Here is a 118884-nt window from a genome sequence, read left to right on the forward strand (position 1 = left end):
TAAGCTTGTTTTGATTTTGTTATTATTATGTTAATAATACGGATTCTACATTGTGAGGGCAATCTAGAATATTCTATTGACACAAAAATAATTTTTTTTTTGCAAATAGTTGATAAATCTCGCGGGTTGCGAGTTGGCCATACATATAACACCTATATAATAGGTATGAGATAAATATCTAAATCTAATTCATTATAAATATTAGAACTTTAAAACCTACACATTACCTTTATAATATTATTATAATCATTGTTGACTTATCATTATTATTTAGTTGCATCAAGTATCCTAAACTATTATTTAAACTTAGATAATACAATACAACTATATCTCATAACTAATTATATAAATAATAGATATATTAAAATAATATCATATAAGTGTAAAATATGTTTTTAAACTTACAAAATAATAATAGATAGGCATGTACTTCAGCTATGTTAATATTTATAATATTCAACTGCAGTCTGCAACGTCTGCAATAAATAAAATTATGATATACCTACCTATGACACAAAATATCATATTTTTGGATTATTTTTGTGCATTTATTAACACTATCGTATATACACAAACACAATACACTACTACTTGTAATACAATTTTAATATAAAAAATATAATATAATTCATTAATCATCGTCAATAATCAATGGTATAATCTTCAATTGATCATTTGAGGTTAGGACAACGGTTGTAAGGCGTAGTTGGCACCTAAATAGATGTATAATATAATGAACTGATGTTTGATATAATGTATGTAAAATATATCATACTATCATGTATGTATAGCCTGTCGTTTGGTATTGTACGTGATTTGTTTTGATTATTTTATAAGCTGAGATAAACAATTCATATATTACTTATTTTTTTTTTTTTATTTCTCGCGGCAACTAAGGCCATTGGGAAGGGGGTAGTACTGTAGGTTCTTATGGAACTGTAGGTTGGTTTTACACGTGGGTGAGAGTTTTGGCAGAATTTCTATTGGGGCACCCGTAGGTTTCTGCCATGCCCTGGAGTGGGGGATGGCGGGTTACTTATTTAATATTGGGAGTAAACATGTTTTTACGTAAGTGAATTGGACAACAGGCTACATAGTAACGAATCTCTATTAAATCTTGTCTGAAATAGTTAAATCTATGATAAACTAACATCGTGGTTCATGGTATACACCGTATAAATATGAATTAACTAGTATAGATTCTTATAATAAGCTTATAAATATTATAGATTTTATAAAAAAATTAATAAACAGCCGACTAATAAGCAAGATTTAATTTAAACGGCTTAAACTGTTATTATTTACCTATAACCAGAGGTAAGGAACCTTTTTGTAAGAAAGAGCCATGATTAAAAAAAGTTACTAAACCATGATATCCAAAGAGCCGCTCAGGTTGTTCGGTCCAAGAACCAAACAAACTTTTTTTAGTCTTAGTTATAGAATTTTTCCATTTGATTAAATAAAATATAATTTGCATTTTTCAAAGAGCCACAGATTACATAATGTTAAAGAGCTACATGGAGCTCCGGAGCCCCAGGTTCTAGACCCTTAACCTATAATACGATTAGGTATGCGTCTATATGGCGTATACGCCTACAGTCTATACTCTACGTATAGCAGGGGTGGCAAATTATTTGAACGCTATATGTGCCAAAAGTTAACTTTTTTTTTCGAATGTGTCATAAAAAATATAATAGATATTATAAAGCCAATATATATATAATAAAGATGTTTTAATTTTTTGCGTGCCCCCAAAATCTTTTCGTGCCATTTCGGGCACGCATGTCGTGGATTTGCCATACCTGCTTTATACTATTAAGGTATGTCTTTACTTAGGTATGTGTTAGCTGTCAACTTGCAAGACACAAAAGATAAATTATAATATATATTAATATAATATGACTCTCACAAACCTAACAGCTCAACCATAGACAGAAACTTATGTGATATATTCAACACATTTATTGGTGACTTGTTGGATTTCTCTCAGACTGAGTTAGTCTTTATTTTCATCAGGAGAGCTTTAGGCATTATTTTATCCTACAAACTATACTCCAATAGTCCATCTTCATGTTAGCGAAATCTTGTTTGAATAAAAAATGTCGAGCTCAATTTACTTGTTAATTATTGGACACTGTAAGATATCTTTGAGAATTCGTTGGATCTTATTTTCACTACTAAAACTTTTTATTTTTGTGCAGTCAAGTGTCAACAATACAACTTTATGTTCACCAAATTGTTCTCGAATAAAAATTGCAGCTCCATGTAGGCTGAATCTAACAAAAGCTTGGCAATTTTTATTCGAGTAAAAGTTTGCAGGTAACATAAATTGAGCGGTCGCAGTATAGTTGACAGCACAGAAATAACTATAGCACTAACGGTGAAATTAAAGTTCATAAAAGACTAGTACTGGGAGTAATCCAACAGCAATGTCCAACAGTTTGTAATAAATTAAATTTGTTCAATATATTTTATTATAAGTTTCTCACCATGTTTCTTAAATTTATTTTTCTAGCTGCTACCAGCCTACCTTCATGTTTAGAGAAGATACAAGATTTGAAGATATCTTATCCATAATCTTTTCTACATCATGGGTACTATAGTAACTTGCTACTTTCATGTTTATGAGGATAAATATTAGAGATGTTACGAACTGTTCGATTGTCGAACCGAAACAAATACCTAAAAGCTGTTCAGTTCTTATATTCCAACCAGAAAAATACAAACTTAATATTAAATATTTATTTTTTATAAATTTTAATTAAAATAATATCCAATTTTGACTTTTTCAATGTTCGGTTCGAGTTCGATTATAAGTATATATGTTCAGATCTGTTCGAGTTCGTACATTTAAAGAAAATTTCGGTTCGGGTTGAGTTCGACCTTTTTTTGATAGTAATATACTATAATATAGTATAAGCACATACTGATCTTAGTTCTCGCCGAGAACTTCTCGGTATAAGCAGCATATTTATAACCAATTACTATAATAGACGGATAGACTAGACAGCTGTTGGCGGTCTTAGCTATCATGAACTATTTTTATAGTAGATACCATAGAACAGTAGATACTAGACAGAACGTGACACGTGTATTGATTTGATATATTAATATCATGAACATTAGAGTACAACTACTTACTCTTATATGTTCATGATCATGAATTTATGAGTAATATCATAGACCTATTAACTAAGTTAATAATAGAGTAATATCCATGACAATTGACAATATTAAGGCGTTGTCACACTGGACACAACGGTTTAAGATAGAATGGTTAAGCGACGAGGTCTGATATTTCGGCAGTAGAGTTTCTTATCAAAAATATGTAAACTCACTGTCCTGTGGCGCGATCTCGGATCTACTAAATTACCACGATACTCTTGATATTCTTTAAATTTATTAAATAATAATAATTAATACTATATTATAATAATTAATTATTAGTATATAGTACTTACTTCATAATACTTTATGATTGAAAACGTAGAAGAATTTAACAATGTAATTTTTTTTAACAAATGTCAATTTTATATTGGCATTTAATAGCTTTCCAATCTAATACCAGCAGCTGCATCCTTTATCCCTGTTTATGTGTATGACTATTGCTATATACTTTAGTATATTAACAGTCATACAGAATAAAATTATATTTATTATTTTCTATTTTGTGGACTTGTGGTATGGCTAAATAGAAAATACTAAACTAAATAGTAAAATGCCGTCTGGGAGTATTGTTTTTGGTGCCAACATTTTAGTGATAGGCCATGTTGGCACTGGAAGCGCTAGTATCCAGTGAGTAAAAAAATTTATTTGATAAGAAACTTTTCCGTAAATCGTAATGTTATGTACCGTGGGATTGTATGAATCGTCGCTCAACCATTCTATCTTAAACCGTGCTGGACACCTTGATACTAAAGATAAGATAACCATGGTTGAAATCTTAAATCTATGCTTGAATTAATGTCCACAAACCAAGGTGTATTTTTTATAAATACACCTTGCCACAAACATAGATAATAAATTAATTTTTTTTATAAATCATTTATTATCTATGGCCACAAACCTTACTCGTTATCTACAGCCAGCTGATCGACTGCACTGTAATTTTACATTGTGACCAACACCAATATTGATATCGTCAGAAATTTCTGAGAAATGTTTTTTTATTTTATTTTTTTCATTTCATATTTTGCGTTCTTTGCATTAAAATTGTGACATATTATAATGTCAACCAAAACATGTAATTATGTTTAAGTGACAAATGGGACTGAACGTCAACGTTCTCGATTGACCATGTCTTCTGAAAATCTGGAAATCGTACACGAAGGATGGCTGACAAAATCACCTCCTGCAAAGAGAGTCTTGAAAGCAGTCAGTGTAAAATTAGTAAGTTTAGTTATGATTTATGATTATTTGGATTTGAATTTCTATATTTATTATACAATCAATTGTTTCATGTTCAATTCTTGTTTTTGTGATGTTGTTTTTCTCATTTCGAACAATAGATGTACCTACTTATGACATACACAATTGAATGAAAAATTTTTTTAAAACATTTAAAAAAAATTCAAATCTAAATATGCTGACATTTAGAATGTTCTAATAGGTTATTATTAATTAGTTATTATTAGAAGTTAATTGATTCTTTAATGAATATCTATATGTCTCCTGCTGAAACTGGGACACATCACTAATAGATACAAATTAGGGAAAGGGACAGATATAAGTAGATAATAAAAATATTTTTGTTTTGATAATTTATGGATGTACTATTATAAAATAGAATCAGTAATTCAACAACCTAATTTATTTATTAAGAATTATATGTTTATAGATTTGAGGATAAATAGATAACATATTTCTAACATTTCAAAAATATTGGAAAAATTAACTATCCAACATAGTTAATCAAATTTTCTCATTGTACATAATGTTGTATAGATTGTAAATTACTTAAACAAAAAAAAAAAAAATACATAGTTTTATTAAGAAATCTATACATTTAAAGTTATACTGAAGATTTTTTAATTTGTATGTATATTATGTCTTATGTTTGATAAGTAGGTACATATTAATTGTACCTGTACCATAGTAGTTTGTATAATATTTCTTAATGGTTAATATCCGTCTGTTGTAGATATTTAATTTTAAGTTTATAATTTTTCTTACTTTTAAGATATTTATTATAAAAATGTTTAAACTTTAGAAGTGGCGTAGAAGATGGTTTGTGTTACGCCATTCTGGTGAATTGCCAGGTCAATATTTCCTTGCTTATTATACAGATAAAAGTCGCAGAAAAATGAAGGGTCGAATAGATTTAGATCAATGTGAACAAGTAAGATTTTTCACTTATTGCCATAAATGATCAATAATTTTCTAAGATACGCAAATTTATATCTTGATAATACAATAATAAGTAAGAATACCCATTTAAATATTTCCGGTTCATTAGGTTGATGCTGGATTAAGATTTGAAGATCGCAAATCAAAATATCATTACATGTTTGATATAAAAACACCAAAAAGAACATATTATTTGGCAGCAGAATCAGAAGAAGATATGAATAAATGGGTTGATTTTGTATGTCATGTTTGTGGACTTAAACCATTTACTGTTGATGAAAATGCTGGTAAATATTTAATTTAAATAAACTGTTTTTAATTGTAGTCATTTAACTATATTATATTTTAGATTTTGAATGTCCATCTGTCAATAATATGTGTAGACCGTTTCCTCTTAGCGTCGAAGAACATGATGAAGAACATTCATCTCCAGATTCACCTACAAGCACATCATCCAGCCATTATATACCTATAAGTGAATGCATTTCTGGAAAACCATTACTTCCAATTCTTCCTCGTTCAACTATAGAAGAGTCTTATGATTTACCTCGACGTATAAGACCTCCACCACGTCTTTCAGAATCACCTCCACCAAGTCCTGGTTCAGAATCAGTTTTTACTGATGATGAATCAATGAATGGTAGCACTATGAGTCGGCCGTCTGTCAATTGGCAAACGTTCCCTCGTTTATCTCAAAACTCGCCAGACTTGCCAGTAGCAGCCAATAGAAGGTTTACCAAAATATTACCAGAAGGATGTTTAACAGCGCCACCAAGGCCACCAAAACCATCCCATCTGATAGAAACTTCAACAAAAACTGATAAACTAGTTGAACCTTTAACAGGGGATGAAACTTATGACTTTCCAAGGTCCCATCAAATGACACCACCTCAAGCACAGCCCAGAACACATCGTAGACATTGTTATTCAAATGCAGCTCCGGGGCAAGTTTCTGGTAATATTTTCACTTATGATTTTGTTGAAGACTGTGGACCAAAAGTTGAAGAAGATAAGACTGTGGAATTAGAATCTCCAAGTTTTATTAATTCCCCTTCTGCAATTGCCAACGTAAGTTCTGCTTCATTAGAACAAACCCCTCCTGCAGTTAATCGTCAATTAAAGCCAGGCAGAAAGTTTTCGGATACTTCTGCTGAACTCTCGCCACTGACTCCATTAGCTAATCCGCCAATTGTAAACCGAAGGCTAAAACCTACTCAAATTAAAAAAAACCAAGATTCCTTTTATGGTAAATATACAAATTTTGTATATATATTATTCTGTAAAATTTTATATATGCATTATATAAATTATTTTTTTAGATACGACTAATACTCTACGATTATGTCCACCACCAATGGGTAGTTTAAGCCGTCAAAAATCTCGTATAGGACCCAATGTTGCTCCAACAAGTTTTGAACCTCGAATCCATAGGCGGCATTCAGCATCTGATGATCGACTAGCTTCAGACAAAGTAATATTTACATTTCGTAAAACATTAAACACAAGTTGATTATTTAAGATTTTGTCTATATAAATAGTAAAATAAAGTATAGCCAAAAAATATATAAATATAATCTTAGAAGAACTTTTTTTTAAATATTTTTTATCAAACTGACAGTTAAATAAATTGTTTTTAAAACCTTAAATTTTAAACCTTTAAAAAATTGTTTAATTTTGGTCAAATTTAGTTTGGAGATTATAGTCAACTGAACTTTGATATCAACTTTTATAAAAGCCAGTTTATATCTAGAGTTGGAGCCAGAGATGTATTTAGAGCTCAGGCAGATAAACAATGGCAATATGTGTTTTGCTCGGACATAACATCAAGATTTATTTTAAATCCTCAAATGGCTATGACTTCCAAACTATATTTGTCTCTTAAGTTTTAATTGTACTTTTGAAATTATTGCTTTAAAATTAAGGATGGGCTGAAACCACTTTTTACCAATATCCCCATTATTCTAATATAATTTACTGATAATTGATTGAAAAACCGATAACCAATATTAAAAGAAAAGAACAAAAATTGATCACTGGCAAATATGATAACATTTTTTTTTCTTTGACCAGGAGTTATCAGCTAGCTTAGTTGCTTGTAAAATGGTCAGTAAACCTTTAGCTGCAGTCTTTATCTCAGAATTTTTTTTTCTTTTGCAATCATTGTTAATGTACAGGCACAGCGATGTAACAATCAGTAAAATTGTAGAGTTTTAGAGTTTTATTTTATATAATTGTTTTAAACCACTGACAGAATTCTGCTAATTGGAATATAAGAGTTGGTCAGTTTTTGTTCTCTAGGCTAAATATATTCAAACATAGCTTTTATCATTTTCAACTTATTTTTTTTTTGTTAAATTTTATATTTGTATTTATGATTTTTAGGTATCTTCATACCAAATCAACAAGATTTCATCAAATTCACGATATCTAGCAGAAGCAAGTCGTTTCAACGATATTCAATATTTAGATCTAGAATTTGAATCTTGTGACAAACAGTATACAGTAGGTAATAGAACAAATGCAAAAGCAACTACCAAGAAAAAACCATGTAATGTAGGCAGTCAATTTACTTTGGTAATGCATGACTATTCTATGATTGATGGTGCTTACCCATACAAAACAGTAGATTTTTTGAAAACTGCTGCTTTGTCAATGACTAGAAAACGTGCTGAGCAAGAACGGCGATTTGGTAGACAAAACATGGTAAATTAAATGTTTTTAGGGTGCTTAATTATGATCACAAAATGCTTAACTTGTCACATATTTCAAAGAGTGACTAATGGCTCTTGACTTTACATATCTTAGATCAATTAAAGCTGTAATTTGTAGTTCTTATAATACTCAGTGCTTTCATGTTGAAACTTTACGAAATTATATTCATACATAAATGTTATCCATGTGTTAAATTATTTTCTAAAATTTATGAATAATCCATAAATATTTATTAAAAGCCAATATTATTTCTATTTTTTCTAACATTTAAAAAGTTTGGACTTAGTTCATATTAAAATAATTCTAAAGTGCATATCATCATTAATTATCAACTATATATTTAATCTAAGAACAAAAATCTAATTTACACAAGGCATATAGCTAAACAGAACAATCAAGAAAAAAAATAAAGTTTCTCTATTCTCATTAAATTATTATCTTATACTTAAACTTTAGAGTATCTTAAAAGAGAAATATTTGTTAAATATTGTTAATTGATTAACATTTAAATTATAATTACATTTTTTATACAACTGGGTATTTTTTATTAAATAATAAAATAAATTAATAGGTCTTGAAAGTATGTATGTACATTTATCATGTTATAAAAGTTAAAAATATTCAGTACATTTTGAATAAACATATCTCTATTAACTGGTTCATTTACATATTTGTGATAAACAAAAATATTAGATACTACATAAACATCAACAAAATAAATAATTTGTTAAGAGTTTGCCATTTTATATAGGCCTAGGCTTATAATTCAGATTTTGTTTAAATATTTATTTTTATATAAATTCTAAAAGTAAAACTACATATTTGATATTTGTATGTGACTTAAGAATCTTGACTTAATACTTAATTTTCTAACTCAACTGACATAAAACCTTGATTTCTCAAAGCAGTGTGTATATATCTAAACTAACAACCACTTTAAATTTTTTCAAATTTTTATCGAAGACTTAATGTATACATTTTTATAAATTGATGTGATCAAAACTTTAAGTAATGTTGGTGATTTCCTTCTTGTTTATTTAAAACATAATTTATTCTTATTAAAATTGTTTATTCCCTAACTATTAAGTCAGTTTTCCAGTATACATTTTTTTTCATAATATTAAACCAAAACTATTTTGTAAAATGTTTATACAAATTTGTTATGATTTTTAGGTGAATTTATGTTTTTTCATTGAATTTTAATGTATGTGTATAATACATTTATTATACATTTGTTTATGATTTATTATATAATTATTAATATTTTGGCTTATGTGACCTCCAATTGAATTACTCTTGTAATCTTGTTATCCATTTTTAATATAAGACAATCTCATTACAAATATTTATGCATTATTTTAATTATGTTTACTTATAACATAGTCAAATTATAATTATTATTTTATTTATTATATTTATACACAATTTGAAATGTTTTATTACCTAATATGTTCATTATTTTTATAACATTTATATAATACTATTAAAAAACAATACCTTAATGAGATTAGGCTAAATTAAATAGCCTAAGTTATTTTCTGATATATTTAGACTGTTAAAACTATATATTTTTTAAAGTTTATACGTATTATTATTTTTATTAAAATTACCAAAAAAAAAAAATATATATATATTGAAATTAAATTTTATTTTATATTGCCAATATTGTTTTATTTCTTTGTCTACTCCTTGTATAGTCATATTCCTATATTATTTTGTTTTATTATTGTTAGTTACAGGGCGATCCATTTAAGTAGGTACACTAATTATCTCGAAAAGTATTGAATTTTTTTTTAACTTTTACGTTTATGCTTTTCTAAAACCGTATAATATTTTAATTTTTCTCGCTTTTATATTTATTGGTGAAACTACTACCTATCAAATTTTGATTTTCAAATGGTAACATGTAATTAAAATATCATGAATTATTAAAACTATTTTTTTCGTGAATTTACGCGTTATAATTTTTATTTTTCGTTGATTAGTTTACGAGGTATAACTACTTAAAGTATTGGTGATTTTTACTATTTTTCCAATAAACGTGAAGACCAGGAGTTGGTGATAAATTTGATATCGTTGAATCTAAAGTAACAAAATAAATTTAATTAGTCCAATTAGTCGATAAGTTAATAAATGATCAGGATTCAAAGTACAATAATAATCTTTAATTAACTGTTATTTACTTTGTTACCTTGAATTCAGCGATTTTGAATTTATCACTAGCTCTTAGTCTAAACGATTATTTGAAAAATAATAAAAACCACCAATACTTTGAGGAGCTGTATCTCACAAACCAATTAACGAATAGTAAAAATTTCAAGACGTAAATTCATGAAAAAAAAATGGTTTTATTATATTACCATTTGAAAATCAAAAGTTGAGAGTGGTTTCGCCAATAACTATAAGGGTGAAAACCTAAAAGATAAAAATAAAAAATAAAAAAAAGGAATACTTTTCGTGATAATTAGTGTACAGACTTAAATGGATCACCTTGTCCTTGTGTAAATATTATAACATGTTTATAAAATATTTAAAAGGATGTACCATTTGTTTGTAGTTTTGTATACACTTTTTGGTAAGAATATTGGCTATGCTTAAGTGTTGGCTTCTATTTAATATTTTAATCTTTTATTGCGTCTATCATCACCTTTTGGGGCAGTAAAAATTCTTCGATTTTTTACTTCGGCCGCTTTTCTGATGGCAAAGTGAATCTAATTGGTACTTTGGAGAATAAGGTATATTAAGTATTATCTTAATAAGATCGTAATCAGTAAATAGCATTGTAAGAAGTTACCACCTACCAAAAGTAAAAATGTCCAATAGTTTTTTAAAGTGTCGGAAAAACAAAAAAAAAATAAAAGAAAAAGCTTTGATTCATACTCATAACCAATTTTCGACAAATCAATTTTGAAGATTAGCTAAAATAATAATTGTAGTTGCATGAAATTTTAACCGAATGTTTATATTAGCATTATTTTTACGACATTAAATTTTCAAAATATTTTGACTCTTTTGGATCTTTTTATAAACATAAGAAATGTTTGATTTATTTAAGTAAGTTGTTACAAATGTTACAATAGCAGTTGAAAAATATTCAGGATGCGTGATATGCATGATCTTTTTTTATAAACATTTAAAGTTCATATTTTGACGAAGTTCATCAAAATCTTGGAAATTGAAATAGTATACCTAAAGATAGAAAATGTATTAAAATATTTCTCATAAGAAGTCTAAAATGTAACCAAAAAATCTAATAATATAATATAAAAACAATTTTATAGATATTTTAAGTTCAAACTTATACGAAATAGATAGGTACCTATTTAGGTAAACTAAAAATTATGAATTGTAACTTCTTTTTATGATCTTAAAATATTTTTCGAGCAGTCTTGACATTTTTAAAGTATATTATTATATTGAATACATACAATGAAATTTCAAATGGAATTTTATTGGAAAATAATGTAATATTCAACCTACCTAACTAGCTATTACTAATTACTTTTGTTCCTCGTGGCATCACTACAAGGGGACCGGACTTTTTGTATATTGGTATACTGCTTCATGCTTAGCCTTAATCAAAATGATTAATAGTAAAATAAATGACTTTATTAGCAAATATTATCATAAAATATACTTAACAATATCGCAGAATAATATGGTAATATGGGCCAACAGACCGTCTACGCACGCTCAGAATCGTTTTTCGTTCAATGATTTTGGATCATTGAATTCAAATTTAACACACTTGTTACAGCGACATATTTAGACACCTACTGTACAGAAATTAATAGCAACTTCTCTTCTTTAAACTACTGGATTATAATATTAGCTTAAAAAAAGATTAGTTCAACATTTGATTGAAGTTCATATGTACTTATTCGAAATAATGATAATATCAATGGATGGTGGGAGGGGGGGGGGGGGGGTAAGTAGCCAAGAAGTTAAATACCAAATATTAATTTACGTATCGTTTTCAGTTTTTATAAGTTTAAAACTATAACATTGTTCTTTATTCTTAAGAATAACAATTCAGAATTTATATAATATAAACTTAGCCTAGGTATATCACTGTCCAGTGTCCACTATATATATGTTACAGAATTTCTGTAGTGCTTATATATTTTTATTTACCTATCTGATTTGTTACAATTGCGTATATGATATATTATATTATTATATTAATATCGTTTAATGTGTTCAGACAAATAAAATAGGTAACAAGAATCAATATTTATATTCTTTATAATTATGTAATAATTACATAATCCAGTTTTTTTAAATAAATAATCATTTAAAATGTATATTTTTTTTGTGCACTTTGACATGTTTATTGTTTCAATTAATTTGAGACATTTACTAAAATCGAATCATTAGGTATGTTTTTTGTACCTTATTCCCTAATCTAAGTAATTAAAAACAATACGTCATGTTTATGTTCATCTTATCTTGGTTTGTCATATTATTTTTCAGCCAAATACGGGATCATTGGATATTGGTGCTTACTGCTTTGATTTCCTATTACCTAGTGGTTGCTAATTGCTATTATTATTTATTAACTAACAAAAAAAAAAAACAGTTTGATCAGCGGTTTTGGATTGTTAAATACATGCATTCGTTCATAGTTGAATAATTACATTTTTTTTTTCATCATACAAAATGTTAAATTTGACAAGACTTGTACTTTACATGGTAAGTATTACGAAAAAAAGATAATATATTTTTATTTTTATTTTGGAAAGTATATAGATAAGTGCAGGTTATACTGTTTTTTTAATATCTTTTTCCATAAATTAAAATCTTATAGTTACCTTTTTAATAGCCAATTGATATTGGATTGTTAGTATTTAATATCTTACAATAGTCCAAATTCAAATGCATACAAAATATTTCTGTATTATAAAAATGCATTTTTATAAAAAAAAAATACTTAATACTATCACTAGTATCACTAGATATCGTATTTTTTGTATTTATTATATATTGTTTATTAGTTTTATTTTTTAACCTGTCTTTACATCACTTTTTGGAGCAGTAATAATGTTCATATCATCAACTTTGAATACTGTTTTTATATCATAACAGAATTTAGTCGGTACTTTGAGCGAGAAGAGGGCAAACAAAAATATTCCAATTAGGTACTTTTGAAAACAAAAATATTTGTGAACTGGAATTTTTTCGAAAAATCAGTTTATTGTACCTAATTTTAAAATTTAATAACTTTATAGAGACCCGACTTTTGGGAGTTTAATGAGTTCTTAGATGAAACATATCAGGTAAACAATTTTATATGCAATTTTCATTAAACAAATATAAGTACACCAGTACGTAAGTTATCAAACGAATAAAAATTTGAAAATTTGAACTTAACACTGTTTTTTTTGTATTGCATAAAAATAATTCTAATTAAATTAAAATACGTAAACTATATAGGTTTTTATATATTTAAATTCAATTAAAAACTGGATTAGACCTTTTAATGCACCACAATAACAAACAATTTTTAACTATACAAACTATTAAGTTGCCAGTCCTGGTCTCTAAATCGGAATAATGTGAAAAGGAAACTTGTAATCGTTATAATTTTTGTCGTATGGGAACTTATGTAAGGGTGTTTTATTTTCGTGAGTGAACATTCGCCTGATTTTTTTACCAAAAATTATTATAAATTCGATATATAGGTGGATATAACATAATTTAAAAAATAATTTTTAGGTTCTTTTTGACTTATTTCGATAGCTTATTAATAATTACAGATGAAATAAAAATACAATGAAAAATCAATTCTACAAGAGGGATAGGGTCGATCCAAAATACGCCACTGCTATTGTATTATATCATTATTATTCACTGTGTTAAAATCATCAATTACATAATTCTACGGAAATCGGACATTTCGCTTATTTTATTGATTTTGTGACCATCCCCAGGACACAATATTTTATGAATAAAAATCGTAAAAAAAGTCTTCCCGCATGTCGTCATCTTGTTATGTGGGCGGTAGGTAGGTTTATAATACCTTATTGTTATATTATGTCCTTGATCATTTTTCGTTAGGGTTACCTCCTGCTGCTGATGCTGGAAATCGGCACTCAATAATCGGTATTGTGATCCACGGTGGGAAGGAAATGATAAATTGTCTGAAACACGATATCCATTTAGTTGAAACCTGCTGCTCCTTCGTCACATCACATCATCAGTTTTTCACAATATTGTATTGCACATTTGCATTATTGTCAACTGTCCGTGAATGTTTTTTCGAAAATCAAATTTGTGTAGAATCTCCTTCAAGGTTAGGGTATTTATTATTTTAAATTTTTTGACCATTCACGTATATAACGTCGTAGGTATATGTGTCTAAATCTAATGGGTTTTCATCGATGAGAGTACCAAGGTGCGACGGCGACGGTTCGATTTCAGCCGTTTGTCTTACTGAAACGCTATTAGCATTTAAATAGAATTTATTCTTTTCCCTAGTTACTTATTATACAGTCGGTCCGACCGGATATTACAGAGTCGTGAGCCGATCATTTCGATGCGTTTTTCTTATTTTTTTATTTTTCTTATTTTTAACTAACATATATATGTGTCTAATATCGATCCCTTATATAAATTAAAATAACGTGAAGGTCGTCGATGATGTGTCAACCGTTCTAAATAACTGTAAATATATTAGATACATAATATTATTCTAGAGGTTACATTTATCATGGGGCTTAACGTATAAATATATAAATGCGCTTATCATGTACATAGTATATATCATAATATATCAAATTATTTATGTAGAAATTATTAATCTCTCGTTTTATTTTATTTTTTGGCTTAGTTGTTTGCTTGAGCTTTTAAGTAGGTATCTATACGCACCATTAAATGTGTTGACAGTCAAATGCATAACATTATAAGAGTATTAAATAGCCTATAACATTAGAGAAGAAATACAAATAACAATAGTGTTATTTTATGCGTCACGATATTATACACCAACCTACGTAATACTAATACAATATGTACATAATATAATGATATAATAAAGCATGTCACGAGCTCCAGTGTTTGTACTCGCTATATAACAGCCCGCTAAATATAAAATAAGTGCATCGTACATATAATTATTATGGGTTATGTCATATTTCAATACTCTATTCGCCTCTTCATCCTTACTGCTGCAGCTAATATATTTTGTTTAATTATTGAAAAGCTTAGCAGATTATAGAAGGTAATTCAACTTCTAAAATATTTACATCTTAGATTATTCAGTATGATACAAAAACAAATAATAAGTTGTTGAAATTTTGAATTTTGATTTAAAGCATAAACTAATATTATATACTTGCAATTGTATCAATTGTAGCGTAATTTAGTATTAGTACAGGTGTACAAACAATTTCAAAAATAGTCTCAAAATAATGTATTATACAATTCAATACGCAAATAGATACCTTGTTATAGGTAATATAGGATCCAACCATAATAGTAAGATTGAATAAACCACTGGTACCATGTGATTAATAATAAACATAATACATTAGACCTTTTACTTGGCTACGTTTCCGTTCACGTTTCCATCGTGTCAAGAAAGGTGGCATTTTTTGGTTACTGAGTTACTCTGAAATAGTACTATATATCGGTACTATTTATTTATACTAAACCGACTGCATCAATGTGCCATTTAGGCACTTGATTATCAATGTATTTGATATAGGATGAGTCGATCTATGAGAAAAACTCAGTAAAAGGTCTATAGAAGTCTATAGTAGATCTATACACGTTGCTGCAGTATACGGAGGTGTAATTTATTGACGTAGTGGTTTTTTTTCCGAAATAATATTATTTTTTGTCATATTAGGTAACCCAATTCATAGATTAAAAATCACCCCAAAATGTAGGATTTAAGTATAACTAAAGATTATATACTACTATATGAATACTGTAGTAAGTACCTACACAAATCTATAACTTTTTTGATTCGTTATAATTTATAAACTTTTTATAATGTACAATTGTTTATTTTCATACCTATATAGAAGAGACCTACTGTAGCCAATTACTGTGCGAAAACTGTTTACAATGGAAATAAGTTTTTAATCAGCAGAAAATTATTTGAGAACGACCAATGTACGCAAAAGAAAAATACTACTACAGTAAGAACAATTACTAACTTAATTTAGTAGGTACTATTACCTAAATATAATATATAATGTGTAGGTAGCTACTGGCTAAGTAATCGTAATACCAGTAAATACCTATATATACTAGCGTCTAGCATACAATATTTTATTAATACTTTAATAGAACGTCAGAATAAAAAAATATAATGTAATATAATAATTTTCATTACAGACGAAAATTGAGTATTCTAATAATGTACTGTGTAGAATATTTAATAATTCAAAAATGTCCAAATTGACTTATTGTTCCCTTTACCTATACTAATCATATAACTATAATCAATAAAAAATTTAACATAGTGATCAGTTTCATATGCTATGTGAGATATAAATGAGTGATTAGATTAAGCACTCTTAATTCTTATAAGTGGGTATAGGTACCTACCTAATACTATTTTTATATAGTATGGAAATCGGTTAAACTTTAATGAAATTATCAAACAAATATTATAACAAAACTATAAGAAAATTTATAATGTATAAATAATATTATAAATAAATAATAACGATAAAGTATAGTAAAATAAAATATTATTTTTTTAAAAATTATAGTTACAAATTCTTGAGTTAATGTTTGTTATATACTTAATAAAATATAATGATTAATTTTTAAAACGAAGATAAATTTTATATTTTCATCTAAATATCTCACCGACTCACCGTATTAGCAAAATTATGTAATATTGCATAATATTAAAAGATTCTTTATGTAAAAACATTTTTAATTAATTTACTAAATAGATTACTAGGTCATATTATATACGTTTCTTATATACAGTATATACCATTTCTATACTAGTCACTCAGGCACTGAATACTGATCCATCCTCTTATGACCATACCTATATCATCCTCTTCAATATTATACTTCAGATAATTATTCCCACTCCTGTATAGTAAATATACCTTGCGTAACATACATACTCTTTCATACTTCGGGTTTTTACAAAATACATATATATGTATATTTTGTTCATCTTCTATTAAAATTTTTAATAGGAACTGGACAGTAAATGTGTATCAAATTTGACTCTTTATCATGAGCTGTTGGATGTAAACAATGACGGTGTTGTATCTATCGAAGATTTAAAGGAATTGACTGAACGTTTTTCAAAACTCAACGACATGACGGACGAACAAAGCTTTATGTTCAGCAGAGTTATCGAAGTACGTGATTTACGTGATTTATACCTATAGGCTATACATTTTTAATTATCATATACCAGCTGCTGGTTATTATTTATAAAGCAACTTTAAATTATGATTATTGGTTTTTAATTTAACAGGTACCATTATAATCAAAGCCCATATTTTTTAATAATTTGATTTTTTATACAATTCATGAATCGTTTAATGACATAATTAAATAAACTTTTTTCCATACGATAACAACCTACCATTTTACAGTAAATTGTGAAGCCAATTATGCTTTCGAAAATGTAGATGTACTTACCGTAGGTAGTATATTTATGTAATTATATACCAGATAAACTATAAAATTTAAACAAAAATTCAAACGAGTCACAAGTGTTTGTGTTATCAAACTTTATGCAACTTGATATTATTAGAGGCCAATATTTGGTATTTTGGGGCTATGGTGAATTGAAAATTATACTAATCACTAGGGCTCGGAAGTTGTAGGAGCTAAAAAAGGTAAAATATGCATGCAAATATGTACGAAAAAATTGCAAAATATGCATTAAAAATGTTAAATATGCAAAAACATTATTCTGAATTCCAAAAATGTACGCACTTCACCTACTGGCTACTAACAATACGACGCGACGTCTAAAACGAAACTGTCACTGTCAAACATCAATCATGTACAATCAACAGTAACGATAAACAAAGAAACCATCATTATATTTACGGTAATTTATCGACGATAAGATAGTAATACAAATAAGTATTTCGGCATACTAGCGTGATAGACTAAATTCGTATCACATCAGTAGGTACATCACTGTTATTAACTCCGTAATTAACTGTGGCGATGACAATAAATACCTTAGTTGATCATTTTGAGTTTTATATTCAATATTAGTTGAAATTAACAGGTTAGTCAGGTTAAGAAGGAAAAAAATCAATTATTTAAAAAAAAATATGAAATATGCATAATATGTGTATAAAATTAATGAAATATGCACTTTTTAGCTAAAATTGGCAAAATATGCAAAATATGCATTTTCAATTTTCAATTTTTTAACTCGCAATTGTATATTTCAAATTTCTAGCTAGGTCTGCTATAAATTGAGATCATACAGAACAATATGCATTTCCTTCCGAGCCCTACTAATCACTAATAAACAGTGGCGCACACAGGATTTTTTTTCGGGGGGGGGGGGGGGGGGGGTTGTTCTATTAATAATTTACTATAGTATAGTCCTATGCTAAAAAATGATAAAACGTTGTATCAAAATAGTATGACCTATATTTGTACATCTAATATATTTTATGGTCTATATTATAATTTTTTAATTTATTATCAACAGTTTAAAGGTCAATGAATTCAAAATGAAAATAATTAACTTGTTTTAATAGAACAATGTATGCAATAAAATATATAATTTTATAAATTTAATGCCAATCTCTAACAAAATCAAATTAAAATAATATGATATTATTGAAATCTTATAATATATTTGATAAGAAATAAGGACATAATAATTGATGAGAAATTTATTCGTGGGTTGTCTCCCTCTCCAGACGCTCGTAATGAAGGAAGACATTTCGGGGGGGGGGGGGGGGGGGGGGGTTATAACCTCCTAACCCCCCCCCCCCCTGTGTGCGCCACTGCTAATAAATACAAATTTATATGTGGTCTAAGTATATTTCAAAAATGACAAATAATCAGATAATGAATACATTTATTAAGAAGGTATTATAAAGGATAAAATATACAGGTATGAGCAATTACCAATGAGCACCTGTGGCCTGTATAATATACAATATTTAATATATTGATTAATACAATTATATGTATTAAATATTAATAATATGTATTTGCAATGTATTTATGTATTCACAAAGTCAAATACACTATAATATATATTAACTATATATAATATATAGGTATCTGGCCTGCGCGGCTGCGCACATTAGAATGAAAAACTGCAGCAAGACATTTTTTAAACACGATTTACCTGATGTAAAACTTATATTTTAAATATTCCGTTTCAGAATTTATGGTACAAACATTGGGGATGCATTGATCCGTTCGATTACGTTACGGTAGAGAAATATTTGAAGTATATTCAGTACGTAAAACAAAACGATGGCCTGGAGGATGACGTTGTTAAACTATTGCCATACTTATTTAAGGTATGAAATTAATAAGTGTAAACTGTAAAAATCTTATTATAGGTATACTGCACCCGTCGGTTACAGCACTAAGCTAGTGGTATAGCTTTCGCTTCGGCTATGAGGTTGAACATGTTCAGGCCGGTAGTCAGACCAAATTTCAGGTGGAACAAACAAAATTTTAGGGGGAATCATTTATAAAACAATGTTGATTTCTAGTAGGTTTAATATTTTTAGAGAGGGCAAAGATTGTGGATAGGATGGCGACGTCCCCTCTCTCCTCCACCCCCTACCCAGCACACCCCGAAGCTATGGACCTCAACATGTCCCGCGCTTTTTAACATAATATGCATATTGCTATATACCGGGTATATTATATACCCAAACTAATTTTCCACCATGTTTTATCGAAATGATTATTTATTTATATTTTTAATTTATGTTTATTCAACATTTAAAAAATGACAACCGTCACAAAATTATTTGTCGTTAAAACTTACTATTATTAGTAATTTAAATATTTATATTTTTCACTAATTAGTAGTATTCTATAATTCTACAGATATATTTAATGGCTGTAGTTATAGCATTAACATAATATGTGTGAATTTGGTAAATTATTCAAGTAGGACAGTAGGAGGGCCTGGAGTGCCTGGACCCATGGTTATATACACTACGATATCTACCAGTATTTATGATACGAAATTTGGAGGGATCACACAATAACTTATGTGTTTTGTATTCCCCACCATTTTCATCACAAATAAAGTTCCTGCACTCTGATGTAGCTAGCATATATATAATTAATTATAACAACTGATTACTAATGATACTCTTTTGTTTTTATAATTCATATCCTTAAAAATGATCGGTACAATTTTACAATCTTAATTTTTAAATATCTTCAAACCACAATTATACGTTTTTATACGGTTACATTATCTAATTTAATAATCTAATTTAGTTTATCTTTAAATTAGCTACTCTGAATAATTTTTAATACTATTTAATAATAATATTTTTTTTTAATAATTTATATAACTAGGTATAAATAATATAAATGTTTCAGTAATTTTCCTTATTTATATCGATTTATGTAAATATCAATGCAGTTTGCTTGTTTTAAAGTAGGTAAATATTTATACAAAGATTTTTGTAATCGTAAAAATTGATTTTGATTTATTTGAACTATTGTTGCAAAAATAATTGAAAGTACTTATTGTTTTCACACAGGCTGTTGACAAAGACCAGAACGGTGATATCTCAAAAGAAGAATATATTAAGTTTTTAGAATGTATTGGGACATCAAAGAAGGTAATTATACTAATAAATAATTTTATACAATTACTATTGACGTATATTATGTTTATCTTGAATTCTTGGTGTTTAACAGCGCTATGCATTTACTGATTTTGAACATCAATTAATTTTATTTGAAACTATAAAATTAAGTGTGATAAAAATTTGGTTCATAACTTGGTGCCATTCTAAATCCAAAATTGTGCTTTACATATTTTAGTTCAAAGTGAAAAATAAAATAAAATATATATATATAATTTGTTTTTTTTTTTAAATTAATCTAACTAAAAGTAAGAGAACAAGTTGTACAATTATATTGTAACAAGAATATTCGGAAGAATCAGAAAACCTTTTTTTATCATTTCCTATTGAATAATTTGAATGTATTCATTTTCGTAGTAATTTATCTGGGTTATAACTTTATAAGAGAATAATTTTCCGATAGCTATTTTAAATAAAATAAAATAGTGAGTGATTTTTATACCTTTTGTTTGTATCCGTATATTGAAATATAACGTATATATATATTTATGGTGTCGGGTTACGTGTTCGAAAATGATATGTTCGAATAAAATGTGTTCGAATGAAAAGTGTTCGAAAAAGCATATGTTCGGATGAATTTTTGTTCGAAAACTTTGTATTTATTATTTTGAAATTATAAAAATTAAGATATCTATTATCTATAGTATATTCCAACTATTATACCGTTAACCAGGGATAGACGGTTATTTACGACAATTTAACAATTAACATTATTTACGCGCCGAATTGCGTACCATTTAAACTTTTAACTTGAATTTACTCGTATATACATTTGTTTATTTTATTTGGCGATATACATAGACCTATACATTTAATAATTTTTTTCACTATATAAATAATAAATAAATAAATAATATTTTAATATAATATGCTTGTTTTTACCTATATATTTAATAATTTTTTTCAGTATATAAATAATATTTTAATATAATATGCTTGTTCTTAAGACTGAGTTTAACTATTCGAACAAAAATTCATCCGAACATATGCTTTTTCGAACACATTTCATTCGAACACATTTTATTCGAACATATCATTTTCGAACACATAACCCCTTATCTATATTTATTATTTATGCTGTCCAGTACAAAATTATTCTGTAAAACGAACCTTCTGTAAACAAAAAGAATAAAATCGTACTTAAGATCAAATACATTGGCTGTTCTGAGTAGGTATTAAATCAGAAATCACTAGTTATCTTAAATGTATATATGTTATTAAAAAATTTACTCTACAAAAGTGAAAAGACTCATCGTAAAATATAATCGTTATTTAGTAATCTGATTTATTTCTTCTTTTCTAATTATATCTTTAAATTTCTATATAAATAATATATTTTATTATATTTTATTAATTCTTGGGTACCTACCATTTACAAAAATATAGGTTAATTTTCAGGTGCCCATTAGTTACATATGGTATTTTAGTATTAAAAGTGTATCTTGCATATATTTTAAAAACAATAAGATTCATGATGCTTATCAATATATTATTAATTTTTAAAAATTTAGATTCGTTTACTTATATTCATATTAATATACATTTTTAATATCTTAAGAAAACTATTTATTAGTGTATTTTTTAATTCATAAAGACATAACAATTGTAATTTTTATTTTATAAAAGTCATTTTACATGATTGAGCATATTTATTGACATTTTTAGTGCATATTTGAATATTTCCCTAACCATTGAATTCACGCAGTCCTAATAAATAATGTTAAATATAATTAATCAATATATTACTATTGTATTTTTGTTTTATTGTACAGGCTAACTTAATCAAGTCATTGGGCATTATAAACGACAAAGATGATACAATTAAACTGGAAGATTTAATGTTGATCATTAAACATCATTTGTTTCACAATAAACATAAAGTTGAAGATAAAATAGTCGACAACGGCACCATTAGCTATAAGTATAACTAACAATAGTTATAAATTTATAACTAATATCATCGATATTTTATTACAAATTCTAATATCAATAATTTAAGATAAATTATAAAATAATATATTATGTACACCTACTGTAATTTGTACAAAATTATAATAATATAATAGGTAATATTATAATATACCTAATATAATTGTTTATATTGTGTGTACATATTTATACTTTATACATAGTACCTATTCATGAACCGTTACTTAAATACTTATTATACTTCCTAATTTTCATATTAATCGTACTTAAATATCAGGTGTGGCTAACATGAATATGTTCGCGAGCTACACATAGGTGTATACATTTCAAAGAGCCAAAATATTTATAAATAAATTTTATAATTCTACATAATTCTATATTTATATAATATATACAAATATGTATATATTTATTATATATTATTGTTAATTTACCTGTATACTATATACTTATTTCTATATATTGAAAAAATTTTCCCTATAAAATGTATACGAAAAAAATATAGAAATTTCAGTTTTTGTAAATAAGACGCGAGGCGCGAGCCACCTAGGTGCTTACGACTATGACGCGATCGAATGCGACTCTCGATTTGTAAATTGGCCAATTCTGTTATAATATGTTAAATTATATTACTATAAAATAAATATATTAATACCTTTTAGATGTGTGGAATTCCCATAGGTGTGCGGACATTTTAATTCCAGAAGGAGCATACAAAATAAAGCAGCCAAATAAATTTTGAACTGTAACAATTAATAGTAATTGTATATGTTTGTATGATACAGCTATAGAGGCAGGGCTTGTGTTATTGACACACTACGGTGGCTAATTAAAATATTAGCAGGCGATCTTTTACTTACAACTGAATTATAATTCATAATATTTTGACTAGGTAAGTACACCTATATTTTTAGTAAGCTATATAGGGTGTAGCAGGGCCGACTATTTGACAAATTTTCATTACGAATATCACTACCTATAATATTTGTCAAATAGTATGCTGTTACACCCTGTACTGTAGATACGATTTATTCTACAAAGGATCAATGTATTATCTAAAATGGGATCCATTTTATCTCCCTTCTGATATTAAATAATTTGAAGAATACATTTCTCCTGGGTTACCCGACTGTCGACTGTGACTAAGCGGTTTTAACTTGCACCGTCAAAAAATGTTGCAGACTCACCACAATTTGAACCTTCTGCAAGCACCCGTGCACACGCCCATGTGAATAAGTAATTATGTAAATTAATTTTTATTACATTTTATGTCACGTGTATTGAATACTTTTTAAAAATCTATATATGTCACGAGACAACAGATTAACATTTTTTAAAATAATTTGATGAGGGCGACGAGGCTTCACGTTCTAAAACTAAAAAATATAAATTATATTATACATAGTAACTGGTAACCTTACATATTAGACTATATATACGTATTGTATACTTTTATAATACATTTTTAGATTCTGAGCGGAGCGATGAATGTATTGTTTTTACCATGATGTGTGCTTTTTTTTTTGTGTCTGTCATCACGTTTTGAGGCAGTAAAAGTGCTTAGATTTTTGACTTCAGTACCTCGTTCGATCAGAAAGTGAATCTAGTTGGTACTTTAGGGGTCAAAATTGAAAAATTCTTAGTAATTTTCTAAATAATCGAGAAAAACAAACTAAAAATTAAGGGAAAACGGGAAATTTTACGCACACTCATTTTTCGACAAAATCGATTTTGGTTTTTGATGTAACTTTAAAACAAATGACCATAGATACATGCAATTTTCACCTAATGTTTATATAAGTATATTTTATCCACCATGCAATTTTCAAAAAATTTCGACTTAAGTTGAACTATTCATAGGCATTTGAAATTTTCGATCATTATTAGTTTTTTTAAATTAATATCGATAAAAATGTATTTGTTAAGCAGAAAAGCTTGAAAATTTAATACAAGGCTCTTAACATATTGTTACAATAGCAGTTGAAAAATAAAAGAAATTCATAGTCACAATTTTTTTTTATAAGCATTCAAAGTTTGAATTTTGACAAAATACGTAAAAATCACGAAAATTCACAAATTATTCTGAGCTAGAAATTCATAAAAAATGTTCTTTTTAAATCTAAGATTTAAAAATTTAATACAAGATTCCTTACAAGTTTTTCAATCTTTATCACAAATAAAAATTCCACCTGAAATTCAAATTAAATTTTTATGAGCATTTGAAATTTAAATTTTTACAACATTGGATTTTCACTTTTAGCGATTTCCTTATTTTGGTGTAACTCTAAAACAAATTACCACAGATACTTGAAATTTTGACTGAATCTTTATATAGGCGTGTTATATATTTGATAAAATTTTCAAAATATTTAGATTTGTTTTGAGCTGTTTACTGACATTTTAATTTTTCAACTTTATTAGTTTTTTTTTCTATAAATATCGATAAAAATTTATTTGTTCGGTAGAAAAGCTTGAAAATTTAATACAAGGCTTCTTACACATTGTAACAATAAAAGTTAAAAAATATTAAAAATTCGTAGGCACAATTTTTTTTATAAGCATTTAAAGTTCAAATTTTGACTAAATACGTAAAAATTACGGCAATGTTCAAATTATCTTAGATAGAAATTTATAAAAGTTTTTCTTTTTAATTCTAAGATTTGAAAATTTAATACAAGGCTCCTAACATATTTTTACAATAGAAGATGAAAAATAAAAGAAATACATAGTCACAATTTTTTTTTATAAGCATTCAAAGTTTGAATTTTTACAACATATTATGTAAAAATCACGAAAATTCGTAAATTATTTTATGCTAGAAATTCATAAAAAATTTTCCTTTTATATCTAAGATTTAAAAATTTAATACAAGGCTCATTATATATTTTTACAATAGAAATTGAAAAATAAAAGAAATATATAGTGACAATTTTTTTTTATAAGCATTTAAAGTTCAAATTTTGACTAAATACGTAAAAATTACGGCAATATTCAAATTATCTTAGATACAAATTCATAAAAGTTTTCCTTTTTAATTCTAAGATTTGAAAATTTAATACAAGGCTCCTAACATATTTTTACAATAGCAGTTGCAAAATAAAAGGAATACATAGTAACAATTTTTTTTTAAGCATTCAAAGTTTGAATTTACAGATAAACCGTCTTCGCTCAGAATCGTTTTTCGTATACAATGATATAATATCATTGGATTCAAATTTAATTCCATCCATTACAGTAACCCACTTGTAACCTACTGTACAGCAGAGTGACATACACGACTTACCCGACATTTTTTAGTTTGACAATATGATAATTCTTATTATTATTAACGTTTGTGCGATTGATTTAGAACTGTATTCAATAGATATAGAATACTTACCGTTATTTATCGTAAAAAACATGATACCTAGCTACGCTTTTAAAATGATTAAATATTGCAGCTAGAGCCACAACATTTGTAAATTATGATTTTGAATTTCCGGAAAATAAAAATATAATGAATTTTGTGCATAAACCATACCTGTTTAGAACTTATACATAAATAGTATATAATATTATAAATCGTATTGGTGAAATGAATAGTCGAACACATCGTGTAAATTATCTATATGACTATAGATTCCAGACGGTTTTAATTTATAAATAATCAATTTAAGTATATGCTTAAACCCGATTATACCGTATAACTCAAACAACTGCAATATCATTGCATTTGAAGCACGTGATGTTTGAACAACATTGTTCTCACTAAGAATTTGAAATTACAGTTAGGTATATATTGGTATCCATGTTATATAAATTGCGTTTTAAATTTTGAAGTTAATTAAAGGTTTATTAATACATAACTTTTACAGTTTCAAAAAAAAATAAAAAAACACTGCATAATATAGGTGTCTACAGTTTAATTTGTAAGTTGTCTTTCAAAAGTGATCGACTGCAAAAAATAAAAAAGTCTAAGTTATAACATTTAAAACGAACAGCAGTGATGTACTGTTGTATGTGGATTGCACTGTCAAGTCGCATCCGGTATAAACGGTTTGCGTTTATGTACCTATAATATATTGCAATTTAAATTATAATATAATGTGACTCGGGTCATGCACCATGGGAACAATAATAATTATTAACAAACGGATTATGTTTTATTGTTATTCAAACGAGTGTCAACAATCTTAATGTGCACATAATATAACACTGAACGCGCCATGCCTATTGTAGGATAATAATAAACTGTATAATAATATATTATTACATGATACAGCCATAATATAAATATACTGAGTAGATTAAGCAGTACTCACAGTAGAATATCACATTCTCACAACGAAAACCGTCCTTGAGGAGGGGAGACAGAGCTTCGTAGTTAAATTAGTTTATTGCCAAAATTTGGGGCCACGCGTTCAATAAATGAAAAAAAAAGGAAAATTGGCATAAAAAATTATAGTATTTCATTGCACATAGGTAGGTGGGCACTTAGCATGCGTATGATAAGTAAATAAATGTCGTGGTTAAGTATCATTATAATAAAATATTATCATAATATAGGCAAATATGACAGAAGACAGTACAAACCCGCAAAGGGTACAGCAATACTTTCAGAAAATCCTATTGTTCCGTGCACTATTAATTTAACTCATATTTCATATACAACCTTAAATGTAAATCAAATATAAGAATATTTATTTGCAAGCCAGGTTTTGAAAATTGCACGACACGCTATATGATACCCTCTCAAAATCAAAAATACATAAAGGGTATCAAAAACACGTCTTTCCATCCCTAAGAAAATGTTGTGGCAGTTGGATCGTGATAGTCGATTTATAGTATAATATTTAAGTATGCACTCGACTTCCGACTTGGGTGCCTATATTGTACATGATATCTGTACTGAATATTTTAGGGTTTTTAAGTGCACATTATAAGTGTTTGCTTATTATGTGCTTCTTTAGGATTATGATATTATATGTCCTCTACTCCTCTAGTCCACTGCCTTAATTGTGCGACACAATATTGTGATGTTCGTATATAATATGACGTACCTACCTATAAAAAAATATCACATTATTATATCTGCTGCAGAGATGAGGATGATGTTATAGAGTTCGTCGAAAATTCGGTCAACTAACCTAAACAGTAAACACCCGGCTTGGTGAAAATACCTTTTATCTTGCCATTATAGAATATGGGCACAATAAAAAAAGATTAATTCGTTTATGGGCGGGACGGTTTGTATAGGTTGCGCTTACGAGCCCGTTTTCGTTTCGAGTAGCCACTTACGCGCAACTGTGTGAGGTACATACGGTGCGCGTCAAATCGCAAATGTTATAATATTGTACACGGGTATGGCGCAATGGCGGTGCGCATAATATACGCACGCCAAACACAAGGAAATAAACGCACTGTTTTTTTGTGTGCAACACTACTATTGTATACTCGAACGTGTGAATATTACGACATCACTATCGTTACACGTTTTTGTGGCGACGAGCGCCAAAACGATGCACGTGACGGCGGGCCGACGGGGAAGTAAAACAGCAGCGACAAGCAAAAAAAAAAAAAAAAAAATATATATATAATAAAAAAACAGGCATATACGATAATCGGGCCAAAGGCGGTGCCGGCGGCGTGCGCGCTCGCGGATCAATATCGGTCCGGTGACGGATCGCGGCGAGTCGAACGCGCGCGCCGAGTCCGCGGCACAGCTAACGCAGCCGCCGATATCGCACCACCAGTCACCGCTACTGCCACTTCTACTATTGCTGTTGTTTCTGCTCAAACTACGCTGCACACACGCGCGTACAATACGTTATAATAATATTATAGTAAAAATAATAACAACAATCATCGCGGCGTACGCACGCTCGCAATTTGTGCAGTCCAAGTCGAAATCCAAGCAGTAAGCAGTGAGGTGACGGTAGAAGGGACAATAATGCATGGCCAATAACTCGATTTGTAATAAATAAATAATACGCGCGAAAGTGACGGCGAAAATTGGCACAGTTCGGTCCGTCGACTCGGTTTCGCGAAAAACGAGGCGAGAAAATTTTAATTTATAACACGACCGGGAAAACCGGCCAACCCGCCCGCGAGAGTCCGACTCGCGCGCGCGTGACGCGATTGCCGCGGACGCTATGACGACCGGCGCCGCCACCGCCGCCGCTACCACCTGATCGCCGCAGACGACGTGGGCCCGCAGCACTATGACGACGACGATTCGCCGCGGTTGAAGTGGTCGACCGTCTCGACCTTCCACTATTCCCGGATCCCGTGACGCACACACGACGTTTCGTCCAAGGTAAAATGCACACAACACTTAATATATATATACCAACCTACACGCTTAGTCGTGCGCAACGCTCGCGCGCTTTATGCCTATCAATTTGTGCTTTTCGGCCGCGCAACAGTAATATATATTATATACATACTATATTCATTATTATTATAACTTCGGTGTTTTAACGTTGCTGCAGTCAAGCGCGTGATCGGCAAAAGTCCCCCCCCCCCCAACCCATTTATATATTATAGGCGCACTTTACGACGCGAGTTATTAGCATTGGAAGGAGATGCTTCGTACTTCGACAACAACAATTGTTATTATTATTATTACGATATAACCCGCGGGATCATTGATATTATTAAATCATTATGGTATCGCATTATTATGTTAGGGTCCCTGCACATCACGGCCGTGGTTCCCCGCGGTGTTCAACCCTCTCACGTCGTCCGGCAAACGGTTCTGGCACCAGTACACGATTATGTTTCCAATAATGTGTATACATGAAAATATAAGTTAAGGCTATAGTATATGTATATGTTGTGAGCATGCGGCCTTCTAAAAAGTTAGGAGAGAAAGCTTTGAAGCTTCCACGGGGATGACTGTTCACAATGATTAGTATTCTCGTCGTCTGTGTTTAAAGACAATTTTTCCGATTACATAATAAATAGCTACGAGACGAAATAATAACATTTACCGAGTGTCGAATTGGGAAAGTTTCGGGACCACACTAACTATAATATAGCAATAATAGTATAATATATACTGTTCACCCGGTATACATACTAGCTGGCGCCGCTGCGGTATAATTGAGAACTTTTAAAATGATATTGATGTTTTCTGACTTCGCTAACTTTTGGTTTATTACATTTACGATTTTCGAGACTTGTCATCGCCCTATGGCCTATATTTATAATGAAAAAGAAACGAGTCGGACGATGCAAATTGAATGTAACCATCAGCTTTTCCCCCGCAGTATATATGATAATGTCACCGACAGCGTATGCCCGAGTACAATATCATTTTGTTTCTACCGCGGTCCTCGGATCAAATCTGACTATTATAACAGCTTCGGGCATGGTAATAATAAAATACAATTTAAAACATTATACGAATAAAATAATATTGACGTACGTATTGCCTACATAGCACCCACGTTATACAGGGTGTAACAGAAAGATATGACAGATTTACATGTAAATCTTACACAAATCTGTCATATCTTTCTGTTACACCCTGTATAGGTTAATTGTACAGCTAAAATTAAATTAAATTTCGGCTGAAAGTTGCGCGTGCGGCACTGTAATATATATATATACATATATGATATATGGTTCGTGTATTCATTTTATACTAATTTTATTCTAATATGGTATCAAAATATTCATACTACCATATTGTGATATTATATACGTAATTTAATACAATAATGTACAATCGTAGTGAAAAAAAAATAAATACGTCGTTCCCGACGACATCCGGCGTAACGCTATGACGTTATTATTATGAGAAGTGCACAATCAGCTCACGTTTATTTTCGTATTTAAAGAGTAAAAACCAATTGATGATAAAGTTGTGAACGCGTATATTGCTCAAAACCGGACGACGGCTTACACTAAACACGCGTATGATATTATTATACTTAAAATTCGATATCATTTTGCGATTACGAACCGATTTTCAAATATTAGTTTCAATATAATACTCAACATCATTACTATAAATTGATGTACATTTTAATTTTTAAGTAGTGGACTTTAAATTGCTATGAAATTCCCTACGATATTTACGTTTAGTAAGATTTTGGCATCCTAACCCTTTCTCCTTATGTTGTCTGTATTGCTAATGATTTGTTATTTTATTTAAAGTCTAAAGACTGCAGTATACTTTGTAATAGCAAAAGCATATTTATTATGCATAATGCATTAATACACCTAGGTACTAAAAATAATAATTTTCCACTGTTATTGTGTAGAATGTGTAGATACTATACCCATCATAAACAATTTAATATTATAATATTTTTATTGAGAAAAGAAAAAATAAACAAGCTGTGCAAATGGACAGATGTAAAATTATTATTAAAATATTATGTTTTTTTTTTTTTTTTAAAGACGTTTATTTAAATGAATATTTATAATCTGTACAAGGGGGGCACAATAAGTAAAATGTTTAACATACGATTTAAAAGGGTCAGTGAATGACATGATGGAGCCTTACATTAGAAGCACCTGAACTTAAAATAATATTTAATTTGATTTAATTTCCTTATATTTCCTAATATTATGTTATGAAAGAAAAATAGTAATTTATATTGCAGGCAATTCTTCAAGCATGTATGTAAATTAAGTACCGTGATGGAACTCCTGCAGTTGCACGATTTATATGTTGAACAAATTACTTCTAGTATACAAATCAAGCTTAAAAGCTCGGTCTTTTCTAAGTTAATTATTATAATTATCTTTACTATCGCTGTGCTTCGCATAAAATATGTTATTTCTCGTGCGTAAATGGTATAGGTGCCTATATACTTATAGTACCCGCTCCAAAATTGAAATGAGTTTCATAGCGTCCCGGGGCTCAGGACGTTTGTTATCAGAAAATAATATTTAGATTTTATGCATTTAAAAAATATAAGGACAATGCTGCCCTTGATAAAGTTTCCAAACAGCGTTAGACTTCATTGCACAGTTTGCTAAACAACTTTGTGTACCTTTTATATTATCACTATAGGCATTAGGGATCACGTTATAGAATACTCCTTATAGCGTATCTTTGATTATAATCCTACTGCAGGTATAAAATATCCAATACCTTACAATTCTTAAGGTTCCAAATATGCACGGAAATTATTATTTTCCTTTTTTGTTCGTAATTATATGTATTGTATTAAAATTATAAAATATGCTTCACATGTTTTCTTTAAGAAATTATAAGTAGGTATTATGGGTGGGTTTCGTTCGCTAAATATGTCTGAAATTGCTAATGTCACCAATCTCTATATTCTATTACAGCTCATATATTTTATTTTAATAAGTATTAATAACAATAACAATATAGGTGATGTGATCGAAAATTGTTTTTACATAATTCTGTATTTTTGTACAAGTATACTGATATTATTATATATGATCATTGATCATATTAGAAAATTGTTCACGTAGGTATCTCCCTGTTTATATAATGATACTATATATTCCTAATTTTGCAACTTTTGATCAACACAACTTGTGTGTTTAAAATTGAAAGTTGAAACATAATAATACGACACGTTTTGTATACGATATATAATAGCATTAGTATATTATATTAGTAGCTACATATCTGCAACATAATTTCATTTGTACTTGAACGATATAAAAATAAAATAGTAATACAAAGGCATACATTTTACACGTTGATTATCGTTTTTTCACAACAATCAGTCGACTACCTATATAGAAACGACCTTCGCATACTGTGGCTTTAAGGCTTCGGGGCCGAAACTTTCATTTCTGCCGAAATAATAGCGATATTATTAAGAAGACTGTTTTTGATTATAAATGAGACCCAAGAGCGTGCCTATTAGGTACATCGTGTCAACCTACAATGTATAGTTCGATTTTTAATCAGTTTGTTTACCCATATATAATATGTAAAATACCAAGTGGATATTATTATTATTATCCCTAGATTAAATTGCAAGTAGAAAACATTGATATTTATTTACAAGGGAGAAAGGCATATTGTGTAAAGTTAAAAGATAATATTTTATAGCATAGGTAGTTAGGTACGTTTTATAAATTCTACATGAATAATATATTTATGTCTACTTACTTACCAACAACAAAATAAAAATCACTTAACTTCTAAACAACATAAAATTAAATGGCTGTAGCATGCTATATTGTTCTAAACATTAAAAACTAAAAAAAAACAAGAAATAATTGAAGATTTTAACTCAATCGATTCTAAACAATTTTATTAACTTATTAGCTAGACGAGATAAAATTAAAATTTGTAAACAGCTTCTTCAGATAATTTACTAAATTAAAACACACTTGCATTTAAAATGAATTTAAAACTCGACACACATCTATCTTTATCTTTCTCTACGACCTACTACGCTCTATAGGTTAATTTAAACACTACATATATAATAATAAATTATTTATGTAATATATTATCACCGTTTGTAGGTTTTGTAAATATTTGATAAGTATTTTTTAATAAACAGTTTATCAGTTTATCTAATGAAGATATATATTTTTCCTTCAGAATGATAATTAAAAATATTTAGTTGTCGATGTATGTGTGTAACAGTTATTATTTATTATACAGGTACCTATTTTCTTCTTTTTTCCTTGTACATTAAAATAATCACCATACAAACATATGTGTAAATTATTCAAATATGTTTTAACTAACTTTAATATGCTATTTATAATTAAATTAAAATACTATAACAACAAATATTCAAAATGTTTTTACATTCACCTGTATCTATATTGTATAATTATAATATATTAATATTATAGGTCGTAAAACATAAATTTTGTTTTTTTCAAAGCAACAAAAATTATATCACAATTTACAATATGTTTACTGTCTATAATTTATATACCTACCACTAATTAAAAATACTTAACTTTAAATGGATATGCTTCAAATTTTTGCCAAATTTGGCTTAGTTACAATTTGCTCCAATTATTTCAGTAGAAGAAGAAAGAAGTTTTTCTAAATATATATATTTATAATATCCGATAATCGTCGATCATTTAGTTTTGACAACATCAAATAATATGCTTTTATAGTATACAATGCGATAATTTTGAGTAATTTGTAAGCTTTTATAATTTGAATTTTTTTAAATTAGGTAATTTTAAAACATTATTTGTAATTAAAGATCATTTTTGCAATTATTTTTGGTTCATTTTTAAATTGTTTTAAGGTCACCAACTTCCAAGCGCTAATTATGAGTCTCTAATTTTTTGAAACCGAAATGAAATATTATAAGTATATATTAGAATAAAGTTTAGGAGTTTTAAGTATAACTACAAATATTATTATTGTATTTTATTAGGTAAGGTATTATATATGTATTATGTACCTATTGTACCTAATAGGTACTACCTATATTGTTTTCACTATAAATATCGAAATTAAAATCCACATCAAATACTATCATTTGACATAATATGCATTATGTTGTGCGATTATGTCACACAAATATTTATTGTTTTTAGTTATCTCTAACTGAAGACATTATTCAAATATAAGTCTTTATATTATAAAAATAGCGTTTTATTATATAAGAAATGCTGTGCACAAATTCCATTATTTAAATGACAATAATAAACTCAATTTTTTAACACTAATATGTGAAACTGTTATAGGTGATGGGTTTTTAGTTTTTGCTACTACGTCAAACACGAGTTGAACTTACACATTGTATATATATATATATATACTACATATATATTTATGTAGACTATGAATAGAGGAATACAATATCACGTAATTTAGAAAACTCTCAGTGCAAAATTTGGATAGGTATCTGCCATTATCACTAATGATAGTTTCATAGTTCGTCCGACAAAACAACAATAAGTGTGTATTTCTAACAATCTATAGGTGTCGTATGTATTGTGTAAATTATAAAAATATGTAGGTATGACGCAATATTTATCTATTAGGTATAATATAATATCTAACAACTTGCTTAAAAGTAAATTTTTTTACTAAAAATGCGTCCAATAAATTGTACTTCTAAATTAATTATATTAGTTTTTATTGTATTTTTTTTTTAACAATATATCTATATACAGGAAACAGGACAAGCACATGCACCAATATAGCCATCACGTTGTATTTTTTGTTAGTGTTCCAATCGATACAAATAATACATTATGATTAATGTAATACAAGATATTATATAATATAGCAAATAACGTCCACCTTGGTATTTTTCACAAAAAATAATTTTTGTATATAATAACTGACTCAAGTATTTACACATGTTGATTCTCCAGATATTCCTCCCCCTTTTTACTTCGATAATGTGATTATTTGAAAAATCTGATTTTTGGAATTTTCAAATAATATACTTGCAGACCATATTAAAATTTTAATACTAGGAAAAACTGACAAGAAAATTGGCATATTCTGAAAATCAGTTTTCAGGTAAATCGATTTTGCTTTTTTGTTAAAATTAAAAAAATAAATTACCTACAACTGTAGAGACTTGAATTAATTTCTTACCAAATATTTAAAAATACATTTTCAACAAATGATATAGTTTTCAAATTAATTTGGATCATTCTAAATTTTTATAGACATTTGAAACTTATTATTTCACTGTACATATAGTTTATTATGTATTGAAATTTTGAATAATATATTTTAATTAATTTTAAGATACGTCTTATACTACGAACGGTACGAACTTATTCACGTCGTAATGATAAGTCGGTAACAGGTATTGACTTATAAATGAATACCTAATATTTTATGTAATATAATTATTTAATATTCGATTTGCTTTTGACGAAAATTATAAAATTAGTTCAACTTTTATCCTTCCGTATAGAAAAATAAATTATTCACAGCGCTAAATTATATGCATTAAAATTTAAAAGTTAATTCTGCGTTTATGAGTATAAAGTGACTATAGGTACTATATAAATGTACGCGTCTACGGCCTACCTACAATAAGTATGATGTTACAATGATGTATTAACTATGTATTGTGTTTAAGTATATAGATAAACACACTAAGCTTATTTCATGGAATTTGTTATTGTATAATATGACCTCACACTTCACAAATCCCATTTATTATTTTTGATCATTTTATTTGAACTGCAATTTAATTAATATCATGTAAAAAACCCATATAATATGTAACCTAATCAATTGTAAGTTAATAACCATGATGTTGATGCTGTACCAATAAAAAAAAAAAAAAAAATTAATTAATATTTAATAATATTCTAGTTTAAAAAAAATATATATATATACTACAGATTCTATGGTTTGAAATATGAATATATGTTAAAATGTTGTAAAATATTATTCAACTCCATTTTTTTTTAATATTATAAATTCAAATTTTTCGAAAAATAACATCAAAATTCATAATACCTACTTACTTAAAAAATGTACTACGTGAACATGTTAGTTATTCCCGTTACCGATAATATAAACGTATAGGTTTTACCTATTAACTTTTAAATACCTAACGACTTTATTATAATTGACTTGGCGACTTGGTTATTAGTGTATAAGGTCTTATTACTTGTTGACGGTGATAGCGTATAGGCATAATAAAATATACTGCATTACCACACAGTGCGGCGGGCATGACTAAAAATAATCCCTCATGTCCCGAGCTTGAGAGCGCTTATTTTATCAAGAGATATTGTATATTAAAATTTCCAGAGCTTTACTCGATAGTTCTTGATAATCACCTCGTACCTAACTAAAGCTGTGTCAAGAACGTTAGATTGAATTTAATTTTCTAACTACTATTTATAGAGAATTATATCAGACTATATCGATGAAACTAAATGTCAATTAATTTTATCAAATTATCGTATGCTATAAGAATGATAAAAATCAGTCTCAGACAAATGCATGTCTGGTATAAAATATACACCTAACACACATAATGTAATGATTCGTGTACAGTTCAGGTGACAACTCGTGTAGCTTTATTACTACACGGAACACAAAAATACCGATACTACATTACTACATAACATTTTAATAATATTATATGTTATTTTAATATAATATAATATTGACGACATACTTACAAACCATAATACCCGATCAGAAAGTCTATATAGCGTCGCCAACCCTACAACTGACTGCAGTGATATTACTGATATTATTAGATTATTAGTGTCTCGAACCTCCATACCGCATGTTATGAACCCCGATCATAGAGTACACTGCTATAGCTAATGATTAAAACGGTCCTAATGATTTTCGTGGGTTCTTATAAAATGGATTGCAACAATGTCAACTATCTAGGATAGCCAGTTGAGAATTAACCATGTGAACTTATAATACTGCTATGGTCCTAAAACAAACGGTTTTTAAAATGTATTATTGTTAATGTAATTATTTGAGGATTTGTTTAGTAACTGTAATACCATAAAATTACATCCATCATTATTTGATTTTGAATTATTTTGTGTAGATGGCACATTACAAGCACAAAGTTTTCGAAGAGGAGACGTCAAGCATGGGCTCGGTTCATTTGACAGAAGGAGTGACTGCATCCTCCACACACATCCGTTTTTATACAGTAATAATTAAAACCATACGAAATAAATTATAGAAATAATTTCACTATATGTTAGCAATAGTTAAAAAAGTACATGTAAATTATTGTTCAGCAGGGCAAACCTAAAAATATTTGGTCTCGGTTGAAAAACCGAACGTGGTTGAAAAACAGAACGTGGTTGGAAAAAGTTCTTCTTGCCTTATCCCTACTTAATGGTGTGATATTGCTATTTATGTTACCAGTGCATCAGAAAAAGTGTAGTCCGGCCATACACCAAATTCCAGACATATACGAAGAATCGGATTCTTTAGTTAGTACCGGACAAGGTGAGGTTTAATACTTTAATATTCCGTTCAACGCGCATATATATTTGATATAGATTATCAATTATTTACTTTCTACATCAAAAAATAAGACGGAAAATAGCTAAAAGGCATTTTAGGACTTCATTATGAATTTAAAAAAATAGAATGGACTCTCGTCAAGTAAATGAATAATTATTGACACAAAATAACTGTAACTTAATTTAATTAACTTTTCATTTTATCATATCATTATAATGATTAAGGTTCTTATAAAAATGACTATTTTTTGTTTACTAAGCAATTTTACACAAAGTGTTTTTGTTATGATTTATAAGTATACATATATATTACAATAAAAGTGTATAAGAAAACCGCGGAGAACTCGTAATAAGTTATATTTTATAATAAATTTGATGTCTTTAGACTATTGTATGAAGGAGACGTGCGTGACGACAGCAGCAGCCATAATCAAAAGTATGGACACAAAATCTGACCCTTGCCAAGACTTCTACAAATACGCTTGTGGTCAATGGATAAAAGCGAATCCGGTACCGGACGGCAGATCTATGTGGGGCATGTTTAATGAATTAGAAATGAACAATCAACTTATAGTCAAAAACTCATTAGGTGCGAAGTGTAATTTTTTTACATATTTTACATTATACAAGGGAGTCCATTTAAGTGGGTACACTAATCATATCTCGAAAAGTATTAACTTTTTTTTAATTGTTAGGTTTATATTTTTCTAAAACCTTATAATATTTAAATTGTTTTCGCCCTTATATTTGTTGGTGAAACCACTATCAAATTTTGATTTTCAAATGGTAACATATAATTAATATATCATTAATTAATAAAACCATTTTTTCATGAAATTACGTGTTAGCATTTTTATTTTTCGTTGATTGGTTTATGAGATACAGCTCCTCAAAGTATTAGTGGTTTTTACTATTTTTCCAATAATTGTAAAGACCAGGAGTTAATGATAAATTTGATATCGCTGAATCCAATGTAACAAATTACATCCAATTTGTTAAATGTAGTCGATAAGTTAATAAATGATAAGGGTTCAAAGTAATACAATAGTAATCTTTAATTATTTATATTTATTTTGTTACCGTGGATTCAGCAATATCGAATTTATCAATAGCTCCTGGTCTTTACAATTATTGGAAAAATAGTAGAAACCACCAATACTTTGAGGAGCTGTATCTCACAAACCAATCAACAAAAAATAAAAATTTTAAGACGTAAATTCATGAAAAAAAAAATGGTTTTATTAATCCATAATGTTTTCATTATATTATGTTACCATTAAAAATCAAAAGTTTATAGTGGTTTCACCAATAAATATTAGGGTGAAAAAAATTACAATATTATATGATTTTAGCAAAACATAACCCTAAAAGTTAATACTTTTCGATATAATTATAGTGTACCACTTAAATAGATCACTCTGTATATAGTTATGTCAATATACTACCAAATATTATTGATTATTTTATGGCTATATACCGTGAATCCTGATTTAGTTAACCTTCATTGGGATAATGGTATTTTAACTGATATTATAAAAAGTATTTAATGACACCATTATTATTTTTTCGAGACTAATCATTAATGTGAATCAATCTAAAATATTATCTGATGGCCGTTTGGACCAAAAAATATTACATAATATACAATTCGTCCCTCCCCCCCTCCGACATTTATTCTTCTATATACGCCACTGATGTGAACTTATGACTTTAGAGTATACATAATGACTGTCGTCATTCATTAAGTTTTTTGATAATTTTTCCCGTATTAGTTTATAAAATTGCCAATTTAGGAAGGAATTTTCTCAACTCCTAAGAACCTATTAGGGTTTACTATGTCAGTAGTCAGACTTGTTATAAAAATCCATCACCATGTAACTAAAAAATTTAATATAAATAGATAAATAAATAATAATGGTCTAAATGCAGATTATTGAACAAATTAACTTAAACTTTTAAAAATGTTTAGCAAATTTACATAAATAATCTAACTATTTTATACAACCATAATTATTTACTTTTTATCAATTCTAGCACTAATTTAAAATACTTGAACTTTGGTGTTTACTAATTAAATTTTTTAATACGCACCGGAAACCAATATTTTTAAACAATAAAAAAATGTTTTGGTTATATTATAAGATAGAATTATTTTTATAGAAACAATTCCCATGAACACTAGTAGCAAAGCTGAACTCAAAGCTAAAATGTATTTTACGGCTTGCATGGATCCAAATAATACAATCGAAGCGTTAGGTGCTAAACCATTACTAGACCTTATTAAAGACATTGGAGGTTGGAACATATCAGGAACATGGAATGTGTCTTCGTGGAAGATACAAAATACTTTAGAATTGGTTCACAATAAGTATAATATGGCTGGACTATTCTATTGGATGGTTGGTGAAGATGACAGAAATTCCAGCAGGCACGTAATTCAAGTTAGTATTCAATGAAATGTGCAACTAGTAGGTAAACCCATAATCCCTTAATCCTTATATATTATATAATGTGGATTCATCGAGAATTCCCATCCTTACCCATTTTATTCTTTATGCATTTATTAAAATTCAGATTTCTGGAAATTTTAAATTAACTTAAAAACATATTTTATTGAAGATACTTTATTTATAACTTTTTATGGAATTTAATGAGGTTACTGGATTATACAAACTTCTTTATATTTTCATTTTCATTTTTTGTGTAAATTACTAATCAAATGATTTATTGAATACCTATACATCATCATTTTCATAAACTTATGATTAACAATTAATAGTACAAAATGGTAGATGCCATTTGAAAAAAGATTGTTTCACCTTTGGATGCTTCTTAAATCATTATAAATAAATCTAAATACATTTTAAAATAGGGTTTTGAAAATACCTACTTATAATTACAAATTCTAACAATCAAAACTTGAGTAATATATGAATATTATTATATTATGAGTGAAAATAATCGGGAGTGATCATACTTTATGAATTGCCCAATACAAATAATGAATTTTTTTTTATATGTGTGTGTTGATATAGGTCGATGAAGGTGGACTAACATTACCAACAAGAGATTTTTATTTGAACGTTACAGCAAACCAAAAACTTTTAGATACATATTTAGACTACATGACAACGGTGAGCTCATAATTTATTCATATCTCTTATGATATACTTATTTAAGTACGAGTATAAAATATGTATTATAGTTTTTTTTGTGATTATATGTGATGTATTTTAATTTTTGTTCTTTGTGCATATCATTCAATAACTTAACTTAAATAAATGACTCACTTGTTTTTAAAACTTTACATATTAATCATTAAATTAATTAATCAAATACGAATTATTTATGTTTGAGGTTTTAGATTGGAACTTTATTAGGTGGTGAACCAAATTCTACTAGACTTCAAATGAAAGAAGTTATTGAATTTGAAACACGTCTAGCTAAGTTTACAGAACCCGATGAAGATAAACGTGATGAAGAAAAGGCCTATCACATTATGCCTATCAGTGAATTACAGAATTTAGCCCCATTTGTATGTGTATTATTTTATATTATTAATATTAATACCAATTTAAACTTACCCTTTTCACAAATTATAAATTATACTTAATCATATTAATAAACATCTGTACAGCTTCAATGGAATCGCTACTTCAATGCAGCTTTTCGATTAGTCAATAGAAAGATTTCCATTAAGGAAAACGTCGTGGTATACTCTCCATCGTTCATGGCTAACCTATCTAATTTAATTACCGAGTACAGTAAATCTCCAGAAAATAAGACGTAAAAAAAATTACTTAAAAAAATCTTAATTCAATTATAATTTGCTGATTATTGATTATTTTATAAACAATAGGGTAATTAACAACTATCTAGTATGGCAAACCGTCAGGACCGTTACTCCTTATTTATCGAAAGTTTTTCGAGATGCATATAAAGGACTACGAAAAGCATTGTTAGGATCAGAAGGTGGTGAAGAACCCTGGCGGTACTGTATTAGCGATACAAACAACGTATTGGGATTCGCCTTAGGCGCATTATATGTTCGAGAAGTTTTCCACGGACAGTCAAAAAAACTTGTAAATATATATATTAGTGAATAAGAATAGGTAGGTTAAAAAAAAAAATAGAAAACTAAATATTTTAATTTTTTTAGGCTGAAGATATGATTAATGAAATAAGAACAGCATTTAAGGATAATTTTAAAAATTTGAAATGGATGGATAAAGAAACACTCATTGAAGCCGAGAAAAAAGCAGATGCTATAACAGATATGATTGGTAATTTGTTAATAATATATTAACGGATTGAAATATACCTATATAAACGAAAAGTATTCACCATTGATTTTTTTTTTAGGTTTTCCTGATTATATAATGGACTCGAACCAGTTGGACGATAAATACCAAAATTTGACTGTACGTTCCGACGAATACTTTAATAACAACATACGTGCTATTCAACATAACTTGGTGCAGTATTTATATAAGCTCGATCAACCTGTCAATCGTTCAAAGTAAATTCATAATTCACGTCCGATTTGATATCAATTTTATTTAATCGAGTTTCATTCAGGTGGAGTATGACCCCTCCAACAGTAAACGCATATTACACGCCAACCAAAAATCAAATAGTCTTCCCGGCGGGTATTCTACAGGCACCATTTTTCGATCAAATGCAACAATCTTCAATAAACTATGGCGCTATGGGAGTAGTCATGGGACATGAACTCACCCATGCATTTGACGATGAAGGTACCTAAATTTAAAATCTTTATAATTTGGTTACAATCTATAAGTAAATACTATTCAATGTTGATAATGACTTATACGTTATACATAAGATCCAACATGGAAAATATCAGCTTTTAATAGTATTAAATATGTTTGTTTAAAATTTTAATACATCATTTTTAAACTAAAAGGTCGAGAATTTGATCGCTTTGGAAATTTACACCAGTGGTGGAATAATAAAACAGTAAATAAATTTAAAGAAGCGACTGACTGTATGATCAAACAGTATTCCAACTATAAAGTTAATGGTTATAATATAAATGGAAAACGTACATTAGGTATACTGAAATAGAATTACTTATTTAAAGTAATTATTTTCATGACAATCAATTTTACTTCAGGAGAAAATATTGCTGATAATGGTGGACTTAAAGCAGCATATCGTGCTTATATAAAGTTATTGGAAGAAAAGAGAGCTCAACCAAACCGTTTACCTGCTGTCCATCTTACCACACAACAACTGTTTTTCGTCAGCTTTGCACAAGTTGGTATAGACAATTAATAAACATAAGAAATCGAATAAAATAATTCTTTATTTCTAAGGTATGGTGTTCATCGAGTACAGAAGAATCCCTGAAATTACAAATGGAAAAAGATTTGCATTCACCGTCCCAGTATAGAGTAAATGGTCCATTAAGTAATTTTGAAGAATTTTCAAAAGTATTTAACTGTCAAATAGGAACACCGATGAATCCAGAAGAAAAATGTATTATATGGTAAAATATTTAAATGATGTTGGAATATTTAATTTGGCCTATATAACCAAAAAAAAAGCAAACATAACAAAAGTCAAATTTAAAAGTTGTATAAGCATATTATTTACCTAAAAACATTTATAACTTAAAATAGAACATATTATGACTATATTATATTATATAATATTTGACAAGGCTAAGTATGTATTAACAAATAAAAAAATTCAAGTTAAGACGTTAAGTTAATTTAAAATATTGTATTTAATGAGTATAGAGTATCTTTTTAGATTTTAAACTAAAAAAAAAAATAAAAAAATAATGTATTTTTTTATTTAATATGTAATTATTTTCAGTATTGTTTTCATAATTTTTACTTGTATAGAAGGTGAGCTCTAAAAATATGTCATGTAACCCAATCTAATGATTATACATTTCATTTAGTCTGTACCACTTTAAATCATGTTATTTTTTGATTTTATAGTTAATTAACCTAAGCATGAATAAAAATGAACAATATACATTCGTTAATATTCACTACTAAATCTCCAATATTATAAAAAAAATTAAATAGTCCTTAGTCCTTACAACCATCGTCCATCATAGTAATTTAAAAAATTTTAGAACCGCTATTTAAAATTTTTGATTTGAATATAATAACTAATGATAGAACCTGCATCAGAATCCTTGAGGCATTTGAAACAAAGAAATGGAAAGCACAATATTTATAGTCTTAAAACACCATTCATATAACAAATATACAATATATATATATGTATACATAATTATTATTAGAAACAAAAGAACAATGATAGATTATTTCTATGCTTGACCAATATAAAAAATTGATCAATTATACATTTTTACTGAAACCTAGATAAAAATAAATTAAGCATTTTTTAAATTACCCCTTATAATAATAAGAGGTCACAAAATATGTTGAGAGGACAAATTACATTTAATATACAAATTTAAGTTTGTTTTTCGGTTATTTAATTTTTAACTATAGTGTTAAGTTGAATATTTATTTTATTATTTTATTTCAAACATTGTTTTATTATTTGTAAAAGCAATATTCAAATTCAATTAATAAAATACTTAAGTTTTAGCTTTTTTGAATTATCAACAAAACAAAGTAAATTTTAATATGTATGTGATTAATTCATTGTTTTTATTTTAACTTAACTTAACGAGTTAAAATAAAATGTTTAACTTACTTAGCCTTGGACTTATTAATAATTCAAAATAATCAATACATGTTGATTTTTTTACATTTTTCATTGATTACTTCTTCTTTGAAGATTCCCATGAATGTTATTGTTTATTTTTTTACTAATATTATGTTTATCTCATTTTTATTGATGTTTTTATTAATTTAATAATATGTTTTATTTTATCTTTAATAAATGAAAATATATTATATCACCACATGACGTCATAAACTATATTATTGTTTATAGTACCTATAGATTATATAACAATTCGCTCCCTAAACAACAACCTGTAGTTTATGTCTGGCTTATTTAAGTTGAATTGTTTGTTTTTAATTGAAATGGAAAAAATTGTTATTGTATAATATAATATTATATCATACATATTATTATATAAATTAAATATTATTAAAAATATTTAAAATTAAACATGTCGAGTATTAAAGACGAGCGCAAATCATAGATAAAAATACAACATCTGGTATACTTACTCTACACTTTTTCTTATAAAAGTATTTCACATATTAAGCGAGCATTTGACAAATCCAATCAATATTATATGGATAAACAATTGTTCAAGTACTTGGCACTTATATGGGTACCTATAAATGTATAACTTATTTAACAATTGACAAGTATAAATGTATAATAATAAATACAATCAAACAGCTATAAGTATTATATAATATACTAGCTGTTCCCCGAGCGCCGTGCACTTCTCGTTGCTCGTTAAAAATACCCATTACCTATATGTTTCAAAATGTTTGGTTAATTTGTCGTTTATACTCGGCTAGTCAGGATCAAAACTTCCCATGACAAATTCCCGTCAATTTACCCTATATACGATATACCCTATATTTACCCCACCTAAATCTCTACAAAAGATTTGAACACTGTAATTTAAAATACAGGACTAAAAGTATATTCAATCATAAACTTCTATCGCAGTTTTAGCTTTGTAAAGGTGAAACAATTTATAAAATTGGTAGGTACCTAATAACAAATTGCTAATTTATTCTTATTCTTCCTTACTAAATTATAGGTACAACCAATAGCAACTATATAATAAACAAACAATTTAAATCAGTTAAATAGTTCCAGAGAATAAACCGATCTAACGAACAATTTTTAAAATTGGTAGGTACCTAATAACAAATTGCTAATTTATTCTTATTCTTCCTTACTAAATTATAGGTACAACCAATAGCAACTATATAATAAACAAACAATTTAAATCAGTTAAATAGTTCCAGAGAATAAACCGATCTAACGAACAATTTTTCTTTTTTTATATTATATAACCCTTTTAACCCCTGTAGGGGTTGAATTTTTAAAAAATCCTGTATCAGAGAGTTTTTGCATTATAAAATGAACTTACTGACAAAATTCCATATTCTTATCCTCAGTGGATTCGGCTAGGTGATTTTTTCATTTTTAACCCCTTTAGCCCAGGTAGGCAATGGCGTAATTACGGGGGTGCATGACAGCGGCGTACTTGCACCCCCTGGTATTATGTTGCTCGTGTAAAGATATATGCTTTTGCACTTGCAGATGTTGAACTTTATAGGTACCTATCGAAATACAATACCAACTATATTTCATTGATTTGTTGAATTTTTTTTTAACTTATTTAAAAATGTTGTTATTACTTTAATTAATTTCATATAAATATTATATTTTTATATATATAATGTATCATAGTACAGACACAGCACATATAGTGTTTAAAATATAGGAGGTACCTACAGATTTTGATATTTGTATATGTTATATTGTTATCAAATATAAAAAGATACCTATAGTACACGCGAGCAATGCAATTAGCTCATATTTAAATATGAGTAATATGACTTAATTTGTAATTATGATTATTGGACCGATAGGCGATAGAAACTTTGGATCTGCTGAAATTTAATCGAATTACGCCAATGCTGGTACGGGTTAAATTTTCATACTGTACAATTTAATATAGGTATGTTTCAATTTGAAAGTCTTTATCGGGAACTAATTTGAATGCTGCAGAATATCAGCAATATAATTATTTACAATCCATTTACCGCCTAAAATAGATATCCAGAGAAAACTAGAATATCAATTTTCTGATAAGAAAAAACAATTCGGATGCAGCTACATATTTATAAAGGGCAGGGTTGGGCAGTATCTTCACTGTCTTGTATCATGATACTTTTTTAGTCAATATATGGCGTTTTTTTTGTCTTTATGATTCTTAAGTAACTAAAGTGAAATATAAACTGATTTATTTTAAATCATTATATTAGCCTCTAAATTATTAATTAATAATTAATAATGATTATTATATATTTAGCTTATTATATTTTGTTTATTGTTATAGCAAACACTTTTTGCAACCAACTAACGATGCCACAATATGAATGTTATTTGATTCGCATTGTTTGGTTTAATTTGACATCACATTTTTTCAGATTGCGCTTCTAACCCTTACAGGCGCGCAGTAGGTGCTAGACCACATTATACGTCTATTATATACGGTACCGCGAAAAAATAACCCCGAAAAAAACCTCGAAACCCCTACTCCCAAAAAAAACCTCCCGAAAAAATAACCCCTAATAAAAAATTATGAATACATATTATATTTACAAAATGGAAAATATCAACTTTTTCCACGCTTTAAAGATTATAATTATAAATAAGTTGATAAGTATAGGTAAATATAAAAATACAAGTTAAGTAATTAAGTCATATCTAATAAAATGTCAATAGTATGAAAAAAATCTATACATAAAAATGAAATAAAAAATTGATTTCATAATATTTTTTGTCATGTACAATTATAAACCCTTTTCTTATTTTTCAAAATTTCTGGCGTTATTTTTTCATAGGGATATTTTTTCGGGGTTATATTTTCCGGGGTTATTTATTAGGGGAATCCGTCTGTACACGTTGTTACAAGTACCTACTAGAGCTAACGTTCTTAGTACTACCTACTACTTAACACCTATATACACTGGTATGACAATCCCAGCTTGTATAATGAACTTATAATTTATTTTTTATTAATCTCTGTTCATACAATTTTTAAACATGTGTAATTTTAGATTTATGATAATTATTTTTAGTGAAAAAAACACATAATGCACCAAAATACATTTGTGCAGTATAATAGGTGAGATGTACAAAGATTTAAAAAGAATTAATCAGACGAGGTTTGCGTGACTATCAAGCCGCTCGAAATGAACGGTGAGTAATCAAAGAATACGAGAATGTGCTAAAGTTTGAAGACAAATTGATATTGAATGTAAATTACCGAAATATCAATGACAATTTTTTGGAAGTAATAACAAATGAAACTGATATTAATAGTGACAAATATTTAGCAACCAAAGAATTTGTAAATTTTCAGTTAAATATAATTTGAACTTTAAATGGATATAAAAAAAACGTACCTATGTATTTTTAATATTTTATAACTGCTATTTATAAACTTAGGGGGAGCCTTGTATTAAATTTTCAAGTTGTTTGATCCAATGACTACAATTTTATCGACATTTATAGAATAAAAATTTAAAAAACGGACAATTTCAAATGTCTTGAAATAACTTAAAAATTATTGAAATATTTTGAAAATGTTACCAAGTATAGACATTGATAAAATAAACATATGGTACATATGGTGTAAATTTCAAGTTTCTACAGTCATTCTGTTTTGATTAATAACAAAATAAGAATATCGGTACGAGAGAAATTGAGTGAATATCCGATGTTGTAATTCAAATGCTTATAAAAATTTAATTTGACTTTCCGATAGACATTTTTTATTTGATAAAGGTAGACAAACTCATGACAATTTTTTTACTGAATTTTCAAACCTTGGATTTAAAAAGATGAAGTTTTATGAATTTCTAACTCAAATTGAATCGCAAATTTTCAAGATTTATACGTATTTTGTCAAAATTCGAACTTTCAATCAATTTTTAATATTTTTTAACTACCATTGTGACAATATATTAGGAGCTTTATATTAAATGTTAAAGCTTTTTTACCCAACGAATAAAATTGTATTGTCATTTATAAAAATAAAAAAAACTAAAAAGATTGAAAATTTCAAATGTCTTTAAATAACTTAAAATTATTTGAAATATTTTGAAAATTTTATCAAGTATATAAAATTCCAGTATAAGCATTCAGTGAAAACTACACGTGTCTATGGTAATTTGTTTGAGAGTTACACCAATATTTAAAATCGATTTTCTCAAAAATTGCTTTTGGATAAAAATCCAGTTTTTCCTTAATTGTTGTCTTTTGTTTTTCCTGGTGGTTTTGAAAACTAATGAGACTTCCCCAATTCACCAACTGGATTCACTTTCCAACCAGAAAAGCTACTGAAGTTAAAATTCGAAGAATTATTTCGTCAACTTAAGACGATAATTTATTATCGTGTACACAGACACAAAAAAAAAACTATATAAAAAAACAGAAATCATTGTTAAATCAATATACGTTCATCGCTCCGCTCAGAATCTAAAATGTGATAAAATATTATAATTGAATATAATTTTAGTCCTATATTCTATATGACTGTTTTAAAAATCTTTAATGGAGATTAAGATAGAGTAAATCCAAGGGAAGTTTTGAATATGACTAGCCGGATATAAAACGACGAATTAAACACACATTTTGAACCATATAGAGTTGGTATATTCTCAACGGGCAACAATGTACACGGGCATCAGTTCATAAGTATGTTATAACTTATAATCGGGTTATGGTATGTAGAAAATAGCTATAATATTATATGATATAATAGATAATTTAAATAATTAAGGCACGGGTAAGTACATAACATTTAGATATAGGTACTTGTAAGTATTTTAATCGCATTCTTTACGCTGACGAGGCTAATCATTGTTCTTACAGTTTGATTTAGCAAAATTAAAATATATAATAACAACGATACACGGCCAATCGGGTCAACGCCCAAGTAATTGAACAAAAAACACAGATGTTCTGTGATTTTAATAGCATAAAGCGCGGTCTTTAGCGGTTGACAGTGTCACAGTGAGCCTGTAAATATAAGTTACCAATGGCGACCATGAATTTGTTTATGTCATCGTAATAAACATCGTTGCCCAGCCACCGAAAGTGCTTATAATTTGTATCTGTCGACTGCCATTTTTTAGAGAATCGGTATTTTTATTATAATCATAGTACGATTATTTGCCAACTTGCCATCACCGAGGTTCGTCATTAGTTGTCAATTTACGTTTTTCGATTCGAATTTTCACTTAATCGCCGCGTTGTCGTGTCGCGCCGAATAAAAAAAGTCACCAGTGCGCAAAACATGTGTTAGTTTGTTGTTATCGCCGATTGTTATCTCCGCCGTGTCCTACTGTCCTAGTGATCGACGAAACTGACCTCTCAAGCTACTACGCAAAGTACGATAAAAGTGACCCGAAAATTTATATTTATGCTGTCGGGACTTGGAACCAGACGAAAGCTGCACTGACCTCGCCTTTTCTTTCGGGCCCCCTCCATCGTTTCTGCACTGGCAAGTCAAAGGCCAACGACTTGACGAACACAGTCTCCTGGTTTTGTTCTTCTCACATCGAACGTGTTTAGCGATTGATCGCATAAAGCCGAAATAGCCTACGGTATGTTGCACGTCGTCAGGGGTCAGCTCAAAAACGCCCTAAAGACAACGGCTACCGTCGCCAGACGGACGATCCAGTTTGAGGTAAGTGTTACGCGACTGCCGGCGGATGGTACAAGGACTGGCGTACCATCATGATTAGTTAGTGTTGAACTAATTGTTTCATCTCTTCTGTTTTTTTCACACCACCAGGTTTCGAACGAGACACGAAACGTGCACCGAGGAAATGTGACTGCTTGTCCAAGGAGGGGGTTGTCAAAAATTGCTACTTCTTCTGTTAGTCCGTGAGTAGTCTAAACCCAGAGATTTTTAAATTTCAGTGTATTAATTACTCCTTTTTATCAGGATATCACTTTATAGTTCATCTTTTGTTCAATGTCGCTATTTTCAAACAAGTGCATCCCAGTGTAAGAAAAATATATCATAGAAATTTTATATTTATTGGAATTAGTATCATAATTAATGATAAAATATAATATTTATTTTTAGGGGAAGAGCACATTTTAAAGACACCAGCTTTTGCTGATTCAGTATCTGAAGGTGACATGAGATGGGAAAAAAGTATGTAAAGTGTAATAAATGTTTAATTTATAAGTAGTTGACTTTCTACAATATTGTTTTATTCAATTATACTTGTGCAAATATATACATTGTAATGTACAAAATTATAACTTTCCTGACCAGGCAGTTATTGTCCATAACTGACTCTTATAATGTGATATAGCTTAATAGTTTAAATATTTTTTTTTTTTACAGATGTTGGTGACACGGTAGCTGTAGATGAAGTGGTTTGTGAAATTGAAACAGATAAAGTGAGAAATTACTTGTAGTTAAAAAATAGATACTTTTACCAAGATCAATATAAATTAGTATTACTTTGTTTTTTCATTACTTATTTAAGACTTCAGTTCCTGTTCCTTCACCAGTCAATGGAATCATTGAAAAACGACTTGTTGATGATGGTGCTACTGTCAAAGCTGGTCAAGATTTATGTACTATTAAAATCACTGGTAGACACATTTTTTTGTAGTTTATTTCACATGCCTGATGTTTTAATAAATTTTTAGAAGGAGGACCTGTGCCAACCAAAACAGCTCCTAAAGTTGAGGAAAGCCCTACAGCTCCAGAATCGGTAACACCTGTACCTGTAGCAGCAGCTGCTCCTGTTCCCCTTACACCACCCCCTGTTCCAGCTACACCACCTCCTGTTCCAGCTACACCTCCTCCACAATTATCACAACCTCCACCACAAAAAGTTGCTGCACCACCAGCAGCTGTCTCTGGATCTTTAAAACATCAAAATACTACAGTCAAAGTACCACCAACTGATCCTACCAAAGAGATAGCTGGAACCAGGACAGAATATCGTGTTAAAATGAATCGTATGCGATTACGAATTGCCCAGCGTTTGAAGGACGCTCAAAATACAAATGCTATGTTAACCACGTTTAATGAGATAGACATGAGGTAATCATCAATTTTTAATGTATTAATATTTAAAGAATGCCAAAATATTTTACAATTTAATTTAGCTCGATCATGGATTTCCGTAAGACTAACCTCGAAGCTTTTCAAAAGAAACACGGTTTAAAATTAGGATTTATGTCGGCATTTTTAAAAGCGTCTGCATACGCCTTACAAGATCAACCAGTTGTCAATGCTGTAATCGAAGGCAATGAAATCATCTACAGAGATTATGTAGATATTTCTGTAGCCGTAGCAACACCTAAAGTATGCATTTCAATATTAATAGCACAATTTGACAAATCGTTTTTATTGTTTAACATTAAATAAATAGGGTCTATTAGTACCTGTCGTGCGCAACGTACAAGATATGAACTATGCTGATATTGAAAAATCAATTGCTGCTCTTGGTGAAAAAGCAAAAAGAGGTGCCATCGATGTCGAAGACATGGATGGTGGAACTTTTACTGTCAGTAATGGTGGAGTTTTTGGATCTCTAATGGGAACTCCAATTATAAACCCACCACAATCAGCTATTTTGGGAATGCATGGTATTTTTGAAAGGCCTATTGCACTTAAAGGACAGGTTACTATCTATTACTGTAGTATTTCGTTATTGATAATAATTAATGACATATTTCTCTTTTATTGGTTAGGTTGTCATACGACCAATGATGTATATCGCGTTGACATATGATCATAGACTTGTTGATGGGCGTGAAGCTGTACTTTTCCTACGCAAAATTAAAGCTGCCATTGAGGATCCTAGAATTATTGTTGCAGGATTATAAAAAACGATAATGTTCAAACCCAACTATACTTACTTAGAAATAATAATAATTTTATAAATCATCAAAAAATGTTTGTAATTCATTCAAACTAAAATTGAAAACCCTTTTAAATGATTAAAATTCATTCTAACTATATTTGAAAACTCTTTTGGATGAATAATAATAATTTAATTGATAATTAAAAATACTAATTTAATTATTATAAATCATCCATTAGTATTTTTATAATTGAAACTCCTTTTGGATGATTTATAATAATTTAATTGATGATCAAAAAATATCAATTAAATTGTAAAACATGCATAAGTATTTTAAACTTATTCAAAACTAAAATTCAAAATGCTTTTGGACAATAAATAATAATTATTTTATTTTATTCTTAATTAACGTATAAATTGTTATTAGTCATCCAAAAGTGTTTTCAATTTTAGTTTGAACGAGTTTATAACATTTATAAGTTTGATGACGACGACGACCTTGTATGTAAGAAACACTTAAAAATAAAAAAAAAACATTTATATTTTGTACAATAACTATACACATTAAAATAATGATAGAGACAAATATTCATTGTTCTTCATTCACAGATTTTCTGAAAAATCAACCACACCTGATAAATGTACTCATGATCGTGTTAGATAATAATTGTTCAGTATCCTGCAACAGATATTAAGAAAGTTACAAGTAACAACAAACATTTAAAATTAACCTCTAAAATCATAGGTATCTAATAATTGAGAAATTCAATTAACTCTGATTATTGAATGGTACTTGGTCATAATGCAAACGTTCTTATAATAAATATATATTTAAAAAAAAGCAACAATTATAATTATTATTTTACAATAGTTTTTAAGTAGATTTAAAAATTAGCATTATATTATTATTAATAAATTGAATATAAAGTCCATACTTGTACTACCTACCTAATTCTATAGTTTTGTAAAAGTTTTTTAATTTTTACTATTATGTTTTCCAAAATCCATACACCAAAACTAAATTTTTAATATTGTCATATCTATATAAAACCTTTAAGGTTCACTGCAGATTCGTCTCAAGATTGAACTTGAAAATTATGGGGAAATAATGCTTTTTCTGTGATGTAGGTGAAAAATATATAATCTGCAAATTGTGTAAGATTCAAGTAATTTGAGTACTTAATTAAACATTTATTAAATGTTTAAATATTTAACATAATATAACATAGTATTTAATAAGTTATCTTAATAAATTTACATGATTGTTTTAGATTTTCACTTATTGTTTTTCACATTTTTTCCTATTTTTTTCCTAAATACTCAGATAGGAAGAATCATGGAGGTGAATCAAATTGTTTTTTTTTTGCTTGTGGTATTACAACTAAGGTGAGAATGACAATAGGTACTATTTTTTCCACCTTAATTCAAATAAACCGGGTCACCTAAATAAGGTTAGATAAGAACCTAAGGTTATGTTAGACATAACCTGAACTACCACAACTAAATTTTTCATTTACCAATTTTATAAAAGTGTTTTTTGAACTAGTAATTGTTTAAAGTAATAAAATATTACAACAAAATTACAGCTTAAGCAATATAGGCTTATATTGTAGGCAATTGATAAATTTGCAATGATAGACAATTTTGTACAAAATAAATATAATTATTTGTAGTGTAGGACCAAATTATATAACAAGTTTATAATATATTAACATTTTTGAAAATATAATTCAATATATTCAAGGTTTAATTCACCCACATCCTATTAGGATATGTTATTTTTTAGTGCTCAGACCCATATGGGGAATGGCTGTAACAAAAAATTCATATCAAATACTATACACCAAATAGTTTAGACAGTGAGGACTGTAGATTTGTAATAGATATTTAAACATAATTATAGTTATACAGGTTTTAAGAAAAGAAAATAGTTGGAGAAAATTATTGTGAGCAAAGTAAAAGGATATAATATGATATTACATTTAAACTGCATATTTAATTTTATTATTGTACAATACATGTTATGTTAAAAATTAAATTAACAGAATTTAAAAATTTCCAAAAACATTTTATAAGAAATAATAACTATAAATAAACAACAACGACAAAAATTTGTTTGCAATTTCATAATAAGCATATTGTGATTATTTCTTAGTCGAAAAACCTTGAGGATATGACGATTGCCATTTCCACGTATCCTCACACATTTCTTTCAAAGTTCTCTTAGCTTCCCATCCAAGATATGATTTTGCAAATGATGCATCACAATAAGAAGAAGCACAATCACCCGATCGACGGTCAACAATATCATATTTTATTTTTTGTCCACTAACTTGACTAAACATATCAATTACCTGATAAAAATAATTAGTGAACGTGAATTATTAATTTCATAAAATAATTATATATCTATATACATTTTTATCTATATTATAAACTGAACAAATTAAAATTTTTTTCTACAATTTTCATTTTGTTGAGGTGTTCTGATGCTTCAACACATCACTAAATAACATGATTAATTAAAATATACAGGTTAATTGATATTTATAATTTGATAGTGATCAAGTATTGTATAGCAATGTTATTCAATAGTTTTGTTTGAGGTATATAAAATCCATAAAATAACTTGTTTTAGAAATTACAAATACAATGGTTGAATAATATAATATTAAAATATGGTGTAAGATAACATTCTGAGGCAGTCCCTGATTTACAATATGATTTTAAGGTCATTCATGATTTTTTTTTTATCTCATAAATTCAAAGTTTTTATCTATCTTTTTAAGCATTATAAATACATATTTGAAAAAAAAATGTTCATTACTTGTATCACTGAATATCCATTTCCTGTACCTAAATTGATGGCTATAGCTCCATTTTCATTAGCATTTTGTAACTTATGTAATGCACTAACATGACCTTCGGCCAGTTCCATAATGTGAAGATAGTTTCTTATTCCTATTCCATCAATAGTATTATAATCATTACATAGTTTGGGTGTATAATTTTTGGAAAACATAATAGTAAAAATTAAAAAACTCCTACAAAACTATAGAATTAGGTAGGTAGTACAAGTATGGACTTTATATTCAATTTATTAATAATAATATAATGCTAAATTTTAAATCTACTAAAAAACTATTGTAAATTAATAATTATAATATTTTTGCTTATATAATATATATATATATATTTATAATTAGAACTTTCGCATAATGACCAAGTACCATTCAATAATCAGAGTTAATTGAATTTCTCAATTATTAGATACCTATGATTTTAGAGGTTAATTTTAAATGTTTGTTGTTACTTGTAACTTTCTTAATATCTGTTGCAGGATACTGAACAATTATTATCTAACACGATCATGAGTACATTTATCAGGTGTGGTTGATTTTTCAGAAAATCTGTGAATGAAGAACAATGAATATTTGTCTCTATCATTATTATAATGTGTATAGGTGTATAGTTATTTTACAAAATATAAATGTTTTAAACTCGTTCAAACTAAAATTGAAAGCACTTTTAGATGACTAGTAACACTATTTATACGTTAATTAAGAATAAAAATTAAATTATTATTATTAATTGTCAAAAGTATTATGAATTTTAGTTATGAATAAGTTTAAAATACTAATGGATGATTTATAATAATTAAATAGGTATTTTTAATTATCAATTAAATTATTATTATTCATCCAAAAGAGTTTTAAAATTTAGTTAAAATGAGTTTTAATCGTCCAAAAGGATTTCCAATTTTAGTTTTAATGAATTAAAAACATTTTTTGATGGTCAATAATAATTTAATTGTTTTTTCTTGATTAACGATTAAAATTTTATTAATCATATAAAAGGGTTTTCAATTATAACTTTGAATGAGTTTAAGATACTTTTGGATGATTTATTAATTTGATTACATTATATTGAATTTATTCTATAATATTCACAATTTTTTTTTTTTCACTCATTAATATGTAATTCTATTTGTATTTGTCATTATCATAATTAAATGTGTTTAGTTATTGTAAAAAAATAAATGTTTTTTGTTATCGTAATAAATTTAAATGTTTTAAACTCTTTCAAACTAAAATTAAAAAACATTTCGGATGATTTATAATAATTAAATTGCTATTTTTTAAATCAAGAATTAAATTTTTATAATTATGCCAAGTAAGTATGGTTGGCTTTGAACATTATCATTGCTGATAATGTCTTCAATGGCAGCTTTAACTTTTGTGTAGGAAAAGTACAGCTTTACGCCCATTGACAAGTCTATGACTATGATCATATGTTAACGCGATATATCATTGGTCGTATGACAACCTAGCGAATAAAAGAGAAATATGACATTAATTATTATCAATAACAAAATACTACAGTAATAGATAGTATCCTGTCCTTTAAGAGCAAGAGGCCTTTCAAAAATTCCATGCATTCCCAAAATAACCGATTGTGGTGGGTTTATAATCGGAGTTTCCATTAGAGATTTGAAAACTCCAACATTATTGACTGTTAAAGTTCCACCATCCATGTCTTCAACATTGATGGCACCTATTTTTGCTTTTTCACCAAGAGCAGCAATTGTTTTTTCAATATCTGCATAGTTCATGTCTTGTTCATTACGAATGACAGGTATTAATAGCACAGAATATATTAATTCAGAATCGAAACTCTGGCCACCCGAATTTTAATCCACCATATTGAAAGGGCTCATCAATTTTCCCTGATTGTAAAACATTGTTACACTGTTAAACAACATTTTTTGTTATCAAACAAAAAATATGTATTGTAAATATTTTATTTTTTGTTAAATAAAAAAATTAACGGTTTTTAGTGGTTTTACTTTATACTTTTTTAGTTTTTAGCATACAGTACTGGACGTGGAAGGTTGTATTTTGTAACTTGTTTTGTGTTTTAATAAAATATTGCAACTAAGTTACAGCTTGAGCATTATAAGCTTATATTGTGGGCAATTGATAAATCTATACAAAATAAATATAATTATTTGTAGTGTAGGACCAAATTATATAACAAGTTTATAATATATTAACATTTTTGAAAATATAATTCAATATATTCAAGGTTTAATTCACCCACATCCTATTAGGATATGTTATTTTTTAGTGCTCAGACCCATATGGGGAATGGTTGTAACAAAAAATTCATATCAAATACTATACACCAAATAGTTTAGACAGTGAGGACTGTAGATTTGTAATAGATATTTAAACATAATTATAGTTATACAGGTTTTAAGAAAAGAAAATAGTTGGAGAAAATTATTGTGAGCAAAGTAAAAGGATATAATATGATATTACATTTAAACTGCATATTTAATTTTATTATTGTACAATACATGTTATGTTAAAAATTAAATTAACAGAATTTAAAAATTTCCAAAAACATTTTATAAGAAATAATAACTATAAATAAACAACAACGACAAAAATTTGTTTGCAATTTCATAATAAGCATATTGTGATTATTTCTTAGTCGAAAAACCTTGAGGATATGACGATTGCCATTTCCACGTATCCTCACACATTTCTTTCAAAGTTCTCTTAGCTTCCCATCCAAGATATGATTTTGCAAATGATGCATCACAATAAGAAGAAGCACAATCACCCGATCGACGGTCAACAATATCATATTTTATTTTTTGTCCACTAACTTGACTAAACATATCAATTACCTGATAAAAATAATTAGTGAACGTGAATTATTAATTTCATAAAATAATTATATATCTATATACATTTTTATCTATATTATAAACTGAACAAATTAAAATTTTTTTCTACAATTTTCATTTTGTTGAGGTGTTCTGATGCTTCAACACATCACTAAATAACATGTTTAATTAAAATATACAGGTTAATTGATATTTATAATTTGATAGTGATCAAGTATTGTATAGCAATGTTATTCAATAGTTTTGTTTGAGGTATATAAAATCCATAAAATAACTTGTTTTAGAAATTACAAATACAATGGTTGAATAATATAATATTAAAATATGGTGTAAGATAATATTCTGAGGCAGTCCCTGATTTACAATATGATTTTAAGGTCATTCATGATTTTTTTTTATTTCATAAATTCAAAGTTTTTATCTATCTTTTTAAGCATTATAAATACATATTTGAAAAAAAAATGTTCATTACTTGTATCACTGAATATCCATTTCCTGTACCTAAATTGATGGCTGTAGCTCCATTTTCATTAGCATTTTGTAACTTATGTAATGCACTAACATGACCTTCGGCCAGGTCCATAATGTGAAGATAGTCTCTTACTCCTGTTCCATCGATAGTATTATAATCATTACCGAAAACATTTATACATGGTCGTTTTCCAACAGCTACTTGCGCAACATATGGCATTAAATTGTTGGGAACTCCAGTAGGATCTTCTCCCAAAGTTCCAGAAGGGTGAGCCCCCACTGGATTGAAATAACGCAAAATAATCACAAACCACTCCTAATAATAAACACACATAGGAGGTAAATAATGAATTTAATATTAATATAATGGTTTAAAAATATACTTTATCAGAATTGCATAAGTCTTGTATTATTCCTTCAATATAATATTTTGATTTAGCATATCCATTGAGTAAATTTTGACCAACCGGGTGCGATTCAGTTATCGGTAAAAATTGTGGTTCACCATAAACTGTAGATGAGGAGGAAAATACAAGCTTCTTTACATTGTGTTCTTTCATAACCTATCAATTAAAGTTTATTATTAGTGTACAAGTTATATATACTATATTTACCATTTTTGTTCAGTTATTATTTAAGTAATTGTTTATACTAGTTATACTTAACATACTTGAAATAAATTGATTGATCCTGAGACATTGACTCGATAATAAGTCAAAGGAATGATACATGATTCACCTACAGCTTTTAATCCAGCAAAGTGAATAACACAACAGAAATTATGCTATAAATAAAATAAATATATAAATAAATATAATTGATTGTATTATGTATAAAATATAAACTATACTATTATTAGTACTGACTATTTATGCTGATATTTCATTTATTTCATTCCTTATAAGCAGCACACTTGATGCTTTTGAACTACACACATCAATCTCGCTTCATTTCCCAGCCTACCCAAAAATAAATCACTCAATTTTTATATTTCATCAATTCTATCTCGTAACAATCGTCATGTACATAGAATACTACGCTAGTCGCTAGTTCAAAAAATTAGTTTTTTGACTTCAATCTTAACCTTTTATTTGTATCATATAACTTATGGCTGTTTTACATTAAAACTGTAATTATACTTGCCAAATGCTTTATAAGATGAAAAAAAAATAATAATATTAGGTATGCTTCTAATATTTTTAATATCCTGGTTATTTATAGCAACAAATCACCTATTTAAAAATCCTACAAAATTATTCTGTTCATGAGCCATCATCAATGCCAGCCTTTGGCCATAACCACATCCTTCCCCTCATGTACAAGATCTATACCCTCTGAACAATCTGTATTTTTGTATTTATATATTATTTATCTATATTCGTACAACACTGTTTACATTAAGTTTTAACTATATTATATTTCTTTACTACACTGTAATTTTTATTTGATATTTTCCATTTATATTCAAATAAATAAATAACAAGGGTAAAGTGCATTATTTAAAACCAATTTGGTCTTTCTACATTAGTGAGAATAATGTTATATTATACCTAATTATGTCATTAGGTATATAAACTAAAGACGTTTACATATCTATTGTAAGAATCATAAAATAATAGGGCACAATGAAACATAAAGCTAACCTTATCAAATACTTTAGAGAGTGAATCATAATCCAAGAGATCAACGTTATAGAATGTAATAGGCTTCCCAACCAATTTTTCAACTTGTAATATTGGTATTGGATTTTGTCCTTCATTTCCTATATAAATAATAATTTAAAATACATTTTAAAAATAGAATACAACAAATTGTTAATTGTATTTATAATTGTGTAAATCTATGTTGGGAAAATGCATTTAAAAACTAAACTCATTCAAGTAACTAGATGAATATGTAAGAATTAACTTGTTCGTTTAACATTCATTAGACAAATAAAATTTTCTATCAGATTATTTATTTTGATTATTAATTTAAAATTGAATATCTAGCTGCAGAAATGAGTCAAATAATTGAATGAAAGTATAAAAACAAAAATTATTATTAAGAATATTTTCAATAATTAAATATGATTTGTATTACAAAAATGTATACGATTTGATTAGCCTGGAATCATACAAGTTTTCTTCAAAAATGAATTTAGTTCACATTCTATTTGAAAAAAAAAACTAGTGATGTTTATCAATATCAATATCATTCATTAAATATAAACATGAATTTTCCACATACTAATTTAGATACAAAATACAAGTTAAGAGCAAGCATCATTTATAGCATTACAGTTTAGAAATTAAATTAGATGGAAAAGCATGAAAAATAGTTATAATTAACTCCATTCTGATGCTTATAGCTTACACAATTGATGTTAATAGATAACTCATATAATTATATAGATATTAACATTATTAACTTATTTAAATATAATATTTTATTGAAAATGTTATTAAAAAGTTAAAAATTATTAAAATAAATTTAATTTTAAAACTATAAAATCTACTTTTTTTACATTTGGCTTATTTCTATATTTTGGCAAATGTGTTAATTTATGTTAAATTGTTAGATAAATAATAATTTAAGACTTAAATTACCTATTAAATAATCATTTTTTTTTTCACAATTAATGTCTTAGCATGATTTAAACAATGCAATAAACTAATGACAAACTATAAAAAAAGCTTCATTATAAAAAGGTATAATAATGACAAATAATTAATAATTATATTAAAATTATTTCTAAGAATGAATCTGTATTATATATATTTGACAAAATAAAAATAAAAATAAAAAGTTATGGAGGAATGAATACTGTATCTCGTTTAAAATTTTGGCACATACTAATAAAATGTAGTATAACATACCTTTACATGCATTTGACAAATTATCTAAGACCACCACCTCATACCCGGATTCAATTAAAGGTATAATAGTATGGCTACCAACATACCCTGCACCACCAGTTAACAAAACACAATTGCTCTTTGTACTATCCATTTTGTGAATAACTGTTGTAATCAGGAGTATTTTTTACCAACAAAATCCTTAAAAAAAAAATTGTTTTAGTTATTTTCATATAAGTACCTAATACAATTTATTCAGACTATTAAGAGCTTTATTTTAACTACATTTCAAATGGAATATTTTAAAAATAAATATAGTTAGTTTAAATTAAGTTATTTTAATATTATTTTTTTTCAGTAAGTCTTTAAAAATATTTTGGTTATCATTAATTTTAAATTAATACAAGTACATACTAATACTCCAATCTAAATTTAAAAAACAAATTTAATTACATATATTTAAATAAAATTAGTTAAAATTAAAACATAAATATTTTACCTAACTATACAGAAATAGACATTTTGTTCAAGTAATGTTGTCATTATATTGAAAGCAATAGAGTGTTACGAGTAATAAATATAACAGAATATAGATAAGATAAACTAAATTTCAAGGACATAAATGTTAATCTTTTCAATGAAAGAAACATACAACTTACTATATATCAACACCAATTAATAATAGCAATGTATTGTAAGTATTTTTTTAAATGTATGAAATATATGATCTTTATTAGCTTTTTTTGGGGAGGGTAAGGTCACTGGATACATGGCTACCAATAATATAAAGTAAAAATTAAAATATCTATATTCACACAATAATTATACATATTATATAGGTACTTGAATAAAGAATGGAAAGTGGCTTGGTGAGGCGTGGTCGTACGCTCAATCTGCGGAAACTCACTGAGCGTACGTACCGGCTGCAGTTGCTAGCTCCCGGATGGGTGACCACCCAGGATTTTTAGCAACATATCCTTGCCACACATATATAAACACGTGTTACAAAACTACCCACTTAAAAGCCTACAAACAAACATACAAAAATAACCCCTACCGTACCACCCCACACCTAATGGCCTTTGTTGCCGTGGGTTCTCCTTACAAAAAAAAAAAAGAATGGAAAGGTATTGAAATATATGTTTTGCATCATGGTTTATAAATGTTTCTCATGACACTGCCTATAGCTACACAAACTCTTTTTTTCAATTGAAAATCAATCTGTGTTACTGCAAAATATTAAGCAGATAATTTGGTATAGTTCTAGTTTAGATCAAATGTGATTTTTAATTTATTTCTACCTAAAAAGGATCATATCTAAGATTATGTTAATCTATGAATTTTTAATGAAAAATGTCAAAAGTTGTTGGTCTGACTTGGTTTCTAAATTATTGATGTAGGTATTTAAATATTGTGGCGCAATTAGTAACACAGACTACAGAAATTCATAAGTCTTTGTTGGGTTTATATGTAATTTCAACAATTGTGTTACCTACCCAAGGTGTTTTTGCATAAGATATAACAAGTAGAAAGATATTTTCCATTTTAATTGACCAAGAGAATGCAGAAATCTAGTGACCACGACGGTCGACGAGTATATATATGTTTTAAATTTATGATTTTTAGCTAATGATAAAAATATTTTTGATTATTATAGGTGAATTTTTAGAAAATTTATTGCAAAATGAACAAAATAAATTATTTAAAAATATTAGAAATTTCTAAATAACCTAATTAAAATATTCGATACAATGATAGTTAAAAAGCTTCTGGAAATCTCTAGATTTACGAAATAGATGTACTTACGAACAATCTCTGAGGACGACAATGAAACAATTATATTTAAAATTGAAAGTTGCACATGTTTTATCCATAACGCCCAAAGGCGAAACAATTATTGCACAAGATACGAGTAGATCGTAGGTTAATGAAATCAATTACCCAATACCTATAGCTAATAGTCATTAGTATTTTGTAAATAATAAATACCTATTAAATGGCTGTGAATAATTAAGATTACGATATTGTGATAGTGACTATAGTGAACACTGAACACGGTCTTCTGTGCCGTGATAGTGAACATTAAATACTGAAAACCAAGATACTGGAAGATATTCTAATTTATTGATAATAAAGTCTAAATCACAATAACGGCACACTCCGACCAAGGTTAATATAAATAGAAGGTTCGCTTATTGGGCTAATATGTTGTGATTGGTTGAATTGCGTGTGACGTCAAAATAGTACACATCTTTTTATCTTATATCCTCGATCATATAAAAGTATATAAAACTCGAGGTTTTTAGTTGTTACTTGTTACTTATGTTAGTTGTTAATTTGTTATAGTTGTTATGTTTAAAACACTACCTATCTTATAAATAATTTATTTTAAAAATGTTTAATACATAAATTTAAAACATACCTATTTTGTTTTAAACATTTTGTTAACTGTATCTAAAGTATACCAAAGATCTGACATCTTCCTCTGTTTTTTGTTTTTTATAATTGTTTAATGATTTAACTAATATTTTGTTTTCATTTTTTGATTGTTTGTAATTTGTAGTCATGTCATTCAATTTATTTTTTAGATCTTCAATTTGTTTTTTGGCATGTTCAAGCTCTACAGATGGCAAACGTTCATTTAAATTGTTTTCAAGCTGATGATTATTTAGGTTTTCAGTAACACTTATATCAGCTTGTATTACATTTTCATTTGTCACATCCTACAGTTATTTGATATATTGTAATAGGTATATTTTATGTTTTAAATAAAGTTATTAATATTAAAACTAATGTGACAAAGTACCTGTTGATCAGACGACCTTTCTTCACTTAACAAAGTTATTAGCTCATTGTGGTCTTTTTTTTTTAAACGCAAAGAACGTGAACTTAAAGATGTTATATTTTGAGAAGATAATATTATTCCTTCTTTTATACTTAAATTTAGAGACGGTATTGCTGGAAATAAAGTTAAATACCGATGTAACAAAATATACAGAATGGCCTAACAAATGAAAAATAAAAAAAATATGCTAGTTCAATGTATGAAAAGAATTTCAGATTAACTTAAGTCTGAAAATTCCTAAAAAGTGTATTTTGAAAAAGTTAAGTATTACTTTTCAAATTAATTCATAATAAAAAATATAGATTAGAACAGGAGTTATTTCATTTGTCAAGTGTTTGTTATACTTTGTATAATTAAAGTTCAAATTAATAATAATAAAAATATATTATAAATTTCAAACGTAAAAATGTTTAGAAATACTTATATTTCAATATTTTGAACAATGTACTTTTCTTATAAATCTTATGTAAACATTTATTTTTACTAAAATATTGAATTTATTGTTCAAACAAATATAATATAATACAGTATATATGTAACGATTACCAATATTCTTTTATGACAAATTTATTCAAATTCTGGTTTTTAGAATTTAGTAAGTTAATTGAGTTAAGAACTACTCATTTAAGTTTTGATTTTGCCACTTCAAAATTTTCAGAAAATGTATATTATATTAAATTATTTACAGAAAAAAAAGGAGGTTGGTATTTAAAATATATTAGTTAGTATCTCTACAGGCAACAACTATTTTTAAGTAGTAAAAAAAGCCTTAAGAAAATATGGCCTTTAACGGGGCTTAAAGTGGGAAAAAAATTCCAGAAGGGACTAATGTCTCCATACAGTTTTAAGCGTTAACAGTGATTGTTAGCCCTGAATAATGTCAATCCTAATTTTTTGAAGAGGAAGCTTTTTACCCACCGTCGGAGGTAGGGGGGCTGATTCCCCCTGCGCCCCCTCCACGTTAACCCTTGTCTTTAAGTATAATATTTCAAAGATCTAAAATTCATATTTTTAATAACTGCATGATTTATGAATCTCAATGGTATATTGGCTTCAATCAATATTGCTTTTGACTTACCACAATTTTTAAGTTTTTTCTTGGTTGGTCCACCAACCAATTGTACTTTATAATTTAATTCAAAATCTTCCTTAGTAAAATGTTCTGAGCATACAAAGGAAGTATCTGGATTAAATTTATCGGCTCTTTTACATTTAAGTACCCACGTTTTTCTTCTTCCATCTTTGGGGAATGTAAAAAATGATATATCTTTGCCTTCTTTTATTGATTTAAATTTATTATTTTTACACACAGCAACAGCACAATTCATTCCAGGCATTTTAAAAGTTTTTTTTAAATTATATAAAACAGTAAAATGCACTAAAGAAAAATGTACAGATTTTCTATTTATAATCTTGTTTAGTTAATTTGTCATTATCAATTTGTTAGTAGAGTAGAAAATAATATTATTATAAAAACAACACTGGAAAAAGTCTTAACAATTAAGATGATTTTTAATAATTTGTAAATTATTGCAAAGTTAATTATAGCCTATAGGTATTAAATATTTTGTAATTTTTCAAATTTAATAATGGTAAATTGATATTTTTTCCCTCCTCGACTGTTTTCAGTTTAGTAGGACATCCCCCCGAATGCCGGCAAAAAAGTCCCCCGGTAAAAACATATTTACTAAAACTCAATAATCAATTACGTTTTACATGTTATATTATTTATGATATGTTATACCAGTATCATTATATATTATAAATTACAAAAATTACACATTACAAATTTAATTAATTACACTCAATTTTCTAGTTACGGTATGTGATACATTAAAAAATATATATTTATTTATATGTTATACGCAGTATCCTTATATATTATAAATTACAAAAATTACACATTATAATTTAAAAATACAAATTACAAATTCAATAACATTTCATCCTTATATTACGTCCTATATTAGATAGGAATATATCAACACTCAATTCTCCCCTTGTTCGCATACATTTTTTAGACGAGTTTGAAATTTATGTTCTTTATGTGGTCGTTTGTAAGTTAATTTCCCAATTTCGCTCAGTGTTAATTTAGCTTTATCAGCCCCAACTTCGTTTTGCATATCAAAATAATTTACTAAGTCCTCCGTGCCTGGAGGAACAATACTTTTAATATAATCCATCCCTTCCTTGACGTGATTTTATTTTTATGGGCCTTAATGAGAAAAACTTTTTGAAAGTCATAATTACTAATTACTTGAATAATCAGTTTAAATAAAAAAAATTACATGGTATTTTATTTAATTTCAGTATTATAACAATACCAAAATCGGAAAAATCACATTCCTTGTAATATACTAATAAATTAGGTAGGTACTAATATAATATTTTAATTTATTGACGTTAAAGGACAAAGGTTAATATTTATATACAGTGAGAAATATTTTACTATCTATTTTATATTTTAAATTAATAAATACAAATCTTCTGTGATTGATATAAATAAATACAAAATACAAAAAATAATAAATTAAATAATATATTCCAGTATGGCTGCTTGGCTGCATTTAATATTTAAAACTTTGTACTATTATGACGTCATTTTATTATCTACCCCGCACCTGTTATTTATTCCCTATCATACATGATCAAACCTTCTATTTATATTAACCTTGCACTCCGACCACGTACAAACACTGTCGAGTTGCCAGACCTATCTATATGGCCGTGGTCTAAATATTTATTGTAAATTATAATACGATAAATAAATTGAAATAATTTTTAATAAATGTTTATGGTATGGTATGATCACATAATTACCAAATTTGGTTCAATGAGCGCATTCATGGAAGAAACAGCTAATTTATCATTCTTTACATTGAATTATGACGTCAACCGGCAGTAAACTTTTAGGTGTATGAACAAATAGGACCCGGGTCATTGAGATCCCAACCATACCTTTGGTAACAACGGGGATCTAGTTGTCTCTGGATCAAATTATCGAGCCTTGATCTAAAAGTCCTGATAATAGGAATTGTCGGTTATCACATTTTAAAAAAAAATTCGAAAAATTATAATATAAATTTTAAATTATGAAATTAGTGTTATGTTAAATTGTTAATATATTACAGGGTATATTACTATTACACTCGATCTCTGTATAATTATAATTCATTTATGTATATAGTAAATAGTTCTATACACTTTTGAGAATATAATAGATAATTTTGGATAATTTTAATATGTAAGCACTTTTAAACTAAAAATAATAATACCCTTTTTTATATTAATAAAACGTATGTACCACGTACTCTTATAAGGCTTATTATATTTATTTAAAGTAGGTAGGTATTGCATTTTCTTAAAAAAATTAATATTAATTTTTATTATCACAGCTGACTGTTTGGTCAGTGTTCTGAATTTCTGATTTCTGAATAATTATTCCTAATCTCTTATTGTCATATATTTGTGATATTACCTTAGTGTACATTGTGGGGAATGATTTATATGTCAAAGTTTCGCCCAAGTGATGCTCAAAACCACTACCTCTTGATTAATAGTTTTGTGCTATTTTTCAGATAGGTATCTGTTTTTTTTAAACGTTTTTAATATGCATAGTTCGTATGACAAATCTATTTTTATATGTATATGGCTAAAGGCTTAGTAATTTTTAATAGTTCAATATGTTTCATGCTTTTTCCTTCAATTTAAACAAACCAATCAAATCATTGAAATACAATTATTTTTTTGGAAGTGACTATTTTCATGTCCTATTTTTTTTTTGTATGATTTAGGATGTTGCTTTTCAAGTAGGCATAAAATGTAATTAGACTTTAGCTATCAACAAGTTCTAAAATATCAAATATTTTAGTAATATAGAAATAAACTCTTTAAATATATTATATTTTTGAGATTTTTTCTTTTTCATTCAAATCATTAAGTGAGTGTTGTGATAAGTAATGAATAAAATAGTAATACAATCAACTCCATACCTAACCCACGAGGTTAAAGCTTTGCTTCCCGATTGGTCATAAATTCCTTTTTATTAGCATACCAGTAGTTATATAGTATGGTACCTATAACCTATTGGTTTGATTACTACTGTAATACCACACAATAATTTACGCTCCAGGGAAAATTTGTGAATCATTAAGCTTACAAAAAAATTGGGGAAAAGTCAAAATATGTATACTCGGCCCAAAACTATATAAGTTAAAATACAGTATTTCTTATAATCAAAGTCATCAACTAATATTATTGCACAATTAAAGTTTAAAATGTGCATCATTTAAAGAAAAAAAAGTTTTACTGTCACAAAAGTATTATTTATTTAAATTTTAAACAAAATAAAACAAAATTCACTAGGAATTTAGCTTAAAAATACAACTATCTCTTGTATAGGTTCTCGGCATAGTGGGCAAACCAAGTTAGTTAACCCTTCTAGTATGCACCGCATAAACATATATGGTTACATGGTCGTAATACCACATTTGAATCTTCATACAAACATGCGACGCAGACAATTATTTCTCTCATATTTTCAACCGTAAAGTAAAAGTTAGATACGTAAGAATATCAATACAGACATAAAGTATAGTATATTATGTGAATATTCAGATTATTGATTGATGTGTGTGTGTGTGAAAATGTTAACATTTAATTTGTTTTATTTAGATATTCTCTAGCTCCACTCTGAATTTAAAATAAAGGGATACTATAAAGATATTAAATAAATATTGTGAATACATTTTGACATTGATAAATAAATAATATTTTAAGAGGTTAACCTTCTTCATTTGGTCTCCTGAAGTGAACATTTGGTGTATTTTTATAATTTTCTATGCTTACTGGTTCTAAAATAAATTATAATTTTAAAAAAAAATGTGTTGGGACTGGAGCCCCCCCTTAACATTTTTCCTATTTGTACCACTGGTTCCAGGGTTCTGAGGCCCCTGAAATTTATTTTTTCTATAAAAAATGTATTTATTAATTTATCTAAACTTATTTATCACCATTTTGATACACACAGATCTATTTTTGGTCATTTTTAGTAGATATAAAATAAATAATTGTTGAATATGACTAAGACGTCGATTAATCATAGTTTCTGTTTTTTTTTTTTGACTGATTTAGAACATAACTTATAATAACGTCTGCGATCTGCCATAATCGATGGTGCATTATCGTTCATCAATTATTACCACGTTTATTATGGGCCGAGGAGGCTCTATAGCTGATGACCAGGTTCAACACTGTACATTTAGACTAAATTTGAGACTATAACTATAATTAGTTACCTATAGTTAAGTAAAAAATAATGCAAATTATTTACTCAGATAAAACCATAACCGAACTAAAATCCTGTTTACGCTACTGTTGGTTTACCGCAAGCATGCATTAAATAGCATTGTCATTTGTCACCTTACTTATAGGCTATAGCCGTTCATCGACGGTGTCAAGCGTCAGCTATTGCCTATTTGATATGCTGTCGCACATTGTCCGCGATCCGAAGTAGTAGGATTTCCTACCAGGGTCGCTGCATTGCAATTACTGCTGCGAGTTACATCCAAAATGATTTTAACAACCACAATTGTTTAAACGTTTAAAGAGTTAAGAGTTGTCATTTTTTATGAGCAACGAAGTACACGGGATCAACCAGGAGTAGCTATTTTGACTACCAAAATATTCACTATAAATAATTTATATGGCAAAAAAACGTTAGCCGGGTCAGCTAGTATAATTATATAAAAGTATATTTAAGTATAATATAACATAATAATATGCTTACACTCGGGTGGTGAACGTTAATGTAAACTAATTCAAAATGCATCACTTTCATAGGTACAAATGGGTAGGTACTGGTATAATATGTTAAAGTAGTACATAGTCACTTAGAGTGAAATACGTTAGGGATCATACAAATTACCAATGTACTACCATTATACCTTAATACCTTTATAATGTGTAAAAAATATTTATTTAATGTTAAAGCAAAATCACCTATTTTTATAAATGTATAAGAAAAAAAAGATTTAGTATGATTCAGATAATATTATACATTTTTATTAGTTTTTAACATATTATATTGAAGTAGGTTATTGATTATGTCTAAAAGTTTAATATAGTTTACTATGTCTTATGTGACACATAAATTGACTATGGATATAGACATTAATAATCATTAACTCGAGTCTCGAGTTTTATAAGTTATGGTAGGGTAGTTGGTACCTTCTCAGTGGCGTATTTATATGCAGGCACTATAGGCACGTGCCTACAGCGGCAAATTTTGAAAGGCGGCCAATTTTTCAAGAAATTTCTTTTTTTTCAATATTGATGGTATTGCATATTGACTCAGTAATAGACTTATTGTATTCTCTTTCTGTTATTTTAAAATATAATTTTTAGGCATATAGCTACAACTAATAGCCACAACAGCCAACAAGAAATATATTATTTTTAAAGTTTCTTATCGCCGTCAATCATAGACCTATAAATTAAAACATAAATTATACCAACATTTTGTCATTCCATATTTTTTTTCCGATTTTCTGCTCCAATTATAATGTTTTTATATTTAAAATATAAATAAAAGACAAAAAAAAAATGACAAAAAAGTAATATGGTCATTGATTGTTTTATAGCTATGCCATCAGATTTGATTAAATAGGCAGCGAATTTAAGGGTGATGTGGGTACCTATGTGCTAAGTATACGAAAGAAAAAACTAAATTATTGACACTGGCTATGTTAAAAGTTATTATTTAATTGTTGTTGCAAGGAGAGTAAACTGTATAGGCATTATTAATTCTCTTCTCTACTAACTTGAATTTTAAAAATCCCGCCATTAATAAATGGATCTAGATGTGTCACACAAACAGGGATCTATAAATGTCAGTGGATCTAAATAACGCAGGACCATATTGTCTCGAGATCTGAATGTCTCGGACCTGGTATACATTCTTATCAGAATGGTTACCGGGATCTCGATGACACGGGATCTATTTGTCAGCATACCAACTTTTAGGGCACAGCCAGCCGTTTTGGCGGGTATTGATAAGAATTCCTTCCGGCTGACGTCATCGACATGCGTATCACGGAACTAAGATCATACCTAGTTATTTAGCCATGGTATGAGCCATGAGACTTACAATTATTAGTGGCGAGTGGTTGCGAACACAGAACGATAATTAATAATAATTCTGTAGTGTTGGAATACTGGTGTGCGAATCCTGGCATTTAACTATAGGGACAATAAAGATTCCTTCTGTAGTTCTATCTTTTATTTCTATGCCCCTATGGCTCTATGATAAGCACATGACCACACGAACTATATACTACAATATACGTCTTTGCCCCATGAATTGCGGAAAAAAAATCCCCATTAGCATTATACCAGGGATTGACTAAATATAAATAATTTAAAATATAAATATAATAAATTATAAATAAAATAAATATTGTATATTATGTTAAAAATTGTCTTTTGCATCATATCATATATAAAAAATGCATGTATGTAGTATATTAGTATACAGGGGTGTATTTATGGGGGTGACTGAGGGGGCTTCAGCCCCCCCCCCCCGAAATCCAGGAATTGTTTATGAAGTCTGCTTATTATGTCCTATCAGATGTAAATTTTCTAACTCATATAAGCTGAATTGGGAATTTCATTTGAAAAAAATACCACAGCCCCCCCCCCCCCAAAAAAAAAAAAAAATCTAAATACGCCCCTGTTAGTATATATGTGATTATAATACCTAGTCAGTTACGAATTAATAATAATAATAATAATAATAAATTTTAAATTAAAATGTACTGTAGAATGTAGATAAATAAACACGTTATTAGGTGAGCATGTAGCCATGTAGTTGAGCCATTTAACAAAAGAAAAAATTAGGGTTGACCCAAATAACTGAAAAAAAATTGAAAGAACTGTGTACACGAATCCAAAATGATGAAATAAATATATATAAATAAATAAATAAAAAAAATCCTAAAAGCGATTGCTCATAAACTCATAACATTAGACTAACAATGACTATATAAAAAAAAAAAAAATAAGTAATATTATCTGAAATGTAATGTATCATATTACAGAGATGGCTGATAAAAAAGAGTGAATAAATTAGAATAGAGTATTCTTAAACCGATAAATGGTGTTAAGGGTATTACATACCTAACTTCTAAGATTATCTTTTAATCTTCTATACCTACAGTTGCCACGATTTAAGGCCCGTATTCGGACGTTAGATAAGAAAATAATTTAAATCAGACAAGTTTCTCCAATATCCATGACCAGTCTTAGAAATCGTGTTCCAATCAGTATTGAACCGTGGCATACTTGTATAGATTATCAATACTATACCAAGTGCAATTTTTCGATGAATGTAATTTGTAAGTGACGCAAAATGCAAATTTATATAATGCCACATATTTGCAATAAGTTATTATTAAACACCTCGATTTCTTATTCATAATTATGAGTATTTTTATGGATTTCTTTACAACATACTTTACTTATTAGTTATTACTTATATATATCAACAAATTATCTATATAAAAAAAAGTCTCATAGGAGAACAGTCAATGGTACATAAAACCTATTTAGTATTTACAATGTACAATATATTACATTGAAATATTACAAATATAATATTTACAATGTTAACAAAATATTTTATTAACCATCAAATTCAGATTCAGAATCAGAGACGTCACCGGATAAGGTTACAATATGTAAAGCACTGGGTTCCGCGAGTTCCGCTTCCAAAAGTTCATCGATGATGAAATCAAGTTCAAAGAATTTATCTTCTACTTTTATGACATGATTTATATAATTCTTCCACATCAGAGGTGTAACTCGTTCCACGCCTTCATGTAGAAGTTTTTGTACATCCGTTAACGTAAATGTTGTGTTATTTGTTTTGACGTGTTGTTTCACAAAAGACCAGGCTAACTCGATAGGATTTAACTCCGAATGATATGGAGGTATTCTAAGTACTATTTTATTATTTTCCTTTGCTAATTCATCAATTACATACTTTTCACAAACCGTTCGAAATTGTTCCGCTTCCTCCAAAAGTTGATGTTTAACCATAGGTCGATGAATTAATTTTCCATTATTCTCCAGCCATGTAATAATTTTGTCCTTTTTCCACGAAATGTGGGGAAACGTATGTTTTTTGACCGAATGGTACAACGCAGTATCCATTACGATCACTGCGTTGTCTTTCAATAACGATAAAATACTACTAAACCACTCGTAAAATGTATCATCGTCCATTTCGTCATGATTATCACTGGAATTGTCTTTTGATTCAAAAGCCAAAAGACCACCATCAACAAATCCATCAGACGATCCTATATGGACAACAATTAATTTTTTTCCTTTAACTGACGGATTCTTTTGTTCAGATTGAATTGTGGTATCTACTGACTTAGATGTTTCTTCTACGCTTATCCAAGATTCGTCTAGATAATAAATTTGACGACCACAGTTACGATAATATCTAATAGACTCCAAGTACTTTTGTCTCCAGCAGACTATATCACCTCTTTCGGATAGAGCATTATTTCGTTTTATTTTCGTGTAAACGAAATTTAAATCTTTTAATAATAATTGAAAAGACGAGCGTGAAAAATTAGTTAAGCTGGGATCATTGTTGATTGATGCCATTATTTTTTCAAAAGTAGGGATTTCTCTCCGGTGCCAAAACTCGTGTATTTTTCGTCGGATAGCATTTTTGTCTGATTCATTAACTTTGTCAGTTAACTTTGGTCGTACTTTTTTTCTATTAGGGGAAGTAATCGTACCTTTTCTACGATATTCGGATAAAGTTGTTGAAATTGTCCGTTGACCAATTCCTATTTCTTGTGACATCAATTTGATGAGGTCTATGTATTTAAGATGTCGTTGAACTGGCAGTGTGGCTTGTTCGGTCATTTTTGATATGTACAAATTGATGATCATTTGTCTCTGTTGACAGCCAACAAACTGAAAAAAATTTATATTCATCGAGCTATGTACATTTTATTTACATTTAGCTTAAATTTCAAGTATTTATGGTTATTTTTTTTTTTTTTTTTTTGAATTACAACAAAACAAGAAAAAGAATTTATAATATTTTTGTGTTTTTGAATACGATAAATAGACAAAATAATGCTTCGGCAATTTCTGTATCAATTTTAGTACCTTTTTAGATGGGAAAATTACTCTACTGATGCATTCGGAACTTCGGATCGTAAAAATTCCCAGCATTTCCTAAATCCCGTAGCGCCGTGAAAAATGAAAAATTAAATTAAGAAAAACCGCGAATTTTTATTCAAAATCGATTTTGGTTTTTGGTGTAATTCTAAGAAAAATGGCCGTAGGTGCAATATCAATATTCACTCAATGTTTATGTAATCAATTTAAATACACCAGGCGTGGATCCAAGGATCGATGTCTCCCACATTAAGAGGACGCCAAACCCGTATGTGTTGTCTCCGTCTCTTACAAACGTATAACATAGCAAAATCTGTTTAGCGCGGGACAACTTTTCTCCCTCAATATTTATAATGGAATTTTCAAAATTTCACAACGCATAGGTAAGAACTTTATCTGTGTCATAGCGTCGTTATTTTTTTGATAGCACAAACCAATAACTTTAAGTAATTTAATTAAAAAATAAATGTATTTTCTTAAGCTTATAACTTTAATTGTATTTATGTTTAAAAAAAATAACGACGCTATGACACAGATAAAGTTCTTACCTATGTGTTGTGGAATTTTGGTAATTCTCCATTAATTACAAAGCGAGTAAAGTTGTCCCGCGCTAAACAGATTTTGCTATGTTATAAGTTTGTAAGACGGAGACAACACATGCGGGTGTGGCGTCCTCTTAAAAAATATTGTTACATTAGTAAAACTCAAATTTTTTACAAACTTTAACTTTAAGTTCAATTTGGATTAAATTGCGTATTTAAAGCTGTTAATTTTACTTATTTTATTACAATATAAAAATGTTATTTGTGGGTACTTGAAACTTTTAGAGTAGATATATTGTTATATTTTATTTACACAATGACATTTTCTAAGCAATTGATTCGGCAAAAATGAATTTAACCTACTGTAATACTAATTCCTAATAATAAAATAAATTACTTTAATCACAATGATATCCTAAAATATACCTAGTTAATATAATATTATAAGCTGGTAAACCATATTCACTCAGAATCGTTTTGGTAGGTAGGTATAAAATAATTTCATATTATTAAATTCAAATTCTTTTCTTAGGATTACAACTAATATAAACTTTCTTTACATATTCATGTATACAGTCATTACTCATTTGTCATTTATTTTAAAATTAGAACTCGATTACAAATGTAAACCTTGATAAGCGATAACCGCGGCAGCTCAGATCAAAAGAAAATGTAATCAAGTATTTTTTATAAATTTTCACTCATATGTTTATTAATTACTAATTAGGGTAAACACTAAACAGTAAACACTAGGTAATAGCTCGAAACCCCGATTACCAAATAATTCAAGAACATTCCTCATTATAGCTATATTATTAAACTTATAGTTATAATTATTTAGTATTTTAGTTGTAAGTCATGAATGCAACCCCGACAATACATAAATAGAATTGACTAAAATGCACTTTACCGAACCCCTCACGATTTTCAATTTTTTAACCTATTTATTTTGTTATGCTTAAAACGATAGTTTAAAAATTTTTTACCGGAAACTATTGTTTTAGTAGTTATAGCCTTCCAAAGTTTACGATTTTACGTTTACAGGGAGGGTTGGGGGGGGGGGGGCGGTTTAAGTCTCCATTTAACAGCGTATAAAATGTTTAGTATATTCTAAAGTTTCAAATGCTTATTTTTTAATTGAATAAATACTTAATATCAGTCGATCGTAAACGCTTATCGTGAGTAGACGTGCACGACCTCTGTCCGTTATCGCTATTCGCTAATGGCGTTCTATTCCCAGTTCAATTATGTCCCGTAATACCTCAAAATGTAATCTATCATCATCGTCTACCAAAGACAGCGAAAAAAAAGCAAAATATTTGTTACACCCAACAGATTCGCCTCTCTCTCCGAAGATGCCGATTCTCCTCCGGAAGTGTTCAGCCCTCCACCCGTCAAATTGTCATCTCAGGATCAGCTCATTTTACCACCGGCCAACATGGAGTCACCCTCTCCGACTAAATATCAGACACCTCCCTTTTACGTAAGTGAAGGATACGAAATTTCCACGCTCAAAAACGCTCTATTTGATATTACTGAATCGTCGAGCATTCTATTTAAATCAACTCCTAAATATCTGATTATCCACGTCGGCACCGTAGTTGCCTGGAACACTATTTTTAAATACCTAGCCGATAACGAGCAGTTCAAATTCCATACTCACTTGCAGTGTATTTATCAGACACCTCCACCCGTCTACACCCGTTGAAGACATACAAGCCTACATCACAGATAATGACCATGAAGTAATTCAGGTCACAAACATTTTACACCGTATCAACAAAAAGGCATTGCCTCTTTTTCGTATCGATCTAAAACCTGCAACCAATAATAGCGACATTCTAAATCTTTACTCGCTGTTACACACCAAAATTAAAATTGAACTTCCAAAAAAAAAAAAAACGTGCCCCTCCTCAATGCAAGTCATGCCAAGCTTACTTTCATACAAGTAACTTTTGTCATCATAACCCTCGTTGCGTCAAATGCGGAGATAACCACGTCTCCTCTGAATGCTCAAAATCACCTTCCACTCCCGCGAAATGCGCATTATGCTCAGGACCACACACAGCCTCCTACAAGGGTTGTCCCGTGTACAAAAATATTATCAAAAACCAAGCTAATCTCAAAGCAACAAAATATAATGAACTTATCAAACATAAGAAACGTTCTCAGCCGATTCAACAAAAATCAAATTACTTAAATCCGAATACTGCTCCTACGCTCCCTCCTCTCCAAATTCCTACTCATCTTCTCGAAGCTTCCTATGCCTCTATCACCAATTACAATAATAGTTTATCACAAAATAATTTGTTAGCTAAGTTTATCACAGAACTCTCCGCTCTAATAAATCCACTAATTTCCCTCCTCACCACTATTCTACAAAAACAACTTACACCATAATCCAAATTCCATTTCCCCCAATCAGCTCGTTATATATTATCATTATCAAATTAACTATGCACCCATCATAATTTACGATTCTATTTCATTACTCTTATATCATTAATTAATATTATATAAATTACCAAGACTCTTCTCAATGTATAATTTCTCTATTCTTATCTATACCATTGTAAATGTATACTTTTGTAACACCACATTGTCATTGTATCTATATCATGTACTTATATAATTGTCGAGCTATAATAGTTTTTACTGGAAACTAATAAAAAAAAAAAATACTTAATATAATATTATAGTATAATGACTAAGATGTATTGATTGTGACTGTAATGTTTTGTGATAATTGATAAGAGTTAAATAATAAAACAAAATAGAGACAAATTAATTTCAATCATTGAATATAATATATGTGGTTACCAGTAAATTCCTTTGGGTGGCAGTATGAAAGAGATATGGACCCTCCCCATACAAAATTTCTTGCTCCGGCCCTGGTTTTAAGCACAAAAATCAAGCATTAAAAAAAAAAATTGAAAAACTTAAATGGGTTGGTAAAGGGCATTTGTGCCATTGAAGTACTTGTGAGGTAAGTAGTTCAGGTACATATTATACAGTGAAAATAAAAATCTCATATATTTTAAAAAGATTGATAATATATTTTACGGCCCGGCGGCTCTGCTCAACCGCACATAATCTAAAGGTAATCGGAAAAAAAAAACCCGGAAAAAAATCCCCCGACGAACGACCCCGGGAAAAAAATTCCCGGTCCTAGAAAAAAAAATTCCCAGACTAGATATTACTCACAACCTCATTCACAAATATTTTTTAAACGTTAATTGGTATCTATAATTACCTCATTATTAATATTTAATTACAAATACGTATAATATTTTATAATATCATTCAATAAATTAATATAGTTGTTAGAAAAGCAAAGTTTTTATTAAAAAATTATATTTTTAAATATTTTTTATCCTTATAATTTAAACTAAAAATATCTATAAAAAATACCGAGTATCTAGTATGCCTCATAGAGTATTTTAGAGTAAAGATGTATAGATATTTTTTTAGATTTTTAGATTTTTTTCAACTACTTATGAGAAACCTTGTTTTAAATTTGCAATACTTAGCTATAGAAATTGAAAATTTTTTGCATTTTTAGAAAATGTTTGTAATTTTTGGTATTAATTATTTTTGTTCTCCGTTATAATTACATTTAAAAATGTCAACAGTTTTTTGCCTTATATAATATAAAGTCATAATCATAACGTTTGATTTATAAATAGCTCTAAAATATTTAAAATATTTTGAAAATGTTATCATACATACCTACATAGAAAACATCAAATAAACTGAAAATTTCAAAAAACTACAATTATATCATTATATGTTTTTACTGTGAATAGGTGCCTACGTTTAATGATTATTGTTTGACAATTATATTATTATTAATTATTATTATTATTATCATCTATATTTTGTATTATTGACGCATTAATTATTCGAAATATTTTTATATGCTACCTATATGTTTTTACTGTGAGTAGGTGTTAATTCGCGTTTAAAAATTTATGTTCAACCATTTTCATGAGGTTGTGAGTAATATTGCGGTCTGGAGATTTTTTTTCCGCAATTCAATCTAAAAACTGTAAAAACGCGAGATCCTAGCGTGTGCTCGATGTGCCACCCCCACCCATTTCCGACGGCTATGTGTGTTATATCTGGCATTTATATAATATTATAATTGAATAATAATAACAATTAATTGTGCTCACCTTTCCCCGCGGATTTTTTTGGACCGGTACGACAGCATTACATTTTTCTTCCATTCTACAAATAAATTGTACATATAACTACAGAAGTAAAAGAAACAAATATATCATAAAATATAAAAACACAGTCACACTGAATACTATGGGCACTGGGCACAGTGCGTAAAAGAAAAATTGTTATTATCAATGTTATCATTCAGTAGCTTGTTTACAATTTACAAAGCGTGTGAGCACGAGTGGCACACGATTATTCGACGCATTATTTGGTTAACACTTGATAAATTTAATAGGTATGACGGTAGTATGCTGGATTTGAATGGAATGACGCATCTGCCCTCCGCCCAGCCAGTGACGAAGTATTTGAGCGTTTCTCGTTGGTCCGACGCCGCCTCAACCACCACAACCACTGACGCAAATCACTCCACCGCTCAAACAGTTTATGAAATTCTACGTCACAGGCATGCGTATCACGAGTTGCCGACAAACCCATTCAATTTTACACGGGTTGATAATGGTTACGCCGAACAGCCACAACGTGGTGAGAGAGAATATGGCGATGGCGACTACGTATTCTGATTGCCGCCCGCAATTGCGCTCTCTCGCTAGTTACTAACTGATGAGTGAATCAGTGATTAAGTGAGGTAAACTCACAGAAAAGGAAATATAAACGATTGTAAATTGTAATTATTAACTGCAGTACTTGGAAGGAACGCGATAAAAATAATTCGTTCAATTTTCAGGAATTTAACGGGAACGTATTCTTTTTTCGTGTGAAAAAAATTAAAGGTATTCCATTAATTTTTTAAAGAACATGTTCTATTTTATTTGTTTTTTTTTTTTGTTCGAATATTTTTAAATATGGAGAATACTGCTGAATCTGTACACTTCGTAACCCGTTAAAAAGCCTACGTATTAAATGTCTCAAACTGCAGTGTGTTGAACTCGTTACTACTGTTACTAGTTGCTTGTTGCTTGTAGTATTTTTTTTTATACATATAGATAGATAATGGTTAATATATATTAAGTAATAATCTTACTCTGATAATCAATTTTTGGTACTTGTTTGTTATCGCCCCGCCAGTACACCGTATAACATTTATCTCCCCGCCATTCTTATTTGTTATCGGCCCGCATATAGTTATCGTGTTTAGCTCATGATAGATGATCTGTTTTGGGAAATATTTTAGGAAATAACTACACTTTGCGAGACATTTTATATCATACTAATATAATATCAAATAAATAATAATATTATATTAGTACGTTGCTGGCTTAATAAAATGTAATAATAAAAAGTTATTTCTGAGTTCTGTATTCAGTATTATTATTTATATTATTTTTTTTTTAAATTTATAATTGTAATACATTTTTTAATTTTAAATGGCCTCCTTTGTAAATCTATAATAATAATACATTTTTTTTTAAATTTTTTTAAATTTTTGTATTGTATTATAATATATTTTATTTATGGCCGGGCGATAACAAACAAGAGTGGCGGGGAGATAAATGTTATACGGTGTACTGGCGGGGCGATAACAAACAAGTACCCAATTTTTTATTATTATGTAATTTTATTAGTTTTATCGAGAAAAGTCTGAAAATTCAAGTATTCAATTGAATGATATCTATTGAAATGCATATCCCAATATACAATAGTTTTTGTTCTTTTTTTCTGGTGCGTACACAAATAAATCAGAAGGGCATGTGAGAAGCATGGATTTTCCAAATTCAGTCTATACACTTGTAACGATTGTCCTTGTACTTTGTTGATGGCCTGATGGCCATTGCAAAGGCGAATCACACCGAAAATTGCGAAGTTTGAATTCAAAAGGCATATCTGTTGCCTGTTGGAATCATTGGGAATGTTATGCATTGTGTTAATTCGTCGATAGCTTTTTTTTTTATAGTTTACTATTCCCCATTTCCAGCAATTGTTTTACGAAATCAGCTGATGCATCATTTTATAGATGTACATTCATATATTTAATGTTGGTTCCCAATCTTGCATCTTTTTGCTCAATTATTTCTGAAGCTCGTATCGCCATTTTCTTTCGTGCTTGAGGCGTAGTACTACCTTTGACTTTTCTCAAGAAATTCAAAAATTTCAAATTGCCACAAAAATTGTAAGGGCTACCAAATATTGATTAATTGAACAATCTAAGTTCTAAACTTTCAATTAAGTTCGAAAAAATTAAATCGTATTGTGAACACTCATTTGATTTTTTTCTAATTCATACCAAGTTATCTTATCAGGCGGTTTGAAAATATTTTTTTACTAAAATAACTTAAATGCTTTAACTTGACTGCATTTAAAAAAAAAATGTACTAAAACGTAATTTAAATTAGAATATACTAAGCAAATCGTTACTATAGCGTTACTAAGCCTTACTCAAAAAACAAATTTCATTATATGAAATAAAGATATTCCATGAATAGAACTAATAAACTTGAGTACTTTGAGTAACAAGCATAATATAGGATCGTGTTTACTGTTATGTGATAATCTATAAATGAATATAATTGTAACTTACCAAATATTTATATCACTGTTTATAATATACAAATGTATTTTATATTTATGTATGATACAATTTTTATTAAAGGTTTAAAATGTAGAACAACCTCGTCCTCGTGAGTTGTTTAATTAATTTTCTCCGTAATCGAAAACTATCATAAATACGGTCACACATTTTTTTGTAACTTTATAAACGTTTAAAAGTTTTACACGACATTCGATACTAACACGAAGATTCAATAGTTTCACATAAAATGATTTTTGTTACTTTATGTAAAATATTAATCATTTAGTCATATAAGTATAAAAAAGAGTATAATAACTAGAAATATTTTTCTTTCACTCAAGATTATGTGAGCACACTGTTCACTTTAGCCGACGCACAACATAGACTTAATGCATTCGGGCAGAAATATTTTTGAGTTTTGAATATCGATATATCTAAATATTATCTTAAAATAACTCAAACATCATTTAAATGTACACATTTTTTGTTTTTGAAAGTCAAATAATAATTAAAAAAAAAAATACCTTGTCGTGATCGGGTCACCGCCAAAAAAAGTGGCGTGACAGTGACACATCGATTCGTACGTATGAGAAAACTACAAGATAGACAGTGATAATATCGTGGTGACTGGTAAAAGTTATTTAATGTGTATGATCAATTAACACAGTATTCTACATAATAAAAATGAATAATGATTAAATAATAACAATGGTTAGGTTACTTTAACGTTAATTGAAAAAGACGACATTTCAAAATGTTTAAGTACTTATTACTTAAACGCAAAAAATATGTGACGCCTCGATTCATATGAGAATTGTGCAAAAAAATACAACTACCTTTATAGTGTTTATTATTAGATATTCACATTTAAGATAATATTCTAAAAATAATTTGAATGGTGGAAACAAACCTATATATATTTAGGGCCAATCAAAATGACACAATATAGTGAGTACTGAGTACGCATAACTATTATATTGCCTAATTAATTTAAGAAACATACCACAACCATATAAATTTTTTTTTCATTGTTTGCATAATCAGATGCGTAAACAAGTGAGGTGAATGTGGGGAGTCAAATCACTGTAGACCTTTTAAAAAAAGTTTTTTTTAGAATTCTTAGCGTTTATTCTTACTTCTTATTTAGCGTTACATTGTTACAAGTTAACATAGAAAAAATTTCTAAGATCTTGGTAAATTTGTATTTCGTCACATCAAACGGTCTACAGACCCGACACTATTACATAAATTACTAAACAGTATTCAGTAATCAATAATTATTGTAATTTTTTTTCATCAATATATTATTACAAGCATAACATTAGACTGAGAAATGACAGACTGTGCCGTTAACGATGCTACGTCCGTGCAATTAAGTTACCTGAAAAATAATAATAATATAATGCTCAAATGAGTTTTTCTAATTTATACTAAAATATTATTACTTTTGTATTAATATGGACTATTATGGGCATACCTATCAAATATTCTTATTAATATTGAAGTGATTGATATATTGATTAAAAAATAAAATAAAATTACATGTCGTACTTAATTTTTGCAGATCAAGAATCCTTATCTTTTGCTAGTTTATGACACGATTGTTCATAAAAATTACTACCTTCTTCGCACTTCATCGTATGAGTGTATAACTACATTATTAAATTGCTTATTATATTATGGTGTTAAAAGGAAATATTATCTAAACATATATAAGTTTGGATAAATATTACTATATATAATGTGGTACCGCGAAAAAATAACCACGGAAAAAATAACCCCGGAAATTTAGACCCCGAAAAAATAACCACGCGAAAAAATAACCACGGAAAAAATAACCCCATAATATAAGTTAATATAAGTTTTCAAATTAATCTCAAATCTAAATGTATAACATACCTATTACCTACGTACAATTGTTATGTTCCCACAAATAATATTAATTTTGGATTTAATGATAAATTATTGTATACCTACGATAAAAACGATCTGTCTGTCATATCGATCAGATATACCTACAATAGCTAGGTACAGTGACATATTATAACGGATAAGGAAGGTACTACTAACTACTAACAGTACTAACTTTATCTTAAATTTAATGTAATGTGGTAATTCGGTAATTTAAAACCAAATTATTGTATTATATAAATTGACAAATTGTATTGTATTCCACGTTTATAATGAGAATTTTTTATTTATATATTATTGACATTGTTTTACAAATTTATACTTTATTACTTACAAATCATTTTTATTATAGGGTTATTTTTTCCGTGGTTATTTTTTCGCGTGGGTTTTTTTTCGGGGTTATTTTTTCCGGGGATATTTTTTCCGGGGTTATTTATTAGGCAAATCATATAATGTACCTAGTACCTGCATAATATTAATGCAATAGTAGTGCTATGATTTATCACTTATAGGTGTATATATATATATATATATAGTTTTTATATTAAGTATTATTTTTCTAATAATATTAGATTATACATTAGTTATAAAAAAAATAAACAATCAACCCTAACGTACAAACAGAAAATGATAATGATCGTTCCCTACAGAAGAGAAAAAAATACTTAACGTTGACAAACAAAACTATAATTCATATTCCGTTGTGATGGACTAATTAAAAAAACAATGAGTACATAGAACATTAAACGATAAGAGTATGTACAAATTGCACTATTGCAGTAAAAACGACAATGGAAGTGAGGCAGCAAGGCAGGTATAATTCTATAATAATATGGACTTTATAGACTCTATAACGACGAAAAACGAGGCAAATCGTGAACCCACGATAGCCGTGGTTGTAATGCTAACTGCTAAGTGATATGATTTATTATCGTTGTCTTGGTCGTAAAAACGTAAACACTAAACACAACAGACGGTGGTATCGGAATATTAATAACAATAATAACAATGCGTATATACAGTATACACTATTAAACAGACTGTATAGGCGAGACTGCGCGGCAACAATGACCGTGGGCCGTGGGGCGCAAATGGCGGTGACGGATCGTCCGCGATCGGACGGGTCTTATAAACTGTTTTGGCAACACTGGCAGTTTTATGGGATGACGGATCTGTAGCGGCGGCAACAGCAGCAGCAGGTTTATCCTTTCGTGCGTTGTCGTCGTTTGCAAAACAATAAAATGGCCGTTCGATTTTTGTTGTCTGTGTATACACGCACACAAGCACACAGCACTGGCAGATGGTGAGGAGGGGCGCGTGATCGCACACAAACGCGCCGGCAAGTAACATTACCGCGGAGCCGTGCGATAGCGATAGCACACGCACGCACTCACTTACACACGCACACACGCGCGCCCGCTCACTAGCATACACGGTACACACACACACACACACACACACACACACACACACACACACACACACACGCTCATCATCAATTATGTGGCCGTGCCGCCGACGACGGATAATGTAGTAGTGCCCGAAATACGTATCGCGCGTCGTTGTGTTTATTGTGAATATCATGTTATGTTGTTATCGGCCACGCTAATTGCCGTCCGTGTTTCGCTGTGCGTCGGCGATGTTATTGTCCGAGCTACCGCGATATTAGTGCCGCGCGCCGCCATCGAATTATCGCGATCGTCGTCGTCGTCGTCGTCGTCGTTGTTGTTGTTGTTGTTGTTATTATTATTATTATTATTATTATGTAACGGATACGGAATCGGATTGCCGGACACTGCTGCTGGCGTTGTGCGCGAAACGGTAAGAGTGCAAAATAATATCACAGTTCGCCGCAAATACCAAACGAAAAATAATCACAACCTTAGCATTGACAACATAAAGTAATAAAAACAAATAATAATATACCCAACGTAACAACAAAAACAATAACAGCGATACTAATAATAAACGTAGCTATACGTCGTCGAGCCTATTAATAACATAGTTAAATTAATTGGACGTAATATTATCGTTACGATATGCATTAATTTTCGCACCTTTATCGTGGACTCCAAGTAGTGTAAGTTGCACCGGTACATGCTCTCGGATGGCTCTTAGAGATCGTCCAACCGTGAAACGTATCTCGCGCGCACTTCAGTACGTGTTCAGGAGTTAAAATTTTCCGGCCGGCCGTTTTGTTATGTCAACAACGACGCCGCTGATAAAGTGTTACGTGCGTCGCATCGTTATTATTCGATTTTAAATCTTAAATAACATCGCAGTTGTCCGTGACCATCATTGCTCGTCGATCACGACGTTTAAACGTGATCGTTTTTGGTATTTTCAAACGTTCCGAGGCCGTTTGACCAAAACTAAAGACGTTACTCGAAATTTCGGCACGAGCAGTCCGGACAATTGTTTGATGAGTGATTTGCCTTGGCCTTAGATAGTTAGATTCGATACCTTAATAGCTATCTACTCGGAAGTGCGAATAATGATGAGTGATGACGCCCTAGACTGGCAGTCGCCTTGTTGCTATTAAACGTCTTTTATCCCTTCTAAGGTTGTGACGAGAAGTCGTTTTTATTTTCTGTAGCTGCGAGTTCTACGTAGCCATTGCTAATCGTTAATATTAGGGTTTTTCAAGGGTAGATGTACGATTTCTCTACGAAGTAAATTGTCAACCTATTCGCTTTAAACATTTTTATTTTCTGTTAGATGTCTATTTGTTATGTTAATGCAACTTTCAAAGTGATCTAATATTTTCAACTGTCCATCACACCCGGAATTTTGAATTGAACTTTTAAAATATTACTAATATTTCTATCATAGTACAAGTTGTGGCTGATCAAATATTCAAAACATTATCTACCATTGGAGATATCTTAGAATATAAATAAATATACAGGGTGATTCATAAGGCGTAAAAGTGTAAAACACTCATTATTGATAAAAACTATTTACTTTTTTCAAAATTTTAGATCTATGCTGTTCTAAAACTAAATAAATTTTTAATATTTTTCACCCTTATTATTTAGTAGGTAAGCCACTATCAACTTTTGATTTTTAAATGGCAACTTATATTAATAATATCATAAATTAATAAGGCTTTTTTTTAATGAATTTTCATTTTTAAATTTTCATATTTCATCAATCCGTTGACGAGATATAGTCTCCCAAAGTTGGATGGTTTTTAGGGTGGTGTTTGTCCTGTGTAGAAATGTTTACCTATTTTGGGGCACAACTTAGATTTACTATCGTACTTACTGAATTTATTTGAAAAGTGTATTATGTTTTACGCTATAGTACAAAAATTCCAATTGCTGCGGCCGCAGTACTGACATGATATAACACATTTATACACAAACAGCACCCCAAAAGCATCCAATTTTGGGAGACTATATATTGTCTACGGATTAACGAAAAATGAAAATTTTAACATGACAATTCATTAAAAAAAATAGCCTTATTAATTTATGATATTGTTAATATAGATTGCCATTTAAAAATCAATAGTTGATAGTGGTTTACCTAATAAATATGAGGGTGAAAAATATTAAAAATGTATATAGTTTTAGAACTGCATAGATCTAAAATTTTGAAGAAAAAAAAATCTGAAAAAAGTAAATAGTTTTTATAAATAATGAGTGTTTTATGCCTCACGAACCACCCTGTATAATACAAAATATAAAAATATTTTTAGTTAACTAATTGTTTTTATGAATTTTCTTCAAAACAAAAAAATTAAATACATATTTTTAAAGCATTTTTTCAAATTTATTTTAAGTGACTTAAAGAGTTTTTAATTATATATTTATTTACTAACAATTAATAATTTTAAACTTTAGGTAGTTGACAGAATTCAACGAGAAAAATAAATCCAAGTAAAATTCAATTCTAGGTGGCTAAAGCGTAATTGAATGTATGGTGTGTGCTGCAGACTGGAAGGCACCGTGGATTCTATACCACAGGGCCTATTAGACGGCCGCCCTGCCAGTTCAGTGCTTCTCACACATCATCAGGTATATAAATTGGTTTGTCTTCTAAGTATGATATAAAAAAATAAACATAATATCTTTAATGTTTTAATGTTTACCATTAATGCGTTTTCATGCAGTATCAACAATTACAACACATACAAGCACAACAAGAACAAGCTGCTGCAGGTGGATTAACTTTAACACTTCATCATCAAACAACAGTACATTTTTTAATCATATCACAATTTAAAGTTTTATACCTAATAATTTTTGAATATGTTTTCAGGGTACAGGAAATAATGGTGTACTCACTGGTGGACCTCAACTAGTACTTGCTAGTTCTCAGGGACAAGGAATAACCACTTTTCCCACTGTAACCACTCAACAAGGTGCAACCTTACATCAACATACGAGCTTTCAACAAGTGCTACATCAACATGTTCAACACTCAAACATTCTTCACTCAACAAGCATACGACAGGTACATTTTGAAATTAATGTATTATGTTATGCCAGTAACATCTGTCCTAGAAAATCTAAGTATTGCTGAAGACTTACCAGTCTTCTACTCTATGCTCTATTTTCTGAAATTGTCCACATATGCTTACAAAAGCTATTTGATAGCTCACATACTTAAACTGTTAAATTCTAATTTATACTTATAAACTATTCAAATGATCTCTCAATTACTGAGTAATGATAATTAATTTATGATTTTAGATGTTCAATTTTAACATTTGAAAACTAATAAAATTTTAGCTAATATCAACTTCATAATTGTTTGAATATGTATCGTTAGTTTTGATTAATTAACAATGAAATAATATTATATTTGTTATAATAATATTTTAAGATGGGTGCCCAACAGCACACATCTGGTACAATGGTTCAACAACAACAGGCTACGGCAATATTGGATACCACAAACACAAAATGTATACCACAATCACCTTCATCACCATTCTCTTCTCGATCACTTACTCCTTCTCCTCAGCAGAGGGTTATTACACCCCAACCACAAGTTATCCATCAGGTAAATAACTGTTGTCAAATAATTATTAACAATATTTCATTTTTAAATGTTTTTTTGTACAGATGATGAGTGCGAATGGGCCGGTTTTACAATTTATTCAATCAAATAGTCGAAATAATGTAAATAATGTTCAAGTAAAAAATAAACCGCCCCAAATATTACCTAAACCTAATAATCATGTACAGAACCATGCTAGTATTAACAGCATTAAGTCACAACAAACACATCATTCAACCTCTATACATAGTCAACAACAAGGTGCTTTCTTGATAAATCAAGTAGGTTTTTATCTTATTGATTATTTAGATTCTTTGTATGTTAAGTAACTTAAATTAAATTTTTGTATTTTTGTGTTTGATTTATAATTTAATACAATTTACTTGTCCAAATTATTTTTGTACTCAATACAACAATCTTTTATTTTTTCTAAAAATAGATAATGCCAACTGCTGGTGTAATAGTCGGCCCACAAACAACTAGTGGCCTTCAGCTTTTTCTCAGATCCCCCAATACTCAAAACCATAATACCCAACAAACTCAAGTCACTTGCAATGGTACTCAAATTTTACTTCAACAACCTAGACAACAGTCAAACCAGGTTAATAGTTATTTAATTATTTTAAAGAATATTTATAACTATTAAATTATTTTTAATTTATATAACTATTGTAACATTAGGTTGTGAGGTTAGTAAGTGGCCAAAGTGTTCAATTACAGCAAATTCAAACATGTTCTGGTCCAGCTTTGGTTGCATTATCACCTCAATCGACTATCACACAATCATCAAATAATAGGTCTATGAATATTAAAAAAAAGAAACCAAAAATGCATTCGAGGCCACACGATGATGAACCTGTAAAATTAGACCTTGCAAATCTAATCAAGCTATCAGGTTAGTTTTGAAAATAATTTTTTTATGTTATAACCATATTTTTTGCAAAAATTTAAATTTTGAAATGCTTATTTGAGTACTTATAATGATGTTTTTAAGAACTTTTTTAAGCGCTTATTTTAATGATTTTAAGTGCTATAAGTCCCGAGCCCTGGTTATAACTAATCTATTACTGATTTGGTTTAGGTATTGATGAAGAAGAATCTGGTACACCTACAATGCAACAAAATCAATTAAATCAAAATAATAGAATACAACAAACTCCTACCCCTCCTCCACAACCACATCAACAATCTGCACCTTTATTAGCTCAATTGCAAAACCCTACTTCTTCATCTCAGGTAAATGTTCAGTGTGTTTGCTTATTATTTTGAAGTATAAATTTAATTAGTTCTTTCATTAATATTACAGGGAGGATTTCGTTTGTCTTTAGTAGAAGATGGGCGCATGATTGTACATCAACCACAGATTACCACTAACACATTAACTCAGGTAAATTAGAATATTATACTATTTGTTACTGTGTTTGATAATACTAGAATCCATTATGTCCTAAACTGTTCATAATACATGAAATAAGGTGCTGGTATCTTAGTGATAATGTCCCAGTATTTGACGCGTAAGATTGTGTCCAACACGTACACCAACCGTATTTTATTATCTAATTTCTGTTGCAAGTTTTATACAGAGATGGTCTGTATTATAGTCTGTGGATGTGTCAATTTATTACTATTATTTTTATGTATCATTTTCTGTACTTATGTAGTGGTTAAATATTTTTTTTATCTGTTATTAATATTTTAATTAACCTGATCAATATTAATTTTAATTTATAGAATGTTTCTGCAAGTGTTGCTGCTGCGGCTCAAACTCAGTTAGCTCAGTTAGTTGCTGATCATGGTGGTCAAATTCTTCAAAATGCTGTTCTGAGTGTGGCTGGTGCTGAATCATTACTTCTCAAAGGAGGCAATGCAACGTTACCCACTCAAGCACAAAATGGTTCTGGCATGCGTATTTTAGCAGATGTTTCTGGTCGTCTTCAAATTGTAACTGTGTTAGAACCTCAATCATTACAACAAAATATTATTAATGGCCAACATTTGATGTTCCCCACTGCTGGTACACCTGTTAGTGTTGAAAATCGACAAAATCATCAACAATTTGTTATGTCAACACCAGTAGAAGATCAGCAAAATAAAGTAATGCAGCAAAATAATAGTATTCGGGTAATGCATAGTAGTAGTACAATGGTGTCAAGTTTAGACCATCAACAAAATAGTAGCATCCAACTTGTTTCAAACATGATGGATAGTCGGCTATTAGTAGCAGCTAATAATGATTCAAGAAATAATGATATCTTGTTTAATGAAGAACAAAACCGATTACAAATAGTAACTAATTCTTCTACAATGAATAAAAATGTGGAGTTACAAAATCAATCTCCAATAATTCATACTTCAGAAAGAGTAATGCAAACTTCAATATCAAGGTCTAAAACCGTACCAGTATCTTCACATAGTCCTAGAAGTATTCAATCTGTGATAAGTCCTCAATGTAGCCCAGCTATGTCTCATAGCTCTAGAAGCAATTCAAAAAGTCCTGCCTCCTATAATTCTCCTATACCGTCACCAAATGTTTCTCAGTCATTTACTCCAATGTTACCAAATCGGCCAAATTTAACCATTGTTACGTCACCACAACAAAGCAACATGCAATTTTCAAAACCTTGTGCTGCCGTTATATCACAATCCAATGATAATCACGTGACATTGTCTAATTATCAAACATCTGTAATTAATAGAACGAATAACAGAAGTCCATTAGCGGTTCCGTCAAAAATATTCAGGCCAAATAGTCCACCAAAAGCTTCTGTTCCACTAGAAGTTCAATCCCAAAATGCGTTTTTAGATAGTATTGCCCAATCTCATCCAAATATATTAATCAATAAAACTATGGTTGTTCCCCCATGTGCAAATAAAGCTCCTATTAAACCAAGAAAAGTAAAAAGAGCCGCTGTTGTGAAACCGATGGTATTTCAATGTGATGAAAAAGAGAAAGAACACCATGATACACCAGTTCCATTGAATTCGCCAGAGAGTAGTATTTCAAATCAAAGGGTAAAAACTATACAACTTACACCACAAAAACAACAGGTTTGTTAATACATTTTAAATGCATATAAATAAATATAAAAATAATTATTTTTGTCAATATTTAGTTGTTAAAAGCAGTACAAAATCAAATATCTGCATTGAGCGCTAAGAAATACCGCACAAGTAGTGAGCAAACTGCTTTACAAAGATTGTTTAATGAACAACAGAAAATTTTACAATGTGGCAAAATCGTTCCTACTGTTTCGGGACAAAATTCACAAGGAATTACTTATGTATGGAGTTATTTATTTGTTTATGTGAAATAAAAGGTTTAATATTTTAATATAATATATTTTTAGGTATCTACACCTGTAAGGTTGGTGCCTCCACCTTGCCCAATGGCATCAAGCCCTCCTCATACTATGTCGCCTCCTCTTTCAGTGCAAACATCAACTATTGCATCTCCTCCAACTAGTAATAAATCAACATCTCCTTTACATGTACAAGTAAGTAACTTATAATATTTATTCACTTATAAAATTTATTTATTTTCATTTTATTGTAAATATTTTTTTTAAAAGTTGTAAAATAAAACAATTTTCATGGAGAAACATACAGAAAAATATTATAATTTTTTTTAATTTCAAAGCATATTACATAATTAAATATATGTTTATGGTTCATAATTATTATTTATTTATTTTATAGGTTGGAACTCAAACATCTTGTGAACCTTCTCCAACTCTTCCTGCATTCAGTGCTTCAAAACGAATATCGTTGTAAGTGTTCAGTGTCCAGTTTTATGTTGATTATCCTGTACTAGTATCAAGAAAATTTATATATTTGTTATCTCAGTCTTACACTGACGTATAGCGTTAAAACCTTTTCATATTTTTAATATTCTATAAGAATTATTAAAAGAATAACATTATCTTGGTTTTACTAGAAGCTTGATACATTAAAATTAACCTTCTGAAAAATCACAAATAATATTATACTTTTTAATTTTTATTATACATTATATGATGTGTTAATTTCAATCATGTAATCACAATGAGTGAAATATGATAAGAGGTTTTTGGTTAACAATTTACTAGCGTTATTCAATAATCTTATCTACTCTATTTAGTCCAATATGTTTTGGTATAAAATAGTTGTCTGTCCATTTAATGCCTTATCAAGAAGTTTTAAAAATATATTATCCGGCATAATTTCAATAAACATTTAATAACTTAATGGACAACATAGCTAAATGAAAGTGTTGTTAATTAGTGTGTTGTAGAAGAGATATTTTGCCTAAATTCCCTAAAATATATGAAATAAACTAAAAAAAACTTAAAACATACTACCCTAATATTGAAAAAGAGTAGAGATCTAGATACTTTCATTACTTAGATTAAAGGCAGTAAGTTTTTTTTATGTATGTGTTAAACTGACTGCTCTATAAATAGTTTATGCCAATCAAGAATGAATTAGGTTTTTGAATCAAAGAAATTATTAACTTAATAATTTGGTCTAAAATGTAATTAAATATATTTTGAGAGAGAATTATTAGCTCTGAGCTAACCAAAACTAGTTATCGTTGTACTACCACAAATTTACTTTACCTATCATTTCCTCCACTAATTCTTGTTCTGTAGTTCTTATTTGGCTGAGATACTCGCTGATGTGGAGGATTTGGTATACAATGGGTCTCATAGTCATCGGCAAAACCTGAATGTATCTGTATAAAATCAGTTTGTTGTCTCATAAAACAGAAATATGACTAATAAAAACAAATATTATGGACTTTAAATCAACTAACTCTGTTTCTCTATATTCTACATGTGTAAGACAAAGAAAACATTTTAATTTTGCACTGTGTTATATATTATTATATTATTTTAGAATTTCTGAGAGGATTGCAGCTGATCAACTAGGTGCAACCAATCCTGATGTCGTCACACCGTTTAGTTCAGTAAGTGATGCTGTAAAACGATTATCGCGATATCATTGCTTGAATGAAGCTGTGTTATCTGAAAGAGATTTGGAGTTGGCTGATGAAATTTTTGAGTCGACTGCCAAACAAATGTTAGATAAAAAAGCATCATTGTTCAACAAATACCGTTACCTTTTATTTAAAGAAAGCATGGTGAGCATCATATTTGAATTGTATTACATGTTAACATTTAAGAGGACGTGATACCCACATGTGTTGTCTCCGTCTTACAAGTGCATTTTATAGTACATTTTACGTTTAGTAGAACACGTGTAGCTCCGTTTGCTTAAAAATTTGAGTGAATTTGACCTCTTATAAAATTTAAAGATAATTGTTATCTAGACAACCTCAAATGCTTTTTATTATATTTAAATTTTAAAGGAAGTTATGAGTATTTTAAGATGCACAATAAATTTACAATTTTAAAATACTCATAACTCGCTTTAAATTTAATATATAATAAAAAGTATATGAGGTTGTCTAGATAATAATCTTATCTTTAAATTTTATAAGAAGTCAGTTCACTCTAATTTATAAGCTAACGGAGCTACGTGTGTTCTGTTGAGCAAAACATGTACTATGTTACGCACTTGAAAGACGAAGACAACACATGCGGGTATCACATCCCCTTAAGACTCAGAATTATGTGCATTAAATTTTTATAATTATTGAAGAATTGAAGAATAGATAAAATGTTTAGTTATTAAGTAATTTTTTGAAAAAGGTTGTCAGTGTAGGAAATGTTGACAGCGAGAGAGGAAATAAATTAAATGCATTACATTGGAAAAATGTAGATATGTGCCATAAAAAAAACCTTTAGAATATTCAAATGAAAATTGAATTTTCCTTAACATATAATTTGCACTTTTTTTGATATTTTTAAGATTGAAACCAAAAGTATTTTATAGCCTTTGCTAATAAAATAAATTAGTAATTATGTAATAATTAAACATATAAGTGATTTTGTTTAATAATTTTCTGTTATAATTATCTTAATTTTGTTTTTTTCAAATAAATTTCTCATGTATATTTAGGTAAATGATAGTAAATCAGCTTTTGATTTTATTGTATAGTTTATGTTTATTACAATAAAAAGTGTCTTACCTTTATACAAAATAAATATTTATTCATAGAAAGATGGTTAAACTTCTAAAATATTTGAATGACTTAAAATCATATTTTATACTCCTGGCGTTCTTAAAGTGTTACTGGCACAACTAAGTATACTATAGGCACAGTAAAGATAATTTAAGACAAGTAATACATTAACTACAAAATAACAATAAACTGCATGCAATTAGCAACAAATATTTAAGTCTAAATGTGCAAATTATATTTAATTTAATATTAAATCATGATTTGCGTTATGCTTTGTCCAATTAATTTTGTAACCATTTAAACTAATTCATTTATTATTTATAATATAGTTATGCATATTTATATAGTTCTGAGGTCCATTTTAAAATTACTGGAATTTTAGTAATTATATTAATTATGTGTTATTAGAGAGAAGTGCAAACATCTGAATTGATCATGTTGGGGCGAAAATTTGATGCTGACGAGTCTGCACAATTACAACAGTTAAAACAAAATTTAAATACAAATTCAGTTAATACTTCATCGAGTAAGTTGCATATTAATGATCAAAAATATAAATTTTAATTAACCAATAATTTTCAGGTTGTAGTGATGAACCTATATCCAAAAAGCGCGATCACCAACTAGATGATGAACAGCCTGCATCAGAAAACAAACGGCATTGCCCTGATGATGAAGAAATTAATGCACAGGTGCAAAGTGCCATAGACAGTATTTTGAATTTGCAACGCAGCGATCCGGCAACGGATGAAGCGGTGCGCAGCATTTTACCGTCCTAGCATACTGGTCATAGGAAATGTTTGACCACAGCGTGAACATTAAAATATTGGTTCCTCAGTGTACGGATTTCCTAAACTTGATTATGGTAATATTTGACTGTATTAATTTAATTTTTTCCTTTCTTTTTTATATAGATATATTTTCCTTTAAAATACCTTACACTTAATGAAACAAATGTTTAAGTATAAAAATATGTTAAGATAGAAATTTAAGATAGTGTAAGGATGGGCTTCAACAATTCTATTAGAGATTTTGAAAGCTAAGTATATTCTTTGATAATTATGATGTTACCAAATTTTTTATTTAAATAATTCTTTATCTAGTCCACAAACAAATTGTTGCATCACATATGTTTTTTATGGGTTATATTATAATTTTTCATAGTTAAAATAAATTAATTACTACTAATGAACTCACTTTATTAGTTTTATTAGTTAGTTGCTTTATCATTACCCTATTAATGAGATTAAAATATATTGAAAAATATATATAAAATATATATTTAAATACCATGTATTTTGTTATATTCAGTCACTTTCTCACTTTGAATTATATATTATTGTAAATTATTACAATCTACATTTTTAAGAACTAGTAAGAATTACAAACAATATTTTATTGTGTACATCTTATTCATAAAAAAGATCAATATGTGGTCAAGTACATAAAATAGCTATCAAGATTCATTTTTTTCAACTTATATTCATTTGATAAAAATATAATCATACAAAGTTTCTAATAATAATTTACCTTAGTTATATAAAGAGTGTTTGCAAGCATGGTCCACCCACATTTTTCTTTACATATTGAATTCATACTAATTCTAATTTTTGGATATTTAATTAAAATATGTATACCATTTTACGAGTATCCTATGATGATATAAACTTTTTTTTTCTTCAAAATATTGTGATGTTTTAATTTTATAAATTATTCAGCAAATGATTTCTTAGAACATTTTCATGTTGTTATAAATGGAAATTTGAACAAATAAATTCTATTTTAATAAACTCTATATGTATGTTTAATAAAGTCCTTTAAATTGTTTTGGAAAACTATAAAGTTGATGTTTAACGTAAGCTCTGTCCGACGAGAGAACACGCCAATTCTGCTCATCAGCCTGCTATCAAAAACTGTTCCCCTCTGGCTAGATGTTGTGTAGATGATAAGTTTTGGTCGACACATGGCATATTCTCTTGCTGAACAAAGTATAATGGCAAATATTTATTATACTAGGAAGATTTGACAAAGTATAGAATAATAGATTAATATTAACGTTAGTACACAGTGTTCTATAACTCTAAAATTAGTTTGAATTTCAATTTGAATGCTAAATAATAAAAAAATAATTACCTTTTACAGGATAATATTAATTTAATAAAAAAAAGTTGATATTACAACAAGTTATTTCTCTTAAATGGTATAAAAAATTATTTTAAAATACTTCATCAATTAATACTTTGAAACTCCAGAGATAAGAATTTTGAAAAAATCAAAAAATTGTGGTTGTAATGGTTGTATGCTTAGTGTATTACTCATTAACCCTGTATGTCATGTGTTCATGAATTTTATTTTTACCAATGTTATATTTTGTTATTAATTGTAACCAAACAGTATTTTTTAATATTAATAATAAATCATATGTGTTTGTACTATTTAATACATTTCTTGAATTCAGAATAGATTACCTTAAATGCAGTGTGTTAGTTATCTTAATTTATTTTTATAATTTAGTCAATGGCTAATATGATTTACAGTATAACATTAAATTAACCTATTATCTACCTCACACAATTTCTACATCAAAGTTGATTATATTATCAAGTTTCCGATTACACATTACTGTTTTCTTGTTAACGTAAATTAATTTACAAAATTATATTGGATGAAAGTAAATTATTCAAAAACACAATATTGTGATACCATTTTAATATAGTTTTTTTTTTGTATTTGTAAATTGCTCCTCTGAGTTAACAGTAAGAAGTTAGGTGTCAATATTTATCAAAGCAAATTAATTTATTTTGCATTGGGGTTATTTACAATGCCGAGGCAGTACTTAAAATATAATCATTTTTTTCTAATATAGTTTATTCAATTTTTTATTAGTATATTTTGTATGCTATGAAACAATTGGTCATGTGCTATCTATATATTTTTTTATTGCTGTACATTAATTGATTTTCTCTAAAAAATAATCTTCTATAATAGCTTGTTACAAAAAATATTCGTCAAACTGGCTGATCTCTATTCTACTAATGTTGACTTTTGAGTAGATTAAATCTTGACTTCTTATTAAACACCCACAACTTTTCTATCTTGATAGTGTATGTATAAAATTAGATTTCTAATATCTCATGTTCAATGTTTTTTTAAAACTAAAAATAATAATGTCTTATTAATATTATGCAAGGCGGTAATAAACTTATTCATGTAAAAAAAAATAAAACATTTTAGGATAAAATCAATCATTAACGTTAAATTTAGTAGCACACCATCAATTAAATTTGATAAGTTAAGTAGTCTAAAATGTTTAAACAATAATCAGTGTATGTTTAATATAATATGCTCAGGTTTAAGGTTTAGAATAATATATAAGACAAATATTAATATAATTTAATAAATATTCTATAGATAGCATATGACACATCTCAAAATATAGTTATTTTTAAATTTAAGTTACAAAAATAACAACAAAATTTGAAATTAGAATTTCATTAATTTTATTTTATTTTAATTCGACGCTATTATACTGAAGATTCATTCACCTTAAGAAATCATAAAGATAACACAGTTGTATAATAATGTAAAACATTCCTCTCAAATTTTTCAAATAAATGTTTTTTGAAAACTCTTCTCTTTATCATATGACACTGAATTTGTTATGTACAGAAGAAAAGAATCAATATTACATTAATTTGGTTAACACAATTTTTATCTGAACTTAAAATTTAGTAATTCACACCAATAACTCATAAGTCATAACATTTCCAGCCCATCCTTACTACTTTTTTTTTGCACGAATCACCTTGACACCCAATTTGGTACCTATGTTATAGTTTAACATGATAGCCATTTTTTTTTTTTTTTTTTTGTATTTAATTTATGATTTATTTCTTCTGGCAACTATCCTCGCTTTAGTTTTAGACTTTAAATATTTTAATATACTTTACCTTAACTGGCATTAGATTCAATTTCAAAATTGTCATTGGCCAATTAAAACTTGAAAAATATTTTGGCCCACATCGATTTTAATAGTACAAAACAAGACCTCTAATAAATAATTAATTATTTCCCTAAATTCAATATCAATTAATTAATTGTTTATTTAATTTACGTATATTTGCGTATATTTACGCTGTTTGTGGTTACATTGAATATCAATGAGGACTTTGTTGAAAGTGTACAAACAACAAACATTAATTATAGGCCAAAATATTTTTCTTTTATGCATTTCCCAATTGTTTAGTTACCAAAAGCATTTATAATTTAAAAAAATAAATTGTAGTTTTTCTTTTGTGCAAAATATTATATTGTTTTCAAATGTATCGCCGTTATATTAAAAGTGTATAATGTACTTTCGTTTCTGTTTATTGAACGAAAGATTTTTTCACAGGGTAATTTAAAACCTAAAGTAAATTTTTAAATATTTATTCACTTTAGTCAAGTGTACTTAAATATAAACTAATGTAACTCACTAAACGAGTAGTATTTTATAATATGCACGTACGTTTTTTTTTCTACGTGTCTTGTATAAGATCTCAAATGCACAAATCTATAGAATTTGGGCAAAAATCTATATTCTAGATAAACATTTTTCATTTTGCCATCAATTATATATTTATATATACATATACATATATTTTTTTTTAATTTATTTTAAAGTTACTTTATTTGTATAATTGTTTAGTTTAAGTCTGTATATGTAAATTATTATTGTGCTTAAAATGATGTTTTGTTGTGTATATAATTATTTAAAAAATAAACTGTGAATTATTGTATGATTTTGCATTCTTGACACTTGAATAATTAGAAATAAATTATATCAAAAAAATAGTTATCAGTTTAAATTAATTATTTATATTAAGTACTGTTTAATAACTTAAAAATAATGTTAATACCTCACTCCCGGTTTCTTCAGGAAAATTTAAGTTAAGGCCTATAAGGTATGATAATGTATCTTATCTTAGTACTGTAATACTGTATGTTTCAGTTTCCTTGGTTGGAGCTGTATAATTAATTACTGTCATATGCCCATTCTTAAAATGTTTTTATTATTAATTATAGAGTAATATTTAAATGATGCCTCAGTACTTTCCAGCCCGTTAGGCGTTAGTAATACCTCATTGATTACGAATCCTGAATCAACAAAATATGTAGATAAAATAAAGAATTATTGAGTTTGAATGAGAAAATTAAATATTATTATTATTAAGTTATATTTATTTATCTTATTTTCCAAAACTTGAAACTATTTTACTGATTAATAAGATTGATATATATCAGGGGTCCCCAACCTACGGCCCGCGGGTTCCGGCCCGCCAAGCTCATTACTGTTTTGAAAATAATATATTATTTTTCAATGTTTTTAATTTATTTTTTATTGAATTGATTAATAAAATAAAATGAATTTATAATATTTTCTTTTGGTAGGTATTATTCATAACAACTTATAATAGTTATACATATACACTAATACTAACTAATAATAGATAAACTCGTCAATCACACATTTTTTTTTTTTTAGACAACACATTTCTAAAAATGTTGGCCCGTGATGCCAAAGCGTATATCAAATTTGGCCCGCCGTAAAAAAAGGTTGGAGACCCCTGATATATATGCTATTAATAATATGTACGTAATATTATAATATTCTATTAGAAGACTTCCAGAATCTAGATTATCGACAATTGGATTAACTTTTCTACCAGAAAATGTATTTCTGTTTTAATTCAGTATAAGCTTTACTGAAGTTGAAGAATTATTTATATTTAGTGTATATAACACAGAAAAATAATAATTGAAAATAAATATAATAAAAGCAAAAAAATACATTCATCCTCTTAAAATCTATTATGATACAAATCTATTTTTATCCATTATAGATATTTTCAACAGGTGTTCTATTTCCATATCAGTTTTAAATGTTTTAATATTCATTATTGCAATATTTTATAATTGTATGGCTCTTTGGTTCTTAAGCTGTGAGAAAATTCAGTAAAAATCATAGAATTGAAAAGAAATAAAGTGGGTAAGAGGATAATGCTTTATTGAACATTAGGTATTTAAAGACGTAAGTATAACAGATTTGTTAAATTTTTATTCTATGATACAAAGTTATTATATCCGTAAAACAACTTAGTTCAGTCTGTCAGTCTAAAATATTACTATTTGAAAATTTGAACTTCAAACATCCACTAAAAATTAATTTGAATCAGGTCAACTCATGAGGAACTTTAAAATACATTTCCAATTTTTTTGACTGACAGAAATTTTTACATTGATAATAGAAAATTGAAAATCAAAATTTGCTCAGGCATATAAATAGTTAAAAAGAAGAATTAAAATTTTTGAAAATTAATTTTTACTTAAAGGACCATGAAATAAAAAAAATACACTTTTTTACCTTTTAGATATTAAAAATAACTAAATATTTGTCTTTTCAAAAAATTATACAGTTTCCAGTATGCTATTGAAAACTATTTGAAATTTTTGAATTTTGACCCTTCCTCCTCCCCAAAGTACTTTCTTACCAGAAAAATTGATGAAATAGAAAATTAATGTACATTAACTAGCTTCAAAAGATAATAAAAAACACAAAATAAAGCCTTATTGTAAAATCAATACCAACATTCATCGCTCCTCTCAAAATCTAAAATAAAATAATATATTCAATCCTCACTGCGGTATTTCATTATAGTATTGTTAAGAATATACACTCGAAATTCAAATACCCCCGATTATGAGACTCCTAAGCAATCAATTTTTTTGTCACCACTAAGTTTTTCCTATTTTTTTGGTAGAGAGTGGAGAGAAATTGTGTGTGGTCACTTTATTCTATAATCACATAATGTCATACATTTGCATTTTTTGCAGGCCTATAAATAGGGGGTATTCATTTTCTTAAAATGTTTATTACAGATGAATTTTGTACATGTGTCACTGTAATTACAAAAAATCCTTTCAAATACTCTCAATTATGCCTTAAATGTGTTGAGAATTTCGCCTAAATTAACAGCAACATACGACATCTGATGTTGAAATGATGTTTTTAACTTTAAAATAGGTACCACAGCAATTGGATAAGAAAGATTACTGTAGGACTGGCCTTACTGAATAAGCATAGAGACACAGAATTAATAGGTCATAAATATATTAAAATTTATACTGAAGAATTTATTCTAGTTAGATTGTTTGTATAAAACAAACTTAACTTTTATACTTGTTAAAATAAGATTAGTTATGTTATGTGGTTTTCGTAAAACGTGTAATCCCCTAAAATGTTTGCGGGTTACAAACTTGTTTGTTTATGAATAGATATATTGTACATTTCCGGAAATGGCAGTATTTGTGAAAGTTTATTTTGACATTGAGTTATCTGATATGTGATCCATCACAGCGGTTATGAGCAAATTGTGTTCAAGTGAATATTATTGAATAAGTATCAGCAAAACTGTTTACGTCGGAATATTCAATTTGTAATAATTTTATAATTATTATTTATATACATTTTTCACAGCGATTTGCAATAGTTATACTTCTTCCCAAGTACATTAAGTTTAAGTTATTACAGAATGGGCTCATTACAGCGCAATGCACTTAGAATTCTGAACTCCCATTGTGTACACCCTTCATGAATAACTAGGTTTATATAACATTGGGTTATACAGTATCGGTTGGAAACGGTCTTACAGTTTTTAGTATTTAGCACAGCACATAATAAACATCACCAAATTTTAAGTATATTTAGTTATTGAAAAGGCAAAATATCACCAAATACTTCAAATCTATACTTGCCCCATAAAAAGGATTCCTATTAAATACTAGAATAATGTGTTTAATAGACTCATTTTGTATCAGTCAGTCAATTTACTTGAATTTTAAATATTGATAATTTAATTATAAGTAAATGTTTATATTAAATATATTACATACACAGATAAAATAATAATATAAAATTAAACAGAAAACATTGTTACTCTCCTTATCATTTATTATTAATTAATTATATTATTTCGTTTCTTTTTTACATAGTTAAGTATTTTTTACAAAAATTAAAATTATATTTAAGTACATCACATTTGTTAGATAAATATAACAAGTGTTTAAAAAAAATACATACTATTCTCAAATAGAAGCAATTATACGGTTTTATTATTTAAAAAAAATTGCTAGCAAATTTAAATGGTCGAATACAGCTTATGAGTAATACACATTCATAAAATGATCAATATTTTTTCTGCAAATTGGACAAGAAGACATTTTTTTTCTTTGTACTTTTTCAAAACATTCATCACAAAAACACATATGTTTACATGGCAATAATACAATTGAAGGTTTAAATGGTTCAAGACATATAGAACATTTAGATGGTTCACATGGTTCATCTATAAACAAAAAAATATTGTAATTATAATAAAAAATCAATAAATACATTTAAATATAACTGTACTTTTAGATTTTTTGACTTTATTTTCATTATTCCGATTTGAACTGATTGGGCGAGAATAAGGTGTAATACGAGGATTTTCATCTCTAGGTTCTCTCATTGGTTCTTCTATATTCAACATTGAACAAACAACTGTTCCAATAACCGCTCCTAAAATAAAACACTTCATAACTCATATATTGTAATATTTTATTTTAACTGTCTATAAATAAATACAAATATAAGACATTGACTTGTTTCTATACTTCTTGTATGAACATGTGATAAATAAATCTATTATGTATAATTGAAGAATCTTACCAAACATAGAACCAAGTCTTCCTCCAGCTATAAAACCCAGAAATGTTAATCCTCCAACTATAAGTGACGTTTTTACAACGGAATCAGATGGCATTTTAATAAGATTATCAATTCTGCAATCACAATTCATAATGAAATTATTAACGAGTAAACAATAACAAATTGCACATTAAAAAATATATTCTGCGAAATGACATCTACACGGCTACACTTACCATATTATTCTAAAAATAGCAACTATAAAAAAATGTCACGCAATAAAACAACATCTGATACCTAATCCTGTGAACTTGAAAGACTTGAGTTCACAATCGATCTATTTACTATCCACATAATATGTATTCTTCCAATATTTTTTTCTGTTATTAGCAAATATACTTATCATATAAAATGCATTTATATGGATGTATTTATTTTTTCGATTTTTACAACTTTACAAGTCCATTGGTATCTATTCAATATTAATCATTTGTGTGATGAGTGATACATTAACTATCGTCTCAATTTATGTTCAGCATCAATATATGTTACGGCATCTGATAAGTTTATCAGTTTTACACTATAAATGTAAATAAAAATATAAAATATACCTAAAATTACTTTAAACAAGCAATAAAATCAATTATCTAGATTAAAAACGCTGTAGGTAACAAAATAAATTAGAAGTATTAAGTAAGAACGCCGCATCTTACTCTTACTAAGCATAAACGCTGTAAATATATTTATACATATAATTATAGATACAGTGTTTTAACATAACATTTCTATGTGCTACCTGAGTTACGGCGTTATTATCTAACATTTTGACTTTTTTTCTGAAGTAACAGCAATATATTATATTAATAATTTACAAATTTTTATCTTCAATATTATTTGGAAAAAAATTGATTAATTAGTCATAAAACTATAATGCATTATCCAATTCATAATTATTAGACAATTATTTTAATTTTATTAATTTAACGATAAAATTTATTAATTTGTAATAAAACTCGTGTTTATAATTATTGTGATTGATATAATTTGTTGCCATATTTAAATTATTTATTTATATAAATTTATATAGGGTATTTTACTCTAGTAAATACATTTTTAAACGATTTATTATTGTTAAGCAATAATGCCATAAAATTTGATTACAGCATTTATCCTTAATACATAAAAGTATTAACAGCTTATATTGTTCAGTAATAATATAAAAGTAACTTTTATTTGTACATATAATAAGCGAATAATACTTTTAAATTATTATTTCATTGCATTCCTTGTCAAAAAAACTATAAAGGTGGATATGTTTTATACTAAATCAAATAGACTAACAAATAATAAAGGTATAATAAATGAAAAATACAAAACTGCATTTTTCTCAAAAATAATAATTTGATTTTTACGGCACTTTTGATGAGCAGGGCAATGTTAATTACTATGATCATGATTCCATCAATTGTTGACAATCTTTGTTATTGTCGATACTCAATAATGTTAGATATTATTGCATTATAATATGTTATATTTTGACTAAATCATTATATTTTAATATTCGTTTTATTTGGTTTATACATTACCGATATAAATATTGTTAACACTGAATCATACGCCAATATAGTCGTAACTACGAACACAAATAAATAAAAACAATTCAAAAATCAAAGTGAACAATCCATTTTTATACTTAATATGTCTTAAATTGTTAAAATGTTAAAACATAAACATGACAGTTTTATAATTTATAATAATAAATTATTAATAAAATTGATGTTACTATATAGTATATATTATCAAACGTGAAAAAAGCTTGCAAACTTGAAAAAGTAAGGCAACCAATAACACAGAAGTCAGAATTTAGTGGCATTTACTACAATATAGTAAATACAAAAATAAAATTATTTGTATACAAGACAACTGATAACGATGTCTGATAAATACACAGATGATATGTATACACATCTGTGGATAAATATGAAAACATTGCTGTTATCATTTCATAATTTCTTTGTGTATTTTCAACTTATCCACCTGAGTAGCTGAGTCTTCGAGACTTCGACTAACACTAAATCGTAAATGCGTAACAGTAGTCACTTTTAAAACTCATTATTATTTAATAGTTTTTACTGTTAATAGTTAAAATTTAATTAATTAGTTACTAAACAATATTGTATATTGTTCTTTACTGGCGGTTCAACAATTTAACATCTTCTTCAATCGTTTATTTTTCGATCGATTGTTAGTACTGTGATTTGTACAGCAGTAAATTGAATAACTAATAATACAATTGAAATTCTGGAAAATAATCATGGCTGAAAGTTCGAGCCTATGGACGACTAAGCAAAGGATTCGTCATTTAGATCTACCCATCAAAAACTTTGTCGAGAACGCAATTCCTTACCAAGTGGAGACATTGAAAACATTAAAATCCAATCTTTCCAAGGTTAGTGTTTTGTTTAGGTTACAGCCTATTATTTATATTGTTCTGTTGTTATGTAACTGTTTTTGCACACAGCAAAGACGTTTAGAAAACCGTAGCAGTATGCGTCAATTACAAATGAAAGCCTCACAATCCATCAAACGCGCTAGAGCATTATTAAGGGAGATGGAAACCTTAAGAAATCAAGTTGCTGTTGTCGATCTACAGATCTTTGATAACTCAATGAATCCAAGCAAACAATTGTTATTGGAAGCAATCGATATGTTTAGAAGTAACTTTTTAATATTTTACCACCAATTTGCTATTTTTTATTTTATTTATGGTCCAAATAGATGAAGATTTAGATGAATACAAATCTAGTGCTATACCAGAAGAAAATTATAAAGATAATACTGAACAACTAGAAGTAGAGAATCAAAAACGCATGTTTTTAATATCCATTGAAGAAGAAAAACAAAAACAGGAAAAAATGTTAGCAATTGAATCCGATGTTAAAAATGTTGAGAAAGACATACAAGGTATTCAAGATCTGTTTCGTGATCTCAGCAAATTAGTAAATGTACGTATTAGAATCTTTTAAATGTCATCTATTTATTTGATTATTTAGTATAATTCACTATTACTATATCTTTTCATTATCACATAATTTTCAACTTCATTAACATAATTCTATTGTCATTTGCCAAATAAAATACAATTATTTACATTTTACAAGAAAATTTAAAGGTACAATGATTTATAATGTGTTTAAAGGCATTTAAAAAAAAAATCACGTTCTAGCTTATGTCATAAAGTTATAAAATATATATCTATGACAAATGTTTGGGAAATTATGTAAAGCATGCAAAATAAATTTTGTCATGATGTAAGGGAAAATCTTACATGCAAGTAGATAACACTTATAATTGATAAGAAATCTCCAACATTTCTTATTGGGTGTATACTGCATGTATACTACTTTCTGAAAGATTGTAGTAATGTAGTATAGACTATTGAAAAAAACAAGTGAAATTTGATTTAGATCTGTGATATATGCCTGTAAATCACCTGCCTCAAAATTTTTTATTTCACTATTATTTTTAATAAAATATGATCTATGCAAGAATGTTTTAATTTATTTGGTGTTCTAGTATATACGTTGATAAAAGATTTAAAATCATATAACGACATCATATTTAAATAATTATTATCAATCGAGTTTATGCAAACTATATTTATATTCCCTAATAATACCATAATGTCATTATAATTATTTTCATCTGTTAGGATATTATGTAACATGGTAAAAAATTAAACACGACCTATAGGCTATAGGTAATTCCGTTTATAGATTTAAGATAAGCGATTGGAACACAATTAAACACGACCACCCTCACTGAACTTGAAATGATAACTGAAAGTTATCCAAAAATTTCCAAAAAGTACATAAATTATTTTTAAATGTTATTTCTTTCTATGCGCCCTTTTTCAGGCAGTCAAAAATTTCAAAATTATGAAGTCATGTCTATTTGTTGATAGTTGAGTGTAAAGAGATATTTCTTCATTTCGTCAGTAATTTTCTTAAATTAAAATAGTACAAACTTTAAAATGTATTGAAAAAACTTCAGCTACTGTAAGTTTAAATAATTAATAAACACCACTCAGAATCATATATTGAAGACAATTATAAATTATTACTTTCAAATTTAAAATAATGAAACATCACTATCAGATGTTGAGGTGATTGAAGTGTAACAAATCCCTTACAGTAATTTTTTGTATTGGATTTCTTTTTTATTTTATTATATCCTACTAGAAATCTAATAATTGAATATGTATTTGTTCCTATTGTAAGAAGTAAAATTTAAATTTAATAACTCCTGCAAATAATAATTTGTACTTCAATATTTAAAACACTATTTTAGATAAGTTTTTTTTAAATTTAAATTGAATCATCTATTTTATTTATGTAAAAAGTAAAATATCATGCTTTATGTCTTGAGAACAATGGTTTTATTTTTTCAAATATTAATATTTTTTTTTACATTACTATATAAAAAAAATGTATAAAGATCATATGGTAAATTATTTTTAACTTATGTACCTATTTTTATTATTATTATTATTATTAAAATTATAGGTACAAAAAGAAGATGTTGAAAAAATTGATGCTCATGTTGAGACAACACATGAAAACGTAATTCAAGCTGAACAGTCATTACGTAAAGCAGCCAAATTGAAGAAAATGTCTTATCCACTTATTGGAGCTGTAGTTGGGTCTTGTGTTGGAGGTCCATTAGGATGTTTGGCTGGTGCTAAAGTTGGAGTATTTGCCACTGTTACTTGCTTTGTACTAGGTAATATATATAATTATAACTTAAATTCAATAATTTCCAAAGTTATTTTTATTTTGTTTGTTTTCTAGGATTCACAGGTGGTAAAGTACTTAAGGACAAATCTAATGCTGTGGAAGAAACGGAAAACTCAACTAACAATTTAGTTAATCAACCAGTAAAATCACATACAGAATGAACACTATTTTAATTAAGAATTCTAACAGAATGAGATTTAAAAAAAAGGAAAGGTTGACAACTTGTTATTCAACTTTTATATTTTATATACTTAATATTTTTGTAATTTAAGTTTTTATATGTTATATTTTATTAAATCATATTTGTCTAAAAGTAAATATAATAAAAATATAATAATTTAAATTATATACTAAAATGTTGATACATATTTATAGGTAAAACGTGTTGCTTATAATAAATTGAATATATTTATTGTTTCTAATTTTAATTGATACATACAATTTAATAGAAACAACATATAAATATAATCAAAATTTAAGTTCAGTTGGTCAGGAATATATAATAATAATAAAAAAAATGTGATAAACAAAATATTTAAAATTATTTACTGACTAAAATACACAGATTAGGTACCACAAAAATAAATAGTAAGGGTCACATTGTAAATTACAACATATATTATATATAGTATATACAATAAAAATCACATAATTTAATTTTTATTATTCCAGTCAAAAATATAATATTATATGTATAGACCTAATTTGATATTGTGACCAATTAGTTAATATAATACAAAAATGAATATCCTTTGAATCATTATAAAATTATTTATTGCATTTACAATTTTGATAAATACAGTACATTGCAGTTAATGAATGTGTGTATAGTTATCATAAAAAATAAATGGGAATTGTTTCAAAAAAACAGATGGAAATTGTTTACTTGTATCTATATACATTTTTATGAAGCAAACAGCGAAGTTATCTAGCCCATTCAGGTGAGCTACTAAGTAATTTTTACTGTACACACTAATATCAGATACAAATCAATTACCAATTTTAAACACACAAATCAAGTAAACATATTTTACACTACTCTATAAATCTTAAATTAAAAATTTGTTGTGTTATTTTATACTTAAATCAAAATGTGAAGGAATTTTATATGGGGCAATATTGTGTTGTCATTTATACAAATTAAAAAGGCTCATGAAATGTTAAGTATAAAAATGAATGCATTATTATTCATATAACTCCAAAACAATAAATACAATAAAAATATAAATTTAACATATTCAATAGCACCCAATGTTAATCATGAAAATTACTTGTATCAAATAATGTACACTTATGAGTTATGACCAACAGTGTTTAATAGACAGATACATTTTTTTTTAAACTCATGCGTCAAAATAGATTAGTCGTTGTGCATGTAATTTAACTATTACTGCAAAGAGAACAAAGGAACCACAACAGAACCTATAAAGAGGAACATATTTATTACAAATAAAGTGATCTAGCAAACCAAATGATTGAAAAAAATTAATATAAATATATATACAAAAAATGTGTCTGGTTATATTTGAAAGAAAATATATTTATGAAGAAATTAGAGCAAAACATTTAAAATAGTATTTACAATTAAATAGTTAACTATGTTAAGTCTTCTAAATTATATGGATAAAGTAATTATTTAGATCAAAAATTATAAACATGTAATTTAAAAAGTATAGTATAAATGAACTTAAATAATCACTTAATTATTAGTTATTACACTGATAAAATAAATATCTAAATTTGTAGTAAAATTCTGTTACTGAATGTTCTTATCTTAAAATTTAATTTTTTTTTTAACGAATGTTAATTGCAGCATACTAGGATATTCTTTCATTATTATTATTTTAATTTAATAATTACACAATCTTCAAAGGAATAGTTTTTACATTAAACACAAGTCATTTTGTTAATTAAAAAAAATTAGTATATATATATAGTAAAAAACAAATTAAAATTACAACATTTCAGACAAGGGCTCGTGAAGTGGCATTTCATTGATAGAACTTCAAAAAGATATTCTTAATTTTATGTTTCAAAGTTCAAACCCATTAAGAGATCACATATGGAATAAATAGTTCACTATTTTTGCCATAACATACTATTAGGAAATCATATAAACCGAGCTATAGTTTTTCCTATGTTGACCTTGTAGTACAACACAGAAGCCCACTATATAACTTACAAACAACGTAAAAAACAATTAAAAACTTAGTTGAATGATAATTTAGTTTTTGAGAATAATTAAAATCATTTGTACAATTATTTTTTTTTTAAATACATATTTGGTAAATTATAATAAAATTATCACTCACTTCATTCTTATATTCTATCATACTAAAAAATCATTGAGCGTTGAACAAATGTATTAAAAATTAATCATAAAAGAAATATACATGAGATATTAAACTACCTTTGAAATTGTTATGATTTTCAGGGAGAACTTTGTTCAAAAAGAACATCATTTGACTGATTACTATAACTATAATCCAACTGTCCTCCTCCCTCATCCACCATATTCTGTATTATATTTGATGAATAGGAATGCTGCATAACTTGTTTATTCTTTAAAAATAAAATATATAAGTGAAATAATTAATATTTATTAGATAAAACTTTAAGTGACTTTACTCGTTCATGTAATAATAAGACATCAGAAGATATTAATGGACGAGTTTCAAACGGTTCTCCACTAGTATTTGAACAAATTATTTGATTTGCAGAAGTCTCTGGTTGAGTTGTTTGCTCGGTAGTTTGAGTGGATGTTTGTAAAGAATCCTAGACATTGTTATATGATCTTAATACAACTTACAATTAAAATAAACAATAATCTATATTACATACATCCAAAAATGTTGGCAAAATTCCACATCGAGCCATTAATAATTGTTTAGTTATTTTCTTCAGTTCTTCCTGTTGTTTGACAATTGTTTTTTGTAATTGCTCTTGTTTACGCTGTAGTTGATCTTGAATAAGATTTTCCTGTGACTAAATTTTTTTATGTGTTAATGAGTATAAAATATAAATATAAATTTTAAATCAAAAGTTTTGGTTTTAATTTTCCCAATATTTATTGGTATTTTGCTATTGAGTTAGTCATGTAAATTAGAATAATATAGAATCAAAAATCAAGAAATGTTTATTATAATACTGATGAATCTGAATATCTCTCAAAAAAGTCTCGTATAAATACATATATACATGTTTAACGCCACATTATGCCATTAAACCAGCCAATAACCTCGGGTAGGACTCAGATGGCCCAGTGAAATACCTAAGAGAAATCATTGAAGTAATTCTAAAAATAAACATAAAGAGCAACTTGAAATTGGGAAATCATCAGAGCATAATAAAATTAGTAGTTCTTGTTTTATAGTTTTGATAATAATTTATATAGTGTGACATTATTTGAGTATATAAAATTACACCAGTTTGACAGTTAGTTATACATGTATAATATTACAATTCTAGTTAGTAAAATTATGCACTTCTATATCAATAACAGGATATAACCACAAGGGTGTGGGATGTTGCTGTTAACTAGAAACTCGTACATACAACTTGTGAACTAATTTTGCCACTTCCCTTTTAACCAATGCACAAGGATCCTCGTTCTGTATCGCTACAATAACTTATAAATTACAATACTCTTAAATCTAGACCTTTATTGATTATACTGCTATTTTAGACACGAGTCAACCACTCCAAAAAATTTAACTTGTCTTAATGTTTCACCTCATGGAAAACATTAAATCAGCAAAGCCAAACCAACTCCTGCACCTTCGCTCTTCAAACAAGAAACTGGTTTACTACTCTGGTTTCTATTTAATAGAAGACTAACATAGGACCCCAGTTTCAAAATCAAATGTAAGCAACCGTTTTTTACATAATTTTATTCCCCTCCTAAAATCTAATTTAAAATACACAAAACTGCATAGTACAAAATTCCAAGTCAACACCTAAATAATACATGACGATTATAACATCCATAACAAGGAGATCTACTCAACACTTCACAAATTATACATAAATATGTAAATATAATTCACAATAACTTATGATTATCCAGCTAACTTGACTCTTTTTTTATGCCTTATCTGTATATTCGTGTATATTATACCAAATACTTAAGTTTGACAGTTATACTTACAGGAGAAACTGAGCCTGCAGGTAATTTTACTGAACATTGTGCATTATCTAAATAATCGTTGAATGTTTCAGAAACATCATGTTTACTTTCTACCAATGCCAATGACTCACTTTCAGAATTAGAATTTCGAATATCTTCAATTGACCTAATTTTCTAAACATTTAAAATATATTTATTAACATTTTAATTATATATTTATTTGGTAAACAAGATTCTTAGAATAATTATTGAATATTAAAAACATATTTTAAAGGTTTTTATTATATTAGAAGATAAGGTTGAAGTTTTCAAAAATAAAAGTTTAAAGTTGTTGATACATTATTTAATGTCTCAAGAGAATGTCGGCTTATTAATAATTGTAATGACACTTTGACTTTTTATAATATCTTATTTTGCATGTTATGAGTATACAAAATGTTACAATTTAAAAATGATCATATTATCTAGCTAAAAAATGTACTGAGGCAATTATGAAGTTGGGTATTTAGTCAATGGTTTAAATATATAAATATAATTTCCAAAATCATCCATTAATAATAGACCAGAAATGTATATGATTGGTGATTACTGATTATAAATAATATAAGCCATAAATCCTACATTTTAAGTTAATCAACTTTGCGTTAATAAAATGTACTTAAATATCAAGATTAAATTACTATTATATGATACAATAATTATTAAATCAACAAACCGTTTTTGGTGAGTCTGTACTTGCTTGTTCATAGTGTCTCTTTTGATACGAATCATAATCACTATTTGATGATTGATGTTCAATTTCATTTAAAGGAATGTGCCATGATTTTTTTTTACTATTTTTTCTTCCGTTGTTAGTCTCACCTTCTTTTTTAATAACATTAAAATAATTTATGACTTGATGATGACAAACAATGAATTCAGGTTTTGAGTTCCATTGGTGGTAACTGATATAATATCTTGATTGTAACCATATCCATTGTTGGCCTTTGGTTAAAAACCGATAATAACAAGATGTCCCTTCGCCTTTCAGCATAACTAAAAAAAATAAATAGTTAATAATACAATCTAAAAATATTTTTAATTGTTTACTTACGTGCTTGGTGTGATAAAATTACATCTTCTAAGTCATCAATATGGTAATATTCATAACCAGATGTTCCTAGTACTTCAAACGGCATATAGCCAATAATTGACGGACCTCTGAAATCAAATACACAAAGTTAAAAATTGAATGAAATTCTATTAAAATAAATTTGTTCACCTATGATCAAGGAATAAAAATTTCCATTCTAAGCTGTGTCTGGAGGTGAATTCACTTTTTATATCTTCCATAACTGGCAGTTCTTTTAATAACTGTGGAGTCATAATTCGGCCAATACCAACAAACACTAGGCTATACATTCAAAATAAAGTTTGTAATATTTTGAACTACATTAATTTCAAAAAATGTATGTCCTACTTTTGGTCATCTTCTTCACTGCTAAATGGAGACGAAATCCTAAGATTTTCCCCTTGATACATTTCACTACTAGGTTGAAAGTAACCAAAAAATTGCACTAATTCAAATTGATTTTTTTCATTTATACCCTCTTTATCTTTAAATGGGTCATGTCTCTTACAATGACAAGAAAATACAATTTGATCTAAAACAAATAAAAACCGATATTCAACTATCAGTATTTGTGATACTGATATATATTATAAATTATTACCATTATCATAATTCTTTGAAAGTCTGGATTCTACAATTCGATCATGTAACAACGAATGATCTGCTTCGTGAATTATTTTAAATATTGATAAATTTTCCATGGTTTTCTAAAAGATGTCATTAGAGCCACAAATATATTAATTTATTATAAAGTAGCATAAACATTGTGCACAGTGCTTGAATTTAAGGAGGATAGAGTGCCGATTATTATTTTTTGAATATTTTAGCATACTCTTCATTATATCCTAATCAATAAGAAATTGTTATCCTCATGTACGCACAGTTTTAAAAATATTTTTGTATCTCACTTCTATTTATTTTCAATTCAAGCACTGATTATACAGTCATAAATATTGAAAATAATTAAAAATAGTACCGGAAGATAACCAAGAAGAGCAGTGACAGTTTCTGATGCGTGGAGGATCTTTCCTAATGATGTAAATACTATAATGAATCCATCTAAAGCCTAAATAATAATAAAAACACAAAAAATTAGTTTAGAGGAAAAAATTCAAAACCACAAAATTTACTTCTAAAATTATATGTGTGAATTCTTCATTTAATAGAAATGCTGGCTTCCAATCATTATCTATCTCATGTACTTTTGATCTTAATAATAAATCTAAAAATGATTAAGGTATGTAAATTTAATATTTTATAATAGAATAAATAAACATAACAAACCTTTCTGTTTATTTAAATAATTTATGGTTGTTCTCAAAACAGTGGACTTATCCATTTTTCTGTTGGTTGTAGACAACATACGATTTAATTCATTGATTAAGTTGTTAAATTGATCCCTGCGTTTCTTCTCACTTAAGTTTCTTGATTTCCTAATGATTATTGTTTTCATAACAAGAGGTCAACGAATATTGAACATACATTGGTCACGAAACATTGGTAATACCTACCTTTTAGTATCGTCTCTATCAGTCAGTTCATCATCATACTTGTCACTGTTGAAACAAGAAAAAAATATCCAAGTCACAATCAACAACAAACTACACCTGCCCATACATATAAAGCACAAATTTTACACACAATGGTCAGACAATCGATGCAATCAATCGATTAACCTTCATAACATTTACGTTACACGCAAAAAACATTATGTGTGTTTGGCATATTAACTACACGGTTAGGTTACCCATTCATTTCAGTTATGTTGTATTACTCATAAGCACAAAGATCGACTTACTCGGATTTCCTAGTGGAGGCACTACTCAAGTAGTTTGACATAGTGACGTGCAGTTCGGTACGTATATAAAGGGCTTGTTGCTTCTTACCTCCAGGCGCCACGGTACACAACGTTTACATTTTTACATGCAGCACGGTGTATAATCGGGCCCATTGGCAAGTGCACAAAATAACCAATATTGGGCAAAGTAAACGAGACTAATATTCGGAAAACGACACTATTATGTATGGTTGATGCTCGATGCTGGCGCCTGTCGGCCTGGAGCATAACGAGAGAGCGTTGCAGTTAATGGTTAATCAAACTATCAAACTATTGATATAAAATGATGATATGAAAAAAGTTTTGATTTTTAATGCACCATGAACGGCAGTCGAACCATTTCCTATAATATTAAAATATTTAAACCTTTATACCCGACTTCTTAAGGTAATGGTAATCACCTAATCGATAGCAATAGATAAATAATACAAGCAACCTTAGACGGCTTACTGCTTAGATATAAAGCATAGGTAATAATAGAACCATTAAATATATCACTATGTAGCCATGTGTACTATGCACACACAAAAATATTACCGTACTTCCGTAACTATTATAGTCAGTAGTCACTACTGTTATCGGTATAGGCATTGGGTGAAGATTTGATTGGTTTTATTTTTTTTTTTGGAGAGGGAGTAGCTAAAATTAGTTATTCTTTTCTATAGCTAAAATCTTTCATCACAAAATTAGTTGATTGATAACTTATACTAACAATTAATTAGTAATAATACTTATATGTAGCTACCCCTCGTTTGCTACCATTGGTGGGAATGTAGGAAAAAAAAGCCAGGGGAAAAAATCCACGGAAAAAAAGCCAAGTAAAAAAATTATTACTAAATAGTAAATACATATTTAAATTATAGTTACTTTTAGTCAATATCTAATTAATATTTATTTTTTGGTCTTAGGAAAATGTATCTTGTAAAATAATTCACTTTACATAAACATGAAATTTTTTCAATTAATATATTTATTAATATTCCACCTACTTAATAAGTTGGCAAGTGAAATGTGTATGCCATATTATGTTATATATATATATATTTATTTATATCGTATACAAATTATAATATTTACAATTTAATTTATATATGCACACACCTATCATTGGTAAAGCAAGATTGAGCATATATACCTTAGGGCTTACAGTAAAAAAAATATGATGACAATTTATTATTTATTATTTTCAATTTTCATATATCATTACATCAATTATTATTAATTATTATGATACGTACCTGATACGTACCTAACTTAGACGATGCGTGAGCCGGGTCCAGGTTGGTATTCGTCACTCGGATAATATAATTTGAAATATTTAATACTATATACTATACTAATACTAAATAATACTTGTTTTGTTGGGATAAACTTTACAGAAATGATTTCTGTAATCCATAATTCAAAATTCAAAATTTAAATTTTTAATACTTTGGGAACTTTCTTTATTTTATATACAAGAAAGAATTTGGTTGAGATTAAGTTATTTTCATTTACACACTAAAAACAAAAAAAGGCGGGTAAGCCGTGAATGTCACTCTGCTGTACAATAGGTTACATAAGTGTGTTACTGTAATGGATTGAATTAAATTTGAATCCAATGATTTTATATCATTGTATACGAAAAACGATTCTGAGCGAAGACGGTTTATCTGTCTAGGATATATTATAGATTATTAAAAATTTTGAAATCTTAGATTTAAAAAGAAATTTTTTTATGAATTTCTAGTTAAAAATAATTTGCGAATTTTCGTGATTTTCGTGATTTTTACATATGTTGTGAAAATTCAAACTTTGAATGCTTGTAAAAAAAAATTGTGCTAATATATTTCTTTTATTTTTCACCTGCTACTGTTATTCGTTAGGAGCCTTATATACAATTTTAAATTCTAAGATACAAAAGTAAAATTTTTAATGAATTTCTATCCAAGATAATTTGAACATTGCCGTAATTTTTACGTATTTAGTCAAAATTTGAACTTTAAATGCTTATAAATAAAAATTGTGACTATATATTTCTTTTATTTTTCAATTGCTATTGTAACAATGTGTAAGAAGCCTTGTATTAAATTTTCAAGCTTTTCTAGCGAACACATACATTTTTATCGATATTTATAGAAAAAAAACTAAAAAAGTTGAAAAATTAAAATGTCAGTAAACAGCTCAAAACAATTTTAACAAATATATAAAATGCCTATATAAACATTCAGTCAAAATTCAAGTATCTGCGGTCATATTTTTTAGAGTTACACCAAAATAAGGAAATCGCTAAAAGTTAAAATCCAATGTTGTAATAATTTAAATTTCAAATGCTCATAAAAATTTAATTTGAAATTCCGGTGGACTTTTTATTTGTGATAAAGATTGAAAAACTTGTAAGGAATCTTGTATTAAATTTTCAAATATTAGATATAAAAGGAAAATTTTTTATGAATTTCTAGCTAAAAATAATTTGTGAATTTTCGTGATTTTTACGTATTTTGTCAAAATTCAAACTTTGAATGCTTATAAAAAAAAATTATGACTGAATTTATTTTATTTTTCAACTGCTATTGTAACAATATGTTAAGAGCCTTGTAAAATTTTCAAGCTTTTCTGTCTAACAAATAAATTTTTATCGATATTAATTTTAAAAAACCAATAATGATCGAAAATTTCAAATGCCTATGAATAGTTCAACTTAAGTCAAATAATTTTGTAAATTGCATGGTGGATAGAATATACTTATATAAACATTGGGTGAAAATTTCATGTATCTATGGTCAATGGTCATTACTTCATTAGTTTTAAAGTTACATCAAAAATAAAAATCGATTTTGTCGAAAAATGAGTGTGCGTAAAATTTCCCGTTTTTCTGTCATTTTTTTTTTGTTTTTCTCGATTTTTTTGAAAACTGTTGGAAAATGTTTACTTTTGACCTCTATAATGTACCAAGGATCTTCACTTTTACATCGGAAACCACCCCCAAAGTTTGAAATTGAAGCATTATTTCGACTAGTTATGCTGTACACAGACACAAAAAGAAAAAAAAAACACATCATTGTAAAATCAGTATACATTCATCACTTCGTTCAGAATCTAAAATATCAGTATATCACACGGATAGATCTAATTAGTTATAAAATGTAACATACTCGTAATAAATTAAACATTTTCAGTGTAACAAGTAATTTTCATTTATATGGTACATTCATCGTATATGGTACAATAAGAACAACTCATAAGGAACCTTGTATTAAATTTTCAAGTTTTTTTGGTCGTCTAACATTTTTTTACCGGCACTTGAAAATTTCAGTGGTCTATAAATAACTCAAAAAAAGTCAAAGTAGTTATGCTGTACACAGACACAAAAACAAACAAACAAAAAAAAAACAACACACACATCATTGTAAAATCAATACATTCATCACTTCGTTCAGAATCTAAAAATGATATAACAAATAAAAACTGAATTTATAATTTAGTTTGATGGGTTTCACCCATTGCTGTCCGCAGGGTGTGCCGGGGGCACGCTCCTCCCGCTTTTTTAGTTATTATTAATAGTGTTCTCACTTATCAGATATCTTTAAACTTCTCTAAAATGTGAATAATGTTCGCCATCGTATTAATTATAATTTATACTATGCATAGTCACCATATGGTCACTTCTACTAGCCAATAGGCACATTTTTTGTCTCCGTATTTGTCTAGTGTCTGTGACCGAGATGTAGTATTACCCATATGGTTATATGTGATTCCAATAAACCTCTTCTTACCAACAACTTAGTT

General features: G+C 27.9%; 11 protein-coding genes and 1 pseudogene across 20 annotated transcripts; 6 read left to right on the plus strand and 6 right to left on the minus strand.

Moving 5' to 3' along the window:
• The first annotated feature begins 4158 nt into the window (after positions 1-4158).
• dos (daughter of sevenless) lies at positions 4159-8316 on the plus strand. Its single transcript, XM_089226128.1, has 6 exons — positions 4159-4389; positions 5210-5338; positions 5456-5633; positions 5696-6592; positions 6666-6817; positions 7729-8316. The coding sequence occupies exons 1-6, from the start codon at positions 4297-4299 to the stop codon at positions 8056-8058; spliced, it is 1779 nt and encodes a 592-aa protein (XP_089082254.1). The 5' UTR covers positions 4159-4296; the 3' UTR covers positions 8059-8316.
• Positions 8317-12624: 4308 nt separating this feature from the next.
• CBP (sarcoplasmic calcium-binding protein) lies at positions 12625-22980 on the plus strand. Its single transcript, XM_089226564.1, has 6 exons — positions 12625-12750; positions 16086-16202; positions 17229-17396; positions 19410-19550; positions 20763-20843; positions 22643-22980. The coding sequence occupies exons 1-6, from the start codon at positions 12718-12720 to the stop codon at positions 22799-22801; spliced, it is 699 nt and encodes a 232-aa protein (XP_089082690.1). The 5' UTR covers positions 12625-12717; the 3' UTR covers positions 22802-22980.
• Positions 22981-28474: 5494 nt separating this feature from the next.
• Nep3 (M13 family metallopeptidase neprilysin 3) lies at positions 28475-44604 on the plus strand. 2 transcript variants are annotated; one of them, XM_015524732.2, is made up of 15 exons: positions 28475-29094; positions 37259-37366; positions 37458-37671; positions 38074-38277; positions 39849-40129; positions 40724-40822; positions 41053-41223; positions 41326-41474; positions 41548-41770; positions 41848-41971; positions 42051-42207; positions 42267-42445; positions 42616-42762; positions 42826-42968; positions 43028-44604. In XM_015524732.2, exons 2-15 carry the CDS (start codon positions 37259-37261, stop codon positions 43202-43204), a joined length of 2376 nt encoding a protein of 791 aa, XP_015380218.1. In that variant the 5' UTR covers positions 28475-29094; the 3' UTR covers positions 43205-44604. The 2 variants fall into 2 exon arrangements, with proteins under 2 accessions (XP_015380218.1, XP_015380227.1); XM_015524741.2 differs by having other exon boundaries at positions 37461-37671.
• A 4793-nt stretch (positions 44605-49397) lies between these two features.
• On the plus strand, positions 49398-53521 carry LOC107174014 (dihydrolipoyllysine-residue succinyltransferase component of 2-oxoglutarate dehydrogenase complex, mitochondrial-like). The gene is made up of 10 exons (XM_015524811.2): positions 49398-50100; positions 50209-50300; positions 50362-50423; positions 50506-50577; positions 50773-50828; positions 50918-51026; positions 51084-51483; positions 51549-51747; positions 51815-52066; positions 52137-53521. The coding sequence occupies exons 1-10, from the start codon at positions 50020-50022 to the stop codon at positions 52269-52271; spliced, it is 1458 nt and encodes a 485-aa protein (XP_015380297.1). The 5' UTR covers positions 49398-50019; the 3' UTR covers positions 52272-53521.
• Positions 53522-54230: 709 nt separating this feature from the next.
• On the minus strand, positions 54231-55233 carry LOC149055844 (UDP-glucose 4-epimerase-like). The gene is made up of 2 exons (XM_089225280.1): positions 55077-55233; positions 54231-54603 (listed from the first exon to the last, which is right to left on the minus strand). Exons 1-2 carry the CDS (start codon positions 55185-55187, stop codon positions 54394-54396), a joined length of 321 nt encoding a protein of 106 aa, XP_089081406.1. The 5' UTR covers positions 55188-55233; the 3' UTR covers positions 54231-54393.
• A 973-nt stretch (positions 55234-56206) lies between these two features.
• LOC107172780 (dihydrolipoyllysine-residue succinyltransferase component of 2-oxoglutarate dehydrogenase complex, mitochondrial pseudogene) lies at positions 56207-57423 on the minus strand (annotated as a pseudogene).
• A 148-nt stretch (positions 57424-57571) lies between these two features.
• Positions 57572-63260, minus strand: LOC107173866 (UDP-glucose 4-epimerase-like). 3 transcript variants are annotated; one of them, XM_089225279.1, is made up of 7 exons: positions 63242-63260; positions 61274-61453; positions 60059-60177; positions 59086-59199; positions 58799-58978; positions 58417-58731; positions 57572-57944 (listed from the first exon to the last, which is right to left on the minus strand). In XM_089225279.1, exons 2-7 carry the CDS (start codon positions 61404-61406, stop codon positions 57735-57737), a joined length of 1071 nt encoding a protein of 356 aa, XP_089081405.1. In that variant the 5' UTR covers positions 61407-61453; positions 63242-63260; the 3' UTR covers positions 57572-57734. The 3 variants fall into 3 exon arrangements, with proteins under 3 accessions (XP_089081405.1, XP_089081403.1, XP_089081404.1); XM_089225277.1 differs by lacking the exon at positions 63242-63260 and adding an exon at positions 63059-63235; XM_089225278.1 differs by lacking the exon at positions 63242-63260 and adding an exon at positions 61752-61819.
• Positions 63261-72540: 9280 nt separating this feature from the next.
• On the minus strand, positions 72541-79450 carry LOC107174087 (uncharacterized). Of its 2 annotated transcripts, XM_089227788.1 has the most exons (3): positions 79018-79449; positions 77663-77733; positions 72541-74090 (listed from the first exon to the last, which is right to left on the minus strand). In XM_089227788.1, the coding sequence occupies exon 3, from the start codon at positions 74064-74066 to the stop codon at positions 72777-72779; it is 1290 nt and encodes a 429-aa protein (XP_089083914.1). In that variant the 5' UTR covers positions 74067-74090; positions 77663-77733; positions 79018-79449; the 3' UTR covers positions 72541-72776. The 2 variants fall into 2 exon arrangements, with proteins under 2 accessions (XP_089083914.1, XP_015380395.1); XM_015524909.2 differs by lacking the exon at positions 77663-77733 and having other exon boundaries at positions 79018-79450.
• A 5474-nt stretch (positions 79451-84924) lies between these two features.
• Positions 84925-99733, plus strand: LOC107161894 (uncharacterized). 4 transcript variants are annotated; one of them, XM_015508503.2, is made up of 17 exons: positions 84930-85348; positions 87296-87469; positions 87565-87648; positions 87714-87908; positions 88281-88460; positions 88523-88738; positions 88897-89058; positions 89139-89352; positions 89539-89693; positions 89764-89844; positions 90189-91505; positions 91571-91738; positions 91805-91951; positions 92154-92224; positions 93333-93576; positions 94930-95047; positions 95104-99733. In XM_015508503.2, the coding sequence occupies exons 2-17, from the start codon at positions 87368-87370 to the stop codon at positions 95298-95300; spliced, it is 3651 nt and encodes a 1216-aa protein (XP_015363989.2). In that variant the 5' UTR covers positions 84930-85348; positions 87296-87367; the 3' UTR covers positions 95301-99733. The 4 variants fall into 4 exon arrangements, with proteins under 4 accessions (XP_089083916.1, XP_015363989.2, XP_015363979.2 ...); XM_015508493.2 differs by having other exon boundaries at positions 84930-85268; XM_015508512.2 differs by having other exon boundaries at positions 84930-85268; positions 87349-87469.
• Positions 99734-102238: 2505 nt separating this feature from the next.
• LOC107161504 (uncharacterized) lies at positions 102239-105110 on the minus strand. Of its 2 annotated transcripts, XM_089225705.1 has the most exons (5): positions 104833-105110; positions 103483-103826; positions 103268-103380; positions 102971-103117; positions 102239-102905 (listed from the first exon to the last, which is right to left on the minus strand). In XM_089225705.1, the coding sequence occupies exons 3-5, from the start codon at positions 103359-103361 to the stop codon at positions 102718-102720; spliced, it is 429 nt and encodes a 142-aa protein (XP_089081831.1). In that variant the 5' UTR covers positions 103362-103380; positions 103483-103826; positions 104833-105110; the 3' UTR covers positions 102239-102717. The 2 variants fall into 2 exon arrangements, with proteins under 2 accessions (XP_089081831.1, XP_015363423.1); XM_015507937.2 differs by lacking the exon at positions 103483-103826 and having other exon boundaries at positions 104833-105108.
• A 160-nt stretch (positions 105111-105270) lies between these two features.
• Syx17 (syntaxin 17) lies at positions 105271-108398 on the plus strand. The gene is made up of 5 exons (XM_089225704.1): positions 105271-105695; positions 105768-105963; positions 106025-106251; positions 107812-108028; positions 108097-108398. Exons 1-5 carry the CDS (start codon positions 105561-105563, stop codon positions 108201-108203), a joined length of 882 nt encoding a protein of 293 aa, XP_089081830.1. The 5' UTR covers positions 105271-105560; the 3' UTR covers positions 108204-108398.
• On the minus strand, positions 107662-115470 carry Clk (circadian locomoter output cycles kaput protein Clock). 2 transcript variants are annotated; one of them, XM_089225703.1, is made up of 15 exons: positions 115078-115470; positions 114791-114835; positions 114564-114712; positions 114410-114501; positions 114256-114345; positions 113881-113986; positions 113628-113811; positions 113430-113561; positions 113262-113368; positions 112884-113203; positions 112190-112342; positions 110884-111027; positions 110671-110817; positions 110453-110604; positions 107662-109464 (listed from the first exon to the last, which is right to left on the minus strand). In XM_089225703.1, the coding sequence occupies exons 1-14, from the start codon at positions 115116-115118 to the stop codon at positions 110473-110475; spliced, it is 1842 nt and encodes a 613-aa protein (XP_089081829.1). In that variant the 5' UTR covers positions 115119-115470; the 3' UTR covers positions 107662-109464; positions 110453-110472. The 2 variants fall into 2 exon arrangements, with proteins under 2 accessions (XP_089081829.1, XP_015364276.2); XM_015508790.2 differs by having other exon boundaries at positions 107662-110604; positions 115078-115466.
• Positions 115471-118884: the final 3414 nt, after the last annotated feature.

Source organism: Diuraphis noxia, unplaced genomic scaffold (genome assembly GCF_037042655.1).
Source record: "Diuraphis noxia isolate RWA-SAM2 unplaced genomic scaffold, SU_Dnox_SAM2 contig0004, whole genome shotgun sequence".
Classification (NCBI taxonomy): Eukaryota; Metazoa; Arthropoda; class Insecta; order Hemiptera; family Aphididae; genus Diuraphis; species Diuraphis noxia.

Coding starts and splice junctions, on each gene's coding strand:
- Nep3 (XM_015524732.2), top strand. CDS start 37,259: ATGGCACATTACAAGCACAAAGTTTTCGAAGAGGAGACGTCAAGCATG. Junction 41,475..41,547: donor AAATCTCCAGAAAATAAGAC/GTAAAAAAAATT, acceptor TATAAACAATAG/GGTAATTAACAACTATCTAG. Junction 42,446..42,615: donor CCATGCATTTGACGATGAAG/GTACCTAAATTT, acceptor TTAAACTAAAAG/GTCGAGAATTTGATCGCTTT.
- dos (XM_089226128.1), top strand. CDS start 4,297: ATGTCTTCTGAAAATCTGGAAATCGTACACGAAGGATGGCTGACAAAA. Junction 4,390..5,209: donor AAGCAGTCAGTGTAAAATTA/GTAAGTTTAGTT, acceptor TTTAAACTTTAG/AAGTGGCGTAGAAGATGGTT. Junction 6,593..6,665: donor AAACCAAGATTCCTTTTATG/GTAAATATACAA, acceptor TTATTTTTTTAG/ATACGACTAATACTCTACGA.
- LOC149055844 (XM_089225280.1), bottom strand. CDS start 55,187: ATGGAACTGGCCGAAGGTCATGTTAGTGCATTACATAAGTTACAAAAT. Junction 54,604..55,076: donor ATGGATATTCAGTGATACAA/GTAATGAACATT, acceptor TATTTTTATCAG/GTAATTGATATGTTTAGTCA.
- Clk (XM_089225703.1), bottom strand. CDS start 115,118: ATGTCAAACTACTTGAGTAGTGCCTCCACTAGGAAATCCGA. Junction 112,343..112,883: donor GTACAGACTCACCAAAAACG/GTTTGTTGATTT, acceptor TTAAATGTTTAG/AAAATTAGGTCAATTGAAGA. Junction 110,818..110,883: donor TTTTGCCAACATTTTTGGAT/GTATGTAATATA, acceptor AACAATGTCTAG/GATTCTTTACAAACATCCAC.
- LOC107161504 (XM_089225705.1), bottom strand. CDS start 103,361: ATGCCATCTGATTCCGTTGTAAAAACGTCACTTATAGTTGGAGGATTA. Junction 103,118..103,267: donor AAGACTTGGTTCTATGTTTG/GTAAGATTCTTC, acceptor GTTTTATTTTAG/GAGCGGTTATTGGAACAGTT. Junction 102,906..102,970: donor TAAAGTCAAAAAATCTAAAA/GTACAGTTATAT, acceptor TTTTGTTTATAG/ATGAACCATGTGAACCATCT.
- LOC107173866 (XM_089225279.1), bottom strand. CDS start 61,406: ATGGATAGTACAAAGAGCAATTGTGTTTTGTTAACTGGTGGTGCAGGG. Junction 60,178..61,273: donor TTTGTCAAATGCATGTAAAG/GTATGTTATACT, acceptor TTATTTATATAG/GAAATGAAGGACAAAATCCA. Junction 58,979..59,085: donor GATCAATCAATTTATTTCAA/GTATGTTAAGTA, acceptor TTTAATTGATAG/GTTATGAAAGAACACAATGT.
- CBP (XM_089226564.1), top strand. CDS start 12,718: ATGTTAAATTTGACAAGACTTGTACTTTACATG. Junction 12,751..16,085: donor CAAGACTTGTACTTTACATG/GTAAGTATTACG, acceptor ATACCTATATAG/AAGAGACCTACTGTAGCCAA. Junction 20,844..22,642: donor GTATTGGGACATCAAAGAAG/GTAATTATACTA, acceptor TTTATTGTACAG/GCTAACTTAATCAAGTCATT.
- LOC107174087 (XM_015524909.2), bottom strand. CDS start 79,071: ATGGAAGAAAAATGTAATGCTGTCGTACCGGTCCAAAAAAATCCGCGG. Junction 74,091..79,017: donor AAAAAAATCCGCGGGGAAAG/GTGAGCACAATT, acceptor AATTTTTTTCAG/TTTGTTGGCTGTCAACAGAG.
- Syx17 (XM_089225704.1), top strand. CDS start 105,561: ATGGCTGAAAGTTCGAGCCTATGGACGACTAAGCAAAGGATTCGTCAT. Junction 105,964..106,024: donor AGCAATCGATATGTTTAGAA/GTAACTTTTTAA, acceptor TGGTCCAAATAG/ATGAAGATTTAGATGAATAC. Junction 108,029..108,096: donor TGTTACTTGCTTTGTACTAG/GTAATATATATA, acceptor TTTGTTTTCTAG/GATTCACAGGTGGTAAAGTA.
- LOC107161894 (XM_015508503.2), top strand. CDS start 87,368: ATGTATGGTGTGTGCTGCAGACTGGAAGGCACCGTGGATTCTATACCA. Junction 89,694..89,763: donor ACCCTACTTCTTCATCTCAG/GTAAATGTTCAG, acceptor TTAATATTACAG/GGAGGATTTCGTTTGTCTTT. Junction 93,577..94,929: donor TTTTATTTAAAGAAAGCATG/GTGAGCATCATA, acceptor ATGTGTTATTAG/AGAGAAGTGCAAACATCTGA.
- LOC107174014 (XM_015524811.2), top strand. CDS start 50,020: ATGTTGCACGTCGTCAGGGGTCAGCTCAAAAACGCCCTAAAGACAACG. Junction 50,829..50,917: donor GTGAAATTGAAACAGATAAA/GTGAGAAATTAC, acceptor TACTTATTTAAG/ACTTCAGTTCCTGTTCCTTC. Junction 51,748..51,814: donor TAGCCGTAGCAACACCTAAA/GTATGCATTTCA, acceptor TTAAATAAATAG/GGTCTATTAGTACCTGTCGT.